This window comes from Oncorhynchus kisutch, unplaced genomic scaffold (genome assembly GCF_002021735.2).
Source record: "Oncorhynchus kisutch isolate 150728-3 unplaced genomic scaffold, Okis_V2 scaffold4017, whole genome shotgun sequence".
In the NCBI taxonomy this organism is placed as follows: Eukaryota; Metazoa; Chordata; class Actinopteri; order Salmoniformes; family Salmonidae; genus Oncorhynchus; species Oncorhynchus kisutch.
Genome location: NW_022265962.1, coordinates 139,832 through 284,010, shown reverse-complemented (window position 1 = coordinate 284,010; position 144,179 = coordinate 139,832). Strand labels below are relative to the sequence as shown.

General features: G+C 44.8%; 5 protein-coding genes across 27 annotated transcripts in view; 4 read left to right on the top strand and 1 right to left on the bottom strand.

Annotated features, from left to right (window-relative positions):
• Positions 1-37,273, bottom strand: part of LOC116352994 (myosin-11-like) — a gene marked incomplete at its 3' end in the record, with an annotated part of 80,492 nt that extends 43,219 nt beyond the window's left edge. The window contains 12 exon segments of the mRNA XM_031821793.1: positions 2,488-2,606; positions 4,445-4,540; positions 5,396-5,539; positions 6,174-6,272; positions 6,841-6,904; positions 8,855-8,947; positions 13,620-13,722; positions 14,694-14,721; positions 29,445-29,601; positions 30,893-31,063; positions 31,515-31,743; positions 37,074-37,273. Of these exon segments, the coding sequence (XP_031677653.1) occupies positions 2,488-2,606; positions 4,445-4,540; positions 5,396-5,539; positions 6,174-6,272; positions 6,841-6,904; positions 8,855-8,947; positions 13,620-13,722; positions 14,694-14,721; positions 29,445-29,601; positions 30,893-31,063; positions 31,515-31,682 (1,242 nt within the window).
• A 7,024-nt stretch (positions 37,274-44,297) lies between these two features.
• LOC109887194 (multidrug resistance-associated protein 1-like) lies at positions 44,298-102,061 on the top strand. Its single transcript, XM_031821792.1, is given in 31 exon segments — positions 44,298-44,466; positions 47,249-47,425; positions 49,120-49,266; positions 52,365-52,502; positions 54,477-54,602; positions 57,998-58,059; positions 59,832-60,056; positions 62,245-62,422; positions 62,826-62,927; positions 62,929-62,973; positions 66,709-66,796; positions 67,331-67,386; positions 67,388-67,401; positions 68,112-68,238; positions 72,083-72,259; positions 72,675-72,842; positions 75,056-75,233; positions 77,050-77,082; positions 80,065-80,116; positions 80,557-80,671; positions 81,086-81,293; positions 82,197-82,383; positions 82,802-82,925; positions 84,179-84,378; positions 87,248-87,374; positions 88,918-89,019; positions 98,878-99,024; positions 100,116-100,274; positions 100,473-100,639; positions 100,905-101,099; positions 101,668-102,061. Coding segments are annotated over 31 exon segments (3,981 nt in total). The 5' UTR covers positions 44,298-44,418; the 3' UTR covers positions 101,777-102,061.
• A 4,655-nt stretch (positions 102,062-106,716) lies between these two features.
• LOC116373086 (rab11 family-interacting protein 3-like) lies at positions 106,717-110,186 on the top strand. Of its 21 annotated transcripts, none has more exons than XM_031821803.1 (2): positions 106,717-107,065; positions 107,132-110,186. In XM_031821803.1, the coding sequence occupies exons 1-2, from the start codon at positions 106,827-106,829 to the stop codon at positions 108,894-108,896; spliced, it is 2,004 nt and encodes a 667-aa protein (XP_031677663.1). In that variant the 5' UTR covers positions 106,717-106,826; the 3' UTR covers positions 108,897-110,186. The 21 variants fall into 21 exon arrangements, with proteins under 21 accessions (XP_031677663.1, XP_031677675.1, XP_031677665.1 ...); XM_031821815.1 differs by having other exon boundaries at positions 106,717-107,170; positions 107,354-110,186; XM_031821805.1 differs by having other exon boundaries at positions 106,717-107,209; positions 107,276-110,186.
• A 3,446-nt stretch (positions 110,187-113,632) lies between these two features.
• On the top strand, positions 113,633-131,428 carry LOC109886489 (NACHT, LRR and PYD domains-containing protein 12). Of its 3 annotated transcripts, none has more exons than XM_031821795.1 (7): positions 113,633-113,665; positions 123,050-123,342; positions 123,645-125,496; positions 127,173-127,346; positions 127,746-127,919; positions 129,459-129,496; positions 130,712-131,428. In XM_031821795.1, exons 2-7 carry the CDS (start codon positions 123,066-123,068, stop codon positions 131,251-131,253), a joined length of 3,057 nt encoding a protein of 1,018 aa, XP_031677655.1. In that variant the 5' UTR covers positions 113,633-113,665; positions 123,050-123,065; the 3' UTR covers positions 131,254-131,428. The 3 variants fall into 3 exon arrangements, with proteins under 3 accessions (XP_031677655.1, XP_031677654.1, XP_031677656.1); XM_031821794.1 differs by lacking the exon at positions 113,633-113,665 and adding an exon at positions 115,029-115,133; XM_031821796.1 differs by lacking the exon at positions 113,633-113,665 and adding an exon at positions 118,932-120,316.
• An 8,324-nt stretch (positions 131,429-139,752) lies between these two features.
• The window catches only part of LOC116373083 (uncharacterized), a 44,929-nt gene continuing 40,502 nt past the window's right edge, over positions 139,753-144,179 (top strand). Inside the window, exon 1 of the mRNA XM_031821791.1 lies at positions 139,753-139,857. The gene's annotated coding sequence lies outside the window, so the exon portion shown is untranslated. The remainder of the gene's footprint in view (positions 139,858-144,179) is intronic.

Below are 144,179 nucleotides of genomic sequence, written 5' to 3'. Positions count from 1 at the left end.
GATTAGAATAGAGTAGATTAGAATAGAGTAGATTAGAATAGAGTAGAATAGAATAGAGTAGATTAGAGTAGATTAGCATAGAGTAGATTAGAATAGAGTAGATTAGAATAGAGTAGATTAGAATAGAGTAGATTAGAATAGAGTAGATTAGAATAGAGTAGAATAGAATAGAGTAGATTAGAGTAGAGTAGATTAGAGTAGATTAGAATAGAGTAGATTAGAATAGAGTAGATTAGAATAGAGTAGAATAGAATAGAGTAGAATAGAATAGAGTAGATTAGAATAGAGTAGATTAGAATAGAGTAGATTAGAATAGAGTAGATTAGAATAGAGTAGAATAGAATATATTAGAATATAATAGATTAGAGTTGAATAGAGTAGTTAAATATAGTAGATAAAAATAGAATAGAATATAATAGAGTAGAATATAATAGAGTAGAATATAATAGAGTAGAATATAATAGAGTAGAATATAATATATTAGAATAGAGTAGAATATAATAGACTAGAGTTGAATAGAGTAGAGTTAAATAGAGTAGATTAGAATAGAGTAGAATAGAGTAGAGTTAAATAGAGTAGATTAGAATAGTGTAGAGTTGAATAGAACAGAGTAGAATATGGTAGAACATAATAGAGTAGGGTTGAATAGAGTAGAGTAGAACAGAGTAGAATATAGTAGAGAAGACTAGAGTAGAACATAATAGAGTTGATTAAAGAGAAGAAGGGAGTTTAATAGAATAGAGTAGATTAGAGTAGTGTATAGTTGAATAAAACAGAATAGAGTAGAATAGAATATAACAGAATAAAGTAGAGTAGAATAGAGTACAATATAATAGAGTAGAACATAATAAGATGGAGTCAAACAGAGTTGAATAGAATAGAGTAGAGTTGAATAAAATTGGCTAGATTACATTAGTTTAGAGTTGAATGTAATAGAGTAGAATATAGTAGAGTTGAATAGAATAGAGCATAATATAACAATAAAGTAGACCCGAAAACAATAGAGTCGAATATAATATAGTAGAGTAGAATAGAGTAGAATATATTTGAATAGAATAGAGTAGAAGAGAGTAGAATAGGGTAGATTAGAGTAGTGAAGAGTTGACTAGAACATAATAGATAGAATAGATTAGAACAGAGTAGAGTAGATTCGAATAGAATAGTACAGACTACAGTACAGTACAATAGAGTAGAACAGAATAGAGTAGAACAGAGTAGAAGATAATAAAGTAGATTTGAATATAATAGAGTAGAGCAGAGTACACGATAGTAGAATAGAGTAGAACAGAGTAGAATATAATAAAGTAGATTTGAATATAATAGAGTAGAGCAGAGTACACGATAGTAGAATAGAGTAGAACAGAGTAGAATATAATAAAGTAGATTTGAATATAATAGAGTAGAGCAGAGTACACGATAGTAGAATAGAGTAGAGTTTAATAGAATAAAGTAGAATAGAGTACAAGTACGAGTTGAACAGGGTATAATATAATAGAACAGAAAAGGGTAGAAAAGAATAAAGTAGAATAGAACAGAATATAGTAACATAGAATAGAGTAGAATACAGTAGGAAACAGTAGAATAGAGTAGAATAGAATATAGTAAAGTAGAATTGAGTAGAGTTGAATAGAATAGAGTAAAATATAACAAAGTACAACCGAGTAGAGTAGAATAGAGTAGAGTTGAATAGAATAGAGTAGAACAGAGTAGAGTTGAATAGAGTAGAGTTGAATAGAATAGAGTAAAATATAACAAAGTAGAACCGAGTAGAATAGAATAAAGTAGAATTGAATACAAAAGAATAGAAGATAGTAGAATAGAGTAGAATAGAAGATATTAGAATAGAAAATAGTAGAATAGAAGATAGTAGAATAGATGATAATAGAAGATAGTATAATAGACAATAGTAGAATAGAAGATAATAGAATAGAGTAGAATAGAATAGAGCAGAATATAATTGAGTCAAAAAGAATAGAGTAGAATAGAATACAACACAATAGAGTAGAATAGAATACAACACAATAGAGTAGAATAGAATACAACACAATAGAGTAGAATAGAGAACAATAGAGTAGAATATAATAGAGTACAATAGAAATAGTTTAATAGAATAGATTAGAATAAAGTAGAGTGGAATAGAGTACAGTAGAATTGAGTAGAATATAATAGAGTAGAATGGAGTATAATATAATACTGAAGAACAGAATATAGCAGAATAGAAAATAGTATAATACAATATAATAGAGTAGAATAAAACATAATAGAGTAGAATAGAACATAATAGAGTAGAATAGAACATAATAGAGTAGAATAGAACATAATAGAATAGAATAGAACATAATAGAGTAGAATAGAGTATAATAGAATAGATTAGACTAAAGTAGAGTGGAATAGAGTAGAGTAAAATTGAGTAGAATATAATAGAGTAGAATGGAGTATAATATAATACTGAAGAACAGAATAGAATAGAGTAGAATAGAAGAGTACCTGCTCCTTGGTCTGAGCCTTCTGCACCACCTCTCTGCCCACCTTGATACGGGGGGTGAGGACGGAACGGGTGAAGTCTGTCACGTTGATACCCTGCAGGTGGCACACTTTCTGAGCCGCTGAAGAGAGAAAGAGAGAAGAGAGGGGGAGGGGGGAGGAGGAGAGAGGGGGGGAGGGGGGAGGAGGAGAGAGAGAGGGGAGAGGGGGGAGGAGGAGAGAGGGGGGGAGGGGGGAGGAGGAGAGAGAGAGGGGAGAGGGGGGGGAGGAGGAGAGAGAGAGAAGAGAGGGGGAGGAGGAGAGAGGGGGGGAGGGGGGAGGAGGAGAGAGAGAGGGGAGAGGGGGGGAGGAGGAGAGAGGGGGGAGGAGGAGAGAGGGGGAGGGGGGAGGAGGAGAGAGAGAGGGGGGAGGAGGAGCGAGAGAGAGAGAGGGGAGGGGGGAGGAGGAGAGAGAGAAGAGAGAAGAGAGGAGGAGGAAGGGAGGCAAGAGAGAGAGAGGGGGAGGGGGGAGGAGAGAGAGAGAGGGGGAGGGGGGAGGAGGAGAGAGAGGGGGGGGGAGAGAGAGGGGGGTGGGGGAAGGAGGAGAGAGAGGGGAGGGGGGCGGAAGAGAGAGAGAGAAGAGAAGAGAAGAAAGGGAAAGCGAGAGAGAAAGATTAGTTGTACTGTATGTTACCTGTTATCTTTCTTACCTGTGTTAGTGGTATGATACCTGTTGTCTTTCTTACCTGTGTTAGTGGTATGTTACCTGTTGTCTTTCTTACCTGTGTTAGTGGTATGTTACCTGTTGTCTTTCTTACCTGTGTTAGTGGTATGTTACCTGTTGTCTTTCTTACCTGTGTTAGTGGTATGTTACCTGTTGTCTTTCTTACCTGTGTTAGTGGTATGTTACCTGTTGTCTTTCTTACCTGTGATTCCTCTCTGTGTTATCTGTGCTAAATGTAAACTGTATTTTCAAGCTTGCGTTACTGTGAACAAACTCTGTTGCTATCTGTGTTGCTCCTACCTGTGTGATGTCATGTCTCACTTGTGTTTCTCCTACCATTATGATGTAATGTCCCACCTGTGTTGCTCCTACCTGTGTGATGTAATGTCTCACCTGTGTGGTTACTACCTGTGTGATGTCATGTCTCACCTGTGTTTCTCCTACCATTATGATGTAATGTCCCACCTGTCTTGCTCCTACCTGTGTGATGTCATGTCTCACCTGTGTTTCTCCTACCTGTGTGATTTCATGTCTCACCTGTGTGGTTACTACCTGTGTGATGTCATGTCTCACCTATGTGGTTACAACCTGTGTGATGTCATGTCTCACCTGTGTTGCTCCTACCTGTGTGATGTAATGTCTCACCTGTGTGGTTACTACCTGTGTGATGTCATGTCTCACCTGTGTTTCTCCTACCTGTGTGATGTCATGTCACACCTGTGTTTCTCCTACCTGTGTGATGTCATGTTTCACCTGTGTTTCTCCTACCTGTGTGATGTAATGTTTCACCTGTGTTACTACCTGTGTGATGTAATGTTTCACCTGTGTTACTACCTGTGTGATGTAATGTTTCACCTGTGTTACTACCTGTGTGATGTAATGTTTCACCTGTGTTACTACCTGTGTGATGTCATGTATCACCTGGGTTACTACCTGTGTGATGTCATGTATCACCTGGGTTACTACCTGTGTGATGTCATGTCTAACCTGTTTTTCTCCTACCTGCGTGATGTCATGTCTAACAAATTGCTGCTACTACCTGTGTGATGTCATGTATCACCTGGGTTACTACCTGTGTGATGTCATGTTTCACCTGGGTTACTACCTGTGTGATGTCATGTATCACCTGGGTTACTACCTGTGTGATGTCATGTATCACCTGGGTTACTACCTGTGTGATGTCATGTTTCACCTGGGTTACTACCTGTGTGATGCCATGTTTCACCTGTGTTACTACCTGTGTGATGTCATGTATCACCTGTGTTGTCGGGCATGGTGGCCTGCTCATTGTTCCTCTCCTTGTTGAACTTAATGTTCCCCAGCTGGAGCACAGTGGAGACCACCTTCATCATGCCTAGAGAGAGGAGAGGAGCGAGGGATGAGGAGAGTGGGAGGGGAGAGAGAGACAGACATCACTGAGAGAGACAACAGAAAGAGAGACAGCCCTACCCATCCCCTCGTCCTCAAGAGAGATAGAGTGAGAGAGAGAACGACAGATGTTCAGAGAAAGACAAAGTGAGGTAGTGAAAGAGAATGATAGACTAAAAGCCAGACTGCCCTCCTCTTCCCTCCAGTACCTGTCCTCTCGTCCTCAGAGACAGCCCTCCCCTTCCTCCAGTACCTGTCCTCTCGTCCTAAGAGACAGCCATGATCTCCCCTCCCTCCAGTACCTGTCCTCTCGTCCTCAGAGAAACCCATGATCTCCCCTCCCTCTAGTACCTGTCCTCTCGTCCTCAGAGAAACCCATGATCTCACCTCCCTCCAATACCTGTCCTCTCGTCCTCAGAGAAACCCATGATCTCACCTCCCTCCAATACCTGTCCTCTGGTCCTCAGAGAAACCCATGATCTCCCCTCCCTCCAGTACCTGTCCTCTGGTCCTCAGAGAAACACATGATCTCCCCTCCCTCCAGTACCTGTCCTCTCGTCCTCAGAGAAACCCATGATCTCCCCTCCCTCCAGTACCTGTCCTCTCGTCCTCAGAGAAACCCATGATCTCCCCTCCCTCCAGTACCTGTCCTCTCGTCCTCAGAGAAACCCATGATCTCCCCTCCCTCCAGTACCTGTCCTCTCGTCCTCAGAGAAACCCATGATCTCCCCTCCCTCCAGTACCTGTCCTCTCGTCCTCAGAGAAACCCATGATCTCCCCTCCCTCCAGTACCTGTCCTCTCGTCCTCAGAGAAACCCATGATCTCCCCTCCCTCCAGTACCTGTCCTCTCGTCCTCAGAGAAACCCATGATCTCCATGGCCTCCAGTGTTTCTATGAACATCTGATCATCTTCCTGACCAGGCACCTCCACGTGACCTGCCACCAGGAACCGGTAGGCCCCGAAATCCTCCAGTAACAGCTCCTCTATACAGGAACAGACAGGAGAGGAGGAGCTGTACGGTTACACACTATATAATGAAATAAGGCCTGAGGCCTGTCCATCTATCTATCTATCTATCTATCTATCTATCTATCTATCTATCTATCTAATTCTATCTACCGTAATTTCCGGATTATAAGCCGCTACAGGTAACATACCACTATATATCTCATTCTATCTATCTATCTCATTCTATCTATCTATCTCATTCTATCTATCTATCTCATTCTATCTATCTATCTCATTCTATCTATCTCTCATTCTATCTATCTATCTATCTCATTCTATCTATCTCATTCTATATATCTATCTACCTATCTCATTCTATCTATCTACCTATCTCATTCTATCTATCTACCTATCTCATTCTATCTATCTATCTATCTATCTATCTATCTATCTATCTATCTATCTATCTATCTATCTATCTATCTATCTATCTATCTATCTATCTATCTATCTATCTATCTATCTATCTATCTATCTATCTATCTATCTATCTATCTATCTATCTATCTATCTATCTATCTATCTATCTATCTATCTATCTATCTATCTATCTATCTATCTATCTATCTATCTATCTATCTATCTATCTCATTCTATCCATCTCCTCACCCTTTAGTTGGTCCTTCGCTCCGGCCACCATGTAGTAAAAGATATGGAAGGCTCTCTCTATCTTGGCTTGGCGGATACAGCGAGACTTCTCCAGCAGGTCTGGTGGACAGGGGAGGGTCAAAGACAAAACCCTCTGTGGCGCAGGAACAAGACACTGCATTTTACATTGGGCCAGTTTCCCCCGACACACATGAAATATAAATATGAAGTCTTAATTGAACATGTTTTTTAGTGCAGGACTAGGGTTTAACCTGTGTCCGGGAAACTGTCCCTTTTGTGTGTTTAATACAGTGCCTTGCGAAAGTATTCGGCCCCCTTCAACTTCTGGAGAGAGTTTGCTGCACTGAAAGTAAAGGGGCTGAATAATTTTGCACGCCCAATTTTTCAGTTTTTGTGTGTTAAAAAAGTTTGAAATATCCAATAAATGTCGTTCCACTTCATGATTGTGTCCCACTTGTTGTTGATTCTTCACAAAAAAATACAGTTTTATATCTTTATGTTTGAAGCCTGAAATGTGGCAAAAGGTCGCAAAGTTCAAGGGGGCCGAATACTTTCGCAAGGCACTGTATCTCCCGAATCTCTAAAAGATTAATTAAACACCTACAATACATCTCTATGAGGAGCCCAGAGTCTGTATATTTAGAGTCTGTATATTTCATTAGGATACAGGTATCGATGTTGGCTCCAACCAGGAATCCGGTCACGTCAAAGTTGAGCTTAATAAACTTGCCCTGTGAGGAGAGAGATGTAGGATACTGTATATATGAGGAGAGAGATGTAGGTTACTGTATATATGAGGAGAGAGATGTAGGATACTGTATATGAGGAGAGAGATGTAGGACACTGTATATGTGAGGAGAGAGATGTAGGTTACTGTATATATGAGGAGAGAGATGTAGGATACTGTATATGAGGAGAGAGATGTAGGACACTGTATATGTGAGGAGAGAGATGTAGGATACTGTATATATGAGGAGAGAGATGTAGGTTACTGTCTATGAGGAGAGAGATGTAGGATACTGTATATAGGAGGAGAGAGATGTAGGATACGGTATATATGAGGAGAGAGATGTAGGATATTGTATATGTGAGGAGAGAGATGTAGGATACGGTATATATGAGGAGAGAGATGTAGGATACTGTATATGAGGAGAGAGATGTAGGATACTGTATATGGGGAGAGAGATGTAGGATACTGTATATGGGGAGAGAGATGTAGGATACTGTATGTGTGGAGAGAGATGTAGGATACGGTATATATGAGGAGAGAGATGTAGGATACTGTATATGTGATGAGAGAGATGTAGGATACTGTATGTGTGGAGAGAGATGTAGGATACTGTATATATGAGGAGAGAGATGTAGGATACTGTATATGTGAGGAGAGAGATGTAGGATACTGTATATATGAGGAGAGATGTAGGATACTGTATATATGAGGAGAGAGATGTAGGATACAGTATATATGAGGAGAGGTATAGGATACTGTATATGAGGAGAGAGATGTAGGATACTGTATATATGAGGAGAGAGATGTAGGATACTGTATATATGAGGAGAGAGATGTAGGATACTGTATATGTGAGGAGAGAGATGTAGGATACTGTATATGAGGAGAGATGTAGGATACTGTATATGAGGAGAGAGATGTAGGATACTGTATATGTGAGGAGAGGTATAGGATACTGTATATGAGGAGAGAGATGTAGGATACTGTATATGAGGAGAGAGATGTAGGATACTGTATATATGAGGAGAGAGATGTAGGTTACTGTATATGAGGAGAGATATGTAGGATACTGTATATGAGGAGAGAGATGTAGGTTACTGTATATGAGGAGAGATATGTAGGATACTGTATATGAGGAGAGATATGTAGGATACTGTATATGAGGAGAGATGTAGGATACTGTATATGTGAGGAGAGAGATGTAGGATACTGTATATGTGATGAGAGAGATGTAGGATACTGTATATGAGGAGAGATATGTAGGATACTGTATATGAGGAGAGATGTAGGATACTGTATATGTGAGGAGAGAGATGTAGGATACTGTATATGTGATGAGAGAGATGTAGGATACTGTATATGAGGAGAGATATGTAGGATACTGTATATGAGGAGAGATGTAGAATACTGTATATGTGAGGAGAGAGATGTAGGATACTGTATATGTGATGAGAGAGATGTAGGATACTGTATATGAGGAGAGATGTAGGATACTGTATATGTGAGGAGAGAGATGTAGGATACTGTATATGTGATGAGAGAGATGTAGGATACTGTATATGAGGAGAGATGTAGGATACTGTATATGTGAGGAGAGAGATGTAGGATACTGTATATGTGATGAGAGAGATGTAGGATACTGTATATGTGATGAGAGAGATGTAGGATACTGTATATATGAGCACTGAGCTCTTGATAAATGTCATGACAAGGACTAACAGTCTGTACTCTAATAACAAGGGACTGGTGCCAGGAGATTTTCCTGACTGCGTAATAAAACCGGGAAAGACTCTGGGTCCTAGTTAAAAGCTTTAATTAAGTTAGTAGTAATGTGGAGAGAGCGATGGAATGAATGAATGAATTTAATTTGACATTTAAAAAAAAATATATAGTTTTGTTTGAAAAGTGTGTGTAATAGTGTCTGAGCGTGTGTAAACTGTGAGTTAATTACGAATCGTGAGGAGTTGTCATTCTTGATGGTCTTGGCGTTCCCGAAGGCTTCCAGTATGGGGTTAGCCTGCAACAGCTGCTTCTCTAGCTCCCCCTGTAGGGCAAAAGGGTGGGAAAGCAGGAAAACCAATCACATATGTCCAACATATCTGTGATGTCACAATTATTGTGATGTCACAATTATTATTCCACTTCATGAATATTACCAGAGAATGATGTCACACGACAGAACACCACAAGTTATGTCACACTGTACAACAACAAAGAAATGGACAACAGAGACACACACTTTTTTTTTAGCACACTAACAAGCAGCGCCACAGACACAGAGCAAAACACAGTCAGTGAGATGTAGCATAGCAACCACTCAGAGAGATTCGTGAAAAGATTATTATGGGGTGACTTCGATGTTTCACACACTATTTTTAAATGTCATACAGGCCACTACTTTCTAACACACAGACAGGTCCATCAACAGTTAACAGTGTTTACATGCTATAGGACAGGACAGATTGATCATATCAGTTAATCTAGGTGTGACAAGCTAGCTAGCATGCAGGTATGAACTCCCAAATGGCACCCTATTACATATGCAGTGCACTTCTTTTACCAGACCTCTATAGGTGGTGGTCAAAAGTAGTGCACTAAATAGGGAATAGGGTGCTACTCTCATACTCACATAGGCCAGAGACCCAGGCTTCTCTGGCTTCTCCTACAGAGGAGGCAGAGGATGATGTGATCATTATAACCTATTATAATGTATTATAACCTGGCATAACGTATTATAATGCATTGTAACCTGGCATAATGTATTAATACCTGGCATTACCTTGCATAATGTATTATAATGTATTATAACCTGGCATAACATATTATAATGCATTATAACCTGGCATAACGTATTATCATGCATTATAACCTGGCATAACGTATTATAACCTGGCATTATGTATTATAACCTGGCATAGCGTATTATAACCTGGCATAACGTATTATAACCTGGCATAATGTATTAATACCTGGCATTACCTTGCATAACGTATTATAATGTATTATAACCTGGCATAACATATTATAATGTATCATAACCTGGCATAACGTATTATAACCTGGCATAACGTATTATAACCTGGCATAACGTATCATAACCTGGCATAACGTATCATAACGTATTATAACCTGGCATAATGTATCATAACCTGGCATAATGTATTATAACCTGACATAACGTATTATAACCTGGCATAACGTATTATAACCTGGCATAACGTATTATAACCTGGCATAACGTATTATAACCTGGCATAAGGTATCATTACCTGGCATAGCGTATTATAACCTGGCATAGCGTATTATAACAAGGCATAATGCATTATAACCTGGCATAACGTATTATAACCTGGCATAACGTATCATAACCTGGCATAGCGTATTATAACCTGGCATAACGTATTATAACCTGGCATAATGTATCATAACCTGGCATAGCGTATTATAACCTGGCATAATGTATCATAACCTGGCATAACATATTATAACCTGGCATAATGTATTATAACCTGGAATAGCGTATTGTAACCAGGCAAAACGTATTATAACCTGGCATAACGTATCATAACCTGGCATAACGTATCATAACCTGCCATAACGTATCATAACCTAGCATAACGTATTATAACCTGGCATAACGTATTATAACCTGGCATAACATATCATAACCTGGCATAGCGTATTATAACAAGGCATAACGTATCAAAACCTGGCATAACGTATCATAACCTGGCATAACGTATTATAACCTGGCATAATGTATTATAACCTGGTATAACGTATTATAACCTGGTATAACGTATCATAACCTGGCATAACGTATCATAACCTGGCATAATGTATTATAACCTGGCATAACGTATCATAACCTGGCATAACGTATCATAACCTGGCATAACGTATCATAACCTGGCATAACGTATTATAACCTGGCATAATGTATTATAACCTGGTATAACGTATTATAACCTGGTATAACGTATTATAACCTGGCATAACGTATCTCAACCTGGCATAACGTATTATAACCTGGCATAATGTATCATAACCTGGCATAACGTATTATAACCTGGCATAACGTATTATAACCTGGCATAACGTATTATAATATATCATAACCTGGCATAACGTATTATAACCTGGCATAACGTATCATAACCTGGCATAATATATTATAACCTGGCATAACGTATCATAACCTGGCATAACGTATCATAACCTGGCATAACGTATTATAACCTGGCATAACGTATTATAACCTGGCATAATATATTATAACCTGGCATAACGTATTATAACCTGGCATAACCTGGCATAATATATTATAACCTGGCATAACGTATTATAACCTGGCATAACGTATCATAACCTGGCATAACGTATCATAACCTGGCATAACGTATCATAACCTGGCATAACATATTTATAACCTGGCATAACATATTATAACCTGGCATAACGTATTATAACCTGGCATAACGTATTATAACCTGGCATAACGTATTATAACCTGGCATAACGTATTTATAACCTGGCATAACGTATTATAACCTGGCATAACGTATTATAACCTGGCATAACGTATTATAACCTGGTATAACGTATCATAACCTGGTATAACCTGGCATAACGTATCATAACCTGGCATAACGTATCTCAACCTGGCATAACGTATTATAACCTGGCATAACGTATCATAACCTGGCATAACGTATTATAACCTGGCATAATGTATCATAACCTGGCATAACGTATTATAACCTGGCATAACGTATTATAACCTGGCATAATGTATCATAACCTGGCATAACGTATTATAACCTGGCATAACGTATCATAACCTGGCATAACGTATTATAACCTGGCATAAAGTATTATAACCTGGCATAATGTATCATAACCTGGCATAACGTATTATAACCTGGCATAACGTATTATAATATATCATAACCTGGCATAACGTATTATAACCTGGCATAACGTATTATAACCTGGCATAACGTATCATAACCTGGCATAATATATTATAACCTGGCATAACGTATCATAACCTGGCATAACGTATCATAACCTGGCATAACGTATTATAACCTGGCATAACGTATTATAACCTGGCATAATATATTATAACCTGGCATAACGTATTATAACCTGGCATAACGTATTATAACCTGGCATAACGTATTATAACCTGGCATAATATATTATAACCTGGCATAACGTATTATAACCTGGTATAACGTATTATAACCTGGCATAATATATTATAACCTGGCATAACGTATTATAACCTGGCATAGCGTATTATAACCTGGCATAATGTATTATAACCTGGCATAGCGTATTATAACCTGGTATAACCTGGCATAACGTATCATAACCTGGTATAACGTATTATAACCTGGCATAACCTATCATAACCTGGCATAGCGTATTATTTATGATACACAACAAAGTATTGTTCTATTCTCCTTCATCACTGTCACTAGCTATTTTTTTTAAATTCTTCCTCTTCTTTTTCTGTAATTTTTCTGCAATATCTACAAACCTGACTCAGTTCTTCTGTAATATCCTCGGGGAATAGGTTGTGTCTGATATGTGAACCCTAAACTGTCTTCTTCTGTGATTGGGTAAGGGTAAAATAGAATAAATAGAATATGAATATAGAACTAGGGGGGCGGGTCCATAGCAGGACTTAGAGTACGGCTCATTGGCTATCAGTATGGAATATAGAACTAGGGGGGGCGGGTCCATAGCAGCTCATTGGCTATCAGTATTGATTGTGAGAGATTTGCCTCTTCAGCAGAAGACATAAAGCCTAAACCACCAGCAGCACAAAGCGGCACAAACTGTAGAGGAAGCAGTCCACCAATCAGAGCAGCACAAAGCACCACAAACTGAAGAGGAAACAGTCCACCAATCAGATCAGCCGTAGTTTCTACCAGTCAGTTAGGGTTACAGTAGTCTGCATCGCCCACATCACAGAAAGAGTTGTCATACCTTGACTAGCGTTGGCGCCTCCTGTCACACAACAGAAATGTCTTTCATCGTTAAAGAAATGCTTTGTTATCAACATTGATAAAAGTACAGTCTCTTATGAGTTCTCTTCTCAATGTAAAAACAAAGAGGGTTAAACAGTTTAGACATTTCTGTTCAATTTCCATCAACTCAATATCTGCTGCTATCCTCTGAGGGTCTAAACAGGTCACATTGTATTGAATGTGTTTAGCAGAGTACAGTAGAGGTAGGGGTTGTAAAAATTCCTGTAACTTCCCAAAATTCCCAGGTTTTCCAGAAATCCCAGTTGGATGATTCCTAGATGTCCTGCTTATTCCATCCTGATTCCAGGAAACTTCCATCCAGGATTTCTGGAACATTTGGGAAGGTTTTGCAACCCTAGAGGTAACACTCACAGCTCCAGTGTATTGTAGTGTATCATATTGTATTGTACACTAGAGGTAACACTCACAGCTCCAGTGTATTGTAGTGTATCATATTGTATCAGTGTATTGTAGTGTGTCATATTGTACACTAGAGGTAACACTCATAGCTCCAGTGTATTGTAGTGTATCATATTGTATCAGTGTATTGTAGTGTATCATATTGTATTGTACACTAGAGGTAACACTCACAGCCCCAGTGTATTGTAGTGTATCATATTGTATCAGTGTATTGTAGTGTATCATATTGTATTGTACACTAGAGGTAACACTCACAGCTCCAGTGTCCTTCTTGCTGCCCTTGTGAGAGGAAGCCACCACCGCCAGATACTGGATCACCTTCTTTGTGTTCTCTGTCTTCCCTGCTCCAGACTCACCTCTGGTGGGGTAGAGAGGAGAGAGACAGGGGGTTAGAGAGAGAGGGACAGGGCTCCAGACTCACCTCTGGTGGGGTAGAGAGGAGACAGGGGGTTAAGAGAGAGAGGGATAGGGTGTTAGGGAGGAGAGGGACAGGGGTCCAGACTCACCTCTGGTGGGGTAGAGAGGAGAGAGACAGGGAGTTAGAGAGAGAGGGATAGGGTGTTAGGGAGGAGAGGGACAGGGGTCCAGACTCACCTCTGGTGGGGTAGAGAGGAGAGAGACGGGGTGTTAAGGAGGAGAGGGACAGGGTTCCAGACTCACCTCTGTCTAATTCAGAAGTGTCAGATAGAAACTTATGCCTGAACCCAGATTGACATTTCAGAACCATAGGGTTCTATCTGCAGATGTACCCCCCCCAAAAAAACTATTTACAAATGTCTCAAGATTTTGATACTCTGCACTTTATGTACCTTTAAGGTGACGACCTTAATTCGTTATGAAAGAAGAATTCACTACGCTCTTAGAAAACAGGTGCTATCTAGAACCTAAAAGGGTTCTTCTTCTGTCCCCAATAGGCGTACTATTTTAAGAGCCCTTTGAAGAACCCTTTTTGGTTCCAGGTAGAACCCTTTTTGGTTCCAGGTAGAACCCTTTTTGGTTCCAGGCAGAACCCTTTTGGGTTCCATGTGAAACCCTTTCCACAGAGGGTTCTAAATGAAACTCAAAAGGGTTCTACCTGGAACCAAAAAGGGTTCTCATATGGGGACAGCAGAATAACCCTTTTGGAACCCTTTATTCTAACAGTGAACAAAATAATTCTGAGATGTGAAAACGTTGATGCTCCAAATGTCAGAACATTGCTTAGCTCATGTAGAACCTGATAGACCCAAAGTCACGGGATGAGGTGACATTTGGGACACATCCCTGGTACATGGGGCAACAAGGTTATGTGTTGGAAAAAACATGTTTGTGTTTGAGGTTTGGACTCACGTGCACAGAATTGACTGGTCCTCACGCTCTGTGGAGAAAGACAGAGAGAAAGGGAGGGAGGGAGAAAGGGAGAGAGGGTAGGGGAGAGGGAGGGAGAGATAGGGACAGAGGGAGATGGAGAGAGGGTGAGGGAGAGAGAGACAGAGACAGAGAGACAGAGGGATGGGGAGAGGGAGGGGGAGAGAGAGAGGGAAGGGGAGAGAAGGGGGAGGGAGAGAGGGAAGGAGGGAGATGGAGAGAGGGTGAGGAGGGAGAGAGAGGGAAGGGGAGATAAGGGGGAAGGAGAGATAGGGAAGGAGGGAGATGGAGAGAGGGTGAGGGAGAAGAGGGAGAGGGAGAGAGGGTGAGGGAGAGGAGGGAGAGAGAGAGGGAGGGAGGGAGAGGGAGAGAGAGAGGGAGGGAGGGGGAGAGAGAGAGAAGCAGAGAAGGGGAACAGAGGGAGAGAGATAGGTTCAGGCAGGACAGTTGAAGCCAAGCTGAACACACCAAACATGAACTCAAGGTGCTCTGTTCACTCACACATAGAGGAAAGGTTAGAGGCCAGGAACAGCTTCCCTAAATCTATTTCTGCACCAGATTAACTTCGCTGTCACTCAATATTGGCTAAAAATAGCAGGGGGATGGAGAGGGCTACTGGAGGAAGGTAACCTTGGTAACCTGCTCCATGTATGGTATTTTGAAACACACACACACATACATACACCTACACACACCTTATCACACACAACTTAACACACACAGACAGACTCTATGTCTGGATATTTTGAAACACACACACATACATACACCTACACACACCTTATCACACACAACTTAACACACACAGACAGACTTCATGTCTGGATATTTTCTCTCTCTCTCTCTCTCTCTCTCTCTCTCTCTAAAAATAGCAGGGGGATGGATGGGGGATGGATGGATGGATGGAGGGCTACTGGAGGAAGGTAACCTTGGAAGGTAGGTAACCTTGGTAACCTGCTCCATGTCTGGGTATTTTGGAGATCACCCCCCCCTTTCTGATGGCAGGAAACTGGACCAGTAGGATTTGGGTTCTGTCTGGAATTGTATCCTATTCCCTAAACAATGCGCTACTTTTGGGTTCTATGTAGTACACTCTGTGGAAAGGGTTCTACATGGAACCCAAAATAGTTCTGTCTGTTTAATCGCTATCCTGTTTCCTAGTCACTTTACCACTACCTATATGTACAGATCTCTAAGTCGGAAGTTTACATACACCTTAGCTAAATACATTTAAATTCAGTTTTTCACAATTCCTGACATTTAGTCCTAGTAATCATTCCCTGTCTTAGGTCAGTTAGGATCACCACTTTATTTTAAGAATGTGAAATGTCAGAATAATTGTAGAGAGAATGATTTATTTCAGCACTTTCATCACATTCCCAGTGGGTCAGAAGTTTACATACACTCAATTAGTATTTGGTAGCATTGCCTTTAAATTGTTTAACTTGGGTCAAACATTTTGGGTAGACTTCCACAAGCCTCCCACAATAAGTTGGGTGAATTTTGGCCCATTCCTCCTGACAGAGCTGGTGTAACTGAGTCAGGTTTGTAGGCCTCCTTGCTCGCACACAGTTTTTCAGTTCTGCCCACAAATTTTCTATAGGATTGAGGTCAGGGCTTTGTGATGACAACTCCAATACCTTGACTTTGTTGTCATTAAGCCGTTTTGCCACAACTTTGGAAGCATGCTTGGGGTCATTGTCCATTTGGAAGACCCATTTGCGACCAAGCTTTAACTTCCTGACTGTTGTCCTGAGATGCTGCTTCAATATAGCCACTTCATTCCCTTCCTCATGATGCCATCTATTTTGTGAAGTGCACCAGTCCCTCCTGCAGCAAAGCACCCCCACAACATGATGCTGCCACCCCCGTGCTTCATGGTTGGGATGGTGTTCTTCGGCTCGCAAGCCTCCCCCTTTTTCCTCCATTTCCGGTCATTATGGCCAAACAGTTCTATTTTTGTTCATCAGACCAGAGGACATTTCTCCAAAAAGTACGATCTTTGTGCCCATGTGCAATTGCAAACCATAGTCTGGCTTTTTTATGGCGTTTTTGGAGCAGTGGCTTCTTCCTTGCTGAGCGGCCTTTCAGGTTATGTCGATATAGGACTCGTTTTACTGTGGATATAGATACTTTTGTACCTGTTTCCTCCAGAATCTTCACAAGGTCCTTTACTGTTGTTCTGGAATTGATTAGCACTTTTCGCACCAAAGTACGCTCATCTCTAGGGGACAGAATGCGTCTCCTTCCTGAGCGGTATGACGGCGGCGTGTTTATACTTGCGTACTATTGTTTACACCGATGAACGTGGTACCTTCAGGCGTTTGGAAATGTTTCCCAAGGATGAACCAGACTTGTGGAGGTCAACATTTTTTTCTGGGGTCTTGGCTGATTTCTTTAGATTTTCCCATGATGTCAAGCAAAGAGGCACTGAGTTCGAAGGTAGGCCTTGAAATACATCCAGAGGTACATCTCCAATTGACTCAAATTATGTCAATTAGCCTATCAGAAGCTTCTAAAGCCATGACATCATTTTCTGGAATTTTCCAAGCTGTTTAAAGGCACAGTCAACTTAGTGTAAGTAAACTTCTGACCCACTGGAATTGTGATATAGTGAATTATAAGTGAAATAATCTGTCTGTAAACAATTGTTGGAAAAATGACTTGTGTCATGCACAAAGTAGATGTCCTAACCAACTTGCCAAAACTATAGTTTGTTAACACGAAATTTGTGGAGTGGTTGAAAAATAATTTTTAGGTACTGGTACCCTGTGTACATAACCAAGTTATCATTGACTCAGTACCGGTACCCTGTGTATATAACCAAGTTATCATTGACTCAGTACTGGTACCCTGTGTATATAACCAAGTTATCATTGACTAGGTACTGGTACTCTGTGTATATAACCAAGTTATCATTGACTAGGTACTGGTACCCTGTGTATATAACCAAGTTATCATTGACTCAGTACTGGTACCCCGTGTATATAACCAAGTTATCATTGTCTTGGTACTGGTACCCCGTGTATATAACCAAGTTACCATTGACTAGGTACTGGTACCCCGTGTATATAACCAAGTTACCATTGACTAGGTACTGGTACCCCGTGTATATAACCAAGTTATCATTGACTCAGTACTGGTACCCCGTGTATATAAGTTATCATTGACTCAGTACTGGTACCCCGTGTATATAAGTTATCATTGACTGGGTACTGGTACCCCGTGTATATAAGTTATCATTGACTCAGTACTGGTACCCCGTGTATATAAGTTATCATTGACTCAGTACTGCTACCCCGTGTATATAAGTTATCATTGACTCAGTACTGGTACCCCGTGTATATAAGTTATCATTGACTGGGTACTGGTACCCCGTGTATATATAGTTATCATTAACTGGGTACTGGTACCCCGTGTATATATAGTTATCATTGACTGGGTACTGGTAATCCGTGTATATATAGTTATCATTGCCTCAGTACTGGTACCCCGTGTATATATAGTTATCATTGACTGGGTACTGGTACCCCGTATACATAACCAAGTTATCATTGACTAGGTACTGGTACCCCGTGTATATAAGTTATCATTGACTAGGTACTGGTACCCCGTGTATATAAGGTATCATTGACTAGGTACTGGTACCCCATGTATATAAGGTATCATTGACTAGGTACTGGTACCCCGTGTATATAAGGTATCATTTACTCAGTACTGGTACCCCGTGTATATAAGTTATCATTGACTCAGTACTGGTACCCCGTGTATATAAGTTATCATTGACTCAGTACTGGTACCCCGTGTATATAAGTTATCATTGACTGGGTACTGGTACCCCGTGTATATATAGTTATCATTGACTGGGTACTGGTACCCCGTGTATATATAGTTATCATTGACTGGGTACTGGTAATCCGTGTATATATAGTTATCATTGCCTCAGTACTGGTACCCCGTGTATATATAGTTATCATTGACTGAGTACTGGTACCCCGTGTATATATAGTTATCATTGACTGGGTACTGGTACCCCGTATACATAACCAAGTTATCATTGACTAGGTACTGGTACCCCGTGTATATAAGTTATCATTGACTAGGTACTGGTACCCCGTGTATATATAGTTATCATTGACTAGGTACTGGTACCCCGTATACATAACCAAGTTATCATTGACTAGGTACTGGTACCCCGTGTATATAAGGTATCATTGACTAGGTACTGGTACCCCATGTATATAAGGTATCATTGACTAGGTACTGGTACCCCGTGTATATAAGGTATCATTGACTAGGTACTGGTACCCCGTGTATATAAGGTATCATGACTAGGTACTGGTACCCCGTGTATATAAGGTATCATTGACTCAGTACTGGTACCCCGTGTATATATAGTTATCATTGACTAGGTACTGGTACCCCGTGTATATAAGTTATCATTGACTAGGTACTGGTACCCCGTGTATATAAGTTATCATTGACTAGGTACTGGTACCCCGTGTATATATAGTTATCATTGACTAGGTACTGGTACCCCGTATACATAACCAAGTTATCATTGACAAGGTACTGGTACCCCGTGTATATAAGTTATCATTGACTAGGTACTGGTACCCCGTGTATATAAGTTATCATTGACTCAGTACTGGTACCCCGTGTATATAAGTTATCATTGACTCAGTACTGCTACCCCGTGTATATAAGTTATCATTGACTAGGTACTGGTACCCCGTGTATATATAGTTATCATTGACTAGGTACTGGTACCCCGTGTATATAAGGTATCATTGACTAGGTACTGGTACCCCGTGTATATAAGGTATCATTGACTAGGTACTGGTACCCCGTGTATATATAGTTATCATTGACTAGGTACTGGTACCCCGTGTATATAAGTTATCATTGACTCAGTACTGGTACCCCGTGTATATAAGTTATCATTGACTCAGTACTGGTACCCCGTGTATATAAGTTATCATTGACTGGGTACTGGTACCCCGTGTATATATAGTTATCATTGACTGGGTACTGGTACCCCGTGTATATATAGTTATCATTGACTGGGTACTGGTAATCCGTGTATATATAGTTATCATTGCCTCAGTACTGGTACCCCGTGTATATAAGTTATCATTGACTCAGTACTGGTACCCCGTGTATATAAGTTATCATTGACTCAGTACTGGTACCCCGTGTATATAAGTTATCATTGACTGGGTACTGGTACCCCGTGTATATATAGTTATCATTGACTGGGTACTGGTACCCCGTGTATATATAGTTATCATTGACTGGGTACTGGTAATCCGTGTATATATAGTTATCATTGCCTCAGTACTGGTACCCCGTGTTGTATATATAGTTATCATTGACTGAGTACTGGTACCCCGTGTATATATAGTTATCATGACTGGGTACTGGTACCCGTATAACATAACCAAGTTATCATTGACTAGGTACTGGTACCCGTGTATATAAGTTATCATTGACTAGGTACTGGTACCCCGTGTATATATAGTTATCATTGACTAGGTACTGGTACCCCGTATACATAACCAAGTTATCATTGACTAGGTACTGGTACCCCGTGTATATAAGGTATCATTGACTAGGTACTGGTACCCCCATGTATATAAGGTATCATTGACTAGGTACTGGTACCCGTGTATATAAGGTATCATTGACTAGGTACTGGTACCCCGTGTATATAAGGTATCATTGACTAGGTACTGGTACCCCGTGTATATAAGGTATCATTGACTCAGTACTGGTACCCCGTGTATATATAGTTATCATTGACTAGGTACTGGTACCCCGTGTATATAAGTTATCATTGACTAGGTACTGGTACCCCGTGTATATAAGTTATCATTGACTAGGTACTGGTACCCCGTGTATATATAGTTATCATTGACTAGGTACTGGTACCCCGTATACATAACCAAGTTATCATTGACTAGGTACTGGTACCCCGTGTATATAAGTTATCATTGACTAGGTACTGGTACCCCGTGTATATAAGTTATCATTGACTCAGTACTGGTACCCCGTGTATATAAGTTATCATTGACTCAGTACTGCTACCCCGTGTATATAAGTTATCATTGACTAGGTACTGGTACCCCGTGTATATATAGTTATCATTGACTAGGTACTGGTACCCCGTGTGTATATAAGGTATCATTGACTAGGTACTGGTACCCCGTGTATATAAGGTATCATTGACTAGGTACTGGTACCCCGTGTATATATAGTTATCATTGACTAGGTACTGGTACCCCGTGTATATAAGGTATTATTGACTAGGTACTGGTACCCCGTGTATATAAGGTATCATTGACTAGGTACTGGTACCCCGTGTATATAAGTTATCATTGACTGGGTACTGGTACCCCGTGTATATATAGTTATCATTGACTGGGTACTGGTACCCCGTGTATATATAGTTATCATTGACTGGGTACTGGTAATCCGTGTATATATAGTTATCATTGCCTCAGTACTGGTACCCCGTGTATATATAGTTATCATTGACTGAGTACTGGTACCCCGTGTATATATAGTTATCATTGACTGGGTACTGGTACCCCGTATACATAACCAAGTTATCATTGACTAGGTACTGGTACCCCGTGTATATAAGTTATCATTGACTAGGTACTGGTACCCCGTGTATATATAGTTATCATTGACTAGGTACTGGTACCCCGTATACATAACCAAGTTATCATTGACTAGGTACTGGTACCCCGTGTATATAAGGTATCATTGACTAGGTACTGGTACCCCATGTATATAAGGTATCATTGACTAGGTACTGGTACCCCGTGTATATAAGGTATCATTGACTAGGTACTGGTACCCCGTGTATATAAGGTATCATTGACTAGGTACTGGTACCCCGTGTATATAAGGTATCATTGACTCAGTACTGGTACCCCGTGTATATATAGTTATCATTGACTAGGTACTGGTACCCCGTGTATATAAGTTATCATTGACTAGGTACTGGTACCCCGTGTATATAAGTTATCATTGACTAGTACTGGTACCCCGTGTATATATAGTTATCATTGACTAGGTACTGGTACCCCGTATACATAACCAAGTTATCATTGACTAGGTACTGGTACCCCGTGTATATAAGTTATCATTGACTAGGTACTGGTACCCCGTGTATATAAGTTATCATTGACTCAGTACTGGTACCCCGTGTATATAAGTTATCATTGACTCAGTACTGCTACCCCGTGTATATAAGTTATCATTGACTAGGTACTGGTACCCCGTGTATATATAGTTATCATTGACTAGGTACTGGTACCCCGTGTATATAAGGTATCATTGACTAGGTACTGGTACCCCGTGTATATAAGGTATCATTGACTAGGTACTGGTACCCCGTGTATATATAGTTATCATTGACTAGGTACTGGTACCCCGTGTATATAAGGTATTATTGACTAGGTACTGGTACCCCGTGTATATAAGGTATCATTGACTAGGTACTGGTACCCCGTGTATATAAGGTATCATTGACTAGGTACTGGTACCCCGTGTATATAAGGTATCATTGACTAGGTACTGGTACCCCGTGTATATAAGGTATCATTGACTAGGTACTGGTACCCCGTGTATATAAGGTATCATTGACTAGGTACTGGTACCCCGTGTATATAAGTTATCATTGACTAGGTACTGGTACCCCGTGTATATAAGTTATCATTGACTAGGTACTGGTACCCCGTGTATATAAGTTATCATTGACCAGGTACTGGTACCCGTGTATATATAGTTATCATTGACTAGGTACTGGTACCCCGTGTATATATAGTTATCATTGACTAGGTACTGGTACCCCGTGTATATATAGTTATCATTGACTAGGTACTGGTACCCCGTGTATATAAGGTATCATTGACTAGGTACTGGTACCCCGTGTACATAAGGTATCATTGACTAGGTACTGGTACCCCGTGTATATATAGTTATCATTGACTAGGTACTGGTACCCCGTGTATATAAGTTATCATTGACTAGGTACTGGTACCCCGTGTATATATAGTTATCATTGACTAGGTACTGGTACCCCGTGTATATAAGTTATCATTGACTAGGTACTGGTACCCCGTGTATATATAGTTATCATTGACTAGGTACTGGTACCCCGTGTATATATAGTTATCATTGACTAGGTACTGGTACCCCGTGTATATAAGGTATCATTGACTAGGTACTGGTACCCCGTGTACATAAGGTATCATTGACTAGGTACTGGTACCCCGTGTATATATAGTTATCATTGACTAGGTACTGGTACCCCGTGTATATAAGTTATCATTGACTAGGTACTGGTACCCCGTGTATATATAGTTATCATTGACTAGGTACTGGTACCCCGTGTATATACGTTATCATTGACTAGGTACTGGTACCCCGTGTATATATAGTTATCATTGACTAGGTACTGGTACCCCGTGTATATATAGTTATCATTGACTAGGTACTGGTACCCCGTGTATATATAGTTATCATTGACTAGGTACTGGTACCCCGTGTATATAAGTTATCATTGACTAGGTACTGGTACCCCGTGTATATAAGTTATCATTGACCAGGTACTGGTACCCCGTGTATATATAGTTATCATTGACTAGGTACTGGTACCCCGTGTATATATAGTTATCATTGACTAGGTACTGGTACCCCGTGTATATATAGTTATCATTGACTAGGTACTGGTACCCCGTGTATATAAGGTATCATTGACTAGGTACTGGTACCCCGTGTACATAAGGTATCATTGACTAGGTACTGGTACCCCGTGTATATATAGTTATCATTGACTAGGTACTGGTACCCCGTGTATATAAGTTATCATTGACTAGGTACTGGTACCCCGTGTATATATAGTTATCATTGACTAGGTACTGGTACCCCGTGTATATAAGTTATCATTGACTAGGTACTGGTACCCCGTGTATATATAGTTATCATTGACTAGGTACTGGTACCCCGTGTATATATAGTTATCATTGACTAGGTACTGGTACCCCGTGTATATAAGGTATCATTGACTAGGTACTGGTACCCCGTGTACATAAGGTATCATTGACTAGGTACTGGTACCCCGTGTATATATAGTTATCATTGACTAGGTACTGGTACCCCGTGTATATAAGTTATCATTGACTAGGTACTGGTACCCCGTGTATATATAGTTATCATTGACTAGGTACTGGTACCCCGTGTATATACGTTATCATTGACTAGGTACTGGTACCCCGTGTATATATAGTTATCATTGACTAGGTACTGGTACCCCGTGTATATATAGTTATCATTGACTAGGTACTGGTACCCCGTGTATATATAGTTATCATTGACTAGGTACTGGTACCCCGTGTATATATAGTTATCATTGACTAGGTACTGGTACCCCGTGTATATATAGTTATCATTGACTAGGTACTGGTACCCCGTGTATATAAGGTATCATTGACTAGGTACTGGTACCCCGTGTATATACGTTATCATTGACTAGGTACTGGTACCCCGTGTATATATAGTTATCATTGACTAGGTACTGGTACCCCGTGTATATATAGTTATCATTGACTAGGTACTGGTACCCCGTGTATATATAGTTATCATTGACTAGGTACTGGTACCCCGTGTATATAAGGTATCATTGACTAGGTACTGGTACCCCGTGTATATATAGTTATCATTGACTAGGTACTGGTACCCCGTGTATATATAGTTATCATTGGACTAGGTACTGGTACCCCGTGTATATATAGTTATCATTGACTAGGTACTGGTACCCCGTGTATATATAGTTATCATTGACTAGGTACTGGTACCCCGTGTATATATAGTTATCATTGACTAGGTACTGGTACCCCGTGTATATAAGGTATCATTGACTAGGTACTGGTACCCCGTGTATATAAGGTATCATTGACTAGGTACTGGTACCCCGTGTATATATAGTTATCATTGACTAGGTACTGGTACCCCGTGTATATAAGGTATTATTGACTAGGTACTGGTACCCCGTGTATATAAGGTATCATTGACTAGGTACTGGTACCCCGTGTATATAAGGTATCATTGACTAGGTACTGGTACCCCGTGTATATAAGGTATCATTGACTAGGTACTGGTACCCCGTGTATATAAGGTATCATTGACTAGGTACTGGTACCCCGTGTATATAAGGTATCATTGACTAGGTACTGGTACCCCGTGTATATAAGTTATCATTGACTAGGTACTGGTACCCCGTGTATATAAGTTATCATTGACTAGGTACTGGTACCCCGTGTATATAAGTTATCATTGACCAGGTACTGGTACCCCGTGTATATATAGTTATCATTGACTAGGTACTGGTACCCCGTGTATATATAGTTATCATTGACTAGGTACTGGTACCCCGTGTATATATAGTTATCATTGACTAGGTACTGGTACCCCGTGTATATAAGGTATCATTGACTAGGTACTGGTACCCCGTGTATATACGTTATCATTGACTAGGTACTGGTACCCCGTGTATATATAGTTATCATTGACTAGGTACTGGTACCCCCGTGTATATATAGTTATCATTGACTAGGTACTGGTACCCCGTGTATATATAGTTATCATTGACTAGGTACTGGTACCCCGTGTATATAAGGTATCATTGACTAGGTACTGGTACCCCGTGTATATATAGTTATCATTGACTAGGTACTGGTACCCCGTGTATATATAGTTATCATTGACTAGGTACTGGTACCCCGTGTATATATAGTTATCATTGACTAGGTACTGGTACCCCGTGTATATATAGTTATCATTGACTAGGTACTGGTACCCCGTGTATATATAGTTATCATTGACTAGGTACTGGTACCCCGTGTATATAAGGTATCATTGACTAGGTACTGGTACCCCGTGTATATAAGGTATCATTGACTAGGTACTGGTACCCCGTGTATATATAGTTATCATTGACTAGGTACTGGTACCCCGTGTATATAAGGTATTATTGACTAGGTACTGGTACCCCGTGTATATAAGGTATCATTGACTAGGTACTGGTACCCCGTGTATATAAGGTATCATTGACTAGGTACTGGTACCCCGTGTATATAAGGTATCATTGACTAGGTACTGGTACCCCGTGTATATAAGGTATCATTGACTAGGTACTGGTACCCCGTGTATATAAGGTATCATTGACTAGGTACTGGTACCCCGTGTATATAAGTTATCATTGACTAGGTACTGGTACCCCGTGTATATAAGTTATCATTGACTAGGTACTGGTACCCCGTGTATATAAGTTATCATTGACCAGGTACTGGTACCCCGTGTATATATAGTTATCATTGACTAGGTACTGGTACCCCGTGTATATATAGTTATCATTGACTAGGTACTGGTACCCCGTGTATATATAGTTATCATTGACTAGGTACTGGTACCCGTGTATATAAGGTATCATTGACTAGGTACTGGTACCCCGTGTACATAAGGTATCATTGACTAGGTACTGGTACCCCGTGTATATATAGTTATCATTGACTAGGTACTGGTACCCCGTGTATATAAGTTATCATTGACTAGGTACTGGTACCCCGTGTATATCAGTTATCATTGACTAGGTACTGGTACCCCGTGTATATAAGTTATCATTGACTAGGTACTGGTACCCCGTGTATATATAGTTATCATTGACTAGGTACTGGTACCCCGTGTATATATAGTTATCATTGACTAGGTACTGGTACCCCGTGTATATAAGGTATCATTGACTAGGTACTGGTACCCCGTGTACATAAGGTATCATTGACTAGGTACTGGTACCCCGTGTATATATAGTTATCATTGACTAGGTACTGGCACCCCGTGTATATAAGTTATCATTGACTAGGTACTGGTACCCCGTGTATATATAGTTATCATTGACTAGGTACTGGTACCCCGTGTATATACGTTATCATTGACTAGGTACTGGTACCCCGTGTATATATAGTTATCATTGACTAGGTACTGGTACCCCGTGTATATATAGTTATCATTGACTAGGTACTGGTACCCCGTGTATATATAGTTATCATTGACTAGGTACTGGTACCCCGTGTATATAAGTTATCATTGACTAGGTACTGGTACCCCGTGTATATAAGTTATCATTGACCAGGTACTGGTACCCCGTGTATATATAGTTATCATTGACTAGGTACTGGTACCCCGTGTATATATAGTTATCATTGACTAGGTACTGGTACCCCGTGTATATATAGTTATCATTGACTAGGTACTGGTACCCCGTGTATATAAGGTATCATTGACTAGGTACTGGTACCCCGTGTACATAAGGTATCATTGACTAGGTACTGGTACCCCGTGTATATATAGTTATCATTGACTAGGTACTGGTACCCCGTGTATATAAGTTATCATTGACTAGGTACTGGTACCCCGTGTATATATAGTTATCATTGACTAGGTACTGGTACCCCGTGTATATAAGTTATCATTGACTAGGTACTGGTACCCCGTGTATATATAGTTATCATTGACTAGGTACTGGTACCCGTGTATATATAGTTATCATTGACTAGGTACTGGTACCCCGTGTATATAAGGTATCATTGACTAGGTACTGGTACCCCGTGTACATAAGGTATCATTGACTAGGTACTGGTACCCCGTGTATATATAGTTATCATTGACTAGGTACTGGTACCCCGTGTATATAAGTTATCATTGACTAGGTACTGGTACCCCGTGTATATATAGTTATCATTGACTAGGTACTGGTACCCCGTTGTATATACGTTATCATTGACTAGGTACTGGTACCCCGTGTATATATAGTTATCATTGACTAGGTACTGGTACCCCGTGTATATATAGTTATCATTGACTAGGTACTGGTACCCCGTGTATATATAGTTTATCATTGACTAGGTACTGGTACCCCGTGTATATATAGTTATCATTGACTAGGTACTGTACCCCGTGTATATATAGTTATCATTGACTAGGTACTGGTACCCCGTGTATATAAGGTATCATTGACTAGGTACTGGTACCCCGTGTATATACGTTATCATTGACTAGGTACTGGTACCCGTGTAATATATAGTTATCATTGACTAGGTACTGGTACCCCGTGTATATATAGTTATCATTGACTAGGTACTGGTACCCCGTGTATATATAGTTATCATTGACTAGGTACTGGTACCCCTGTGTATATAAGGTATCATTGACTAGGTACTGGTACCCCGTGTATATATAGTTATCATTGACTAGGTACTGGTACCCCGTGTATATATAGTTATCATTGACTAGGTACTGGTACCCCGTGTATATATAGTTATCATTGACTAGGTACTGGTACCCCGTGTATATATAGTTATCATTGACTAGGTATGGTACCCGTGTATTATATGTTATCATTGACTAGGTACTGGTACCCCGTGTATATATAGTTATCATTGACTAGGTACTGGTACCCCGTGTATATAAGTTATCATTGACTAGGTACTGGTACCCCGTGTATATATAGTTATCATTGACTAGGTACTGGTACCCCGTGTATATATAGTTATCATTGACTAGGTACTGGTACCCCGTGTATATATAGTTATCATTGACTAGGTACTGGTACCCCGTGTATATATACGTTATCATTGACTAGGTACTGGTACCCCGTGTATATATAGTTATCATTGACTAGGTACTGGTACCCCGTGTATATATAGTTATCATTGACTAGGTACTGGTACCCCGTGTATATATAGTTATCATTGACTAGGTACTGGTACCCTGTGTATATATAGTTATCATTGACTAGGTACTGGTACCCTGTGTATATATAGTTATCATTGACTAGGTACTGGTACCCTGTGTATATATAGTTATCATTGACTAGGTACTGGTACCCTGTGTATATATAGTTATCATTGACTAGGTACTGGTACCCTGTGTATATATAGTTATCATTGACTAGGTACTGGTACCCCGTGTATATAAGTTATCATTGACTAGGTACTGGTACCCCGTGTATATAAGGTATCATTGACTAGGTACTGGTACCCCGTGTATATATAGTTATCATTGACTAGGTACTGGTACCCCGTGTATATAAGGTATCATTGACTAGGTACTGGTACCCCGTGTATATAAGGTATCATTAATCATTGTGTATTTATTATTATTATTAGTATAATTTGCATCTCATCTTCTCTCTTCATTGTTGGGGACGTAAGTCAGCATTTCACTGTTAGTCTACACCGGTTGTTCACAAAGCATGTGACAAATACAATTATATTTCATTTTGATCTGCTCTTGTGAAAAGCTGACTTACGCACTATATAGGGAATAGGGCTCTGGTAGGGCTAAAGTAGGGAACTATATAGGGAGTAGGGCCAAGGTGAAAAGTAGTGATCTATATAGGGAATACCAGGAAGGCAAGGAAGGCATTTGGAAGGCAAGTTTAAGGTTAAATCCACTGCTAGACCAGACAGATATCTCTAGACATTCAATGCTGTATCGCCTGTCCTCAATTAAACTGTATTGTCCCATTTCTATAACATTCATTAAATGACACACACACACACCTATACAATCTCTCTCTCTCTCTCTCTCTCTCTCTCTCTCCCTCTCTCTCTCTCTCTCTCTCTCGCTCTCTCTCTCTCGCTCTCTCTCTCTCGCTCTCACCTTGCATCATGTTCCTGTAAGCGTTATCAGTGATGGAGTAGATATGAGGAGGAACCTCGTGGCGTTTCTTCCCCTTATATATCTGAATGATCTTCTCTGAGTAGATAGGAAGCATCTTATAGGGGTTCACCACCACACAGAACAGACCTGAATACGTCTGGAGAAGAGAGGAGGGGAAGGAGAGGAGGGGAAGGAGAGGAGGAGGGAGGATGGAGGAGGGAGGAAGAGGAGGGGAGTGGAGGGGAAGGAAGAGGATGGAGGAGAGGAGGAGGGAGGATGGAGGAGGGGAGAAGGAAGAAAGGAGGAGGAGGTGATAGGAGAAAGAGGGGAGGAGAGGGGCAAGAGGAGGAAGAGAGCAGGGGAGAAAAAGGAGGAAGATGATGAAGAGGAGGAGGAGGAGGAAAGGTTAGGATCAACATAGAGCTAAAACCAAATCATCATTTTTGTGTGTGTGTGTGTGTCTATACGGATATTGTCTATACACTTGTATGCGTTTCCTGCAGTCAAATGACCAAATCACCCTCCAGTGGCCTCATGGGTGGAATGTTCATATTCATATTATTAATCATTTTATAAACACTATTCATAAAAACCCGCTGAGAATTCTGTGTTTCTTCGTCAAACGTTTTTGTTAGATTCCAGTCTTCTGTGATGTATATAAAGTGTAATACTGGGATACAAACTCAACATGTAATACATTTCAACTCTGTATCTGACATGGTTCAGGGGTCTTCTTCTGTTAAAGCCCATCACCATGTGTGTCTTCTTCTGTTAAACCCCATAACCATGTGGGTCTTCTTCTGTTCAAGCCCATAACCATGTGGGTCTTCTTCTGTTCAAGCCCATCACCATGTGTGTCTTCTTCTGTTAAACCCCATAACCATGTGGGTCTTCTTCTGTTCAAGCCCATAACCATGTGGGTCTTCTTCTGTTAAAGCCCATAACCATGTGGGTCTTCTTCTGTTCAAGCCCATAACCATGTGGGTCTTCTTCTGTTTAAACCCATAACCATGTGGGTCTTCTTCTGTTCAAGCCCATAACCATGTGTGTCTTCTTCTGTTCAAGCCCATAACCATGTGTGTGAGGTGTATACTTTTGTTTCAAAGTAGATTTGTTTAAGATTACCCAGAAACACTCTGTGTGGCGCTGATTTAGCCCACTGCAGTAAAAGGTGAACAAATAAGTGCTATCTAGAACCTAAAATGGATCTTCGGCTGTCCCCATAGGAGAACCCTTTGAATAACACTTTTTGGGTTCCAGGTAGAACCCTTTTGGTTCCAGGGAGAACCCTTTTGGTTCCAGGGAGAACCCTTTTGGTTCCAGGGAGAACCCTTTTGGGTTCCATATAGGACCCTTTCCACAGAGGTTTCTACATGGGACCCAAAAGGCTTCTCCTATGGGGACTGAAGAACGCTTTTGGAACCCATTTGTTGTAAGAGTGTACTCACGTAGATGAGGCTGGAGAAGTACCTCTCTTTGAGGTTGTGGAGGACAGAGGCCTCGTTGAGACAGGTCAGAGCTGCCATGTCCTCCACCTTACTGAACTTAGGAGGGTTCATCTTCTGGATATCATCCTTGTTGACTGTCGCTTTCCTACCGTTAGCCAACTCTACCAGCACCTGGAGAGGAGGAGGAAGAACAGGAAGAGGAGAAGGAGGAAGAGGAGGAAAAAGATGAAGAGGAGGAGAAGGAGGAAGAGGAGGATGAAGATCAGGAGCAGGAGGAATAGGAAGAAGAGGAGGGAAATGAGGAGGAAGATGAGTAGGTGGAGGAAGAGGAGGAGGAAGAAGAGGAGAAAAGGAGGAGAAGGAGGAAGAGGAGGAAAAAGATGAAGAGGGGAGGAAGGAGGAAGAGGAAAAATATGAAGAGGAGAAAGAGGAGGGGAAGGAGGAAGAGGATGAAAAAGATGAAGAGGAGGAAGAGGAAAAGGAGGAAGAGGAGGAAAATGAGGATGAGGAGGAGGAAGAAGAAGATAAGGAAGAAGAGGAGGAGGAAGATTTACTAGGGTCCTGGTGAAAAGTAGTGTACTATATAGGGAATAGGGTGCCATTTGGGGTGTAACATCCTTACATCGTCTCCCTTCTCCTCCTTGATGCTGGCGGCCTCAAACCCCTCCTTCTCTGACGGGATCCACACCATCTTCTTGGCCGACCAATCAGCCTGCCCCACACCACTGTTCCTGAAGTCGTCATCCTGCCGCAGGAACTTGCTGTCGTCAGAGGCGGAGTCGGCAGCCATCTTGGGAAGGTCGTCGTCGGTGACAGGAAGGTCGTCTGTGATTGGAGGGTCGGTCTCAAAGCTGAGGGAGAGGGAGAGAAAGAGAGAGGAAAAGGGAGAGAGGAGAAGGAGAAGGAGAGATATAGGAAGAGGGGGAGATATGAAGAGAGGAGGAGAGATATAGGAAGAGGGGGGAGATATGAAGAGAGGAGAGATATAGGAAGAGAGGAGGAGAAAGAGAGATATAGGAAAAGAGGGAGAGATGAAGAGAGGAGTAGAGATATAGGAAGAGAGGAGGAGAAAGAGAGATATAGGAAGAGAGGGAGAGATGAAGAGAGGAGGAGAAGGAGAAATATAGGAAGAGAGGAGGAGAAGGAGAGATATAGGAAGAGGGGGAGAGATGAAGAGATATAGGAAGAGAGGAGGAGAAAGAGAGATATAGGAAGAGAGGGAGAGATGAAGAGAGGAGGAGAAGGAGAGATATAGGAAGAGAGGAGGAGAAGGAGAGATATAGGAAGAGAGGGAGAGATGAAGAGAGGAGGAGAAGGAGAGATATAGGAAGAGAGGAGGAGAAGGAGAGATATAGGAAGAGGGGGAGAGATGAAGAGAGGAGGAGAAGGAGAGATATAGGAAGAGGGGGAGAGATGAAGAGAGGAGGAGAAGGAGAGATATAGGAAGAGGGGGAGAGATATAGGAAGAGAGGAGGAGAAGGAGAGATATAGGAAGAGAGGAGGAGAAGGAGAGATATAGGAAGAGGGGGAGAGATGAAGAAAGGAGGAGAAGGAGAGATATAGGAAGAGAGGAGGAGAAGGAGAAATATAGGAAGAGAGGGAGAGATGAAGAGAGGAGGAGAAGGAGAGATATAGGAAGAGAGGAGGAGAAGGAGAGATATAGGAAGAGAGGGAGAGATGAAGAGAGGAGGAGAAGGAGAGATATAGGAAGAGAGGAGGAGAAGGAGAGATATAGGAAGAGGGGGAGAGATGAAGAGAGGAGGAGAAGGAGAGATATAGGAAGAGAGGAGGAGAAGGAGAGATATAGGAAGAGGGGGAGAGATGAAGAGAGGAGGAGAAGGAGAGATATAGGAAGAGAGGAGGAGAAGGAGAGATAGGAAGAGAGGGAGAGATGAAGAGATATAGGAAGAGAGGAGGAGAAAGAGAGAGATATAGGAAGAGGGGGAGAGATGAAGAGAGGAGGAGAAGAGATATAGGAAGAGAGGGAGAGATGAAGAGGAGGAGAAGGAGAGATATAGGAAGAGAGGAGAAGGAGAGATATAGGAAGAGGGGGAGAGATGAAGAGAGGAGGAGAAGGAGAGAGGAGTAGAAGGAGAGATATAGGAAGAGAAGGAGAGATATAGGAGGAGAAGGAGAGATATAGGAAGAGGGGGAGAGAGTATGATGTTATAACTATCCCTCTGATGATGATGAGGAATTCACAAAACATCAACTCAAACAACAACAATCACAACAATTAATAGGAAATGCTACTTTAGACCTCAGAAACATTCCAACGGTCTGTCCTGTCTGTCTGTCTGTATGTCTGTCTGTGTCCAGTCTCTCTCTTCCCCTCTCTCTTCCCCCTCTCTCTCTCTCTTTCTCTCTCTCTGTATCACTCTGTGGTTTAACAGCACATTTTAAATTCATCCTCCAATGCCTCGTTATATCGGTCTACAGCTTCAGTTTCAATCTCAATTAATTTTTGATTTATTCAGGTTCTCATTCCCAATCTCCTACAACCACATAAATAAATAAAGATAAACAGTACAGCCTCACTTATCAATCTGCCTCTCAGGTAACCCCCTCTTCATATAGTGAACTGCATGGTCCACGTCATCATTACTCACTGACAGCTCTTCTTCTCTCCCTGCTGCGGGTCACAGGACCCACAAGGCTTTGCAGCAGCCCAGCTCCGCCTGCCCATGACCACGACGCCATAGAATATGTAAAATATCAGCAGGATAACTGCCGCTATAAAACCTTGAAACAGAGGTTGATAAGCCATGCTGAGAGGACGATAACGATGACCATGTTTGGTTGAAACCTCTCCTCAAAGCCCACTGCCTCTGATGGCCCTATACAGAGAGATGCTAGGGGGTTTGCGTCCCAAATGGCATCCTAGTCCCTACGTAGTGCACTACTTTTGACCAGGGCCCATAAGATTAAGGGCACAGCCAGGGACTTAACCACTTCTATTCCTTATAAGGGAACTGTGTGTCCAGTCAGTGTCTCCTCTCCTGTGGCCAGCTCCAGCCTAGCGTTACTGTTGACACCAACATGATGACCTGTCATTCAGTCAGTCACTAGGCCACTTAGTCTCTGGTCTCAGCATTAACATCTATTTATTTGTTTATTTAACAGTTAGTTAACTAGGCAAGTCAGTTAAGAACAAATTCTTATTTACAATGACGGCCTACCAGAAGGCAAAAGGCCTCCTGCGGGGACGAGGGCTGGGATTAAAAATTATATATATATACACACACACACACACACACACACACACACACACACACACACACATATATATACAAAAATATAGGACCAAACACACATCACGACGAGAGACAACACAACAGTACATAAAGAGAGACCTAAGACAACAACATAGCTAGGCGGCAACACATGACAACACAGCTTGGTAGCAGCATAACATGGCAGCAGCACAACATGGCAGCAGCACAACATGGCAGCAGCACAACATGGTAGCAACACAACATGGTAGCAACACAACATGGTAGCAACACAACATGGTAGCAACACAACATGGCAGCAACACAACATGGTAGCAACACAACATGGTAGCAACACAACATGGTAGCAACACAACATGGTAGCAACACAACATGGCAGCAACACAACATGGTAGCAACACAACATGGCAGCAGCACAACATGGCAGCAGCACAACATGGCAGCAGCACAACATGGTAGCAACACAACATGGTAGCAACACAACATGGCAGCAACACAACATGGCAGCAGCACAACATGGCAGCAACACAACATGGTAGCTGGGCCAGTGGGGTTACCAGGTACTGGGCTGTGTGGCGGCTGGGCCAGTGGGGTTACCAGGTGCTGGGCTGTGTGGCGGCTGGGCCAGTGGGGTTACCAGGTACTGGGCTGTGTGGCGGCTGGGCCAGTGGGGTTACCAGGTACTGGGCTGTGTGGCGGCTGGGCCAGTGGGGTTACCAGGTACTGGGCTGTGTGGCGGCTGGGCCAGCGGGGATACCAGGTACTGGGCTGTGTGGCGGCTGGGCCAGTGGGGTTACCAGGTACTGGGCTGTGTGGCGGCTGGGCCAGTGGGGTTACCAGGTACTGGGCTGTGTGGCGGCTGGGCCAGCGGGGTTACCAGGTACTGGGCTGTGTGGCGGCTGGGCCAGCGGGGATACCAGGTACTGGGCTGTGTGGCGGCTGGGCCAGCGGGGATACCAGGTACTGGGCTGTGTGGCGGCTGGGCCAGTGGGGTTACCAGGTACTGGGCTGTGTGGCGGCTGGGCCAGTGGGGTTACCAGGTGCTGGGCTGTGTGGCGGCTGGGCCAGTGGGGTTACCAGGTACTGGGCTGTGTGGCGGCTGGGCCAGTGGGGTTACCAGGTACTGGGCTGTGTGGCGGCTGGGCCAGTGGGGTTACCAGGTACTGGGCTGTGTGGCGGCTGGGCCAGCGGGGTTACCAGGTACTGGGCTGTGTGGCGGCTGGGCCAGCGGGGATACCAGGTACTGGGCTGTGTGGCGGCTGGGCCAGTGGGGTTACCAGGTACTGGGCTGTGTGGCGGCTGGGCCAGTGGGGTTACCAGGTACTGGGCTGTGTGGCGGCTGGGCCAGCGGGGTTACCAGGTACTGGGCTGTGTGGCGGCTGGGCCAGCGGGGATACCAGGTACTGGGCTGTGTGGCGGCTGGGCCAGCGGGGTTACCAGGTACTGGGCTGTGTGGCGGCTGGGCCAGCGGGGATACCAGGTACTGGGCTGTGTGGCGGCTGGGCCAGTGGGGTTACCAGGTACTGGGCTGTGTGGCGGCTGGGCCAGCGGGGATACCAGGTACTGGGCTGTGTGGCGGCTGGGCCAGCGGGGATACCAGGGGTCGGGTCAATTCCATTTCAATACAGGAGATGAATTGAAATTCACATTATTGAATGGCGCTGTTGTATTTTGAATAGATGGGAGTTGAAATGGGATTGATCCCAACTCTGGTGTCAAACCAACTTCTGGTGATGATGGTTGTATTTTCAATAGATGGGAGTTGAAATGGGATTGATCCCAACTCGGGTGTCAAACCAACTTCTGGTGATGATGGTTGTATTTTGAATAGATGGGAGTTGAAATGGGATTGATCCCAACTCGGGTGTCAAACCAACTTCTGGTGATGATGGTTGTATTTTCAATAGATGGGAGTTGAAATGGGATTGATCCCAACTCGGGTGTCAAACCAACTTCTGGTGATGATGGTTGTATTTTCAATAGATGGGAGTTGAAATGGGATTGATCCCAACTCGGGTGTCAAACCAACTTCTGGTGATGATGGTTGTATTTTGAATAGATGGGAGTTGAAATGGGATTGATCCCAACTCGGGTGTCAAACCAACTTCTGGTGATGATGGTTGTATTTTGAATAGATGGGAGTTGAAATGGGATTGATCCCAACTCTGGTGTCAAACCAACTTCTGGTGATGATGGTTGTATTTTCAATAGATGGGAGTTGAAATGGGATTGATCCCAACTCGGGTGTCAAACCAACTTCTGGTGATGATGGTTGTATTTTCAATAGATGGGAGTTGAAATGGGATTGATCCCAACTCGGGTGTCAAACCAACTTCTGGTGATGATGTTTGTCTTTTTTTAGGTCTATGAATTGTTGCACAAGGTGACATGCTAATAAATGAAATGGCAGTTGGAAAAAGTCTATCACCTGACATAAACATCACTCTATTATCCTAGCCTGTATGTAAACACAGCCTCTGTCAAGAGGTCTAAACCTTTATGGCACAGTAGGTAGGTAGTGTCGTGCTTATTGCCAGTTCAAACCCAACCCAACTATACCCTTGTATCACCACAACACTAAAACACAAGCTGAGACCCAGGGGATCGGGTCCTACATGGAAAAGTCGAAACGTCATCTAAATTTAGCGACAACAACTTATCTGAAAGTCCAATAAAGTGCACATTGTTGGTTGAAACATTGCAAAGCAACACGTAGCACCTGAACACGTGCAGCCCGCCTAAAACCTTGTAGCATATTTCCTTTTCCAACGGTCTTTCTTCTAACAGAACTGACAATAGATATATATTTCCGTGTTCAAACAACGATGTCCTGCGCGCAGTAAGATACTTCTCTATATGCACCTCTCTGTAAAAAACGGGACCTGTTAGCCGGTAGACTATTCGCATACGGCCACATTTATTTAAAAGGAAGCAGACTCAATACTCACGTTAGTCTTTCTCCGGTAGATGATGGACTCGGGATGTAGTCTATCCTACACAGTTGTCTGGGTATACGTTACTCCACGAGATAGCGGGACGGGACAGGTAAACTGCTTAGGGTTGAACTATCCTTCCACCGGATGAAGCATCCTACCAAGGTATTTAAACCGGCCCGCTCCGCCCGTGGGAGGAGAGCAGGTCGCGCGGTTCCTCCTCGTCTCTATGGTGACCAAAATTTGACAGCAGCCAACGCTTTGAGGTACCAGTTTGTTTGTGATATAATTACCCTGGTACCAGTTTGTTTGTGCTATCATTACCCTGGTACCAGTTTGTTTGTGCTATCATTACCCCGGTACCAGTTTGTTTGTGCTATCATTACCCTGGTACCAGTTTGTTTGTGCTATCATTACCCTGGTACCAGTTTGTTTGTCATATCATTACCCTGGTACCAGTTTGTTTGTGCTATCATTACCCTGGTACCAGTTTGTTTGTGCCATCATTATCCTGGTACCAGTTTGTTTGTGATATCATTACTCCGGTACCAGTTTGTTTGTGCCATCATTACCCTGGTACCAGTTTGTTTGTGCCATCATTACCCCGGTACCAGTTTGTTTGTGCCATCATTACCCTGGTACCAGTTTGTTTGTGCCATCATTACCCTGGTACCAGTTTGTTTGTGCCATCATTACCCTGGTACCAGTTTGTTTGTGATATCATTACTCTGGTACCAGTTTGTTTGTGCCATCATTACCCTGGTACCAGTTTGTTTGTGCCATCATTACCCTGGTACCAGTTTGTTTGTGCCATCATTACCCTGGTACCAGTTTGTTTGTGCCATCATTACCCTGGTACCAGTTTGTTTGTGATATCATTACTCTGGTACCAGTTTGTTTGTGCTATCATTACCCTGGTACCAGTTTGTTTGTGCCATCATTACCCTGGTACCAGTTTGTTTGTGCCATCATTACCCTGGTACCAGTTTGTTTGTGCCATCATTACCCTGGTACCAGTTTGTTTGTGCCATCATTACCCTGGTACCAGTTTGTTTGTGCTATCATTCCACTCCTTGGCATGACAAGGTTAGCTGGGACGCTGGCCTTCCACAGATGGTGACTTAGACCGATTCAATCCTACTGCCAGAGCACTTCTTTGTAATGAATGAAATAAAACGTGGATGTATTTTATGGAATAGCAAACCATGGTTACAACAAATGAAACATGTACAGGCCCATTCACCTTTTATCTAAATGACACAATTTGAAAGGAGAATGTTTACAATATAGCCTAAGGATATGTTTTTTTGGTTCACCTAATTTTTGTGTTTATCTGTAGCCTAAATATTGTGCTCTCTCTTTCTCTTACTCTTACTCTTACTCTTTCTCTTCTTCCTTCCTTCCTTCCTTCCTTCCTTCCTTCCTTCCTTCCTTCCTTCCTTCCTTCCTTCCTTCCTTCCTTCCTTCCTTCCTTCCTTCCTTCCTTCCTTCCTTCCTTCCTTCCTTCCTTCCTTCCTTCCTTCCTTCCTTCCTTCCTTCCTTCCTTCCTTCCTTCCTTCCTTCCTTCCTTCCTTCCTTCTCTGTCTCTCTCTCTCTGTCTCTCTCTCTCTGTCTCTCTCTCCGTCTCTGTCTGTCTCCCTCACTCTCTCTCTCTGTCTCTCTCTGTCTCTTTCTCTCCGTCTCTCTCTCTCTCTCTCTCTCTGGACAGAGTTTGTGTGCTCAATGAGAAAGGATCAAGATATGTGGCATAATTAGAAATGACAGCCCATGGAAATACATGGAAATGAACCAGCTTTTGAGTCCCAAATGGCACCCTATTCCCTATATAGTGCACTGCTTTTGATCAGGGTGGCCAGGGCCCATATATAGGGTGTAATTTGGGACGTAGCTTCTGTGTTTTAATGATTTCAATGCTATCTTGAAGATATTTTGCATTCTATTTACCCAGAGTCAATGGCCTACTTGGCTCAAGTGCATGTAAGGACATTGTGGAAACTAACTGTGGACTGAACGTTGTCTGTGTCATAATGCCTTATGATCTGGAACTCTGCTGTGTGTTACCATATAGTCACATGTATAGAGAGGAGGAGGGGGAGAGAGAAAGAAGGGGGGGGGGGTAGAGAGGGGAGAGAGAGAGAAAGAGAGAGATGGGTAGAGAGAAAGAGAGGGAGAGAGTTAGAGGGGGGATAGAGAGGGGAGAGAGAGATGTAGAGAGAAAGAGGGGGAGAGAGTTAGAGGGGGGATAGAGAGGGGAGAGAGAGAAAGAGAGAGAAGGTAGAGAGAAAGAGTTAGAGGGGGGATAGAGAGGGGAGAGAGAGAAAGAGGGGGCGAGGCATGTGTAACCAATGTGAAATGGATAGCTAGTTAGCAGTGGTGCGCGCTAATAGCATTTCAATCGGGTGACGTCACTCGCTCTGAGACTTTGAAGTAGTTGTTCCCTTCGCTCTGCAAGGACCGCAGCTTTTGTGGAGCGATGGGTAACGATGCTTCGAGGGTGTCAGTTGTCTATAAGCGCACAGGGTCCCTGATTCGAGCCCGGGTTGGGGCGAGGGGACGGATGAAAGTTAAACTGTTACACATGGAGAGAGAGACCGTGAGAGAGAGAGATAAAGAGAGAGATACTGATGTATGTGTGGTTAGGGTACAGTTGAAGTCGGAAGTTTACATACACTTAGGTTGGAGTCATTAAAACTCGTTTTTCAACCACTCCACAAATTTCTTGTTAACGAACTATAGTTTTGGCAAGTCGGTCAAGACATCTACTTTGTCCATGACACAAGTCATTTTTCCAACAATTGTTTACAGACAGATTATTTCACTTACAATTCACTGTATCACAATTCCAGTGCGTCAGAAGTTTACATACACTAAGTTGACTGTGCCTTTAAACAGCTTGGAAAATTCCAGAAAATTATGTCATGGCTTTAGAAGTTTCTGATAGGCAAATTGACATAATTTGAGTCAATTGGAGGTGTACATGTGGATGTATTTCAAGGCCAACCTTCAAGCTCAGTGCCTCTTTGCTTGACATCATGGGAAAATCAAAAGAAATCAGCCAAGACCTCAGAAAAAAATTGTAGACCTCCACAAGTCTGGTTCATCCTTGGAATCAATTTCCAAACGCTTGAAGGTACCACGTTCATGTGTACAAACAATCGTACGCAAGTATAAACACCATGGGACCACGCAGCCGTCACACTGCTCAGGAAGGAGACGCATTCTGTCTCCTAGAGATGAACGCACTTTGGTGAGAAAAGTGCAAATCAATCCCAGAACAACAGCAAAAGACCTTGTGAAGATGTTGGAGGAAACAGGTACAAAATGATCGATATCCACAGTAAAATGAGTCCAAAATCGCCACTGCTTCAAAACCGCCATTAAAAAGCCAGACTACGGTTTGCAACTGCACATTGGGACAAAGATCGTACTTTTGGAGAAATGTCCTCTGGTCTGATGAAACAAAAATAGAACTGTTTGGCCATAATGACCATCGTAATGTTCGGAGGAAAAAGGAGGAGGCTTGCAAGCCAAAGAACACCATCCCAACTGTGAAGCATGGGGGTGGCAGCATCATGTTGTGGGGGACTCTTTGCTGCAGGAAGGACTGGTGCACTTCACTAAATCGATGGCATCATGAGGGAGGAAAATAATGTGGATATATTAAAGCAACATCTCAAGACACCAAGTTGAAGCTTGGTTGAAAATGGGTCTTCCAAATGGACAATGACCCCAAGCATACTTCCAAAGTTGTGGCAGAATGGCTTAAGGACAACAAAGTCAACAAAGTCAAGATATTGGAGTGGTCATCACAAAGCCCTGACCTCAAGCCTATAGAAAATCTGTGGGCAGAACTGAAAAAGTTTTTGTGAGCAAGGAGGCCTACAAACCTGACTCATTACCCTATACACCCAACTAGGAGACAGGTATCATTACCCTATACCCCCCACTAGGAGACAGGTATCGTTACCGTATACCCCCACGAGGAGATAGGTATCATTACCATATACCCCCACTAGGAGACAGGTATCATTACCATATACCCCCACTAGGAGACAGGTATCATTACCATATACCCCCACTAGGAGACAGCGGGGAGCATAATTTATTTCCATCACCACTTGTGGCTAGCTCTCCAGGCCTAGGACTAAGCTATATCAACATGGTATGTCTCTGTAGCTCTCCAGGCCTAGGACTAAGCTATATCAACATGGTATCTCTCTGTAGCTTTCCGGGCCAAGGACTAAGCTATATCAACATGGTATCTCTCTGTAGCTCTCCAGGCCTAGGACTAAGCTATATCAACATGGTATCTCTCTGTAGCTCTCCGGGCCAAGGACTAAGCTGTATCAACATGGTATCTCTCTGTAGCTCTCCAGGCCTAGGACTAAGCTATATCAAAATGGTATCTCTCTGTAGCTCTCCAGGCCTAGGACTAAGCTATATCAACATGGTATCTCTCTGTAGCTCTCCAGGCCTAGGACTAAGCTATATCAACATGGTATGTCTCTGTAGCTCTCCAGGCCTAGGACTAAGCTATATCAACACGGTATCTCTCTGTAGCTCTCCAGGCCTAGGACTAAGCTATATCAACATGGTATCTCTCTGTAGCTCTCCAGGCCTAGGACTAAGCTATATCAACATGGTATGTCTCTGTAGCTCTCCAGGCCTAGGACTAAGCTATATCAACACGGTATCTCTCTGTAGCTCTCCAGGCCTAGGACTAAGCTATATCAACACGGTATCTCTCTGTAGCTCTCCAGGCCTAGGACTAAGCTATATCAACATGGTATCTCTCTGTAGCTCTCCAGGCCTAGGACTAAGCTATATCAACACGGTATCTCTCTGTAGCTCTCCAGGCCTAGGACTAAGCTATATCAACATGGTATCTCTCTGTAGCTCTCCAGGCCTAGGACTAAGCTATATCAACATGGTATCTCTCTGTAGCTCTCCAGGCCTAGGACTAAGCTATATCAACATGGTATCTCTCTGTAGCTCTCCAGGCCTAGGACTAAGCTATATCAACATGGTATCTCTCTGTAGCTCTCCAGGCCTAGGACTAAGCTATATCAACATGGTATGTCTCTAGCTCTCCAGGCCTAGGACTAAGCTATATCAACACGGTATCTCTCTGTAGCTCTCCAGGCCTAGTGCCACACGGTATCTGTCTGTATGGTTATTCAAATGATCAAACTGACCCAATGGAACAGGACCATATAAGGATGAGACAGTTGTGGGTATGTCTGCATCCCAAATGGCACCATTTTCCCTACATAGTGCACTACTTTTGACCAGAGTAGTGCACCATGTAAGGAATAGGGTGCCATTTGGGACACATCCAATGCCTTGTATGGATGAGACAGCAGCCAGGATGTGGGTGTGAACAACAGTGCCTTCAGAAAGTATTCCCTCACCTTGATGTTTTTCACATTTTGTTGTGTTATAAAGTCATATTAAAATGGGTTAAATTGTCATTTTGTTGTGTTATAAAGTCATATTAAAATGGGTTAAATTGTCATTTTGTTTGTCAACGATTTACACAAAATAATCTGTAATTTCAAACATTTTAAATATTTTTGTATTTTATTCATGGTAATTAAAACGGTAATATATCCTAATTAGATAAGTATTCAACCTCCTGAGTGAATATATGTTAGAATCACCTTTGGTAGCGATTATAGCTGTGAGTCTTTCTGGGTGAGTCTCTAAGAGCTGTGAGTCTTTCTGGGTGAGTCTCTAAGAGCTGTGAGTCCTTCTGAGTGAGTCTCTAAGAGTTTTACACACCTGGATTGTACAATATCTGCACATTATTCTTTCTAAAATTCTTCAAGTTCTGTCAAGTTGGTTGTTGATCGTTGCTAGACAGCCATTTTCTAGTCTTGTCATAGATTTTCAAGAAGATTTAAGTCAAAATTATAACTAGGCCACGAAGGAACATTCAATATTGACTTGTGTATTTTGCCTTGTGTTTAAGGTATTTGTCCTGCTGAAAGGTGAATTTGTCTCTGACTGTCTGGTGGAAAGCAGATTGAACCAGGTTTTCCTCTAGGATTTTGCCTGTGTTTAGCTCTATTCTGTTACTTTTTATCCTAAAAAATGAATAATTGCCGATGACAAGCATACCCATAACATGATGCAGCCACCACCATGCTTGAAAATATGAAGCGTGGTACTCAGTGATGTATGTTGGTTTTGCCCCAAACATAATGCTTTGTATTTACGACCAACAGTTCCTTTCTTTGCCACATCTTTTGCAGAATTACTTTAGTGCGTTATTGCAAACAGGATATATTTTGGAATATTTGTATTCCTTCCTTATTTTCACTCATTTATGTTAGTATTGTGGAGTAACTACAATATTGTTTGTCTATCCTCAGTTTTCTCCTATCACAGCCATTAAACTCTGCAACTGTTTTAAGTCACCATGAGCCTCATGAGCGGTTTCCTCCCTGAGCGGTTTCCTTCCTCTCTGGCAACTGAGTTAGAAAGGGCGCCTGTATCTCTGGAGTGACTGGGTGTATGGATACACCATCCAAAGTGGAAGTAATAACTGCACCATGCTGAAAAGGAATACATTTTTTTCATTCCCATCTACCAATAGTTGCCGTTCTTTGCGGGGCATTGGAAAACCTCCCTCTTATTTGTGGTTGAATCTGTGCATGAAATTCACTGCTCGACTGAGGGACCTTACAGATAATTATATGTGTAGAGTAAAGAGATGGGGTAGTCATTTCAAAATGATCTTAAACACTATTATTGCAGTCAGAGTGAGTCCATGCAACTTATTATGTGACTTGTTAAGCACATTGTTACTCCTGAACTTATTTCGGCGTTTCCATAACAAAGGAGTTGAATACTTATTGATTCAAGACATTTCAGCTTTTCATTTTTTAAAATTATTTTTGTAAAAAATGTCTTCATTCATAATTCCATTATGGGATACTGTGTGTAGATCAGTGACACAATCCATTTTGAATTCAGGCTGTAACACACAATAATATGGATCATGTCAAGGGGTGTGACTACTTTCTGAGGGCCCTTGTTGTTACACTGTTGTTACACACACACACCTCATTCCCTATATAGTGCACTACTTTTGACCAGGACCCATAGGGAAAAGTGTGCCATTTGCACGTCATTCTAGAGGTTGTGTTATTCATGCACACCAGCGGTGGCCCCCCACAGAGTCAAATAACATGTGACACACACACACACCAGCTAAACCAGCGATGTAGTTATAGCGCCCCCTAGCGGTAACCTATCTTGTTTACAGGAGCGCCAACAGAAGTGCGCTTATGAAACCAAAGCAAAGCGGTAACGCCGTTAACCCAAATTATCAGAGGAGAACTTGGAACAACCGCGAATGGGTTTGGACAAGTTCTGCAGTGCGGACGGTTCCGACCCGTTTTGGGTAAGTTCCACTGTTGCCACCGAGCAAGTCAACTCTCCTGCTGTCTTTAGCTGCTTTACAATGTTGACGCCTTTACAGTTGTTTTCCCAGCTTGTTGTTAGCGGCTTTGCTTGTAATGACGGTGTCTGCCTGAACTAAGCATGGTAATATCACACAACGTTACTGTCCTGTCTTTGGTAACACTGGTGTTAGCTAACAATAGCTAGCTAGGCTAGCAAGGCCGTCGTTAATTATGCCGGTTGACTTGAGCTAACTAGCTAAGCTTCATTTCATTAATAATGTGTGAAATAGAGAGGTTGAAATAACGTGGTCGTGCATTTTTAAAAAGGTATATCACTATTTAATAAAAGTCGACAATCGTTTTTATTGTGAAGTTGTGTCTAGCTAGCTTAACAGCTTTCAGTGATTTTTAAAACACCATTGATTCCTATTATGTTAGCTAACCTGCTAGCTAAAACTCACTCTACTCTAACAACTTTAATTCGAGACTCACACTACCTCTGCTCTGTTGACGATAGAGCAATGTGTTTCGATGAAATGTTCGCTAGGTAACTTTCCTGACATAACACCCAGGTATGATGGCAAGCCTGTCTTGCTAGCAAGGTCCACAACACAAGAACACGTACAGCAAGTCTGTCAGCTGTTGCAAGATGACATTGTTTGTTTAAACCTGAACACACCATCTACTGCGAGTAGCAGCAACATAGAGAGGACATTATTATTACATTAGCTAGATAGAAACCCCCCAAAAACTAACTAGAAACCTAAACCTGTGGAATCCAACCAAACTTGTTATGGCACTGAACTAGAAGATTAACTGGGCCAGTCAGTTAAAGAACAAACTCTTATTTACAATGATGGCCTCCCCCCGGGGCCAAACCCTAACGATGCTGGACCAATTGTGTCCCTATGGGACTCCCAATCACGGCCGGTTATGATACAGCCCGGGATCAAACCAGGGTCTGTAGTGGCGCCTCTAGCACTGAGATGCAGTGCCTTAGATCGCTGCCCCACTCGGGAGCCCAAAAGAGTTACACATGTTTGAAATGACACATACTGTCATGTCATGTAGATAGATTCTATCTATGTGCGGTCATAACATGCAGTATATTGCCTCATAAGTCAACTGTCAGCTGGCCTGGCCAGATAGGCCATGATGAGGAAAGCCCTAAGGAATTTAGCTACAAGTGTTAGAGGTCCATTTGCCCATATGTTAATAACAGGGTGTAGGTCTAATTAGTGTTAGGCCTAGTCTCCCTAAGCAGACGGGTTGCCTTGCCTTCCACAATGTTCCAGCTGCTGTTCTAGGTTTGGGATTTCAGACACTGTTAGGCCTAATAACACACATTTTGTCAATAAGGTCTATGGCTTCCTGAGTTATGATAACATGCAATCTCATCACCCAGTCCCACAGCCCTTTGGAACCTGTTATGAGAGACCTGTTAGTGTGATTGTACACTTCTATATTCTGCAGGGCTTTGTTGTCTACTCACTGGCTCAGTTATTGAACCAAACAAATTCCAAAGGGGGAAAAGGGCTTGTCTTGAAGCCAAAGGGTATTGAGACAAGTGCTTTCCAAAATCACTGAACTGGTCACTGGTCATGAGTACCTTGGAGTTGCTTGTTCTTTAGCAGCCATGGTCAGACTGATTTAAACAGTAGGGTTATTGAACACACACAGTATGACTCAGGATTCAGGTAAAAAACAGCTGTCATAGCATGTCTCAGTGTTCTGTCAGTGTTGTCTCAGTGTTCTGTCAGTGTTGTCTCAGTGTTGTGTTGTGACAGTGTTGTTTCATGTCAGTGTTGTTTCATGTCAGTGTTGTGTCAGTGTTGTCTCGTGTCAGTGTTGTCTCGTGTCAGTGTTGTCTCGTGTCAGTGTTGTCTCGTGATTGTATTGTCTCAGTGTTGTGTCAGTGTTGTCTCAGTGTTGTCTCGTGATCGTGTTCTTTCAGTGTTGTCTCAGTGTTGTCTCGTGATTGTATTGTCTCAGTGTTGTCTCAGTGTTGTCTCGTGATTGTATTGTCTCAGTGTTGTCTCGTGATCGTGTTCGTGTTGTCTCGGTGTTATATCAGTGTTATAAATGCCTTATGAACTCAGGATTTTAGTAAAGTGTTATCAAACAATACAGCCAAAAGCGATAGGCTTTAGGAAAGGAACGAGAGAGGAAGGTGTGTCTGTGTGTGGCAGGCCTGACACCCTGCCTCCGGTTCCCTCCTTTGTGCCAAGGCAGGAATGTTTATGTGGGTTTTATTAGAAACACCTCAGTCACTGAGATGAAGAACAGACGCTGTGGTCGCACACACACACACACACACACACACACACACACACACACACACACACACACACACACACACACACACACACACACACAGTGTCTGTTTCCACACAAGGTGTAGTTATGTAGCCTGGTGTATGAATGTATTTGTCTCTGTAGCTCTACTAACATTAGGCCTTGTCATAATTCACTGTCTGAACACAGCAGTCTGAGGCTGTGTCCCATAGGGCACACTATTCCCTAAAGAGTGCACTACTTTTGACCCCCAATGGCACCCTATTCCCTGTATAGTGCACTACTTTTGACCCCAAATGCTTCCCTATTCCCTGTATAGTGCACTACATTTGCCCATGTCCCATCGGGTGTCATTTATTAGCCTGCCCTGTCTGGTTGCCAGTCTCTCTCTTCTTAGGTCACCATGTCCTTATCAACACTATGTTGAATGAGCTGCTGTGTCTCTCAGTCATCTGTCATTTAATCCCCCCCCCCCCCCCTCCTCAGGATTGGAACCGTACGTGGCACGTGGGTAACCCAGATCTGACCCAGTGCTTTCAGAACACAGTGCTGGTATGGGTCCCCTGTCTCTACCTCTGGGTCTGTGCCCCGATCTATTTCCTGTACCTCAAAAGCCACGACCGGGGCTACATATGCATGACCCACCTCAACAGAGCCAAAACCGTGAGTCCAGGGGGGGGGGGGGGCTGTGTGTGTGTGTGTGTGTGTGTGTGTTTATAGGGAGAGTCTGGGGTGGTGGTGTGTGTACGTGTCCATGTTTTTCTGCATGTGTCTGCCTGTCTCCACGGTTCTTACAATGAGATAAGACCAGCATCCCGGAGTCGCCTCTTCACTGTTGACGTTGAGACTGGTGTTTTGCGGGTACTATTTAATGAAGCTGCCAGTTGAGGACTTCTGAGGTGTCTGTTTCTCAAACTAGACACTCTAATGTACTTGTCCTCTTACTCAGTTGTGCCCCGGGGCCTCCCACTCCTCTTTCTATTCTGGTTAGAGCCAGTTTGCGCTGTTCTGTGAAGGGAGTAGTACACAGCGTTGTACGAGAACTTCAGTTTCTTGGCAATTTCTCACATGGAAATAGCCTTCATTTCTCAGAACAAGAATAGACTGACAAGTTTCAGAAGAAAGTTCTTTGTTTCTGGCCATTTTGAGCCTGTAATCGAACCCTCAAATGCTGATGCTCCAGATACTCAACTAGTCTAAAGAAGGCCTGTTTTATTGCTACTTTAATCAGGACAACAGTTTTCAGATGTGCTAACATAATTGCAAAAGGGTTTTCTAATGATCAGTTAGTCTTTTAAAATGATATACTTGGATTAGCTAACACAACGTTCCATTGGAACACAAGAGTGATGGTTGCTGATAATGGGCCTCTGTACGCCTATGTAGATATTCTGTAAAAAATCAGCCGTTTCCAGCTACAATAGTCATTTACAACATTAACAATGTCTACACTGTATTTCTGATCAATTTGATGTTATTTTAACGGACAAAAAAAATGTCCATTTTTAGAACACTTAGAACATTTCTAAGTGACCCCAAACTTTTGAACGGTAGTGTATATAGCAAGACCTTTTTTCTCTGAACAACCAGAGAAACATATATAGCAAGCTAACACTCACTCTGAACAACTAGAGAAACCTATATAGCAAGCTAACACTCTCTCTCTCTCTCTGAACAACCAGAGAAACATATATAGCAAGCTAGCACTCTCTCTCTCTGAGCAACCAGAGAAACCTATATAGCAAGCTAACACTCTCTCTGAACAACCAGAGAAACATGTATAGCAAGCTAACACTCTCTCTCTCTCTCTCTGAACAACCAGAGAAACCTATATAGCAAGCTAACACTCTCTCTGAACAACCAGGAGAGTCATTTCAGAACAGTCTCTCTCTGAACATCCAGGAGAGTCATTTCAGAACACAGGCTTCTCTGTGTGGTAGAGTGTCTGACAAGACAATATCCTGACACACACCTCATTAAAATATCTCATATCCTCTTCCTTCATCTGCATCCCAAATGGTTCCCTATTTCACGTACTACTTTTCACGCACTACCCCTAGGGCCCTGGCCAGAAAGGCTCTGGGCAAAAGTAGTGAGGAATGAGTATCCTAGAGTAGCAATAACATCCTAGATGCCTCCTGCTGTTGTGCCACTTAAACTTGACCCCTCAACTGCTCCAGGGTCACTGCCCTGCGGCCGGCCGGCGATGTTGTGTGTGTGTGTGTGTGTGTGTGTGTGTGTGTGGGTGCGTGCATGTGTTTCTCTGGGAGTGGGGTTTAAAGCAAAATATGAATTTCCATGATCTGAAAATGCAGAATAAAGTCTTCTTCCTGCTCTCCTCTCATCCTCTCCTCCAGGCAGTAGGTTTTCTCCTGTGGATCGTCTGCTGGGCAGATGTGTTTTACTCTTTCTGGGAAAGAAGCCAACATGACAGCGGTGCCTCCTCCTCCTCCACCCAGGCACCTGTTTATCTGGTTAGCCCCACCATGCTCGGCATCACTATGGTAACAACCAACGCTGTTTATCTGGTTAGCCCCACCATGCTCGGCATCACTATGGTAACAACCAACACTGTTTATCTGGTTAGCCCCACCATGCTCGGCATCACTATGGTAACAACCAACACTGTTTATCTGGTTAGCCCCACCATGCTCGGCATCACTATGGTAACAACCAACACTGTTTATCTGGTTAGCCCCACCATGCTCGGCATCACTATGGTAAAAACCAACGCTGTTTATCTGGTTAGCCCCACCATGCTCGGCATCACTATGGTAAAAACCAACGCTGTTTATCTGGTTAGCCCCACCATGCTCGGCATCACTATGGTAAAAACCAACGCTGTTTATCTTGTTAGCCCCACCATGCTCGGCATCACTATGGTAACAACCAACGCTGTTTATCTGGTTAGCCCCACCATGCTCGGCATCACTATGGTAAAAACCAACGCTGTTTATCTGGTTAGCCCCACCATGCTCGGCATCACTATGGTAACAACCAACACTGTTTATCTGGTTAGCCCCACCATGCTCGGCATCACTATGGTAAAAACCAACACTGTTTATCTGGTTAGCCCCACTATGCTCGGCATCACTATGGTAAAAACCAACACTGTTTATCTGGTTAGCCCCACCATGCTCGGCATCACTATGGTAACAACCAACACTGTTTATCTGGTTAGCCCCACCATGCTCTGCATCACTATGGTAAAAACCAACGCTGTTTATCTGGTTAGCCCCACCATGCTCGGCATCACTATGGTAAAAACCAACACTGTGGGCTGGATCAAAAGGGTCTTAGCTGGGGGGGAGTGATCGGCCTGTAAGGGTCTTAGCTGGGAGGGGGATGGTCGGCCTGTAAGGGTCTTAGCTGGGGGAGTGGTCGGCCTGTAAGGGTCTTAGCTGGGGGAGTGGTCGGCCTGTAAGGGTCTTAGCTGGGGGGGATGGTCGGCCTGTAAGGGTCTTAGCTGGGGGGGATGGTCGGCCTGTAAGGGTCTTAACTGGGGGTGAGTGGTCGGCCTGTAAGGGTCTTAGCTGGGGGAGTGGTCGGCCTGTAAGGCTCTTAGCTGGGGGGGATGGTCGGCCTGTAAGGGTCTTAGCTGGAGGGGGGGGGGGGGGGTCGGCCTGTAAAAGTCTTAGCTGGGGGAGAGTGGTCAGCCTGTAAGGGTCTTAGCTGGGGGGGGATGGTCGGCCTGTAAGGGTCTTAGCTGGGGGGGAGTGGTCGGCCTGTAAGGGTCTTAGCTGGGGGGGGGGGGGGCTGGCCTGTAAAAGTCTTAGCTGGGGGGGGAGTGGTCGGCCTGTAAGGATCTTAGCTGGGGGGGAGTGGTCGGCCTGTAAGGGTCTTAGCTAGGGGGGAGTGGTCGGCCTGTAAGGGTCTTAGCTGGGGGGAGTGGTCGGCCTGTAAGGGTCTTAGCTAGGGGGGAGTGGTCGGCCTGTAAGGGTCTTAGCTAGGGGGGAGTGGTCGGCCTGTAAGGGTCTTAGCTGGGGGGAGTGGTCGGCCTGTAAGGGTCTTAGCTGAGGGGGAGTGGTCGGCCTGTAAGGGTCTTAGCTGAGGGGGAGTGGTCGGCCTGTAAGGGTCTTAGCTGAGGGGGGGAGTGCGTAGCTTCGGTCCGGGCCCCGGGAATGAACATTTGAGGACATGGCTGTGGAGAGAAAATGTTACTGTTTTAATCCTAATTTGCTTCAATTCTACACATTTTGCCATGGAGCTTCGAGTTTTCACCGGGATAGATCAACTGGCTTTGAAAAACTCCTGTGTCTTCCAGTACCCAGTATCTAGTGATTCAATATAATACTGTGTCTACCAGTACCCAGTATCTAGTGATTCAGTATAATACTGTGTCTACCAGTACCCAGTATCTAGTGATTCAATATAATACTGTGTCTACCAGTACCCAGTATCTAGTGATTCAATATAATACTGTCTACCAGTATCTAGTGATTCACTATAATACTGTCTACCAGTACCCAGTATCTAGTGATTCAGTATAATACTGTGTCTACCAGTACCCAGTATCTAGTGATTCAATATAATACTGTCTACCAGTACCCAGTATCTAGTGATTCAGTATAATACTGTCTACCAGTACCCAGTATCTAGTGATTCAATATAATACTGTCTACCAGTACCCAGTATCTAGTGATTCAATATAATACTGTGTCTACCAGTACCCAGTATCTAGTGATTCACTATAATACTGTCTACCAGTACCCAGTATCTAGTGATTCAGTATAATACTGTCTACCAGTACCCAGTATCTAGTGATTTAGTATAATACTGTGTCTACCAGTACCCAGTATCTAGTGATTTAGTATAATACTGTGTCTACCAGTACCCAGTATCTAGTGATTCAGTATAATACTGTCTACCAGTACCCAGTATCTAGTGATTCACTATAATACTGTCTACCAGTATCTAGTGATTCAGTATAATACTGTCTACCAGTACCCAGTATCTAGTGATTCAATATAATACTGTGTCTACCAGTACCCAGTATCTAGTGATTCAGTATAATACTGTGTCTACCAGTATCTAGTGATTCCGTATAATACTGTGTCTACCAGTACCCAGTATCTAGTGATTCAGTATAATACTGTCTACCAGTACCCAGTATCTAGTGATTTAGTATAATACTGTCTACCAGTACCCAGTATCTAGTGATTTAGTATAATACTGTGTCTACCAGTACCCAGTATCTAGTGATTCACTATAATACTGTCTACCAGTACCCAGTATCTAGTGATTCACTATAATACTGTCTACCAGTACCCAGTATCTAGTGATTCAATATAATACTGTGTCTACCAGTACCCAGTATCTAGTGATTTAGTATAATACTGTCTACCAGTACCCAGTATGTAGTGATTCAATATAATACTGTATGAATGTGGTCCGTAGGAGGAGTGGTTTTTATAGTGTTATTAACACCTGGGCATGATTAAGACATGTTGGTAAGAGCTTGGCGCTAGCAACGTCAAGGTCGCGGGTTCAATTCCCGCGAGGATCAAATGCATAATATTAAACGTGTGTGCACTCACAAGTGGTGTCAGATCTGAATGGGATGTACGTGTTCTGTGTGTGTGTGTGTTCGTTCTCTTCCCAGCTGCTAGCCACCCTCCTGACTCAGTATGAGAGGTTAAAAGGAGTCCAGTCTTCAGGGGTGATGCTCAACTTCTGGCTGGTGGCCGTCCTCTGTGCTACCGTCACATTCAGATCCAAGATCATACAAGCCATCAACGAGGTGAGAGAGAGACAGGTTGTGTGTTAGAGCTGGGACGATGAACCCAGAATTACAGACATTTAATTTTTTATTTTATTTCACCTTTATTTAACCAGGTAGGCTAGTTGAGAACATTTGCAACTGCGACCTGGCCAAGATAAAGCATAGCAGTGTGAACAGACCACACAGAGTTACACATGGAGTAAACAATTAACAAGTCAATAACACAGTAGAAAAAAAAGAGTCTAGATACATTGTGTGCAAAAGGCATGAGGAGGTAGGCAAATAATTACAATTTTGCAGATTAACACTGGAGTGATAGGCTACCTCTTACTGTGGATTGTTCTAGAACTATAATTTGGAGTGATTTTGCTGCACAATGTTCCTGTAGATTGTTCTAGAACCATAATGTGGTCAACAGTAATAGCCTATGCATTATGTTGATTCCTGCTATGAAACTCTCTGCCTGTCTCTGTTTGTTTGGCTATCGGCTGCTGACTCACTTCCTCTCTCCGCTGTGACACGGAGTAGGTAGAGATGCATTCTGAGAAGCATAATCATATGACCGTTGCTCAAGATGCTACTGTGGGGGGGGGAAATACTGTTCTCAAAACAACTACTGTTGTTGTAGTTACAGAGAGTCACAGCTTTCTGGGAGTTTTCTAAGTATCTCTCACCTCTTAGTATTGTGTTCATGGTACCACTTTACAACCGGACTAGCCTGGAGTTAGTATGGTTTTGATGAACCCGCGGAGCCGAGCGGAGCGTGCCAGGCCTAGAGCTGGGAAGTTAGGCCTTGAGCTGGGAAGTCAGGCCTAGAGCTGGGAAGTCAGGCCTAGAGCTGGGAAGTCAGGCCTAGAGCTGGGAAGTCAGGCCTAGAGCTGGGAAGTCAGGCCTAGAGCTGGGAAGTCAGGCCTAGAGCTGGGAAGTTAGGCCTAGAGCTGGGAAGTCAGGCCTAGAGCTGGGAAGTCAGGCCTAGAGCTGGGAAGTCAGGCCTAGAGCTGGGTAGTCAGGCCTAGAGCTGGGAAGTTAGGCCTAGAGCTGGGAAGTTAGGCCTAGAGCTGGGAAGTCAGGCCGAGAGCTGGGAAGTCAGGCCTAGAGCTGGGAAGTTAGGCCTTAAGAGCTGGGAAGTTAGGCCTAGAGCTGGGAAGTTCCTGTCGGACATTAGGCTAATCTAGGCTAATCTACTTAGCTAGATTACTAACTGTATGTATGATGTTGTTGCTAGATAGCCTTGTAGGCTAATTGATTAATCAATCTAGCAACAATATCATTTTTACAGTTAGATTAGCCTACATGGCTATCTAGCGACAATATCAATATCTACAGTTAGTTATCTAGTTTAGTGTTTTGAGGTCGCCCTTCCTCAGGTGTTGAATCATATCGCCTACAGGCCAATATGCACAAAAATGTCAGCCAATTCTCTGAAGAGGCCAAAAATATATGTGATCATTGTGGATCCTTTTGACAGGTTGCACATCAACTACTCCTTCCCTGGATATGTGGCATGGGAATATCTTACTTTTTGAATGGTAGTCTACCATCTCAGTTGTCTTACCTGGCCCTGGAAACACACCGTCTAGAGTCCTGCTTGCTGATGTAACTGTCCATGAAAACAAAAAACAAATGTTTTTGAGGACCTTTGTTGTTATTGAGAAAAATAATGACATGTTTTCACCATATTACTTTTTGTTACATATCGCCCAGCTCGATATGAATGATTTCATGTTATTGATCACTGATTTATCATTATTGCTAAAAAAATGTTAACATTTATCGCGATATGGATTTCTGGCCACATCACCCAGTTCTAGTGTGTGTGTGTGTGTGTGTGTGTGTGTGTGTGTGTATGTGTGTGTATATATATGTGTGTGTATATATATGTGTGTGTGTAACAAGTAGAGTCCAGTCTTATTTTATTGCCAGTAAACAGACTTGGAGGTCTATGAAAGAAAGGTCTTTTTTTTAAGTGTTTTTCATGATGTTTCCTCCCAGCCGTGGACGGTGTGTGTGTTCAGATACACAACCTTCTACATCTACTACACACTGCTGCTCATCTCTCTGCTCCTGGCAGCCCTCTCAGACCAGCCTCCTCTCTTCTCAGAGGCATCCAAAGACGCTGTGAGTACACACACACACACAGAGACAGAGACACGCACACAGAGACAGAGACACACACACAGAGACAGAGACACACACACACACACAGAGACACACACACACACAGAGAGACACACACACACAGAGACACACACAGAGACACACACACACACACACACACACACACACACAGAGACACACACACACACACACACACACAGACACAGAGAGAGACACACACACACACACACTGTTTCTCTATGCCCTCTGTCTCTCTGGGTGTTTTCGTTATGTCTCTGCGTGTCGGCACATTGTGTTTGTATAAATTAGTGCATGCTGTGTGTGTGTGTGTTTAGCTGTGTGTGTGCTTGTATGAGTGCTTGCTGTGTCAAACAGTAAATGTTGTGTGACTGTGAGAAGTGTGTGTGGATCTTGCTGTGTGTGTTAAGTGAATGCCAGCTGTGTCTGTTATTGTGCTAGCAACAGGTTTATCAGTTCCCAGGGTTGGTTATCTTGTGTTATTGCGGTAGCAACAGGTTTATCAGTTCCCAGGGTTGGTTATCTTGTGTTATTGCGGTAGCAACAGGTTTACCAGTTCCCAGGGTTGGTTCTCTTGTGTTATTGTGCTAGCAACAGGTTTACCAGTTCCCAGGGTTGGTTCTCTTGTGTTATTGCGGTAGCAACAGGTTTACCAGTTCCCAGGGTTGGTTATCTTGTGTTATTGTGCTAGCAACAGGTTTACCAGTTCCCAGGGTTGGTTCTCTTGTGTTATTGTGCTAGCAACAGGTTTATCAGTTCCCAGGGTTGGTTCTCTTGTGTTATTGCGGTAGCAACAGGTTTACCAGTTCCCAGGGTTGGTTATCTTGTGTTATTGTGCTAGCAACAGGTTTACCAGTTCCCAGGGTTGGTTATCTTGTGTTATTTTGCTAGCAACAGGTTTACCAGTTCCCAGGGTTGGTTCTCTGGCTTTATTGTTCCACTCCCACAACAGAGACAGTCCACAGATCAATAACAACATGGATACAGGTCTCCCTGTTAACAGTCTCACAATGGAACAGTCAGACAGTCCACAGATCAATAACAACATGGAAAGTGTGTGTGTGTGTGTGCATTGTGTGTGTGTGCATTGTGTATGTGTGTGTGCATTGTGTATGTATGTGTGTGTGCATTGTGTATGTGTGTGTGCATTGTGTGTGTGCATTGTGTGTGTGTGTGTGTGCATTGTGTGTGTGTGTGTGCATTGTGTATGTGTGTGTGCATTGTGTATGTGTGTGTGCATTGTGTTTGTGTGTGCATTGTGTGTGTGTGTGTGTGTGTGCATTGTGTGTGTGTGTGTTGAGGATAATGTGTTTCAGTCTTATTACTTTTATGAGTAACTAAATAATATTACTGAGTTGCTGTATTCAAATATTGGAATATTGTCTGTTACTTTTTCTAGTGACACACTCAATGATCTTTGAGCGAGTGGAGAAAGGACGTTTGGAGAAATGTCCAGACAGCTGTCCATAGAAATGGATAGAGTGCTCACCTCTGATCTTTGCTATTGATCGCTTCTGTGATAGAACAGCCCCATAGAGGGCTTCACCGCCTAGCTAGCCATCTCTATGCAGTGGTCGCACTGGCAGCTGGAGAGAAAAATGTTTGAACAAACAAGAAATCTGTACAGAGGTTTAGTTTATATGTTAAGCTGTGCAAGATAACATCCCTTTAATAGGCTTGACACATCAGTTAAAGGGAGTTTTACTAACAGAAAACAATCTATTCCTACCTTTGTTTTCGTGAGTGTGTCTTTCTCATCCGGAGGGAACCCATTGTGTTTACTTGACGGCCACCTACACAAATATCTAGAACAAAGTGTTAATCAGATAAATTCTGATAAACTCCTCCCCCCGTCCCCGTCCTCCTCCCCCCGTCCCCGTCCTCCTCCCCCCGTCCCCGTCCTCCCTCCCCGTCCCCTGTCCCCGTCCCCCTCCCCCTGTCCCCGTCCTCCCTCCCCGTCCCCCCGTCCCCGTCCCCCTCCCCCCGTCCCCGTCCCCCTCCCCCCGTCCCCGTCCTCCCTCCCCGTCCCCCTCCCCCCGTCCCCGTCCTCCCTCCCCGTCCCCTGTCCCCGTCCTCCGTCCCCTCCCCCCGTCCCCGTCCTCCTCTCCCCGTCCCCGTCCTCCGTCCCCGTCCTCCGTCCCCCTCCCCCCCGTCCCCGCCTTGTCTTCTCTTTAATGTTGTATGCCTATTCATATAGTTTGTACATTATCATTAAACATTATCATAAGGCATTATATAAAGACAGGCTTTCAATTTCATGATCAATGCATTGGCAAATGGCTGCGGTAATTGTGGATTATCAATTGGGATAATTTGTGTGCTATCAAGCCTTAAGAGGATCATTTTTTTAATGAATTGATTTCGATGGTTGACATTCGACTTGTGCGGTATCCAGATTGTCTTTAATACAGACTTTGTGCCATCCCGGGATATTCGGTAATACCGGCACTGAACACGAGGCGCTATTTTTCAAACCCCACTTGATCCTCTGTAATCTGAAAGGTTAGCAATGCTAACAAGTACATGTAAAATCCCCCCACTTGATCCTCTGTAATCCGAAAGGTTAGCAATGCTAACAAGTACAGTGGGGCAAAAAAGTATTTAGTCAGCCACCAATTGTGCAAGTTCTCCCACTTAAAAAGATGAGAGAGGCCTGTAATTTTCATCATAGGTACACTTCAACTATGACAGACAAAATGAGGGGAAAAAATCCAGAAAATCACATTGTAGGATTTTTAATGAATTTATTTGCAAATTATGGTGGAAAATATATCTAAGTATCTAATTAAGAGAAAGTTAGAAAGGGTGCATGTGGTGCGTGGGCGCCCATGTGTGTGTCCCGTTCGTGCGTGTGTGTGTGTGTGGTGTGTGTGTGTCCGTTCGTGTGTGTGTGGTGTGTGTGTGTCCGTTCGTGCGTGTGGTGTCCCTTCTTGCATGTGTGTGTGTGTCCGTTCTTGTGTGTGTGTGTGTGTTTCTCACTGTGTGTGTGTGTGTGTGTGTTTCTCACTGTGTGTGTGTGTGTGTGTTTTCTCACTGTGTGTGTGTGTTTCTCACTGTGTGTGTGTGTGTGTGTGTGTTTCTCACTGTGTGTGTGTGTGTGTGTTTCTCACTGTGTGTGTGTGTTTCTCACTGTGTGTGTGTGTGTGTGTGTGTGTGTTTCTCACTGTGTGTGTGTGTGTGTGTGTGTTTCTCACTGTGTGTGTGTGTGTGTGTTTCTAACTGTGTGTGTGTGTGTTTCTAACTGTGTGTGTGTGTGTTTCTAACTGTGTGTCCGTGCGTGTGTGTGTGTGTTTCTAACTGTGTGTGTGTGTGTGTGTGTGTGTGTGTGTGTGTGGTGTGTGTTTCTAACTGTGTGTTCCATCTCCTCCCGGTTGCAGAATCCCTGTCCTGAGATCGGAGCTTCCTTTCTGTCCAGAATCAGCTTCTGGTGGATCACTGGGTGAGCTGTTAGGAAACAACATCTATTTAAAACGTGCCAAAATATTTTAAAATAACCTTTGGCACGGTCTAATTGACTCAACAACCAAAAACACATCTAAGTTTAGCTTTCTTAATGAACCGGAGAAAATCAATAGTAATTTCTGGTTGTTTATGGAAGTTAGCTGGTGAACTCATTGATCCTGGGTTGTAGGATTCCCCTCTGGAAACAGCAGGCATGAGTTTCTGTTTCTACAGGAAGTGTTAGTGCTGACTGTTTCCTTCCTTTCTTCCTTCCTTCTGTTTGTCTCTGTTTCTCTGTGTGTTTCTCTCTCTCTGTTTCTCTCTCTCTGTTTCTCTCTCTCTGTTCTCTCTCTCTCTGTTTCTCTCTCTCTCTCTGTTTCTCTCTCTCTCTGTTTCTCTCTCTCTCTCTCTCTCTCTCTCTGTTTCCTCTCTCTCTGTTTCTCTCTCTCTCTCTGTTTCTCTCTCTCTCTCTCTGTTCTCTTCTCTCTCTCTCTCTCTTTCTCTCTCTCTCTCTCTGTTTCTCTCTCTCTCTCTCTGTTTCTCTCTCTCTCTCTCTGTTTCTCTCTCTCTCTGTTTCTCTCTCTCTCTGTTTCTCTCTCTCTCTGTTCTCTCTCTCTCTGTTTCTCTCTCTCTCTCTCTGTTTCTCTCTCTCTGTTTCTCTCTCTCTCTCTCTGTTTCTCTCTCTCTGTTTCTCTCTCTCTCTCTGTTTCTCTCTCTCTCTCTGTTTCTCTCTCTCTCTCTGTTTCTCTCTCTCTGTTTCTCTCTCTCTCTCTGTTCTCTGTTTCTCTCTCTCTCTCTGTTTCTCTCTCTCTCTGTTTCTCTCTCTCTCTCTGTTTCTCTCTCTCTCTGTTTCTCTCTGTGTGTTTCTCTCTCTCTCTGTTTCTCTCTGTGTGTTTCTCTCTCTCTCTGTTTCTCTCTGTGTGTTTCTCTCTCTCTCTGTTTCTCTCTGTGTGTTTCTCTGTTTCTCTCTGTGTTTCTCTCTGTGTTTCTCTCTCTCTCTGTTTCTCTGTGTTTCACTCTCTCTCTGTTTCTCTGTGTTTCACTCTCTCTCTGTGTGTTTCACTCTCTCTGTTTCTCTCTCTCTGTTTCTCTGTGTGTTTCTCTCTCTCTGTTTCTCTGTGTTTCTCTCTGTGTTTCTCTCTCTCTCTGTTTCTCTGTGTTTCACTCTCTCTCTGTTTCTCTGTGTTTCACTCTCTCTCTGTTTCTCTGTGTGTTTCACTCTCTCTGTTTCTCTCTCTCTGTTTCTCTGTGTGTTTCTCTCTCTCTGTTTCTCTGTGTTTCACTCTCTCTCTGTTTCTCTCTGTGTGTTTCTCTCTCTGTTTCTCTCTGTGTTTCTCTCTCTCTGTTTCTCTGTGTGTCTCTCTCTGTGTGTCTGTGTTTCTATCTCTGTGTGTTTCTCGTTCTCTCTGTTTCTCTCTCTTTCTCTCCGCTCATCTTTCTATCTCCCCTCTCCTCCAGTCTGATAGTAACAGGTATAAGCGTCCGTTAGAACAGAAGGATCTGTGGTGTCTGAACTCGGAGGACCGCTCCCAGAGGGTCGTTCCCTCAGCTCGTACGACGCTGGAACAACGAGTGCCTGAAGTCAAAAGGTTCAGGAGAACCCACCAGGAACCACACAACCTCCACACACGCGTACTTGCACATCATGGCGCGTTGCACTCAGGCAAGGTCAAAAGGTCATGTTCATCAGGGCACATCGTAGCAAAACATTTCACAGAACGAAAACAAGCTAAATAACCTCCTTCTCCCCCCCTCCCCCCTTTCTCCCAGACCGGAGGAGAAGACTCTGTACTCTCCTAAGAAAGCTCCTCGGGGAGAGAGGAAGGAGGGTGTCCCCGTAGAGGAGTCAGAGATCCTGATTATGAAGACACCCAGAAGACGAGAGAACCTCTCTGTTCTGGGCCCTCTGTCTCACCTTCGACCCTACTTCCTCATCTCTTCTCTCTACAAGATCATCCAGGACATTCTCATGTTCGTGGGGCCGAATATACTCAGGTAGGTGAGATACTCTCGTCGGTCTTCTCTTCTCGTGTGGGGGGGGGGGGGGTAGTTGTAGGTGTTTCTATTCTAGTGGGGGGTGCCGGGTAGTTGTAGGTGTTTCTGTTCTAAGTGGAGGGGGGTAGTTGTAGGTGTAATCATCCTAACAGGATAATATCTCCACTCCTCTCTACATTACATCATCCAATAGGATAATATCTCCACTCCTCTCTACATTCAATCATCCCAAAAGGATTATATCTCCACTCCTCTCTACATTACAATCATCCCAACAGGATATCTCCACTCCTCTCTACATTACAATCATCCCAACAGGATAATATCTCCACTCCTCTCTCCATTATAATCATCCCAACAGGATAATATCTCCACTCCTCTCTACATATAATCATCCCAACAGGATAATATCTCCACTCCTCTCTACATACAATCATCCCATAGGATATATCTCCACTCCTCTCTACATTTATAATCATCCCAACAAGATATCTCCACTCCTCTCTACATTATAATCATCCCAACAGGATAATATCTCCACTCCTCTCTACATTACAATCATCCCAAAGGATATATCTCCACTCCTCTCTACATTATATCATCAGGATATCTCACACTCTCTCTACATTATAATCATCCCAACAGGATAATATCTCCACTCCTCTCTCCATTATAATCATCCCAACAGGATATCTCCACTCCTCTCTACATATTATCATCCAAACAGGATAATATCTCCACTCCTTCTACTTACAATCATCCCAACCTGATAATATCTCCACTCCTCTCTACATTACAATATCCAACAGGATAATATCTCCACCCCTCTCTACATTATAATCATCCCAACAGGATATCTCCACTCCTCTCTACATTACAATCATCCCAACAGGATAATATCTCCACTCCTATCTCCATTAAATCATCCCACAGGATAATATCTCCACTCCTCTCTACATTACAATCATCCCAATAGGATAATATCTCCACTCCTCTCTACATTACATCATCCCAACAGGATATCTCCACTCCTCTCTACATTACAATCATCCCAACAGGATAATATCTCCACTCCTCTCTCCATTATAATCATCCCAACAGGTAATATCTCCACTCCTCTCTACATTACAATCATCCCAACAGGATATATCTCACTCCTCTCTACATTACAATCATCCCAACAGGATAATATCTCCACTCCTCTCTACATTACAATCATCCCAAAGGATAATATCTCCACTCCTCTCTACATTACATCATCCCAACAGGATAATATCTCCACCCCTCTCTACATTATAATCATCCCAACAGGATATACTCCATCTTCTACTTTATAATCATCCCAACAGGATAATATCTCCACTCCTCTCTCCATTAATAATTCCCAACAGGATATCTCCACTCCTCTCTACATTAATCATCCCACAGGATAATATCTCCCACTCCTCTCTACATTACAATCATCCCAACAGGATAATATCTCCACTCCTCTCTACATTACAATCAATCCCAACCGGATAATATCTCCACTCCTCTCGACTTACAATCATCCCAACAGGATAATATCTCCACTCCTCTCTACATTACAATCATCCCAACCGGATAATATCTCCACTCCTCTCTACATTACAATCATCCAACAGGATAATATCTCCACTCCTCTCTACTTATAATCATCCCAACAGGATAATATCTCCACTCCTCTCTACATTATAATCATCCCAACAGGATAATATCTCCACTCCTCTCTACATTACAATCATCCCAACAGGATTATCTCCACTCCTCTCTAATTATAATCATCCCACGGATAATATCTCCACTCCTCTCTACATTATAATCATCCCAACAGGATATATCTCCACTCCTCTCTACATTATAATCATCCAACAGGATAATATCTCCACTCCTCTCTACATTATAATCATCCCAACAGGATAATATCTCCCTCCTCTCTACATTATAATCATCCCAACAGGATAATATCTCCACTCCTCTCTACATTATATCATCCCAACAGGATAATATCTCCACTCCTCTCTACATTTATAATCATCCCAACAGGATATCTCCACTCCTCTCTACATTACAATCATCCAACAGGATAATATCTCCACTCCTCTCTACATTACAATCATCCCAACAGGATAATATCTCCACTCCTCTCTACATCAATGTTTCTGAATATGTACCGGGATGTTCAAATAAACCTGAACCTGAACCTAAAGGTGTTGAAGCTGTATGCGTGGGAGCTGGCCTTCAAAGACAAGGTGTCAGCCATCAGAGAGAGCGAGCTCCGTGTCCTCAAGAAGGCTGCTTACCTGGGGGCAATATCCACCTTCACCTGGGTCTGTGCTCCCTTTCTGGTGAGTTTAGAGACATGTAGACACACACACACACACATGCATGCTCACACTCAATCTTACATGTTCACTTGATCCACCTATGTCCCTGACATAAATATTTAACATTGTCTTTGATTGTCTCTACCCTCCCCTCAATATCTGATGATGATATTTAACATTTATTTCCCCTCCCATCCCCCAGGTGGCGCTGTGTACGTTCAGTTTTTGTGATGGTATTGTTATACGATATATAACATGCATTTCCCCTCCCATCCCCCAGTTGGTCGCTGTCTACAGTCATTGTATGTTATGATATTATATATTTTTATATGATATTTAACATGCATTTCCCCTCCCATCCCCCAGGTGGTGCTGTCTATGTGATATTATGATATTTAACATGCATTTCCCCCCCATCCCCCAGGTGGCGCTGTCTACGTTCACAGTGTATGTGATGATAGATGAGAGGAACGTGCTGGATGCTCAGAAGGCATTTGTGTCTCTGGCTCTGTTCAACATCCTGCGTTTTCCCCCTCAACATGCTGCCGATGGTCATCAGCAGCATGGTCCAGGTAGGTGTGCTGATCAGGTCTGGACAGCAAATCAATCGATCAAATCAATCAATATGCAAATTCAATCAAATCAGTCACTGTATTCATCTATAAATCAAATCCATCAATGTATCAATGAAGTGAAACCCTAAACTAACCAATTAACTCCAACCAATCAGATTCCATCTAGGTAATTCATTAACATGTGATCACCATCAGTGTGGACCAGATACGTGCTGAGGGCTGTACTGCAGATCACTCTATGGCTGCGTTTACACACGCAGCCCAGTTCTGATTTTATGTTTCCCTAATACGTTGTTTGACCAATCAGATCAGCTCTTGCCATAATTGGGCAAAATATCAGAATTGGCCACAGACACACACACGCACAGACAGACAGACAGATTCATATGCTGTACAGACCGGTGAGCTGTACCATGCTGCTGGTGACCAGGGGCAAGATATTGATCAATCAATCAATAAATCAATCTTGGAAGCCTCGTGGTGCAGGTCAGTATGGTATATCAATTAGTCAATCGGTCAGTCCATTGGCCAATTAATTAATCAGTCAATCAATCAATCAGTTGGTTACTAATGAATGAATCCATCAACCAGTTGATCATTGTCATCATAGGATCATGACAAATCATGTCCAATATAGTATTGATAGTATTGCAATGATATATAGTCATTGTCGGCAGGGTAGCCCACCATTCCTAGGCCGTCATTGAAATAAGAATTTGTTCTTAAACTGACTTGCCTGGTTAAATAAAGGTTAAAAAAATTTCCAATATAGTTTTGATAGTAGTGGAATGGTATACAGTTGAAGTCAGAAGTTTACATACACTTAGGTTGGAGTCATTATAACTAGTTGACATACACTTAGGTTGGAGTCATTAAAACTAGTTGACATACACTTAGGTTGGAGTCATTATAACTAGTTTTTCAACCACTCCACAAATTCTTGTTAACAAACTAGTTTTGGCAAGTTCGGTTAGGACAATCAACTTTGTGCATGACACAAGTCATTTTTCCAACAATTGTTTACAGACAGATTATTTCACTTACAATTCACTGTATCACAATTCCAGTGCGTCAGAAGTTTACATACACTAAGTTGACTGTGCCTTTAAACAGCTTGGAAAATTCCCGAAAATTACGTCATGGCTTTAGAAGCTTCTGATAGGCTAATGACATCATTTGAGTCAATTGGAGGTGTACCTGTGGATGTATTTCAAGGCCTACCTTCAAACCCATGGCCTCTTGCTTGACAATCATATGGGAAAATCAAAAGAAATCAGCCAAGACCTCAAGATTGTTTTTGGTAGACCTTCACAAGTCTGGTTCCATCCTTGGGACGCAAGTATAAAACACCAATGGACCACGCAGCCGTCGTACCGCTCAGGAAGGAGACGCCTTCTGTCTCCTAGAGATGAACGTACTTTGGTGCGAAAAGTGCAAATCAATCCCAGAACAACAGCAAAGGACCGTGTGAAGATGCTGGAAGGAAAACAGGTACAAAAGTATCTATATCCACAGTAAAACGAGTCCAATATCGACATAACCTGAAAGGACGCTCAGCAAGGAAAAGCTCCGAAACCGCCATAAAAAAGCTAGACTATATGGTTTGGCAACTGCACATGGGGACCAAAGATTGTACTTTTTGGAGAAATGTCCTCTGGTCTGATGAAACAAAAATAGAACCTTTGGCCATAATCGTTATGTTTGAAGGAAAAAGGGGAGAACACCATGCCACCGTGAAGCACAGGGGTGGCAGCATCATGTTGGGGGGGTGGCTTTGTGCAGGAGGGACTGGTGCACTTCACAAAATAATGGCATCATGAAATTTATGTGGATATATTGAAGCAACATCTCAAGACATCAGTCAGGAAGTTAAAGCTTGGTCGCAAATGGGGTCTTCATAATGGACAATGACCCCAAGCATACTTCAAAGTTGTGGCAAAATGGCTTGTTACTACAGAATGTTGGTAATATATTTATTATTAAGGATAAAGCCCTATTCACAGGGGACTAGTGTGTAACTACAGAACGTTGGAATGTCCGATAGTCCAGAGGACGATTAGGACGGGATAAGTTTTTTCCCAAACTGCCCCCCTGTAATTCTTTATTTTTGTCATTCTATAAATTGTCCAGGCTACACTGGTAACTCTAGTGATAACATGCTACACTGGTAACTCGAGCGTGACAGCTAACACTGGTAACTCTAGTGATAACAGCCCAACCACCAGCCCTTCAGCCCCCCGACCTGCCCTTCAGCCAACCACCTGCCCTTCAGCCAACCAACCAACAACCAACCAACCAGCCACAACCCACCTGCCCTTCAGCCAACCACCTGCCCTTCAGCCCCCCACCTGCCCTTCAGCCAACGCACCTGCCCTTCAAGCCAACCACCTTGCCCTTCAGCCAACCACCTTGCCCCCTTCAGCCAACCACCTGCCCTTCAGCCCCCCACCTGCCCTTCAGCCACACAACCCACCTGCCCTTCAGCCAACCACCTGCCCTTCAGCCCCCCACCTGCCCTTCAGCCCCCCCACCTGCCCTTCAGCCAACCAACCAACCAACCAACCAGCCACAAACCCACCTGCCCTTCAGCCAACCACCCGCCCTTCAGCCCCCCCACCTGCCCTTCAGCCAACTAACCAACCAACCAGCCACAAAACCCACCTTCCCTTCAGCCCCCCACTTGCCCTTCAGCCCCCCACTTGCCCTTCAGCCCCCCACCTGCCCTTCAGCCCCCCACCTGCCCTTCAGCCAACCAACCAACCAGCCCACAAACCCACCTGCCCTTCAGCCCCCCACCCGCCCCTTCAGACCCCCCACCTGCCCTTCAGCCCCCCACCTGCCCTTCAAGGCCAACCAACCAACCAGCCACAAACCCACCTGCCCTTCAGCCCCCCACCCGCCCTTCAGCCCCCCACCCGCCCCTTCAGCCCCCCACCTGCCCCTTCAGCGGGACCCTTTAGTCGCCCTCCCACCCTTCAGCCACACAATATGTAATGACCCTAAACCCATCCTCCTGCAGATATAACTGCGGGGACTGCGGTTATGAATCAACCCGCGCATCAACTAATATGCATCCTCTCACTGCTGTCTCCTTCCTCCATCTCTGTCTCTCTTTCTCTCCCCCCCCTCCATCTGTCTCCCTCTCTCCCTGTCCTCTTTCTCTCCCTCCATCCGTCTCCCTCTCTCCCCTGTCTCTCTTTCTCTCCCTCTCTCCCTGTCTCTCTTTCTCTCCCTCCTTCCATCTGTCTCCCTCTCTCCCTGTCTCTTTCTCTCTCCCTCCCTCCATCTGTCTCCCTGTCTCTTTCTCTCTCCCTCCCTCCATCTGTCTCCCTGTCTCTTCTCTCTCTCTCTGTCTCCCTCTCTCCCTGTCTCTTTCTCTCTCCCTCTCTCCCTGTCTCTTTCTCTCTCCCTCCCTCCATCTGTCTCCCTCTCTTTCTCTCTCACCTCCCTCCCTCCCTCCATCTGTCTCCCTCTCTTTCTCTCTCCCTCCCTCCCTCCCTCCATCTGTCTCCCTCTCTCCCTGTCTCTTTCTCTCTCCGCCCTCTCTCCCTGTCTCTTGCTCTCTCTCCCTCCTCTCTTCTCCTTCCTCTCATCTCTCTTTCTCTCTCCCTCCCTCCCTCCCTCCATCTGTCTCCCTCTCTCCCTGTCTCTTTCTCTCTCTCTCCCCTCCTTCCCTCCATCTCCCTCTCTCCCTGTCTCTTTCTCTCTCCTTCCCTCCATCTCTCTCTGCAGGCCAGTGTTTCTATGAAACGTCTGTGTGTGTTTCTGTCTCATGAGGAGCTGCAGGAGGACAGTGTGGAGCGCATGGCTGTAGCAGGCTGTGAGTTACATATGTACACACACACACACACACACACACACACACACACAGACAGAGTGAGAAACACACCACAGACAGAGTGAGAAACACACACAGACAGAGTGAGAAACACACACAGACAGAGTGAGAAACAACACACAGACAGAGTGAGAAACACACACAGACAGAGTGAGAAACGCACACAGACAGAGTGAGAAACACACACACATAGACAGAGTGAGAAACACACACACATACACAGAGTGGAGAAACACACACAGACAGAGTGAGAAACACACCACAGACAGAGTGAGAAACACACACACATACACAGAGTGAGAAACACACACAACATACACAGAGTGAGAAACACACACACACATACACAGAGTGAGAAACACACACAGACAGAGTGAGAAACACAGGCAGAAAGGTCATCCCAGCCTCTGTACCCAGATGCTGTTTGATGTGTTAGTCTTTGATGAGGCTTCAATACTCTCTCTCTCTCTACTCACTTCTTGTTCCTCTCTCTTGTATGTCTTCCTCTGTTCCCAGGCTCAGACAGTATCTCCATTGAGGACGGGGTGTTCAGCTGGTGTAGAAACGATGCCCCCCACTCTGAAGAGGTATTGCTCAGAGAAGAGTGTTGTCCTATGTATTCATCCCCCCCCCCCCCCCCCCCCCCCGCCCCTCTTGACTTTGTTACTTTTATGTCAGTTGGGGGCTTACTGCATATTCCATTACTATAGTATACAAACACACAACTTACTGCATATTCTATTACTATAGTATACAAACACACAGCTTACTGCATATTCCATTACTATAGTATACAAACACACAGCTTACTGCATATTCCATTACTATAGTATACAAACACACAGCTTACTGCATATTCCATTACTATAGTATACAAACACACAGCTTACTGCATATTCCATTACTATAGTATACAAACACACAGCTTACTGCATATTCCATTACTATAGTATACAAACACACAGCTTACTGCATATTCCATTACTATAGTATACAAACACACAGCTTACTGCATATTCCATTACTATAGTATACATTCACGTATCTTACTGCATATTCCATTACTATAGTATACAAACACACAGCCTCTAACTCCTCTCTTGCTGTCTCGCTCTCCCTCGCTCCCTCTATCCCTCTCCCTCGCTCCCTCTATCCCTCTCCCTCGCTCCCTCTATCCCTCTCTTCTTCTCTTTCTCTCTCTCTTCTTCTCTTTCTCCCTCTATCCCTCTCTCTATCTCCCTCGCTCTCTTTCTTTCTCTAACTCTCTCCTTCTCCCTCTATCCTTCTGTCTCTGCAGGTTGAGTGTACGTATCCCAGATGGGTCTCTGGTAGCTGTGGTGGGACACGTTGGCTCAGGGAAATCCTCTCTGCTCTCTGCTCTGCTGGGGGAGATGGAGAAACTAGAGGGATCTGTCTCTGTCAAGGTACAACACTGACAACATAGACAGAGAGAGTGAGAGAGAGTGAGAGAGAGTGAGAGAGAGTGAGAGAGAGTGAGAGAGAGTGAGAGAGAGTGAGAGAGAGTGAGAGAGAGTGAGAGAGAGTGAGAGAGAGTGAGAGAGAGTGAGAGAGAGAGAGAGAGTGAGAGAGAGTGAGAGAGAGTGAGAGAGAGAGCGTGAGAGAGAGAGATGTGATTGGGTGTTGTTGTTTTAAAGGAAACTCCTTCCATATCTGTATACTTTTGTAGAGTCCAGGTGTGTAGCCAGGGAGACAGATAGTAGGGGTGTTGACAGAGGCTGGCCAAGGTGGGTCGCCAACCCACGTCAGCAGGGGCATGGGGTCTGGAGCTGGCCAAGGTGGGGCTCCAACCCACGTCAGCAGGGGCATGTGGTCTGGAGCTGGCCAAGGTGGGGCTCCAACCCACGTCAGCAGGGGCATGGGGTCTGGAGCTGGCCAAGGTGGGGCTCCAACCCACGTCAGCAGGGGCATGGGGTCTGGAGCTGGCCAAGGTGGGGCTCCAACCCACGTCAGCAGGGGCATGGGGTCTGGAGCTGGCTAAGGTGGGGCTCCAACCCACGTCAGCAGGGGCATGTGGTCTGGAGCTGGCCAAGGTGGGGCTCCAACCCACGTCAGCAGGGGCATGGGGTCTGGAGCTGGCCATGGTGGGGCTCCAACCCACGTCAGCAGGGGCATGTGGTCTGGAGCTGGCCAAGGTGGGGCTCCAACCCACGTCAGCAGGGACATGGGGTCCAGAGTCTGGAGCTGGCCAAGGTGGGGCTCCAACCCACGCCAGCAGGGAAATGGGGTCCAGAGTCTGGAGCTGGCCATGGTGGGGCTCCAACCCACGTCAGCAGGGGCATGGGGTCTGGAGCTGGTCAAGGTGGGGCTCCAACCCACGTCAGCAGGGGCATGTGGTCTGGAGCTGGCCAAGGTGGGGCTCCAACCCACGTCAGCAGGGGCATGTGGTCTGGAGCTGGCCAAGGTGGGGCTCCAACCCACGTCAGCAGGGGCATGGGGTCTGGAGCTGGCCAAGGTGGGGCTCCAACCCACGTCAGCAGGGGCATGGGGTCTGGAGCTGGCCAAGGTGGGGCTCCAACCCACGTCAGCAGGGGCATGGGGTCTGGAGCTGGCCAAGGTGGGGCTCCAACCCACGTCAGCAGGGGCATGGGGTCTGGAGCTGGCCAAGGTGGGGCTCCAACCCACGTCAGCAGGGGCATGGGGTCTGGAGCTGGCCAAGGTGGGGCTCCAACCCACGTCAGAAGGGGCATGGGGTCTGGAGCTGGCCAAGGTGGGGCTCCAACCCACGTCAGCAGGGGCATGGGGTCTGGAGCTGGCCAAGGTGGGGCTCCAACCCACGTCAGCAGGGGCATGGGGTCTGGAGCTGGCCAAGGTGGGGCTCCAACCCACGTCAGCAGGGGCATGGGGTCTGGAGCTGGCCAAGGTGGGGCTCCAACCCACGTCAGCAGGGGCATGGGGTCTGGAGCTGGCCAAGGTGGGGCTCCAACCCACGTCAGCAGGGGCATGGGGTCTGGAGCTGGCCAAGGTGGGGCTCCAACCCACGTCAGCAGGGGCATGGGGTCTGGAGCTGGCCAAGGTGGGGCTCCAACCCACGTCAGCAGGGGCATGGGGTCTGGAGCTGGCCAAGGTGGGGCTCCAACCCACGTCAGCAGGGGCATGGGGTCTGGAGCTGGCCAAGGTGGGGCTCCAACCCACGTCAGCAGGGGCATGGGGTCTGGAGCTGGCCAAGGTGGGGCTCCAACCCACGTCAGCAGGGGCATGGGGTCTGGAGCTGGCCAAGGTGGGGCTCCAACCCACGTCAGCAGGGGCATGGGGTCTGGAGCTGGCCAAGGTGGGGCTCCAACCCACGTCAGCAGGGGCATGGGGTCTGGAGCTGGCCAAGGTGGGGCTCCAACCCACGTCAGCAGGGGCATGGGGTCTGGAGCTGGCCAAGGTGGGGCTCCAACCCACGTCAGCAGGGGCATGGGGTCTGGAGCTGGCCAAGGTGGGGCTCCAACCCACGTCAGCAGGGGCATGGGGTCTGGAGCTGGCCAAGGTGGGGCTCCAACCCACGTCAGCAGGGGCATGGGGTCTGGAGCTGGCCAAGGTGGGGCTCCAACCCACGTCGGCAGGGGCATGGGGTCTGGAGCTGGCCAAGGTGGGGCTCCAACCCACGTCAGCAGGGGCATGGGGTCTAGAGCTGGCCAAGGTGGGGCTCCAACCCACGTCAGCAGGGGCATGGGGTCTGGAGCTGGCCAAGGTGGGGCTCCAACCCACGTCAGCAGGGGCATGGGGTCTGGAGCTGGCCAAGGTGGGGCTCCAACCCACGTCAGCAGGGGCATGGGGTCTGGAGCTGGCCAAGGTGGGGCTCCAACCCACGTCAGCAGGGGCATGGGGTCTGGAGCTGGCCAAGGTGGGGCTCCAACCCACGTCAGCAGGGGCATGGGGTCTGGAGCTGGCCAAGGTGGGGCTCCAACCCACGTCAGCAGGGGCATGGGGTCTGGAGCTGGCCAAGGTGGGGCTCCAACCCACGTCAGCAGGGGCATGGGGTCTGGAGCTGGCCAAGGTGGGGCTCCAACCCACGTCAGCAGGGGCATGGGGTCTGGAGCTGGCCAAGGTGGGGCTCCAACCCACGTCAGCAGGGGCATGGGGTCTGGAGCTGGCCAAGGTGGGGCTCCAACCCACGTCAGCAGGGGCATGGGGTCTGGAGCTGGCCAAGGTGGGGCTCCAACCCACGTCAGCAGGGGCATGGGGTCTGGAGCTGGCCAAGGTGGGGCTCCAACCCACGTCAGCAGGGGCATGGGGTCTGGAGCTGGCCAAGGTGGGGCTCCAACCCACGTCAGCAGGGGCATGGGGTCTGGAGCTGGCCAAGGTGGGGCTCCAACCCACGTCAGCAGGGGCATGGGGTCCAGAGTCTGGAGCTGGCCAAGGTGGGGCTCCAACCCACGTCAGCAGGGGCATGTGGTCTGGAGCTGGCCAAGGTGGGGCTCCAACCCACATCAGCAGGGGCATGGGGTCTGGAGCTGGCCAAGGTGGGGCTCCAACCCACGTCAGCAGGGGCATGGGGTCTGGAGCTGACCAAGGTGGGGCTCCAACCCACGTCAGCAGGGGCATGGGGTCTGGAGCTGGCCAAGGTGGGGCTCCAACCCACGTCAGCAGGGGCATGTGGTCTGGAGCTGGCCAAGGTGGGGCTCCAACCCACGTCAGCAGGGGCATGTGGTCTGGAGCTGGCCAAGGTGGGGCTCCAACCCACGTCAGCAGGGGCATGGGGTCTGGAGCTGGCCAAGGTGGGGCTCCAACCCACGTCAGCAGGGGCATGGGGTCTGGAGCTGGCCAAGGTGGGGCTCCAACCCACGTCAGCAGGGGCATGGGGTCTGGACCTGGCCAAGGTGGGGCTCCAACCCACGTCAGCAGGGGCATGGGGTCTGGAGCTGGCCAAGGTGGGGCTCCAACCCACGTCAGCAGGGGCATGGGGTCTGGAGCTGTCCACGGTGGGGCTCCAACCCACGTCAGCAGGGGCATGGGGTCTGGAGCTGGCCAAGGTGGGGCTCCAACCCACGTCAGCAGGGGCATGGGGTCTGGAGCTGGCCAAGGTGGGGCTCCAACCCACGTCAGCAGGGGCATGGGGTCTGGAGCTGGCCAAGGTGGGGCTCCAACCCACGTCAGCAGGGGCATGGGGGCCAGAGTCTGGAGCTAAGACTCCAGACCACGACATGATGTAGTTGGTTTTAACGTCAGCAGCTATGACTGTTGATGTTATGTGTCTCCCCCTCCCTCCCTCTCTCACTCCCCCCACTATCTCTCTCTCTCTCTTTCCCTCTCTCTCTCCAGGGCTCTGTGGCCTATGTACCTCAGCAGGCGTGGATCCAGAATGCCACCCTGAAAGACAACATAGTGTTTGGTCAGGAGAGGAAGGAGAGCTGGTACCACAGAGTGGTGGAGGCCTGCGCCCTGCTGCCAGACCTGGAGATCCTGCCTGCTGGAGACGGCACTGAGATCGGGGAGAAGGTGAGGACAGGAGGGGGTCTGGTGGGGGTTAGATCAGGGAGAAGGTGAGGACAGGAGGGGGTCTGGTGGGGGTTAGATCAGGGAGAAGGTGAGGACAGGAGGGGGTCTGGTGGGGGTTAGATCGGGGAGAAGGTGAGGACAGGAGGGGGTCTGGTGGGGGTTAGATCGGGGAGAAGGTGAGGATAGGAGGGGGTCTGGTGGGGGTTAGATCGGGGAGAAGGTGAGGATAGGAGGGGGTCTGGTGGTGGTTAGATCCTGCTGTTCAGGTGGTGAACAGAGAAACCGTGTCTGGTCTTGGGCGCTGGCAGTATTGATGGTTGTATTTAACACGGGTGTCTTCTCTCCTCCTCACCCTCCTCACCCTCCTCCTCCCCCTTCTCCCCCTCCTCCTCCTCCTCCCCCTCCCCCTCCTCAGGGTGTGAACCTGTCAGGGGGTCAGAAGCAGAGGGTCAGTCTGGCCAGGGCGGTCTACTGCGACTGTGCTGTCTATCTATTGGACGATCCTCTGTCGGCGGTCGACGCCCACGTGGGCAAACACATCTTCGAGAAGGTTGTCGGGCCCCAGGGAGTCCTCAAGGACAGGGTAAGAGGTCAGGGTTTATAATAGGGATGTGATTTGGTTTACAGTGTGACTCTCTCTGTGTGTGTGACTGATTTTTGTCTCTGTAGACTCGTGCTGGTGACACTGTGTGTGTCTTCCTTTTATAGGACGCCACACACACGTAATGGGACGTCCTTGCTGGTGGCGGGTCTACTCGTTAGGGGCGGGTCTACTCGTTAGGGGCGGGTCTACTCGTTAGGGGCGGGTCTACTCGTTAGGGGCGGGTCTACTCGTTAGGGGTGGGTCTACTCGTTAGGGGCGGGTCTACTCGTTAGGACAGTGACCTTGTCTTCCTTCAGATACAGTCTAAACAGACCAGACCCCGTTGGTATCTGGTTCCTCTACAGTCAATGAACTAATCAGACCAGACCCAGCTGGTATCTGGTTCATATTATACATTCAATGAACTAAACAGACCAGACCCAGCTGGTATCTGGTTCATATTATACAGTCAATGAACTAATCAGACCAGACCCAGCTGGTACCTGGTTCCTCTACAGTCAATGAACTAATCAGACCAGACCCAGCTGGTACCTGGTTCCTCTACAGTCAATGAACTAAACAGACCAGACCCAGCTGGTACCTGGTTCCTCTACAGTCAATTAACTAAACAGACCAAACCCAGCTGTTACCTGGTTCCTCTACAGTCAATGAACTAATCAGACCAGACCCAGCTGGTATCTGGTTCCTCTACAGTCAATGAACTAATCAGACCAGACCCAGCTGGTACCTGGTTCCTCTACAGTCAATGAACTAATCAGACCAGACCCAGCTGGTACCTGGTTCCTCTACAGTCAATGAACTAATCAGACCAGACCCAGCTGGTATCCCATATTGATGTCACCTGTTAAATCCACTTCAATCAGTGTAGATGAAGGGGAGGAGACCTGGTTAAAGAGGAAGGGGAGGGGACAGGTTAAAGAGGAAGGGGAGGAGACCAGGTTAAAGAGGAAGGGGAGGAGACCTGGTTAAAAATGAAGGGCAGGAGACCAGGTTAAAGAGGAAGGGCAGGAGACCAGGTTAAAGAGGAAGGGGAGGAGACCAGGTTAAAGAGGAAGGGCAGGAGACCAGGTTAAAGAGGAAGGGCAGGAGACCAGGTTAAAGAGGAAGGGCAGGAGACCAGGTTAAAGAGGAAGGGGAGGAGACCAGGTTAAAGAGGAAGGGGAGGAGACCAGGTTAAAGAGGAAGGGGAGGAGACCAGGTTAAAGAGGAAGGGCAGGAGACCAGGTTAAAGAGGAAGGGGAGGAGACCAGGTTAAAGAGGAAGGGCAGGAGACCAGGTTAAAGAGGAAGGGCAGGAGACCAGGTAAAGAGGAAGGGCAGGAGACCAGGTTAAAGAGGAAGGGCAGGAGACCAGGTTAAAGAGGAAGGGCAGGAGACCAGGTTAAAGAGGAAGGGGAGGAGACCTGGTTAAAGAGGAAGGGGAGGAGACCAGGTTAAAGAGGAAGGGCAGGAGACCAGGTTAAAGAGGAAGGGCAGGAGACCAGGTTAAAGAGGAGGGCAGGAGACCAGGTTAAAGAGGAAGGGCAGGAGACCAGGTTAAAGAGGAAGGGGAGGAGACCATGGTTAAAGAGGAAGGGGAGGAGACCTGGTTAAAGAGGAAGGGGAGGAGACCAGGTTAAAGAGGAAGGGGAGGAGACCAGGTTAAAGAGGAAGGGGAGGAGACCAGGTTAAAGAGGAAGGGAGGAGACCAGGTTAAAGAGGAAGGGGAGGAGACCAGGTTAAAGAGGAAGGGGAGGAGACCAGGTTAAAGAGGAAGGGGAGGAGACCAGGTTAAAGAGGAAGGGGAGGAGACCAGGTTAAGAGGAAGGGGAGGAGACCAGGTTAAAGAGGAAGGGGAGGACACCTGGTTAAAGAGGAAGGGGAGGACACCCTGGTTAAAGAGGAAGGGGAGGAGACCTGGTTAAAGAGGAAGGGGAGGAGACCAGGTTAAAGAGGAAGGGGAGGAGACCTGGTTAAAGAGGAAGGGGAGGAGACCTGGTTAAAGTGGAAGGGGAGGAGACCAGGTTAAAGAGGAAGGGGAGGAGACCTGGTTAAAGGAGGATTTTTAAGCCTTGAGACAACTGAGACATGGATTGTGTCTGTGTACCATATCTATCTTCAATCTGTCAATTCAACTAAAATCCCTTAATATACTGGATCTATTTAACAAGCCCTACTCTGACCCTCTATGTGTGTGTGTCTCTGTCTCTGTAGACTCGGGTCCTGGTGACCCACGGTCTGAGCTTCCTGCCCCAGGCAGATCTGATCCTGGTGATGGTGGAGGGAGAGATCACTGAGAGGGGCTCCTACCTGGAGCTGATGGCACGGGACGGGGCCTTCGCTGAGTTCCTCAGGACTTACGCCAACAAAGAGCAGGAAGATGACGAATCAGGTGACATATGTTATCTTCATCATCATCATCAGCAGCTAGCTAGCTACATCTCTACACTATAGTCATTTAATGTATTACATGTAATCAGTTACTTCCCAACCCTGCCTTTCACTATTGTTTTTCTATTTAATGTATTTTTACGTTTGTCTCTTTCTCATCTCCCTCTTCTCTCTCTTCTCATCTCCCTCTTCTCTCCTCTGTCTCCTTCTACTTTCTCCTCTCCCTCTTCTCTCTCTTCTGTCTCCTTCTACTTTCTCCTCTCTCCTTCACTCGTGTCTTTCTCTCTCTTCTCATCTCCCTCTTCTCTCTCTTCTCTGTCTCCTTCCACTTTCTCCTCTCTCCTTCACTCGTGTCTTTCTCTCTCTTCTCATCTCCCTCTTCTCTCTCTTCTCTGTCTCCTTCTACTTTCTCCTCTCTCCTTCACTCGTGTCTTTCTCTCTCTTCTCATCTCCCTCTTCTCTCCTCTGTCTCCTTCTACTTTCTCCTCTCTCCTTCACTCGTGTCTTTATCTCTCTTCTCATCTCCCTCTTCTCTCCTCTGTCTCCTTCTACTTTCTCCTCTCTCCTTCACTCGTGTCTTTCTCTCTCTTCTCATCTCCCTCTTCTCTCCTCTGTCTCCTTCTACTTTCTCCTCTCTCCTTCACTCGTGTCTTTCTCTCTCTTCTCATCTCCCTCTTCTCTCTCTTCTGTCTCCTTCTACTTTCTCCTCTCTCCTTCACTCGTGTCTTTCTCTCTCTTCTCTCTCTTCTTCTCTCTCTCCTCTCTTCTCCCTCTCTCTCTTCTTCTCTATCCTTCACTCTCTCTTTCTCTATCCTTCACTCTCTCTTTCTCTCTCCTTCACTCTCTTTCTCTCCTCTCTCTCTCTCCTTCACTCTCTCTTTCTCTCCTCTCTCTCTCTCCTTCACTCTCTCTTTCTCTCCTCTCTCTCTCTCCTTCACGCTCTCTTTCTCTCTCCTCTCTCCTTCTCTCTCCTCTCTTCTCCCTCTCTCTCTTCTCTCTCCTTCACTCTCTCTTCTTTCTCTCTCCTCTCTCCTTCACTCTCTTTCTCTCCTCTCTCCTTCACTCTCTTCTCTCCTCTCTCTCTCTCCTTCACTCTCTCTTTCTCTCTCTTCTCTCTCTCTCTCCTTCACTCTCTCTTTCTCTCTTCTCTCTTCTTCTCTCTTTCCTCTCTTCTCCTTCGCTCTCTCTCTCCTTCACTCTCTTCTCTCTCTTCTCTCTCTCTCCTTCGCTCTCTCTCTCCTTCACTCTCTCTCTCCTTCGCTCTCTCTCTCCTTCGCTCTCTCTCTCCTTCGCTCTCTCTCTCCTTCGCTCTCTCTCTCCTTCGCTCTCTCTCTATCTCCTCCTTCGCTCTCTCTCTCCTTCACTCTCTCCTCTCTCCTTCACTCTCTCTCTCTCTCCTTCACTCTCTCTCTCTCTCCTTCACTCTCTCTCTCTCTCCTTCACTCTCTCTCTCTCTCCTTCACTCTCTCTCTCTCTCCTTCACTCTCTCTCTCTCCTTCACTCTCTCTCTCCTTCACTCTCTATTTCTCTCCTCTCTCTCTCCTTCACTCTCTCTCTCTCCTCTCTCTCTCCTTCACTCTCTCTCTCTCCTCGCTCTCTCTCTCTCTCTCTCTCTCTCTCTCTCTCTCTCTCTCCCTTCTCTCTCTCTCTCCTTCTCTCTCTCTCTCCCTTCTCTCTCTCTCTCTCTCTCTCTCTCTCCCTTCTCTCTCTCTCTCTCATTCTCTCTCTCTCCCTTCGCTCTCTCTCTCTCATTCTCTCTTTCATTCTCCTTCTTTCTCTTTCTTTCATCCCCCTTTTTTGTCCTGTCTGCCATTCAGAAGAGGGGAGGGAGGAGGAGGAGGATACTGAAGGTTTGATTGGTTGTCTGTCCCCCTAGGAGACTTGGGTTGTGTCCCAAATGGAACCATATTCACTATGTAGTGTACTTGTTTGGACCAGAGCCAAAATGAGTCCTATGTAGGGAATAGATCGCCATCTGGGACACAGCCTTGGTTTAGTCAGGGTCTCTATCCTAATACAGGCCTACCTCTCCTTGTCTCCTCCCTATTTCCCTTAAGAAACACTACTGATCTGGACTGGTAGCTTTGTTCCACCCTCCTGATCTGTTAGGAGAGCACAGGGGGTCAGGATGGGGTCAGGCTACAGGACTGGTGTGGAGATAATAAATAAATAAATAATTGGTTTAGTTGGGTGGAATTCCAGGAACTATTTTTCACATCAGTGTCTCTGATTTAAGATTGTCACTCTGATCGGAGGGTATGAGGTCACTCTGATCTGAGGGTATGAGGTCACTCTGATCTGAGGGTATGAGGTCACTCTGATCTGAGGGTATGAGGTCACTCTGATCTGAGGGTATGAGGTCACTCTGATCTGAGGGTATGAGGTCACTCTGATCTGAGGGTATGAGGTCACTCTGATCTGAGGGTATGAGGTCACTCTGATCTGAGGGTATGAGGTCACTTTGATATGAGGGTATGAGGTCACTCTGGTATGCGGGTATGAGGTCACTGAGGTCACTGGGTATGAGGTCACTGATCTGAGGGTATGAGGTCACTGATCTGAGGGTATGAGGTCACTGATCTGAGGGTATGAGGTCACTGATCTGAGGGTATGAGGTCACTGATCTGAGGGTATGAGGTCACTGATCTGAGGGTATGAGGTCACTGATCTGAGGGTATGAGGTCACTGATCTGAGGGTATGAGGTCACTGATCTGAGGGTATGAGGTCACTGATCTGAGGGCATGAGGTCACTGATCTGAGGGCATGAGGTCACTGATCTGAGGGCATGAGGTCACTGATCTGAGGGCATGAGGTCACTGATCTGAGGGCATGAGGTCACTGATCTGAGGGCATGAGGTCACTGATCTGAGGGCATGAGGTCACTGATCTGAGGGCATGAGGTCACTGATCTGAGGGTATGAGGTCACTCTGATATGAGGGTATGAGGTCACGAGGTCACTGATCTGAGGGTATGAGGTAACTCTGATCTGAGGGTATGAGGTCACTCTGATCTGAGGGTATGAGGTTACTCTGATCTGGGGCTATGAGACAAGGGTGGTAGGCCATGTAAAGGCTGTGTAAAGATGGCCCTGCAGTATGGATACACAAGACAGCCTGGCTCATGCATGTGTTTGCATGTCAGCTACACTAAGTGTGATGGCTGGACAATGGGCTGAGGCTGTGAGGTGCCAGGGTTGGGTGGGGCTGGATCCTGGGGTCTGAGTATGATGGCTGGGCAATGGGCTGAGGCTGTGAGGTGTCAGGGTTGGGTGGGGCTGGATCCTGGGGTCTGAGTGTGATGGGGAAGGAACTGCGTGAGATTCTGGCTGGCGTTGACACAATTTCACAGTTTGGGTGGAAATGTTCTGATCAATTTGAATGGGTTTACAATGCATGAAACCAGTTGAGTTATACAGCATCTTGTCAAGGGTTTGAAGACACAGAATCACTTTTTGACATGAGCATGGGGTGATGTTTAAAACCATTTAGTTGTGACAACACGGAGAGTTTATCTCACTGGTATCATTACAACATGATATCAGTGATGCTGGATGGGTACCCTGATTGGTATCGTTACTACATGATATCAGTGATGCTGGATGGATACCCTGGTTGTTATCGTTACTACATGATATCAGTGATGCTGGATGGATACCCTGGTTGGTATCATTACAACATGATATCAGTGATGCTGGATGGATACCCTGGTTGGTATCGTTACAACATGGTATCAGTGATGCTGGATGGATACCCTGGTTGGTGTCATTATAACATGATATCAGTGATGCTGGATGGATACCCTGGTTGGTGTCATTATAACATGATATCAGTGATGCTGGATGGATACCCTGGTTGGTGTCATTATAACATGATATCAGTGATGCTGGATGGATACCCTGGTTGCTTATGATGTATTAAGCACAGCTCTGGGGTCAGGTTCAGTGTACTTCCCGAAGGGCACCCTATTCCCTGTAAAGTGCACTGCTTTAGACCAGAGCCCTGTATAGTGCACGACTTACCTATTCCCTATATCATGCACTACTTTTGACCCGGGGCCCCCATCATACCCCAATCAAAAGTAGTGCACTATTTAGGGAATAGGGTGCATTTGGGAAACAGCCTTAGTAGGCTTGGGAGATATACCGCGTATATAAAGAAGTGTTTGAGACATACAGACGGTACGACTTCCTCGCTACGAGCCACTCCACTGTTTATACAACTCTTAAAGTTCATTTGAACTATAGGACATCTAAAGATGTGTTGAAATCAGTTCTCTCCAGTTCAGGACCTCTGCGTTTGGTACTTAATAAGTAGCTGGATGTCAGGATGAAGCGTCTTGGTTACAGCAGAGATATTCCCCCTCTTCCTGGATTAAGATCCCTGGTGCCTAAATTGTTTTGTGTGTTTTTTGTGGGAAACAGCGCCCCCTTGTGTGCACTTCTGGTAATACCATACACCTCGGTATGGTACAGAAACAGTATGACATTCAGGGGAGGTTGGGTTAAACCCCCGGAAGACACATTTCAGTTGAATGCATTCAGTTGTACAACGGACTAGGTATCTCCCCCATCTCCCATCTGGATACTGCTCAACCCTGCTCCTTAGTTTCTATCCTAGTAGTTAAGGTTAGGATTGGGGCGTGGTGATCTGACCTGAGACCACTGCTAAGGGGCAGGTGTTTCCCTGGAGCTGTTCTGACCCTGCTTTGTGTGGTGCTAATGCTGCTAGGGTTATTCTAGCTGTGTGTGTGTGTGTGCTTGTGTGTGCGTGTGAGATGTACTCCCTATAATCAGTGAATGGTCTGACCAGGTCTCTTCTCTGGGCTGTCTAGACTCTGCACCAAAGAGAGGACTGGAGAATGGACTTCCTGCTGCTGTGATTGGGTGAGTGAACACTCCACTTTGCTGAAATCCCTGGCTTTACAGCTCACGCTAAACTCTACAAACATCTCAAATCTCTGGCACACTCTCTCTGTCTCTGTGTCTCTAGTCAGAACCATACCAGTACAACTCTCTCTCTCTGTCTCTCTGTCTCTGTGTCTCTAGTCAGAACCATACCAGTACAACTCTCTCTCTGTCTCTCTGTCTCTGTGTCTCTAGTCAGAACCATACCAGTACAACTCTCTCTCTCTGTCTCTCTCTGTCTCTGTCTCTCTCTGTCTCTGTCTCTGTGTGTCTCCAGTCAGAACCATACCAGTACATCTCTGTCTCTCTCTCTGTGTCTCTAGTCAGAACCATACCAGTACAACTCTCTCTCTCTGTCTCTCTCTGTCTCTGTCTCTCTCTCTGTCTCTCTCTGTCTCTCTGTCTCTCTCTGTCTCCAGTCAGAACCATACCAGTACATCAGCAGTGAGGACAGAAGGAGAAGTCCTGGGGAAGAAGGCCAAGAACGCTGAGGTGGGGAGAATCACAGAGGCTGACAAGGCCAACACCGGGCGGGTAAGAGGCTGTGTGTGTGTGAGATCTTAAATGACTCCCTATTAACAGTCAATGTAGTATACCAGAGCCTCAGAGCAACTGTCCATCTCTTACATTGAACCTCTCTCTTCTCTTGGTCTCTCTCGCTCTTTTTTTCTCTTTCTCTGTGTCTCTTTCTCTCTTTTCTTGGCCTCTCTTTCTTTCTCTCTCTCCTATCTTTTCTTTGTCTCTCTCTCTCTTCCCTCTGTTCTTGGTTTCCTCTCATTTCTTGGTCTCTTTCTCTCTCTCGCTCGCTCTCTTCCCTCTTGGTCTCTCTCTTTTCTTGGTCTCTCTCTGTCTCTCTCTTTTCTTGGTCTCTTTCTCGCTCTCTGTCTCTGTCTTTCTCTCCTCTCTGATCTTGGTCTCTCTCTCTCCCCCCCCCCCCCCCCCCTCTAGGTGAAGTTGTCAGTATTCTGGGAGTATATGAAGGCTATAGGGGTGGTGTTGTCCTGCGTCAGTATCTTCCTGTTCTTCAGTCACCACTTCGCCTCTCTCTTCTCTAACTACTGGCTCAGTCTGTGGACTGACGACCCAGTCGTCAACGGAACCCAGCCCAGCAGAGAGATGAGACTGGGGGTGTACGGAGCTCTGGGGGCCTCACAGGGTAAGGACAGGGGGGGGGGGTTAGTCTGTGTGTCTGTGGGTGGTATCCTGGTCTGTCTACAAGTCTTTATGTTCAACTCTCTCCCTTCCTCTCTCCTCTCTCTTCTCTCAATTCCCCCTCCCCTCCCCTCGCTCTCCTCCCCCTCTCTTTTTCCCCTTCTCCCCAAACCCCTTCCCCACTCTCTTCTCCCCCTCTCTCCTCCTTTACTCCCCATAACCCCCTCCCCTCCCCTCGCTCTCCTCCCTCTCGCTCTTTCCCCTTCCCCTCTCTCTCTCACCATACCCCCCCTCTCTCCCCTCATACCCCTGTCCCCCCTCTCTCTCACCATACCCCCCCCCTCACTCCCCTATACCCCCTTCCACCCTCTCTCACCGTACCCCCCCTCTCCTCCCCCCCTCTCTCTCCCCTATACCCCCTTCCTGTCTCTCTCTCTCTCCCCTATACCCCCCCCCCTCTCTCTCCCCTCATACCCCCTTCCTCTCTCTCTCTCACCGTTCCCCCCCCTCACTCCCCTATACCCCCTTCCACCCTCTCTCACCGTACCCCCCTCTCCCCCCCCCTCTCTCCCCTATGCCCCCTTCCCCTCTCTCTCACCGTAACCCCTCTCCTCACCCCCTCTCTCTCCCCTCATACCCCCTTCCTCTCTCTCTCTCACCGTTCCCCCCCCTCACTCCCCTATACCCCCTTCCACCCTCTCTCACCGTACCCCCCTCTCCCCCCCTCTCTCTCCCCTATACCCCCTTCCTCCCTCCCTCCCTCTCTCTCTCTCCATACCCCCCCCCTCTCTCTCACCATACCCCCCCCCCTCTCTCTCACCATATCCCCCCCTCCCTCTCTCTTCCCCCCCCTCTCTCTCCCCAATACCCCCCTTTCTCTGTCCCCATACCCCCCTCTCTCTCTCAGGCATAGCTGTGTTCTGCTACTCCATCTCTGTCTCTATCGGTGGTATATTAGCATCACGCTACCTCCACCAGTCCATGCTGTACAACGTACTGCGCTCCCCCATGTCCTTCTTTGAGCGCACCCCCAGCGGTAACCTGGTGAACCGTTTCTCCAAGGAGACAGACACCATTGACTCTATCATCCCAAGGTTTTTACAGAAAATAAATATATCTATATATTTGTACAGAAAATCCTTAAATTATTTATTATTTATTTTATTTTTTAAGTTGTCGATTTTATTATGTCTGTATAACATTTTTGTGTATTTATGAAAATGTGAAATTGTCTGAAATTTGTGTGTCACCTGCTGTTGATACCATGTAATGCCGCCTTATAGAAGGAAATATGTCCGTGTCGCCTGCTGTTGGTACCATGTAATGCCACCTTATAGAAGGAAATATGTCCCTGTCGCCTGCTGTTGGTACCATGTAATGCCGCCTTATAGAAGGAAATATGTCCCTGTCGCCTGCTGTTGGTACCATGTAATGCCGCCTTATAGAAGGAAATATGTCCCTGTCGCCTGCTGTTGGTACCATGTAATGCCGCCTTCTCTCCTCTCTCCCCAGTATCATTAAGATGTTCATGGGCTCCATGTTCAACGTAGTAGGATCCTGTGTGGTCATACTGATCGCTACTCCACTAGTGGCTATTATCATACCTCCTCTGGGGATACTCTACTTCTTTGTCCAGGTGGGTCGCTGAGGGGGGGGTTAGAGAGCGAGGGCGGGTGAGGGAAAGAGTGAGTTAGAGAGAGGGGGTGTGAGAGAGAGAGGGGGTGTGAGAGAGGAGGTGTGTGAAAGAGAGTGGGGGGGTTAGAGAGGGAGGGGGGATGGGAGAGAGGGATGAGAGAGAGATCCCTCTCTCCCTACTCACTGTTATTTTATCTCCATCCATGTCATCCCTCCATCACATCCCTCCATGTCATCCCTCCATCACATCCCTCCATGTCATCCCTCCATCGCATCCCTCCATGTCATCCCTCCATCACATCCCTCCATGTCATCCCTCCATCACATCCCTCCATGTCATCCCTCCATCACATCCCTCCATGTCATCCCTCCATCACATCCCTCCATGTCATCCCTCCATCACATCCCTCCATGTCATCCCTCCATCACATCCCTCCATGTCATCCCTCCATCACATCCCTCCATCACATCCCTCCGTGTCATCTCTCCATCACATCCCTCCGTGTCATCCCTCCATGTCATCCCTCCATGTCATCCCTCATCACATCCCTCCATGTCATCCCTCCATCACATCCCTCCGTGTCATCCCTCCGTGTCATCCCTCCGTGTCATCCCTCCGTGTCATCCCTCCGTGTCATCCCTCCGTGTCATCCCTCCGTGTCATCCCTCCATCACATCCCTCCGTGTCATCCCTCCATGTCATCCCTCCATGTCATCCCTCCGTCATCCCTCCATGTCATCCCTCCGTCATCCCTCCATCACATCCCTCCGTCACATCCCTCCATCACATCCCTCCATCACATCCCTCCATCACATCCCTCCATGTCATTCCTCCATGTCATCCCTCCATCACATCCCCCGTTTCATCCCTCCATCACATCCCTCCGTGTCATCCCTCCGTGTCATCCCTCCGTGTCATCCCTCCATCACATCCCTCCGTGTCATCCCTCCGTCATCCCTCCATGTTATCCCTCCATCACATCCCTCCATCACATCCCTCCATGTCATCCCTCCATCACATCCCTCCGTCACATCCCTCCGTCACATCCCTCCGTCACATCCCTCCGTCACATCCCTCCATCACATCCCTCCATGTCATTCCTCCATGTCATTCCTCCATGTCATTCCTCCATCACATCCCTCCATGTCATCCCTCCATGTCATCCCTCCATGTCATCCCTCCATGTCATCCCTCCATCACATCCCTCCATCACATCCCTCCATGTCATCCCTCCATGTCATCCCTCCCCACAGCGTTTCTACGTGGCGTCGTCTCGTCAGTTGAAGCGTCTGGAGTCGGTCAGTCGCTCCCCGGTCTACACACACTTCAACGAGACGTTGCTAGGCGCCAGCGTCATCCGAGCCTTTGGGGAGCAGGAACGCTTCATCAGGGAGAGTGACGGTCGAGTTGACCACAACCAGAAAGCATACTACCCCAGCATCGTAGCCAACCGGTGAGGAGCGCGGTCACACACACACACCTTTATTGGTTGAATCAATAAGTCATGTTGAGATATAAAATATTTTTAAAACAAACTCCAAACTAATGAGACCTGGTCAACATTTATAGCAGGTTCAATTAACATTCACCTGCGTCTGTAGGGAACGGTACCGTAATGTCTCTAATATCTCTGTTGTAGGTGGCTGGCGGTGCGTCTGGAGTTTGGAGGTAACGGTACCGTAATGTGTCTATTATCTCTGTGTTGTAGGTGGCTGGCGGTGCGTCTGGAGTTTGTAGGGAACGGTACCGTAATGTCTCTAATATCTCTGTGTTGTAGGTGGCTGGCGGTGCGTCTGGAGTTTGTAGGGAACGGTACCGTAATGTGTCTAATATCTCTGTGTTGTAGGTGGCTGGCGGTGCTTCTGGAGGGAACCGTACCGTAATGTGTCTAATATCTGTGTGTTGTAGGTGGCTGGCGGTGCGTCTGGAGTTTGTAGGGAACGGTACCGTAATGTGTCTAATATCTCTGTGTTGTAGGTGGCTGGCGGTGCTTCTGGAGTTTGTAGGGAACGGACCGTAATGTCTCTAATATCTGTGTTGTAGGTGGCTTGCAGTGCGTCTGGAGTTTGTAGGGAACGGTACCGTAATGTCTCTAATATCTCTGTGTTGTAGGTGGCTGGCGGTGCGTCTGGAGTTTGTAGGGAACGGTACCGTAATGTGTCTAATATCTCTGTGTTGTAGGTGGCTGGCGGTGCGTCTGGAGTTTGTAGGGAACAGTACCGTAATGTCTCTAATATCTCTGTGTTGTAGGTGGCTGGCGGTGCGTCTGGAGTTTGTAGGGAACGGACCGTAATGTCTCTAATATCTCTGTGTTGTAGGTGGCTGGCAGTGCGTCTGGAGTTTGTAGGGAACGGACCGTAATGTCTCTAATATCTCTGTGTTGTAGGTGGCTGGCGGTGCGTCTGGAGTAGGTAGGGAACGGTACCGTAATGTGTCTAATATCTCTGTGTTGTAGGTGGCTGGCGGTGCGTCTGGAGGGATCGGTACCGTAATGTCTCTAATATCTCTGTGTTGTAGGTGGCTGGCGGTGCGTCTGGAGTTTGTAGGGAACGGTACCGTAATGTCTCTAATATCTCTGTGTTGTAGGTGGCTGGCGGTGCGTCTGGAGGGAACGGTACCGTAATGTCTCTAATATCTCTGTGTTGTAGGTGGCTGGCGGTGCGTCTGGAGTAGGTAGGGAACGGTACCGTAATGTGTCTAATATCTCTGTGTTGTAGGTGGCTGGCGGTGCGTCTGGAGGGATCGGTACCGTAATGTCTCTAATATCTCTGTGTTGTAGGTGGCTGGCGGTGCGTCTGGAGTTTGTAGGGAACGGTACCGTAATGTCTCTAATATCTCTGTGTTGTAGGTGGCTGGCGGTGCGTCTGGAGGGAACGGTACCGTAATGTCTCTAATATCTCTGTGTTGTAGGTGGCTGGCGGTGCGTCTGGAGTTTGTAGGGAACGGTACCGTAATGTCTCTAATATCTCTGTGTTGTAGGTGGCTGGCGGTGCGTCTGGAGGGAACGGTACCGTAATGTCTCTAATATCTCTGTGTTGTAGGTGGCTGGCGGTGCGTCTGGAGTCTGTAGGGAACGGTACCGTAATGTCTCTAATATCTCTGTGTTGTAGGTGGCTGGCGGTGCGTCTGGAGTTTGTAGGGAACGGTACCGTAATGTCTCTAATATCTCTGTGTTGTAGGTGGCTGGCGGTGCGTCTGGAGGGATCGGTACCGTAATGTCTCTAATATCTCTGTGTTGTAGGTGGCTGGCGGTGCGTCTGTAGGGAACGGTACCGTAATGTCTCTAATATCTCTGTGTTGTAGGTGGCTGGCGGTGCGTCTGGAGTTTGTAGGGAACGGTACCGTAATGTCTCTAATATCTCTGTGTTGTAGGTGGCTGGCGGTGCGTCTGGAGTTTGTAGGGAACGGTACCGTAATGTGTCTAATATCTCTGTGTTGTAGGTGGCTGGCGGTGCTTCTGGAGGGAACCGTACCGTAATGTGTCTAATATCTGTGTGTTGTAGGTGGCTGGCGGTGCGTCTGGAGTTTGTAGGGAACGGTACCGTAATGTGTCTAATATCTCTGTGTTGTAGGTGGCTTGCAGTGCGTCTGGAGTTTGTAGGGAACGGTACCGTAATGTCTCTAATATCTCTGTGTTGTAGGTGGCTGGCGGTGCGTCTGGAGTTTGTAGGGAACGGTACCGTAATGTGTCTAATATCTCTGTGTTGTAGGTGGCTGGCGGTGCATCTGGAGTTTGTAGGGAACGGACCGTAATGTCTCTAATATCTCTGTGTCGTAGGTGGCTGGCAGTGCGTCTGGAGTTTGTAGGGAACGGACCGTAATGTCTCTAATATCTCTGTGTTGTAGGTGGCTGGCGGTGCGTCTGTAGGGAACGGTACCGTAATGTCTCTAATATCTCTGTGTTGTAGGTGGCTGGCGGTGCGTCTGGAGTTTGTAGGGAATGGTACCGTAATGTCTCTAATATCTCTGTGTTGTAGGTGGCTGGCGGTGCGTCTGGAGTTTGTAGGGAACTGTACCGTAATGTCTCTAATATCTCTGTGTTGTAGGTGGCTGGCGGTGCGTCTGGAGTTTGTAGGGAACGGTACCGTAATGTCTCTAATATCTCTGTGTTGTAGGTGGCTGGCGGTGCGTCTGGAGTTTGTAGGGAACAGTACCGTAATGTCTCTAATATCTCTGTGTTGTAGGTGGCTGGCGGTGCGTCTGGAGTTTGTAGGGAACTGTACCGTAATGTCTCTAATATCTCTGTGTTGTAGGTGGCTGGCGGTGCGTCTGGAGTTTGTAGGGAACGGTACCGTAATGTCTCTAATATCTCTGTGTTGTAGGTGGCTGGCGGTGCGTCTGGAGTTTGTAGGGAACTGTATCGTAATGTTTGCTGCTCTGTTTGCTGTGATGGCTAGAGAGAGCCTCAGCCCTGGGATCATGGGCCTGTCCATTTCATACGCACTACAGGTCAGTAACGTGTGTATGTGTGTGTGTGTGTGTGTGTGTGTGTGTGTGTGTGTGTGTGTGTGTGTGTGTGTGTGTGTGTGTGTGTGTGTGTGTGTGTGTGTGTGTGTGTGTGTGTGTGTGTGTGTGTGTGGTGTTTCATAAAAAAAAACGGATGAGTTCCCTTCATTCTTTGGTTTAGTTTCACAGCCGGTCGGGTCGCCCCCCCCCCTCCCCCCAAAAAACAGGCAGTGGATGAATGAGGATCTTCAAGTTGAAGATGAACCTTGTGTTTCTGGGAAACTCACCCCAGGTTGTTTAACCCTGTCAGTCCTAAGAGCCCAGGTTGTTTAACCCTGTCAGTCCTGAGACCCCAGGTTGTTTAACCCTGTCAGTCCTAAGAGCCCAGGTTGTTTAACCCTGTCAGTCCTGAGACCCCAGGTTGTTTAACCCTGTCAGTCCTGAGACCCCAGGTTGTTTAACCCTGTCAGTCCTGAGACCCCAGGTTGTTTAACCCTGTCAGTCCTGAGACCCCAGGTTGTTTAACCCTGTCAGTCTTGAGACCCCAGGTTGTTTAACCCTGTCAGTCCTGAGACCCCAGGTTGTTTAACCCTGTCAGTCCTGAGACCCCAGGTTGTTTAACCCTGTCAGTCCTGAGACCCCAGGTTGTTTAACCCTGTCAGTCTTGAGACCCCAGGTTGTTTAACCCTGTCAGTCCTGAGACCCCAGGTTGTTTAACCCTGTCAGTCCTGAGACCCCAGGTTGTTTAACCCTGTCAGTCTTGAGACCCCAGGTTGTTTAACCCTGTCAGTCCTGAGACCCCAGGTTGTTTAACCCTGTCAGTCCTAAGAGCCCAGGTTGTTTAACCCTGTCAGTCCTGAGACCCCAGGTTGTTTAACCCTGTCAGTCCTGAGACCCCAGGTTGTTTAACCCTGTCAGTCCTGAGACCCCAGGTTGTTTAACCCTGTCAGTCCTGAGACCCCAGGTTGTTTAACCCTGTCAGTCCTGAGACCCCAGGTTGTTTAACCCTGTCAGTCCTGAGACCCCAGGTTGTTTAACCCTGTCAGTCCTGAGACCCCAGGTTGTTTAACCCTGTCAGTCCTGAGACCCCAGGTTGTTTAACCCTGTCAGTCTTGAGACCCCAGGTTGTTTAACCCTGTCAGTCCTGAGACCCCAGGTTGTTTAACCCTGTCAGTCCTGAGACCCCAGGTTGTTTAACCCTGTCAGTCCTGAGACCCCAGGTTGTTTAACCCTGTCAGTCCTGAGACCTCATGTGTGAGTCTCAGCTGTTCATAGATGACATCATAGATAGCTTTCTGGCTCTACTTTGCCTCTCTCTGTCTCCTCTCCTTCTCTCTGCCTCTCCTTCTATCTGCATCTGTCTTTCTGTCTCACTCTGTCTCTGCCTCTCCTTCTCTCTGTCTCTGCCTCTCCTTCTCTCTGTCTCTGCCTCTCCTTCTCTCTGTCTCCTTCTCTCTGTCTCCTTCTCTCTGTCTCTGCCTCTCCTTCTCTCTGTCTCTGCCTCTCTGCCCCTGTCTTTCTGTATCTCTGTCTCTCTGTCCTGTAGCTGACGGCCTCTCTGACCTGGCTAGTGAGGATGTCTTCAGATCTGGAAACCAACATTGTGGCCGTGGAGAGAGTCAAGGAGTACGAAGACACAGAGAAAGAGGTACGTCTGTGTGTGTTTATGTTCTCATGCACAACTCTGTAGGTAGAGCTGTTGTTGGGACTGTGTGTGTTGTGACTGTGTGTGTGTTGTTGTGACTGTGTGTGTTTATGTTCTCATAGACAACTCTGTAAGTAGAGCTGTGACGGCATTTTGGAAGACTGTTATTGGTCAACCAAATCTACTCCTATAAAATAACATATGACCTGCCATACTGTCCTTCAGTCAGCTGGTCTTTCTATAAAATAACATATGATCTGCCATACTGTCCTTCAGTCAGCTGGTCTTTCTATAAAATAACATATGACCTGCCATACTGTCCTTCAGTCAGCTGGTCTTTCTACTTCTATAAAATAACATATGACCTGCCATACTGTCCTTCAGTCAGCTGGTCTTTCTACTTCTATAAAGGTCATATGACCTGCCATACTGTCCTTCAGTCAGCTGGTCTTTCTATAAAATAACATATGATCTGCCATACTGTCCTTCAGTCAGCTGGTCTTTCTATAAAATAACATATGACCTGCCATACTGTCCTTCAGTCAGCTGGTCTTTCTACTCCTATAAAATAACATATGACCCGCCATACTGTCCTTCAGTCAGCTGGTCTTTCTATAAAATAACATATGACCTGCCATACTGTCCTTCAGTCAGCTGGTCTTTCTATAAAATAACATGACCTACCATACTGTCCTTCAGTCAGCTGGTCTTTCTACTCCTATAAAATAACATATGACCTGCCATACTGTCCTTCAGTCAGCTGGTCTTTCTACTCCTATAAAATAACATATGACCTGCCGTACTGTCCTTCAGTCAGCTGGTCTTTCTATTCCTATAAAATAACATATGACCTGCCATACTGTCCTTCAGTCAGCTGGTCTTTCTATTCCTATAAAATAACATATGACCTGCCATACTGTCCTTCAGTCAGCTGGTCTTTCTATAAAATAACATATGACCTGCCATACTGTCCTTCAGTCAGCTGGTCTTTCTATAAAATAACATATGACCTGCCATACTGTCCTTCAGTCAGCTGGTCTTTCTATAAAATAACATATGACCTGCCATACTGTCCTTCAGTCAGCTGGTCTTTCTATAAAATAACATATGACCTGCCATACTGTCCTTCAGTCAGCTGGTCTTTCTATAAAATAACATATGACCTGCCATACTGTCCTTCAGTCAGCTGGTCTTTCTATAAAATAACATATGACCTGCCATACTGTCCTTCAGTCAGCTGGTCTTTCTATAAAATAACATATGACCTGCCATACTGTCCTTCAGTCAGCTGGTCTTTCTACTCCTATAAAATAACATATGACCCGCCATACTGTCCTTCAGTCAGCTGGTCTTTCTATAAAATAACATATGACCTGCCATACTGTCCTTCAGTCTGCTGGTCTTTCTACTCCTATAAAATAACATATGACCTGCCATACTGTCCTTCAGTCAGCTGGTCTTTCTATAAAATAACATATGATCTGCCATACTGTCCTTCAGTCAGCTGGTCTTTCTACTTCTATAAAATAACATATGACCTGCCATACTGTCCTTCAGTCAGCTGGTCTTTCTACTCCTATAAAATAACATATGACCTGCCATACTGTCCTTCAGTCAGCTGGTCTTTCTACTCCTATAAAATAACATATGACCTGCCGTACTGTCCTTCAGTCAGCTGGTCTTTCTACTTCTATAAAATAACATATGACCTGCCATACTGTCCTTCAGTCAGCTGGTCTTTCTATTCCTATAAAATAACATATGACCTGCCATACGGTCCTTCAGTCAGCTGGTCTTTCTATTCCTATAAAATAACATATGACCTGCCATACTGTCCTTCAGTCAGCTGGTCTTTCTATAAAATAACATATGACCTGCCATACTGTCCTTCAGTCAGCTGGTCTTTCTATAAAATAACATATGACCTGCCATACTGTCCTTCAGTCAGCTGGTCTTTCTATAAAATAACATATGACCTGCCATACTGTCCTTCAGTCAGCTGGTCTTTCTATAAAATAACATATGACCTGCCATACTGTCCTTCAGTCAGCTGGTCTTTCTATAAAATAACATATGACCTGCCATACTGTCCTTCAGTCAGCTGGTCTTTCTATAAAATAACATATGACCTGCATACTGTCCTTCAGTCAGCTGGTCTTTCTATAAAATAACATATGATCTGCCATACTGTCCTTCAGTCAGCTGGTCTTTCTACTTCTATAAAATAACATATGACCTGCCATACTGTCCTTCAGTCAGCTGGTCTTTCTATAAAATAACATGACCTACCATACTGTCCTTCAGTCAGCTGGTCTTTCTACTCCTATAAAATAACATATGACCTGCCATACTGTCCTTCAGTCAGCTGGTCTTTCTACTCCTATAAAATAACATATGACCTGCCGTACTGTCCTTCAGTCAGCTGGTCTTTCTACTTCTATAAAATAACATATGACCTGCCATACTGTCCTTCAGTCAGCTGGTCTTTCTATTCCTATAAAATAACATATGACCTGCCATACTGTCCTTCAGTCAGCTGGTCTTTCTATAAAATAACATATGACCTGCCATACTGTCCTTCAGTCAGCTGGTCTTTCTATAAAATAACATATGACCTGCCGTACTGTCCTTCAGTCAGCTGGTCTTTCTACTTCTATAAAATAACATATGACCTGCCATACTGTCCTTCAGTCAGCTGGTCTTTCTATAAAATAACATATGACCTGCCATACTGTCCTTCAGTCAGCTGGTCTTTCTACTCCTATAAAATAACATATGACCTGCCATACTGTCCTTCAGTCAGCTGGTCTTTCTACTCCTATAAAATAACATATGACCTGCCATACTGTCCTTCAGTCAGCTGGTCTTTCTATAAAATAACATATGACCTGCCATACTGTCCTTCAGTCAGCTGGTCTTTCTATAAAATAACATATGACCTGCCATACTGTCCTTCAGTCAGCTGGTCTTTCTATAAAATAACATATGACCTGCCATACTGTCCTTCAGTCAGCTGGTCTTTCTACTCCTATAAAATAACATATGACCTGCCATACTGTCCTTCAGTCAGCTGGTCTTTCTACTCCTATAAAATAACATATGACCTGCCATACTGTCCTTCAGTCAGCTGGTCTTTCTATAAAATAACATATGACCTGCCATACTGTCCTTCAGTCAGCTGGTCTTTCTATAAAATAACATATGACCTGCCATACTGTCCTTCAGTCAGCTGGTCTTTCTATAAAATAACATATGACCTGCCATACTGTCCTTCAGTCAGCTGGTCTTTCTATAAAATAACATATGACCTGCATACTGTCCTTCAGTCAGCTGGTCTTTCTATAAAATAACATATGATCTGCCATACTGTCCTTCAGTCAGCTGGTCTTTCTACTTCTATAAAATAACATATGACCTGCCATACTGTCCTTCAGTCAGCTGGTCTTTCTATAAAATAACATGACCTACCATACTGTCCTTCAGTCAGCTGGTCTTTCTACTCCTATAAAATAACATATGACCTGCCATACTGTCCTTCAGTCAGCTGGTCTTTCTACTCCTATAAAATAACATATGACCTGCCGTACTGTCCTTCAGTCAGCTGGTCTTTCTACTTCTATAAAATAACATATGACCTGCCATACTGTCCTTCAGTCAGCTGGTCTTTCTATTCCTATAAAATAACATATGACCTGCCATACTGTCCTTCAGTCAGCTGGTCTTTCTACTTCTATAAAATAACATATGACCTGCCATACTGTCCTTCAGTCAGCTGGTCTTTCTATAAAATAACATGACCTACCATACTGTCCTTCAGTCAGCTGGTCTTTCTACTCCTATAAAATAACATATGACCTGCCATACTGTCCTTCAGTCAGCTGGTCTTTCTACTCCTATAAAATAACATATGACCTGCCGTACTGTCCTTCAGTCAGCTGGTCTTTCTACTTCTATAAAATAACATATGACCTGCCATACTGTCCTTCAGTCAGCTGGTCTTTCTATTCCTATAAAATAACATATGACCTGCCATACTGTCCTTCAGTCAGCTGGTCTTTCTATTCCTATAAAATAACATATGACCTGCCATACTGTCCTTCAGTCAGCTGGTCTTTCTATTAAATAACATATGACCTGCCATACTGTCCTTCAGTCAGCTGGTCTTTCTATAAAATAACATATGACCTGCTATACTGTCCTTCAGTCAGCTGGTCTTTCTATAAAATAACAGGACCTACCATACTGTCCTTCAGTCAGCTGGTCTTTCTACTCCTATAAAATAACATATGACCTGCCATACTGTCCTTCAGTCAGCTGGTCTTTCTACTCCTATAAAATAACATATGACCTGCCGTACTGTCCTTCAGTCAGCTGGTCTTTCTACTTCTATAAAATAACATATGACCTGCCATACTGTCCTTCAGTCAGCTGGTCTTTCTATTCCTATAAAATAACATATGACCTGCCATACTGTCCTTCAGTCAGCTGGTCTTTCTATAAAATAACATATGACCTGCCATACTGTCCTTCAGTCAGCTGGTCTTTCTATAAAATAACATATGACCTGCCATACTGTCCTTCAGTCAGCTGGTCTTTCTACTCCTATAAAATAACATATGACCTGCCATACTGTCCTTCAGTCAGCTGGTCTTTCTACTCCTATAAAATAACATATGACCTGCCATACTGTCCTTCAGTCAGCTGGTCTTTCTATAAAATAACATATGACCTGCCATACTGTCCTTCAGTCAGCTGGTCTTTCTATAAAATAACATATGACCTGCCATACTGTCCTTCAGTCAGCTGGTCTTTCTATAAAATAACATATGACCTGCCATACTGTCCTTCAGTCAGCTGGTCTTTCTATAAAATAACATATGACCTGCCATACTGTCCTTCAGTCAGCTGGTCTTTCTATAAAATAACATATGACCTGCATACTGTCCTTCAGTCAGCTGGTCTTTCTACTCCTATAAAATAACATATGACCTGCCATACTGTCCTTCAGTCAGCTGGTCTTTCTACTCCTATAAAATAACATATGACCTGCCGTACTGTCCTTCAGTCAGCTGGTCTTTCTACTTCTATAAAATAACATATGACCTGCCATACTGTCCTTCAGTCAGCTGGTCTTTCTATTCCTATAAAATAACATATGACCTGCCATACTGTCCTTCAGTCAGCTGGTCTTTCTATTAAATAACATATGACCTGCCATACTGTCCTTCAGTCAGCTGGTCTTTCTATAAAATAACATATGACCTGCCATACTGTCCTTCAGTCAGCTGGTCTTTCTATAAAATAACATGACCTACCATACTGTCCTTCAGTCAGCTGGTCTTTCTACTCCTATAAAATAACATATGACCTGCCATACTGTCCTTCAGTCAGCTGGTCTTTCTACTCCTATAAAATAACATATGACCTGCCGTACTGTCCTTCAGTCAGCTGGTCTTTCTACTTCTATAAAATAACATATGACCTGCCATACTGTCCTTCAGTCAGCTGGTCTTTCTATTCCTATAAAATAACATATGACCTGCCATACTGTCCTTCAGTCAGCTGGTCTTTCTATAAAATAACATATGACCTGCCATACTGTCCTTCAGTCAGCTGGTCTTTCTATAAAATAACATATGACCTGCCATACTGTCCTTCAGTCAGCTGGTCTTTCTACTCCTATAAAATAACATATGACCTGCCATACTGTCCTTCAGTCAGCTGGTCTTTCTACTCCTATAAAATAACATATGACCTGCCATACTGTCCTTCAGTCAGCTGGTCTTTCTATAAAATAACATATGACCTGCCATACTGTCCTTCAGTCAGCTGGTCTTTCTATAAAATAACATATGACCTGCCATACTGTCCTTCAGTCAGCTGGTCTTTCTATAAAATAACATATGACCTGCCATACTGTCCTTCAGTCAGCTGGTCTTTCTACTCCTATAAAATAACATATGACCTGCCATACTGTCCTTCAGTCAGCTGGTCTTTCTACTCCTATAAAATAACATATGACCTGCCATACTGTCCTTCAGTCAGCTGGTCTTTCTATAAAATAACATATGACCTGCCATACTGTCCTTCAGTCAGCTGGTCTTTCTATAAAATAACATATGACCTGCCATACTGTCCTTCAGTCAGCTGGTCTTTCTATAAAATAACATATGACCTGCCATACTGTCCTTCAGTCAGCTGGTCTTTCTATAAAATAACATATGACCTGCCATACTGTCCTTCAGTCAGCTGGTCTTTCTATAAAATAACATATGACCTGCATACTGTCCTTCAGTCAGCTGGTCTTTCTACTCCTATAAAATAACATATGACCTGCCATACTGTCCTTCAGTCAGCTGGTCTTTCTACTCCTATAAAATAACATATGACCTGCCGTACTGTCCTTCAGTCAGCTGGTCTTTCTACTTCTATAAAATAACATATGACCTGCCATACTGTCCTTCAGTCAGCTGGTCTTTCTATTCCTATAAAATAACATATGACCTGCCATACTGTCCTTCAGTCAGCTGGTCTTTCTATAAAATAACATATGACCTGCCATACTGTCCTTCAGTCAGCTGGTCTTTCTATAAAATAACATATGACCTGCCGTACTGTCCTTCAGTCAGCTGGTCTTTCTACTCCTATAAAATAACATATGACCTGCCATACTGTCCTTCAGTCAGCTGGTCTTTCTACTCCTATAAAATAACATATGACCTGCCGTACTGTCCTTCAGTCAGCTGGTCTTTCTACTTCTATAAAATAACATATGACCTGCCATACTGTCCTTCAGTCAGCTGGTCTTTCTATTCCTATAAAATAACATATGACCTGCCATACTGTCCTTCAGTCAGCTGGTCTTTCTATTAAATAACATATGACCTGCCATACTGTCCTTCAGTCAGCTGGTCTTTCTATAAAATAACATATGACCTGCCATACTGTCCTTCAGTCAGCTGGTCTTTCTATAAAATAACATGACCTACCATACTGTCCTTCAGTCAGCTGGTCTTTCTACTCCTATAAAATAACATATGACCTGCCGTACTGTCCTTCAGTCAGCTGGTCTTTCTACTTCTATAAAATAACATATGACCTGCCATACTGTCCTTCAGTCAGCTGGTCTTTCTATTCCTATAAAATAACATATGACCTGCCATACTGTCCTTCAGTCAGCTGGTCTTTCTATTAAATAACATATGACCTGCCATACTGTCCTTCAGTCAGCTGGTCTTTCTATAAAATAACATATGACCTGCCATACTGTCCTTCAGTCAGCTGGTCTTTCTATAAAATAACATGACCTACCATACTGTCCTTCAGTCAGCTGGTCTTTCTACTCCTATAAAATAACATATGACCTGCCATACTGTCCTTCAGTCAGCTGGTCTTTCTACTCCTATAAAATAACATATGACCTGCCGTACTGTCCTTCAGTCAGCTGGTCTTTCTACTTCTATAAAATAACATATGACCTGCCATACTGTCCTTCAGTCAGCTGGTCTTTCTATTCCTATAAAATAACATATGACCTGCCATACTGTCCTTCAGTCAGCTGGTCTTTCTATAAAATAACATATGACCTGCCATACTGTCCTTCAGTCAGCTGGTCTTTCTATAAAATAACATATGACCTGCCATACTGTCCTTCAGTCAGCTGGTCTTTCTACTCCTATAAAATAACATATGACCTGCCATACTGTCCTTCAGTCAGCTGGTCTTTCTACTCCTATAAAATAACATATGACCTGCCATACTGTCCTTCAGTCAGCTGGTCTTTCTATAAAATAACATATGACCTGCCATACTGTCCTTCAGTCAGCTGGTCTTTCTATAAAATAACATATGACCTGCCATACTGTCCTTCAGTCAGCTGGTCTTTCTATAAAATAACATATGACCTGCCATACTGTCCTTCAGTCAGCTGGTCTTTCTACTCCTATAAAATAACATATGACCTGCCATACTGTCCTTCAGTCAGCTGGTCTTTCTACTCCTATAAAATAACATATGACCTGCCATACTGTCCTTCAGTCAGCTGGTCTTTCTACTCCTATAAAATAACATATGACCTGCCATACTGTCCTTCAGTCAGCTGGTCTTTCTATAAAATAACATATGACCTGCCATACTGTCCTTCAGTCAGCTGGTCTTTCTATAAAATAACATATGACCTGCCATACTGTCCTTCAGTCAGCTGGTCTTTCTATAAAATAACATATGACCTGCCATACTGTCCTTCAGTCAGCTGGTCTTTCTATAAAATAACATATGACCTGCCATACTGTCCTTCAGTCAGCTGGTCTTTCTATAAAATAACATATGACCTGCATACTGTCCTTCAGTCAGCTGGTCTTTCTACTCCTATAAAATAACATATGACCTGCCATACTGTCCTTCAGTCAGCTGGTCTTTCTACTCCTATAAAATAACATATGACCTGCCGTACTGTCCTTCAGTCAGCTGGTCTTTCTACTTCTATAAAATAACATATGACCTGCCATACTGTCCTTCAGTCAGCTGGTCTTTCTATTCCTATAAAATAACATATGACCTGCCATACTGTCCTTCAGTCAGCTGGTCTTTCTATAAAATAACATATGACCTGCCATACTGTCCTTCAGTCAGCTGGTCTTTCTATAAAATAACATATGACCTGCCGTACTGTCCTTCAGTCAGCTGGTCTTTCTACTTCTATAAAATAACATATGACCTGCCATACTGTCCTTCAGTCAGCTGGTCTTTCTATAAAATAACATATGACCTGCCATACTGTCCTTCAGTCAGCTGGTCTTTCTACTCCTATAAAATAACATATGACCTGCCATACTGTCCTTCAGTCAGCTGGTCTTTCTACTCCTATAAAATAACATATGACCTGCCATACTGTCCTTCAGTCAGCTGGTCTTTCTATAAAATAACATATGACCTGCCATACTGTCCTTCAGTCAGCTGGTCTTTCTATAAAATAACATATGACCTGCCATACTGTCCTTCAGTCAGCTGGTCTTTCTATAAAATAACATATGACCTGCCATACTGTCCTTCAGTCAGCTGGTCTTTCTATAAAATAACATATGACCTGCCATACTGTCCTTCAGTCAGCTGGTCTTTCTATAAAATAACATATGACCTGCATACTGTCCTTCAGTCAGCTGGTCTTTCTATAAAATAACATATGATCTGCCATACTGTCCTTCAGTCAGCTGGTCTTTCTACTTCTATAAAATAACATATGACCTGCCATACTGTCCTTCAGTCAGCTGGTCTTTCTATAAAATAACATGACCTACCATACTGTCCTTCAGTCAGCTGGTCTTTCTATTCCTATAAAATAACATATGACCTGCCATACTGTCCTTCAGTCAGCTGGTCTTTCTACTTCTATAAAATAACATATGACCTGCCATACTGTCCTTCAGTCAGCTGGTCTTTCTATAAAATAACATGACCTACCATACTGTCCTTCAGTCAGCTGGTCTTTCTACTCCTATAAAATAACATATGACCTGCCATACTGTCCTTCAGTCAGCTGGTCTTTCTACTTCTATAAAATAACATATGACCTGCATACTGTCCTTCAGTCAGCTGGTCTTTCTATAAAATAACATATGACCTGCCATACTGTCCTTCAGTCAGCTGGTCTTTCTATAAAATAACATATGACCTGCCATACTGTCCTTCAGTCAGCTGGTCTTTCTATAAAATAACATATGACCTGCCATACTGTCCTTCAGTCAGCTGGTCTTTCTACTTCTTTAAAACAGTTATGACGGTTATTTTATTTATTTAGTTGTGTACACGGGAACTCTGTGTATATGACTGTGTGTGTATATACCTCTGTTTGTCCCCTCCCAGGCGGACTGGAGACATGACCAATCGTCTCTGCCTCCAGGCTGGCCCACAGCAGGCAACATAGACATCAGAGGGTTTGGTCTGCGATACAGAGAGGACCAGGAACTGGCAGTACGCAACATCACCGTAGCCATCCACGGAGGAGAGAAGGTATGTGATGGGGGGTACGGGCTGCGTGATGGGGGATTAGGCTACGTGACGGGGGATTAGGCTACGTGACGGGGGATTAGGCTACGTGACGGGGGTTTAGGCTACGTGACGGGGGTGTGACGGGGGATTAGGCCGCGTGACGGGGGATTAGGCCGCGTGACGGGGGATTAGGCCGCGTGACGGGGGATTAGGCCGCGTGACGGGGGATTAGGCCGCGTGACGGGGGATTAGGCCGCGTGACGGGGGATTAGGCCGCGTGACGGGGGATTAGGCCGCGTGACGGGGGATTAGGCCGCGTGACGGGGGATTAGGCCGCGTGACGGGTGTTAGATGGGGATTAGGCCGCGTGACGGGTGTTAGATGGGGATTAGGCCGCGTGACGGGTGTTAGATGGGGATTAGGCCGCGTGACGGGTGTTAGATGGGGATTAGGCCGCGTGACAGATGGGGATTAGGCCGCGTGACAGATGGGGATTAGGCCGCGTGACGGGTGTTAGATGGGGATTAGGCCGCGTGACGGGTGTTAGATGGGGATTAGGCCGCGTGACGGGAGGGGATTAGGCCGCGTGACGGGAGGGGATTAGGCCGCGTGACGGGAGGGGATTAGGCCGCGTGACGGGAGGGGATTAGGCCGCGTGACGGGAGGGGATTAGCCTGCGTGACGGGGGATTAGCCTGCGTGACGGGGGATTAGCCTGCGTGACGGGGGTATAGTATGATGGGTATAGTAGGTCGTACAGGAGCAGGGTAGTGACTGTTGTTGTTCCAGGTGGGTATTGTAGGTCATACAGGAGCAGGGTAGTGACTGTTGTTGTTGTTCCAGGTGGGTATAGTAGGTCGTACAGGAGCAGGGTAGTGACTGTTGTTGTTCCAGGTGGGTATAGTAGGTCGTACAGGAGCAGGGTAGTGACTGTTGTTGTTGTTCCAGGTGGGTATAGTAGGTCGTACAGGAGCAGGGAAGAGACTGTTGTTGTTGTTGTACCAGGTGGGTATAGTTGGTCGTACAGGAGCAGGGTAGTGACTGTTGTTGTTGTTCCAGGTGGGTATAGTTGGTCGTACAGGAGCAGGGTAGTGACTGTTGTTGTTGTTCCAGGTGGGTATAGTAGGTCGTACAGGAGCAGGGAAGTCCTCTCTGACTCTAGGATTGTTCCGCATCATCGAGGCGTGTGAGGGAGAGATTCATATCGATGGAGTTAACATCGCTACGCTGGGTCTCCATGAACTCCGCTCCAGGATCACCATCATACCACAGGTACACACCCACGGCCCATACAGACACACTCAAACTGACCCACACTCTTCTGGAAACATGTTATATTTAAAATATCTTTATTTATCCTCTCCCTCCCTCACCCCTCTCTCCCTCTCTTCTTCCTCCTTTCCCTCTCTCCCCCTTCTCTCTCTCCCCCTCCCCCTCATGGCTCTCCCCCCCTCCTCCCTCCCCCTCCAGGATCCAGTGTTGTTCTCTGGGTCTCTGAGGATGAATCTGGACCCCTTCGATGGCTACTCTGATGAGGAGGTGTGGAGAGCCCTGGAGCTCTCCCATCTCAAGAGCTTTGTGTCGGGCCTGCCGGACAAACTCAACCACGAGTGTTCAGAGGGAGGAGAGAACCTCAGGTACACAAGGCAACATAGGCCTACCTACACCATACATAGGTCTACATACACCATATATAGGCCTACATAGCATTACATACACACACACAGCTTCTGGTTCGCTCTCTCTCGTCCTTCTCTCCTCTTCTTACCTCTCTCCTCCTCTCCTTACCTCTGTCCTCTCTCCTTTCCTCTCTCCTCCTCTCCTTACCTCTGTCCTCTCTCCTTACCTCTCTCCTTCTCGTTTCTTACCTCTCTCTCTCTCATTAACATAATCTCTCTCCAGTCTGGGTCAGCGCCAGCTGGTGTGTCTGGCCCGAGCCCTCCTGAGGAAGACGAAGATCTTGGTTCTGGATGAGGCCACGGCTGCTGTGGACCTGGAGACAGACAACCTGATCCAGTCCACCATCAGAACCCAGTTTGATGACTGCACTGTCCTGACCATCGCACACAGACTCAATACTATCATGGACTACACCAGGTAATATATAGACTGACTCAGTACTATCACAGACTACATCAGGTAATATATAGACTGACTCAGTACTATCACAGACTACATCAGGTAATATATAGACTGACTCAGTACTATCACAGACTACATCAGGTAATATATAGACTGACTCAGTACTATCACAGACTACACCAGGTAATATATAGACTGACTCAGTACTATCACAGACTACACCAGGTAATATATAGACTGACTCAGTACTATCACAGACTACACCAGGTAATATATAGACTGACTCAGTACTATCACGGACTACACCAGGTAATATATAGACTGACTCAATACTATCATGGACTACACCAGGTAATATATAGACTGACTCAATACTATCATGGACTACACCAGGTAATATATAGACTGACTCAATACTATCATGGACTACACCAGGTAATATATAGACTGACTCAATACTATCATGGGCTACACCAGGTAATATATAGACTGACTCAATACTATCATGGACTACACCAGGTAATATATGAAAACACAGACACCTGGTCTTTCTCTCTCTCATCTCTCTCTCTCCTCCCTTCAGAGTGCTGGTCCTGGATAAAGGGGAGATGGCAGAGTTTGACTCTCCCTCCACTCTCATCACCAAGAGAGGAATCTTCTACAAGATGGCTAAAGACTCTGGACTGGTCTGAGTGGGCGAACGGGAGAGGACAGGTTGCTTAAAGACAACATCCCTCCTTACAGAGAACTCCTCCTCCAACCCCCTCTTCCTCTCCTCCGATCGGGAGGCTGTGCAGGGAAGAGGTAGCAGAGAGCGAGAGAGGAGATTTATAAGGATTTCAATGATTTCAAAGTGTGTATAAATTATGGGAGCACTCTACCTCCACTCCTTCCTCCCTCTACTTCTCCCTCCATCCCTCCCTCTACTTCTCCCTCCATCCCTCCCTCTACTTCTCCCTCCATCCATCCATCCATCCCTCCCTCTACTTCTCCCTCCATCCCTCCCTCTACTTCTCCATCCCTCCCTCCACCCCTCCCTCCTCTTCTCCCTCCCTCCCTCCATCCATCCATCCATCCATCTCTCCCTCCATCCCTCCCTCCTCTTCTCCCTCCATCCCTCCCTCTACTTCTCTCTCCTCTTCTCCCTCCATCCCTCCCTCCTCTTCTCCCTCCATCCCTCCCTCCCTCTTCTCCCTCCCTCCATCCCTCCCTCCTCTTCTCCCTCCATCCCTCCCTCTACTTCTCCCTCCTCTTCTCCCTCCATCCATCCCTCCCTCCTCTTCTCCCTCCATCCATCCCTCCTCTTCTCCCTCCATCCATCCATCCATCCATCTCTCCCTCCCTCTACTACAGAATATGTCAAGGATTCACTCCACTGAACCTGATGCTGCTGCTTCTCCAGGACAAATCCCTTCTGTTACTCATCCCTCCCTTAACTAAAGACTTCTCCAGGACAAATCCCTTCTGTTACTCATCCCTCCCTTAACTAAAGACTTCTCCAGGACAAATCCCTCCTGTTACTCCTCCCTCCCTCCCTTAACTAAAGACTTCTCCAGGACAAATCCCTCCTGTTACTCCTCCCTCCTCCCTCCCTTAACTAAAGACTTCTCCAGGACAAATCCCTTCTGTTACTCATCCCTCCCTTAACTAAAGACTTCTCCAGGACAAATCCCTTCTGTTACTCATCCCTCCCTTAACTAAAGACTTCTCCAGGACAAATCCCTTCTGTTACCCCTCCCTCCCTCCCTTAACTAAAGACTTCTCCAGGACAAATCCCTCCTGTTACTCCTCCCTCCATCCCTCCTGTTACTCCTCCCTCCATCCCTCCCTTAACTAAAGACTTCTCCAGGACAAATCCCTTCCAACAACTCTTACTGTTTCTCCCAAACTCTGTTTGTTCAACTCTCCTTTAAACGGGTGTCTGGATGTTTTCAAGATTCCCTTCATCTTGCAGAATTTGTGGGAAGTCAGAAGGCCATCGGATCTGCTCTCCTCCGTCAAACAGACTCAAAATACCACCTAGGTTTTTTTATTTTTAAATGGGCATTGTGTGCTTTTGTAGATGTACTCTGTTAAGAGACTATAAAAGACTCATTTTTGTTTTGTCTCTGCCCCAGTTTGCCTTTATTGCCATCAGAGGAAAGAATCAGAATATTCTGATTTTTTTTCTATCCAATGTAACTGGAATGTTCTGAATTGTTCTCCTCAACGGAACCAGAATGTTCTAGTGTGTTCCTTCCAACAGAACCGGAATGTTCTCATCTGTTCTTTCCAAGGGAACCAGAATGTTCTGATCTTTTCTCTCTAATAGAACCGGGTGGACTAGGTTGAATATTTATTTGACAGACAGTGCAATATTATTCCCCACAGGGAGTGAGTGAATGGATATCTGTCCAATCACAGACGCCGGCTGTTGAAACCTGTCCCATCAGTCAGATCCCGCCCCCCTCTATGTTGAGTACTGTTAAAGAGAGTGAGGTCACCCACCCTTGACCTCTGCCTGGGTGGCCTTTGACCCTTGACCTCCCAGATGCTGCTTTCCATAGTGCCACACCTCAAACGGCATCCTACACAACACTTCTCTTGACCCAAGCCCTGCGTTGCAGTCTGTTGTCTGTAACCTATAACTAGTCTAGGGAGAGACCTGTTGTCTGTAACCAGTAACTAGTCTAGGGAGAGACCTGTTGTCTGTAACCTATAACTAGTCTAGGGAGAGACCTGTTGTCTTTAACCTATAACTAGTCTAGGGAGAGACCTGTTGTCTGTAACCAGTAACTAGTCTAGGGAGAGACCTGTTGTCTGTAACCTATAACTAGTCTAGGGAGAGACCTGTTGTCTGTAACCAGTAACTAGTCTAGGGAGAGACCTGTTGTCTGTAACCTATAACTAGTCTAGGGAGAGACCTGTTGTCTGTAACCTATAACTAGTCTAGGGAGAGACCTGTTGTCTGTAACCAGTAACTAGTCTAGGGAGAGACCTGTTGTCTGTAACCAGTAACTAGTCTAGGGAGAGACCTGTTGTCTGTAACCTATAACTAGTCTAGGGAGAGACCTGTTGTCTGTAACCTATAACTAGTCTAGGGAGAGACCTGTTGTCTGTAACCAGTAACTAGTCTAGGGAGAGACCTGTTGTCTGTAACCAGTAACTAGTCTAGGGAGAGACCTGTTGTCTGTAACCAGTAACTAGTCTAGGGAGAGACCTGTTGTCTGTAACCAGTAACTAGTCTAGGGAGAGACCTGTTGTCTGTAACCTATAACTAGTCTAGGGAGAGACCTGTTGTCTGTAACTAGTCTAGGGAGAGACCTGTTGTCTGTAACCTATAACTAGTCTAGGGAGAGACCTGTTGTCTGTAACCAGTAACTAGTCTTGGGAGAGACCTGTTGTCTGTAACTAGTCTAGGGAGAGACCTGTTGTCTGTAACTAGTCTAGGGAGAGACCTGTTGTCTGTAACTAGTCTAGGGAGAGACCTGTTGTCTGTAACTAGTCTAGGGAGAGACTGTTGTCTGTAACTAGTCTAGGGAGAGACCTTGTCTGTACTGTCTAGGATACCTGTGTCCTGTAACAGTCTAGGGAGAGACCTTTGTCTGTAACTAGTCTAGGGAGAGACCTGTTGTCTGTAACTAGTCTAGGGAGAGACCTGTTGTCTGTAACTATCAGGGAGAGACCTGTTGTCTGTAACTAGTCTAGGGGAGAGACCTGTTGTCTGTAACCTATAACTAGTCTAGGGAGAGACCTGTTGTCTGTAACCAGTAACTAGTCTTGAGAGAGACCTGTTGTCTGTAACTAGTCTAGGGAGAGACCTGTTGTCTGTAACTAGTCTAGGGAGAGACCTGTTGTCTGTAACTAGTCTAGGGAGAGACCTGTTGTCTGTTAACTAGTCTAGGGAGAGACCTGTTGTCTGTAACTGTCTAGGGAGAGACCTGTTGTCTGTAACTAGTCTAGGGAGAGACCTGTTGTCTGTAACTAGTCTAGGGAGAGACCTGTTGTCTGTAACTAGTCTAGGGAGAGACCTGTTGTCTGTAACTAGTCTAGGGAGAGACCTGTTGTCTGTAACTAGTCTAGGGAGAGACCTGTTGTCTGTAACTAGTCTAGGGAGAGACCTGTTGTCTGTAACTAGTCTGGGAGAGACCTGTTGTCTGTAACTAGTCTAGGGAGAGACCTGTTGTCTGTAACTAGTCTAGGGAGAGACCTGTTGTCTGTAACTAGTCTAGGGAGAGACCTGTTGTCTGTAACTAGTCTAGGGAGAGACCTGTTGTCTGTAACTAGTCTAGGGAGAGACCTGTTGTCTGTAACTAGTCTAGGGAGAGACCTGTTGTCTGTAACTAGTCTAGGGAGAGACCTGTTGTCTGTAACTAGTCTAGGGAGAGACCTGTTGTCTGTAAACTAGTCTAGGGAGAGACCTGTTGTCTGTAACTAGTCTAGGGAGAGACCTGTTGTCTGTAACTAGTCTAGGAGAGACCTGTTGTCTGTAACTAGTCTAGGGAGAGACCTGTTGTCTGTAACTAGTCTAGGGAGAGACCTGTTGTCTGTAACTAGTCTAGGGAGAGACCTGTTGTCTGTAACTAGTCTAGGGAGAGACCTGTTGTCTGTAACTAGTCTAGGGAGAGACCTGTTGTCTGTAACTAGTCTAGGGAGAGACCTGTTGTCTGTAACTAGTCTAGGGAGAGACCTGTTGTCTGTAACTAGTCTAGGGAGAGACCTGTTGTCTGTAACTAGTCTAGGGAGAGACCTGTTGTCTGTAACTAGTCTAGGGAGAGACCTGTTGTCTGTAACTAGTCTAGGGAGAGACCTGTTGTCTGTAACTAGTCTAGGGAGAGACCTGTTGTCTGTAACTAGTCTAGGGAGAGACCTGTTGTCTGTAACTAGTCTAGGGAGAGACCTGTTGTCTGTAACTAGTCTAGGGAGAGACCTGGCTGGCTTTAAACCTGCTTTATTTAAATGAATGTAATACACATTATTATATCCTTCTGGCTAAATCCAAAATGGCACCCTAAATGACCAGTTCAAAAGTAGTGCACTACCATAGTGCTCTGATCAGAAGTAGTGCACTTTATAGGGAACAGGGTGTCATTTGGGCCAAATATAGGATCATTTGACTGTAGCCTTCTGCGTTCAGCAGAGACCACGTTTTCCTTGTTGCCACTTTATCTGTTGGTTAGTAGGTGCTATTATATTATTGAACCTCTGGAGCCATACGCTATTGGGTTAGTCAGGCTGATCAATACGCTATTGGGTTAGTCAGGCTGATCAATACGCTATTGGGTTAGTCAGGCTGATCAATACGCCATTGGGTTAGTCAGGCTGATCAATACGCTATTGGGTTAGTCAGGCTGATCAATACGCTATTGGGTTAGTCAGGCTGATCAACAAGTCTCATACGCTATTGGGTTAGTCAGGCTGATCAGCAAGTCTCATACGCTATTGGGTTAGTCAGGCTGATCAATACGCTATTGGGTTAGTCAGGCTGATCAATACGCTATTGGGTTAGTCAGGCTGATCAATACGCTATTGGGTTAGTCAGGCTGATCAATACGCTATTGGGTTAGTCAGGCTGATCAATACGCTATTGGGTTAGTCAGGCTGATCAATACGCTATTGGGTTAGTCAGGCTGATCAATACGCTATTGGGTTAGTCAGGCTGATCAATACGCTATTGGGTTAGTCAGGCTGATCAATACGCTATTGGGTTAGTCAGGCTGATCAATACGCTATTGGGTTAGTCAGGCTGATCAGCAAGTCTCAATGAGGTGTTGGGTTAGTCAGGCTGATCAGCAAGTCTCAATACGCTATTGGGTTAGTCAGGCTGATCAGCAAGTCTCAATAAGGTATTGGGTTAGTCAGGCTGATCAGCAAGTCTCAATACGCTATTGGGTTAGTCAGGCTGATCAACAAGTCTCAATAAGGTATTGGGTTAGTCAGGCTGATCAGCAAGTCTCAATGAGGTGTTGGGTTAGTCAGGCTGATCAACAAGTCTCAATGAGGTGTTGGGATCAACAAGTCTCAATAAGGTGTTGTGTTAGTCAGGCTGATCAGCAAGTCTCAATAAGGTGTTGGGTTAGTCAGGCTGATCAACAAGTCTCAATAAGGTGTTGGGTTAGTCAGGCTGATCAGCAAGTCTCAATAAGGTGTTGGGTTAGTCAGGCTGATCAACAAGTCTCAATGAGGTGTTGGGATCAACAAGTCTCAATAAGGTGTTGTGTTAGTCAGGCTGATCAACAAGTCTCAATGAGGTGTTGGGTTAGTCAGGCTGATCAACAAGTCTCAATAAGGTATTGGGTTAGTCAGGCTGATCAACAAGTCTCAATAAGGTATTGGGTTAGTCAGGCTGATCAACAAGTCTCAATGAGGTGTTGGGTTAGTCAGGCTGATCAACAAGTCTCAATGAGGTGTTGGGTTAGTCAGGCTGATCAGCAAGTCTCAATGAGGTGTTGGGTTAGTCAGGCTGATCAGCAAGTCTCAATGAGGTGTTGGGTTAGTCAGGCTGATCAACAAGTCTCAATGAGGTGTTGGGATCAACAAGTCTCAATACGCTATTGGGTTAGTCAGGCTGATCAGCAAGTCTCAATAAGGTGTTGGGTTAGTCAGGCTGATCAGCAAGTCTCAATGATGTGTTGGGTTAGTCAGGCTGATCAGCAAGTCTCAATGAGGTGTTGGGTTAGTCAGGCTGATCAGCAAGTCTCAATGAGGTGTTGGGTTAGTCAGGCTGATCAGCAAGTCTCAATGAGGTGTTGGGTTAGTCAGGCTGATCAACAAGTCTCAATAAGGTATTGGGTTAGTCAGGCTGATCAGCAAGTCTCAATGAGGTGTTGTGTTAGTCAGGCTGATCAGCAAGTCTCAATGAGGTGTTGGGTTAGTCAGGCTGATCAACAAGTCTCAATAAGGTGTTGTGTTAGTCAGGCTGATCAGCAAGTCTCAATGAGGTGTTGGGTTAGTCAGGCTGATCAGCAAGTCTCAATGAGGTGTTGGGATCAACAAGTCTCAATACGCTATTGGGTTAGTCAGGCTGATCAGCAAGTCTCAATAAGGTGTTGGGTTAGTCAGGCTGATCAGCAAGTCTCAATAAGGTTTTGGGTTAGTCAGGCTGATCAGCAAGTCTCAATGATGTGTTGGGTTAGTCAGGCTGATCAGCAAGTCTCAATGAGGTGTTGGGTTAGTCAGGCTGATCAGCAAGTCTCAATGAGGTGTTGGGTTAGTCAGGCTGATCAACAAGTCTCAATGAGGTGTTGGGTTAGTCAGGCTGATCAACAAGTCTCAATAAGGTATTGGGTTAGTCAGGCTGATCAACAAGTCTCAATAAGGTATTGGGTTAGTCAGGCTGATCAGAAAGTCTCAATGAGGTGTTGGGTTAGTCAGGCTGATCAACAAGTCTCAATGAGGTGTTGGGATCAACAAGTCTCAATAAGGTGTTGTGTTAGTCAGGCTGATCAACAAGTCTCAATGAGGTGTTGGGTTAGTCAGGCTGATCAACAAGTCTCAATAAGGTATTGGGTTAGTCAGGCTGATCAACAAGTCTCAATAAGGTATTGGGTTAGTCAGGCTGATCAACAAGTCTCAATGAGGTGTTGGGTTAGTCAGGCTGATCAACAAGTCTCAATGAGGTGTTGGGATCAACAAGTCTCAATAAGGTGTTGTGTTAGTCAGGCTGATCAACAAGTCTCAATAAGGTATTGGGTTAGTCAGGCTGATCAACAAGTCTCAATAAGGTGTTGGGCTAGTCAGGCTGATCAGCAAGTCTCAATGAGGTGTTGGGTTAGTCAGGCTGATCAAGTCTCAATAAGGTTTTGGGTTAGTCAGGCTGATCAACAAGTCTAAATAAGGTTTTGGGTTAGTCAGGCTGATCAGCAAGTCTCAATAAGGTGTTGGGTTAGTCAGGCTGATCAGCAAGTCTCAAGCCTCAAACACCTTAGTAATATATTCTGTCTATGGACTCATGCTACTCATGAGGGGGGGGGGGACCCAAATGGCAACTCATTCTACATTTGACCGGGGCCCATATGGGGGGATAGGAAGTCATTAATGACCAGGGCCCATATGGGGGGATAGGAAGTCATTAATGACCAGGGCCCATATAGGGGGGATAGGAAGTCATTAATGACCAGGGCCCATAAAGGGGGAATAGGAAGTCATTAATGACCATGGCCCATATGGGGGGATAGGAAGTCATTAATGACCAGGGCCCATATGGGGGGATAGGAAGTCATTAATGACCAGGGCCCATATAGGGGGAATAGTGTCCCATTAGAGATGCAGCTTTTCACTGGGACATCCAGTGACTACAGCAGGTGTGTTGTCTGAAGATGGAGCCAGTAGCAGCCTACTGGGCCTACGCTTTGATGTCGCTCTCCTGTGGCATTACTTCTTTATTTGAGCCTAGGTTTTATTTGATATAAATCAAGGAGACGTGCTTTTGATTTGTCTGTTGAGTGTAAGGGGTTGTCCCCAAATGTCACCCTATTCCCTATGTAGTGCACTCCTATGGGCCCTTTTCCCTATGTAGTGCACTACTATGGGCCCTATTCCCTATGTAGTGCGCTACTATGGTCCCTATTCCCTATGTAGTGCGCTACTATGGTCCCTATTCCCTATGTAGTGCGCTACAATGGTCCCTATTCCCTATGTAGTGCGCTACAATGGTCCCTATTCCCTATGTAGTGCGCTACAATGGTCCCTATTCCCTATGTAGTGCGCTACAATGGGCCCTATTCCCTATGTAGTGCGCTACAATGGGCCCTATTCCCTATGTAGTGCGCTACAATGGTCCCTATTCCCTATGTAGTGCGCTACAATGGTCCCTATTCCCTATGTAGTGCGCTACAATGGTCCCTATTCCCTATGTAGTGCACTACTATGGGCCCTATTCCCTATGTAGTGCACTATAAGTGGAATAAGGTGCCATTAGGGAAACAAGCCGTCTCAGAACATACGCTGTTAAACCATTGAGTACATTACTGTGCTGTTACATGTTTATATCATTTGTAAGTATGCATTATTATAATTATTTTATATTTGTATACATGCACTAGTTTTTAAGTGTGCATTATTTTTCGGGACATGAATCAAACTGACGTGTAAAAAAAATAAAGTACTTTTTTTGTTAACGTCTGTTTGGTCTGTTTGGTCTGTTTGGTCTGTCTGGTCTGTTTGGTCTGTTTGGTCTGTTTGGTCTGTTTGGTCTGTCTGGTCTGTTTGGTCTGTTTGGTCTGTTTGGTCTGTTTGGTCTGTTTGGTCTGTTTGGTCTGTTTGGTCTGTCTGGTCTGTTTGGTCTGTTTGGTCTGTCTGGTCTGTTTGGTCTGTTTGGTCTGTTTGGTCTGTTTGGTCTGTTTGGTCTGTTTGGTCTGTCTGGTCTGTTTGGTCTGTTTGGTCTGTTTGGTCTGTTTGGTCTGTCTGGTCTGTTTGGTCTGTTTGGTCTGTCTGGTCTGTTTGGTCTGTCTGGTCTGTCTGGTCTGTTTGGTCTGTTTGGTCTGTCTGGTCTGTCTGGTCTGTTTGGTCTGTTGGTCTGTTGGTCTGTTGGTCTGTCTGGTCTGTCTGGTCTGTTGGTCTGTCTGGTCTGTTTGGTCTGTCTGGTCTGTTTGGTCTGTTTGGTCTGTTTGGTCTGTCTGGTCTGTTTGGTCTGTCTGGTCTGTCTGGTCTGTCTGGTCTGTTTGGTCTGTTTGGTCTGTTTGGTCTGTTTGGTCTGTCTGGTCTGTTTGGTCTGTTTGGTCTGTTTGGTCTGTTTGGTCTGTTTGGTCTGTCTGTCTGGTCTGTTTGGTCTGTTTGGTCTGTTTGGTCTGTTTGGTCTGTTTGGTCTGTCTGGTCTGTTTGGTCTGTCTGGTCTGTCTGGTCTGTTTGGTCTGTCTGGTCTGTCTGGTCTGTTTGGTCTGTCTGGTCTGTCTGGTCTGTTTGGTCTGTCTGGTCTGTTTGGTCTGTTTGGTCTGTTTGGTCTGTTTGGTCTGTTTGGTCTGTCTGGTCTGTCTGGTCTGTTGGTCTGTGGTCTGTTTGGTCTGTTTGGTCTGTTGGTCTGTCTGGTCTGTTTGGTCTGTTTGGTCTGTTTGGTCTGTTTGGTCTGTCTGGTCTGTTTGGTCTGTCTGGTCTGTTTGGTCTGTTTGGTCTGTCTGGTCTGTTTGGTCTGTCTGGTCTGTTTGGTCTGTTTGGTCTGTCTGGTCTGTTTGGTCTGTTTGGTCTGTCTGGTCTGTCTGGTCTGTTTGGTCTGTTTGGTCTGTTTGGTCTGTTTGGTCTGTCTGGTCTGTTTTGGTCTGTCTGGTCTGTTTGGTCTGTCTGTCTGGTCTGTTTGGTCTGTCTGGTCTGTCTGGTCTGTTTGGTCTGTCTGGTCTGTTTGGTCTGTTTGGTCTGTCTGGTCTGTTTGGTCTGTCTGGTCTGTCTGGTCTGTTTGGTCTGTTTGGTCTGTCTGGTCTGTCTGGTCTGTTTGGTCTGTTTGGTCTGTTTGGTCTGTCTGGTCTGTTTGGTCTGTTTGGTCTGTCTGGTCTGTCTGTTTGGTCTGTTTGGTCTGTGGTCTGTTTGGTCTGTTTGGTCTGTCTGGTCTGTTTGGTCTGTCTGTCTGTCTGTCTGTTTGGTCTGTTTGGTCTGTTTGGTCTGTTTGGTCTGTTTGGTCTGTGGTCTGTTTGGTCTGTTTGGTCTGTTTGGTCTGTCTGGTCTGTTTGGTCTGTTTGGTCTGTTTGGTCTGTTTGGTCTGTCTGGTCTGTTTGGTCTGTCTGGTCTGTTTGGTCTGTTTGGTCTGTCTGGTCTGTTTGGTCTGTCTGGTCTGTTTGGTCTGTTTGGTCTGTCTGGTCTGTTTGGTCTGTTTGGTCTGTCTGGTCTGTCTGGTCTGTTTGGTCTGTTTGGTCTGTTTGGTCTGTTTGGTCTGTCTGGTCTGTTTGGTCTGTCTGGTCTGTCTGGTCTGTTTGGTCTGTCTGTCTGGTCTGTTTGGTCTGTCTGGTCTGTCTGGTCTGTCTGGTCTGTTTGGTCTGTCTGGTCTGTTTGGTCTGTTTGGTCTGTCTGGTCTGTTTGGTCTGTTTGGTCTGTCTGGTCTGTTTGGTCTGTTTGGTCTGTTTGGTCTGTCTGGTCTGTCTGGTCTGTTTGGTCTGTTTGGTCTGTTTGGTCTGTCTGGTCTGTTTGGTCTGTCTGGTCTGTCTGTCTGGTCTGTTTGGTCTGTTTGGTCTGTTTGGTCTGTGGTCTGTTTGGTCTGTTTGGTCTGTCTGGTCTGTTTGGTCTGTCTGTCTGTCTGTCTGTCTGGTCTGTTTGGTCTGTCTGTCTGTCTGTCTGTCTGGTCTGTTTGGTCTGTTTGGTCTGTCTGGTCTGTCTGTCTGGTCTGGTCTGTCTGGTCTGTCTGGTCTGTTTGGTCTGTCTGGTCTGTCTGGTCTGTCTGGTCTGTCTGGTCTGTTTGGTCTGTTTGGTCTGTCTGGTCTGGTCTGTCTGGTCTGTCTGTCTGGTCTGTCTGGTTTGGTCTGTCTGGTCTGTTTGGTCTGTGTGTAATGAAACAGCCCAGGATCAGATTAGCCTTTACCAGCTCTGTGTGTAATGAAACAGCCCAGGATCAGATTAGCCTTTACCAGCTCTGTGTGTAATGAAACAGCCCAGGATCAGATTAGCCTTTACCAGCTCTGTGTGTAATGAAACAGCCCAGGATCAGATTAGCCTTTACCAGCTCTGTGTGTAGTGAAACAGCCCAGGATCAGATTAGCCTTTACCAGCTCTGTGTGTAATGAAACAGCCCAGGATCAGATTAGCCTTTACCAGCTCTGTGTGTAATGAAACAGCCCAGGATCAGATTAGCCTTTACCAGCTCTGTGTGTAATGAAACAGCCCAGGATCAGATTAGCCTTTACCAGCTCTGTGTGTAATGAAACAGCCCAGGATCAGATTAGCCTTTACCAGCTCTGTGTGTAATGAAACAGCCCAGGATCAGATTAGCCTTTACCAGCTCTGTGTGTAATGAAACAGCCCAGGATCAGATTAGCCTTTACCAGCTCTGTGTAATGAAACAGCCCAGGATCAGATTAGCCTTTACCAGCTCTGTGTGTAATGAAACAGCCCAGGATCAGATTAGCCTTTACCAGCTCTGTGTGTAGTGAAACAGCCCAGGATCAGATTAGCCTTTACCAGCTCTGTGTGCTTTAGTGTTTTGTGTTGAACGTGCCACAAAGTATACAGCAGATGATCAGGTGTTTGAGACCAATGTCCAAAAACTGGTCTCCATTGATGGATGTAGGTCTTCCAGCAGGACAACGACCCCAAACACACATCAATAAGCACTCAGGAATGGTTCAAAAAGACACGCCGGACTGTTCTGGAGCGGCCAGCGAAGAGTCCAGACCTGAATCCCATCCGAAACCAATGGAGAGATCTGGAAAACAGCATTTGGTGGAGGGCATCCCTCAAACATTGAAGAATTAGAGCAGTTTGCTGCTGAAAAGAGGGGCCAACTTTGCCTGTAGAGAGGTCCAGAACTGTGCCTCGACACAATCCTGTTTCCTGTCCAATGAATTGAATTTACCACAGGTGGACTCCAAGCAAGTTGTAGAAACATCTCAAGGAAGATCGATGGAAACAGGATGAGTTCAATTTAAAGTCTCATAGTAAAGGGTCTGAATACTTATGTAAATAAGGTATTTTAGTTTTTAATTTATATATTTACCTTATTTATTTATATATATTTATATATATATATTTAAATGAGCAAACATTTTTTTTTTTAACTATTTTTGCTTTGTCATTATGGGGTATTGTGATGTCATTATGGGGTATTGTGATGTCATTATGGGGTATTGTGTGTAGATTGATGAGGGGGAAAAAACCAACTTAACCCATTTTAGAATAAGGCTGTAACGTAACAAAATGTGGGTAAAGGAAAGGGGTCTGAATACTTTCCAAAGGCACTGTTTCATTTCTACCATGAAAGCAGGATAAGAGATGGACTTTCCCCTTTATAGCACATGGTTGGATAGGAACTAGCAGCACCCAGTCTGTTATCAGTAGAGCAGGCCGGGCTCCACCTCCACCTGCTGTAAAAGGTTTTGTGAGTATCTCCGGTTGAATAGGAACTAGCAGCACCCAGTCTGTTATCAGTAGAGCAGGCTGGGCTCCATCTCCACCTGCTGACTGTTGTAAAAGGTTTTGTGAGTATCTCAGGTTGAATAGGAACTAGCAGCACCCAGTCTGTTATCAGTAGAGCAGGCTGGGCTCCACCTCCACCTGCTGACTGTTGTAAAAGGTTTTGTGAGTATCTCAGGTTTAATAGGAACTAGCAGCACCCAGTCTGCATGATTACATAAGACACCTCTATCGTGGATTTGTTGTTGTACTCAAGGAAGGGAAGCAAGGTCTCTGCGATACATACTTTATGCTGGTCTACATTGACATAGATCTGTTGTTGTACTTTATTCTGGTCTACATTGACATAGATCTGTTGTACTTTATGCTGGTCTACATTGACATAGATCTGTTCTTGTACTTTATGCTGGTCTACAATGACAGATCTGTTGTTGTACTTTATGCTGGTCTAATTTGACATAGATCTGTTGTTGTACTTTATGCTGGTCTACGTTGACATAGATCTGTTCTTGTACTTTATGCTGGTCTACAATGACATAGATCTGTTGTTGTACTTTATGCTGGTCTACATTGACATAGATCTGTTCTTGTAATTTATGCTGGTCTACATTGACATAGATTTGACACAATTTAAGATGATTTTACACAATCATGTCTCTTACATACATTCTAATGCCTCAAATGAAAGTGTCATTGATAAATCACGATGATGTCATTAGAATACAATATCAGTTGGTAGTAAAATATAATATTTCTTGGAACTTTTGAGTCAACAACATGTTTCTGTACGTGTCTGTTTTATTTACTGAAGGTATTATTTGTTCCATTGGTTGTGTGTGTGTGTGTGTGTGTGTGTGTGTGTGTGTGTGTGTGTGTGTGTGTTTTGAGAAAGAGAGAGTCATAAAGACATAAAGAGAGTCATAAAGAGAGAGGGAGAGAAACAGGTAGAACCTGATATGTAAACAAAAGGAAAATTCTACAACCCTTTGTTCATTCCAGACTCTGTTTCTGTTGAGGTAACAGGTAAGACGACGATTGTGTATTCCTATAGTTGATGATATTGTTGTCTATTCATATAGTTGATGATATTGTTATGTATATTCATATAGTTGATGATATTGTTGTCTATTCATATAGTTGATGATATTGTTGTCTATTCATATAGTTGATGATATTGTTATGTATATTCATATAGTTGATGATATTGTTGTCTATTCATATAGTTGATGATATTGTAATGTGTATTCATATAGTTGATGATATTGTAATGTGTATTCATATAGTTGATGATATTGTAATGTGTCATATAGTTGATGATATTGTAATGTGTATTCATATAGTTGATGATATTTGTATTTATTATGGATCCCCATTAGTTCCTGCCAAGGCAGCAGCTACTCTTCCTGGGGTTTATTATGGATCCCCATTAGTTCCTGCCAAGGCAGCAGCTACTCTTCCTGGGGTTTATTATGGATCCCCATTAGTTCCTGCCAAGGCAGCAGCTACTCTTCCTAGGGTTTATTATGGATCCCCATTAGTTCCTGCCAAGGCAGCAGCTACTCTTCCTGGGGTTTATTATGGATCCCCATTAGTTCCTGCCAAGGCAGCAGCTACTCTTCCTAGGGTTTATTATGGATCCCCATTAGTTCCTGCCAAGGCAGCAGCTACTCTTCCTAGGGTTTATTATGGATCCCCATTAGTTCCTGCCAAGGCAGCAGCTACTCTTCCTGGGGTTTATTATGGATCCCCATTAGTTCCTGCCAAGGCAGCAGCTACTCTTCCTGGGGTTTATTATGGATCCCCATTAGTTCCTGCCAAGGCAGCAGCTACTCTTCCTGGGGTTTATTATGGATCCCCATTAGTTCCTGCCAAGGCAGCAGCTACTCTTCCTGGGGTTTATTATGAATCCCCATTAGTTCCTGCCAAGGCAGCAGCTACTCTTCCTGGGGTTTATTATGGATCCCCATTAGTTCCTGCCAAGGCAGCAGCTACTCTTCCTGGGGTTTATTATGGTTCCCCATTAGTTCCTGCCAAGGCAGCAGCTACTCTTCCTGGGGTTTATTATGAATCCCCATTAGTTCCTGCCAAGGCAGCAGCTACTCTTCCTGGGGTTTATTTTGGATCCTCATTAGTTCCTGCCAAGGCAACAGCTACTCTTCCTGGGGTTTATTATGGAACCCCATTAGTTCCTGCCAAGGCAGCAGCTACTCTTCCTAGGGTTTATTATGGAACCCCATTAGTTCCTGCCAAGGCAGCAGCTACTCTTCCTAGGGTTTATTATGGAACCCCATTAGTTCCTGCCAAGGCAGCAGCTACTCTTCCTGGGTCCAGCAATATTAAGGCAGTTTATACAACTTTAAAAACATTACAATACATTCACAGATATCACAATAAACTGTGTGCCCTCAGGCCTCTACTCTACCACTACCATATCTACAGTACTAAATCCATGTGTATGTATAGTGTGTATGTTATCATGTGTCTGTGCCTCTATTTCCTGTTGCTTCACAGTCCCTGCTGTTCCATAAGGTGTATTTTAATCTGCTTTATAAATCTGATTCTACTGCTGCGTCAGTTACCTGATGTGGAATAGAGTTCCATGTAGTCATGGTTACATGTAGTACTGTAGAATAGAGTTCCATGTTCTCATGGCTCTATGTAGTACTGTGGAATAGAGTTCCATGTAGTCATGGTTCTATGTAGTACTGTGGAATAGAGTTCCATGTAGTCATGGTTCTATGTAGTACTGTGGAATAGAGTTCCATGTACCCCTGGCTCTATGTAGTACTGTGGAATAGAGTTCCATGTAGTCATGGTTCTATGTAGTACTGTGGAGTAGAGTTCCATGTAGTCATGGCTCTATGTAGTACTGTGGAATAGAGTTCCATGTAGTCATGGCTACATGTGGTACTGTGGAATAGAGTTCCATGTAGTCATGACTCTATGTAGTACTGTGGAATAGAGTTCCATGTAGTCATGGTTCTATGTAGTACTGTGGAATAGAGTTCCATGTAGTCATGACTCTATGTAGTACTGTGGAATAGAGTTCCATGTAGTCATGGCTACATGTAGTACTGTGGAATAGAGTTCCATGTAGTCATGGCTACATGTAGTACTGTGGAATAGAGTTCCATGTAGTCATGGCTACATGTAGTACTGTGGAATAGAGTTCCATGTAGTCATGACTCTATGTAGTACTGTGGAATAGAGTTCCATGTAGTCATGACTCTATGTAGTACTGTGGAATAGAGTTCCATGTAGTCATGGCTACATGTAGTACTGTGGAATAGAGTTCCATGTAGTCATGGCTCTATGTAGTACTGTGGAATAGAGTTCCATGTAGTCATGGCTATATGTAGTACTGTGGAATAGAGTTCCATGTAGTCATGTCTCTATGTAGTACTGTGGAATAGAGTTCCATGTAGTCATGACTCTATGTAGTACTGTGGAATAGAGTTCCATGTAGTCATGGCTCTATGTAGTACTGTGGAATAGAGTTCCATGTAGTCATGGCTCTATGTAGTACTGTGGAATAGAGTTACATGTAGTCATGGCTCTATGTAGTACTGTGGAATAGAGTTCCATGTAGTCATGGCTCTATGTAGTACTGTGGAATAGAGTTCCATGTACCCCTGGCTATATGTAGTACTGTGGAATAGAGTTCCATGTAGTCATGGCTCTATGTAGTACTGTGGAATAGAGTTCCATGTAGTCATGGCTCTATGTGGTACTGTGGAATAGAGTTCCATGTACCCCTGGCTATATGTGGTACTGTGGAATAGAGTTCCATGTAGTCATGGCTCTATGTGGTACTGTGGAATAGAGTTCCATGTACCCCTGGCTATATGTAGTACTGTGGAATAGAGTTCCATGTAGTCATGGCTCTATGTGGTACTGTGGAATAGAGTTCCATGTAGTCATGTCTCTATGTAGTGCTGTGGAATAGAGTTCCATGTAGTCATGGCTCTATGTGGTACTGTGGAATAGAGTTCCATGTACCCCTGGCTATATGTAGTACTGTGGAATAGAGTTCCATGTAGTCATGGCTCTATGTAGTACTGTGGAATAGAGTTCCATGTAGTCATGGCTCTATGTGGTACTGTGGAATAGAGTTCCATGTACCCCTGGCTATATGTAGTACTGTGGAATAGAGTTCCATGTAATCATGGCTCTATGTAGTACTGTGGAATAGAGTTCCATGTAGTCATGGCTCTATGTAGTACTGTGGAATAGAGTTCCATGTAGTCATGGCTATATGTAGTACTGTGGAATAGAGTTCCATGTAGTACTGTGTGCCTCCCATCGCTGTGAAGAGACCTGTTGTGGCATGTCTTGTGGGGTATGCGTGGATGTCTGAGCTGTGTGCCAGTAGTTCAAACAGACAGCTCGGTGCATTCAACATGTCAACACCTCTCATAAATACAAGTATTGATGAAGTCAATCTCTCCTCCACTTTCAGCCAGGAGAGATTGACATGCATATTTAATGTTAGCTCTCTGTGTACATCCAAGGGCCAGCCGTGCTGCCCTGTTCTGAACCAGCCTTGCTGCCCTGATCTGAGGGGCCAGCCGTGCTGCCCTGTTCTGAACCAGCCTTGCTGCCCTGATCTGAGGGGCCAGGCGTGCTGCCCTGTTCTGAACCAATTGCAATTTGCAAACAATTGCAAACACGACTGAACAGTACTCCAGGTGCGACAAAACTAAGGCCTGTTGGACCTGCCTTGTTGATAGTGATGTTTAGAAGGTAGAAACTAAGGTCTGTAGGACTTGCCTTGTTGATAGTGTTGTTTAGAAGGTAGAAACTAGAGCCTGTAGGACCTGCCTTGTTGATAGTGTTGTTAAGAAGGTAGAAACTAGAGCCTGTAGGACCTGCCTTGTTGATAGTGTTGTTAAGAAGGTAGAAACTAGAGCTAATAAACTAATGAATACTACCCATGTAGTAGCCTTCCGACTAGACTGTTGATGCCTGCCTGATGGGTATACTATGATGTAAGCTAGAAATACTGGTTTTCTAAAGTTAGCTAGCTTCAATTAGCTTCACGTTCCATCTCAGGCCTCATACATCAGAATATACAGAGCGCTAGTCAGGTTCAGTTAGCTTCACGTTCCATCTCAGGCCTCATCCATCAGAATATACAGAGCGCTAGTCAGGTTCAGTTAGCTTCACGTTCCATCTCAGGCCTCATCCATCAGAATATACAGAGCGCTAGTCAGGTTCAGTTAGCTTCACGTTCCACCTCAGGCCTCATCCATCAGAATATACAGAGCGCTAGTCAGGTTCAGTTAGCTTCACGTTCCACCTCAGGCCTCATCCATCAGAATATACAGAGCGCTAGTCAGGTTCAGTTAGCTTCACGTTCCATCTCAGGCCTCATCCATCAGAATATAGAGAGCGCTAGTCAGGTTCAGTTAGCTTCACGTTCCATCTCAGACCTCATCCATCAGAATATACAGAGCGCTAGTCAGGTTCAGTTAGCTTCACGTTCCATCTCAGGCCTCATCCATCAGAATATACAGAGCGCTAGTCAGGTTCAGTTAGCTTCACGTTCCATCTCAGACCTCATCCGGCAGAATATACAGAGTGCTGGTCAGGTTCAGTTAGCTTCACGTTCCATCTCAGGCCTCATCCATCAGAATATACAGAGCGTTCCACCTCATCCATCAGAATATACAGAGCGCTGGTCATCAGGAAGATACAAAAGTCCAGAGAGGACATCATGTTAAGATCCCAACTTATTTATCTCGTGATCACGACATAAACGTTTTTGTTGTTGTTGAGCTGACAAGATAAACTCTATAACTAGGAGTGGACATATTGATAATAGATTGACGTTGTGGCTGAGGCGTAACACATTTTTGTTGTTGTAGACCCGGACAAACATACGTTATTTTTGCCACAATTTACCCCCTATGCACATTTTGCCATTTTTACAGCCTGGTACCTGATTTAGGTAGTTGACAAGTTTAATCGGGTGTGTTTGTCTGGGGACACAAAACTGTACTGTTATAAAAATAACTGAGGGACGTCTCCTTTCATATCTGGAAAAGGACAAAGTAGAAGTAGAGAGATGTGAATTAATAATAATTGATTGGATTTATATAGCATTCTTCTACCACCTGAGGTACTCAAAGTGCTTTACATAGTAGTGGGAAACTCACCTCATCCACCATCAATGAGCTGCATCCAGCTTCTTCACTAAGCTTCAGGTGAGTTGTCATAAAGTAACCCAGTACCAGGCTGTAAAAAAAGTCAAAATGTGATATGACAATTTATTATGATTTTTAAAAAAATATATATTGATTTTATTTGCAAATCTCTTATTCCCCAGCATGGGGACAATTCGGGAGCCAAAAAAACGGACATATTTTGTATGTCTTTTGTTTGACTGCTGTTGCTCTGTCTTAGTTACGTTGTTGTACCAGAATCCCACGGGTTCTTATGTGTTTGTAAGGACTTCTAGTTTTGAAATCAAAATGTATCTAATGAAGGTAGTTTACAATATATGTGTTGCTTATAAAATGCCACCAGAGGGCGCCAGAGCATTAACTGTTTTGTCCTTCTATTTTCTACTGGGGTTGAGCACCAATGGCATCTAAATATTTGACTAAATATTATGTGGAAAATGGTAGTAATGTAAGTAATAGCAAATCATGATGTACATGTATTTCTCACAATAGTGCAGATGTCGGGGCTTGTAGATTATGACGCTACATGCTTTGTTGTTTAACAGTCTCCACTGACCTACAATGACCCCATCTGTTTAACAGTCTCCACTGACCTACAATGGCCCCATCTGTTTAACAGTCTCCACTGACCTACAATGACCCCATCTGTTTAACAGTCTCCACTGACCTACAATGACCCCATATGTTTAACAGTCTCCACTGACCTACAATGGCCCCATCTGTTTAACAGTCTCCACTGACCTACAATGGCCCCATCTGTTTAACAGTCTCCACTGACCTACAATGGCCCCATCTGTTTAACAGTCTCCACTGACCTACAATGACCCCATCTGTTTTACAGTCTCCACTGACCTACAATGACCCCATCTGTTGTTTTACAGTCTCCACTGACCTACAATGACCCCATCTGTTTAACAGTCTCCACTGACCTACAATGACCCCATCTGTTTAACAGTCTCCACTGACCTACAATGACCCCATCTGTTTAACAGTCTCCACTGACCTACAATGACCCCATCTGTTTAACAGTCTCCACTGACCTACAATGGCCCCATCTGTTTAACAGTCTCCACTGATCTACAATGACCCCATCTGTTGTTTTACAGTCTCCACTGACCTACAATGGCCCCATCTGTTGTTTAACAGTCTCTAAAATGGCCCCATCTGTTGTTTTACAGTCTCCACTGACCTACAATGACCCCATCTGTTGTTTAACAGTCTCCACTGACCTACAATGGTCCCATCTGCTGTTTAACAGTCTCCACTGACCTACAATGGCCCCATCTGTTTAACAGTCTCCACTGACCTACAATGACCCCATCTGTTTAACAGTCTCCACTGACCTACAATGACCCCATATGTTTAACAGTCTCCACTGACCTACAATGGCCCCATCTGTTTAACAGTCTCCACTGACCTACAATGACCCCATCTGTTTTACAGTCTCCACTGACCTACAATGACCCCATCTGTTGTTTTACAGTCTCCACTGACCTACAATGACCCCATCTGTTTAACAGTCTCCACTGACCTACAATGACCCCATCTGTTTAACAGTCTCCACTGACCTACAATGACCCCATCTGTTTAACAGTCTCCACTGACCTACAATGACCCCATCTGTTTAACAGTCTCCACTGACCTACAATGGCCCCATCTGTTTAACAGTCTCCACTGATCTACAATGACCCCATCTGTTGTTTTACAGTCTCCACTGACCTACAATGGCCCCATCTGTTGTTTAACAGTCTCTAAAATGGCCCCATCTGTTGTTTTACAGTCTCCACTGACCTACAATGACCCCATCTGTTGTTTAACAGTCTCCACTGACCTACAATGGTCCCATCTGCTGTTTAACAGTCTCCACTGACCTACAATGGCCCCATCTGTTTAACAGTCTCCACTGACCTACAATGGCCCCATCTGTTTAACAGTCTCCACTGACCTACAATGACCCCATCTGTTTAACAGTCTCCACTGACCTACAATGACCCCATATGTTTAACAGTCTCCACTGACCTACAATGGCCCCATCTGTTTAACAGTCTCCACTGACCTACAATGGCCCCATCTGTTTAACAGTCTCCACTGACCTACAATGGCCCCATCTGTTTAACAGTCTCCACTGACCTACAATGACCCCATCTGTTTTACAGTCTCCACTGACCTACAATGACCCCATCTGTTGTTTTACAGTCTCCACTGACCTACAATGACCCCATCTGTTTAACAGTCTCCACTGACCTACAATGACCCCATCTGTTTAACAGTCTCCACTGACCTACAATGACCCCATCTGTTTAACAGTCTCCACTGACCTACAATGACCCCATCTGTTTAACAGTCTCCACTGACCTACAATGGCCCCATCTGTTTAACAGTCTCCACTGATCTACAATGACCCCATCTGTTGTTTTACAGTCTCCACTGACCTACAATGGCCCCATCTGTTGTTTAACAGTCTCTAAAATGGCCCCATCTGTTGTTTTACAGTCTCCACTGACCTACAATGACCCCATCTGTTGTTTAACAGTCTCCACTGACCTACAATGGTCCCATCTGCTGTTTAACAGTCTCCACTGACCTACAATGACCCCATCTGTTTAACAGTCTCCACTGACCTATAATGGCCCCATCTGCTGTTTAACAGTCTCTATAATGGCCCCATCTGCTGTTTTACAGTCTCCATTGACCTATAATGTCCCCATCTGCTGTTTAACAGTCTCTATAATGGTCCCATCTGCTGTTTAACAGTCTCCACTGACCTACAATGGCCATATCTGTGAAAGAGCGTCTCCTGGCCGTTCTGGATGATCTCGGCTCTGACGAGCTGAAGAGATTTAAGTGGCATCTAACTACAGAAAACCAGCTGGATGGCTTCCTTCACATTCCAAAGGGCCGGATGGAGACATCTGATGGACTGGACATAGTGGATCAGATGGTGCAGAACTACAGGGGGAATGTGGCTGTGCAGATCACACTGGACATCCTGAAGAAGATTAGCCGTAACGATCTCGCTGAGAAGCTAAACAGAGACTGTCCAATAGGTAATTCAGAATTCTTGTGTCTATAAGGTTTTGAGCAAATATATATATATATATATTCTATTGTTTTGTTGAAATTCTATATATTTTCTCAAATAAGTTATACAGTATTTGTATGTTTGTGATTGACAAACTGGTAAAATGATAATTTTTCTTTGAAATGTGCATTAATTTCATGTGCTTAGATTTTTTTTCTCTCCAATAACCAGATATATTGTAAAATAAAAAATGTATATATTTGTTTATTGTGTACTGTTGTGCATCTAGAGCTTGCTAACTATTCTATAACCGTTGTCCATCGTCAGGTCCTTCAGAGGAAGATGGTGAGAAGTTCCAACATGAATATAAACTAGAAGTAAAAAAGAAGTTCCAGCATGTTTTCAACGGGGTACCAAAGCAGGGCCATAAACAACTTCTCAATGAGATCTACACAGAGCTCTACATCACAGAGGGGGGAAGTGGAGAGGTCAATCAGGAACATGAGGTGAGACAGATCGAGATCACGTCCAAGAATCCAGCAAGACCAGAGGCTAAAATCCTCTGCAATGACATCTTCAAACAATCCTCTGGAAAAGACAAACCTATCAGAACTGTGTTGACAAAAGGAGTCGCTGGCATTGGAAAAACAGTTTCTGTGCAGAAGTTCATTCTGGACTGGGCTGAAGGGAAAGCCAATCAGGATATCCAATTCATAATTTCACTCCCTTTTCGGGAGCTGAATTTGGTGAGGGGGGAAAAGTACAGTTTTGTAGAACTTCTACATACATGTGTCTTAGAGACTGGAGTGATTGAGAGGGACTTTTTGAATCACATTTTAACGAAATTGCAAAAACCAGGAAACCACAATGAGAGCAAGTACAATGTTGTATTTGTCCTTGATGGTCTGGATGAGTGCCGACTGACCCTCGACTACGAGACCGGTAAGAGCTGGAGTGATGTCACGGATCCAACCTCAGTGGACGTGCTTCTGACAAACCTCATCAAGGGAAATCTGCTTCCCTCTGCTCTCCTCTGGATAACCTCCAGACCTGCAGCAACCAATCACATCCCTCCTGAGTGTGTTGACCAGGTGACAGAGGTACGAGGGTTCGATGACCCACAGAAGGAGGAGTACTTCAGGAAGACATTCAGTGATGAGGACCTGGCCAGCAGAATCATCTCACACGTAAAGACATCAAGGAGCCTCCACATCATGTGCCACATTCCAGTCTTCTGTTGGATCTTAGCTTCAGTTCTGGAGCATGTGTTGAGTTCAGATAAGAATGAAGAGATGCCCAAGACTCTGACTCAATTATTTATTGGGTTACTGATATTTCAGACCAAACAGATGAATGATAAATATCACAAGAAAGGTGAGCGAGATCCACGCAGGGATAAAGAAAGCTTCCTGGCACTGGGGAAACTTGCTTTTAACCAGCTGGAAAATGGCAACCTCATTTTCTATGAGGCAGACCTGAAAAAGTATGGCATTGATGTCACTGAAGCCTCAGTGAACTCAGGAGTGTGTACACAGCTATTTAGACAGGACTATGGGCCGTTCCAGGACAAGGTGTACTGCTTTGTGCATCTGAGCGTTCAGGAGTTTCTTGCTGCGTTATACGTTTTCCTCTCCTTCAACAACAGCCATGTAAACCCGATGACCGAAGACCAATCCTTAATCAGAAAATTTCTAGTGAAGTTGAATCCTGCCATCACCTTCCACACGATTGCAGTGGATAAAGCCTTACAGAGTGAGAATGGACACCTGGACCTGTTCCTCCGTTTCCTTCTGGGCCTCTCACTGGAGTCCAATCAGACTCACTTACACGGCCTACTGACACAGACAAGAAGCACCAGAAGCAGCTCACGGGGCCATGAGGAAACAGTCAAGTACATCAAGAAGAAGATCAGGAACACTCCATCTTCAGAGAGGTGCATCAATCTGTTCCACTGTCTGAATGAACTGAATGACCATTCTCTAGTGGAGGAGATCCAAAGATACCTGCATTCAGGAAATCTGTCCAAACCCAACCTGTCACCTGCACAGTGGTCAGCTCTGGTCTTTGTGTTGCTGACTTCAGAAGAGGAGCTGGATGTGTTTGACCTGAAGAAATACTCAAGTTCAGAGGAAGGTCTTCTGAGGCTGCTGCCAGTGGTCAAAGCCTCCAGAACTGTTCTGTAAATACACGTTAAAAAATGACATATACAGTACGGGTCAATAGTTTGGACACACCTACTCATTAAAGGGTTTTTCTTTATTTTTAAAAATATTTTTTTCTACATTGTAAAATAATAGTAAAGACATAAAAACGATGAAATAACACATATGGAGTCATGTAGTAACCAAAAAAGTGTTAAACAAATCAAAATATATTTTATATTTTTCAAAGTAGCCATCCTTTGCCTTGATGACAGCTTTGCACACTCTTGGCATTCTCTCAACCAGCTTCATAAGGAATGCTTTTCCCAACAGTCTTGAAGGAGTACCCACATATGCTGAGCACTTTTTGGCTGCTTTCCTTCACTCTGCGGTCCATCTCATCCCAAACCATCTCAATTGAGTTGAGGTCGGGTGATTGTGGAGGCCAGGTCATCTGATGGGCAACTTCATCACTCTCCTTGGTCAAATAGGCCTTACACAGCCTGGAGGTGTGTTTTGGTTCATTGTCCTGTTGAGAAACAAATGATAGTCCTGCTATGTGCAAACCAGATGGGATGCCGTTTCGCTGCAGAATGCTGTGGTAGCCATGCTGGTTAAGTGTGCCTTGAATCGTAAATAAATCACCGACAGCGTCACCAGCAAAATACCATCACACCTCCTCCTCCATTGCGGAGATCATCCGTTCACCTACTCTGCGTCTCACAAAGACACGTCAGTTGGAAAAAAATCTCAAAATTGGACTCATCAGACCAAAAGACAGATTTCCACCTTGTCTAATGTCCATTGCTCGTGTTTCTGGCCCAAGCAAGTCTCTTATTATTATTGGTGTCCTTTAGTAGTGGTTTCTTTGCAGCAATTCCACCATGAAGGGCTGATTCACGCAGTCTCCTCTGAGCAGTTGATGTTGAGATGTGTCTGTTAATTGAGCTCTGTGAAGCATTGAGTTGGGCTGCAATCGGAGGTGCAGGTAACTCTAATGAACTTATCCTCTGCAGCAGAGGGAACTCTGGGTCTTCCTTTCCTGTGGCGGTCCCCATGAGAGCCAGTTTCATCATAGAGCTTGATGGTTTTTGCGACTGCACTTGAATAAACTTTAAAAGTTCTTGACATTGTGATTGACTGACCTTCATGTCTTAAAGTAATGATGGACTGTCATTTGACTTTGCTTATTTGAGCTATAAATATGCCATAATATGGACTTGGTCTTTTACCAAATAGGGCCGTCTCCTGTATACCACCCCTACCTTGTCACAACACAACTGATTGGCTCAAACGCATTAAGAAGGAAAGAAATTCCACAAATTAGCTTTTAACAAGGCACACCTGTTAATTGAAATGCATTCCAGGTGACTACCTCATGAAGCTGGTTGAGAGAATGCCAAGAGTGTGCAAAGCTGTCATCACGGCAAAGGGTGGCTACTTTGAAGAATCTGAAATATAAAATATATATATATTTTTTTTAACACTATTTTGCTTACTACATGATTCCATATGTGTTATTTCATAGTTTTGATGTCTTCACTAATATTCTACAACATAGAAAATAGTAAAAATAAAGAAAAATCCTTGAATGAGTCGGTGTGTCAGTTAGAATATACATTAGCATATTACTTATTCATGGTTGATTCTCAAATATTCTGCTACATGTACTGTACACAGTAAATTAATTTCCATTGTGTTTTACTTTTCAAAGGCTTAATGGGTGTAACCTCACTGAGAAATGCTGTGAAGCCTTGGCCTCAGCTTTCAGCTCAACCTCCTCAAACCTGAGAGAGCTGGACCTGAGTGACAACAACCTGCAGGATTCAGGAGTGAAGCTGCTCTCTGCTGGACTGGAGAATCCACACTGTAAACTGGAGACACTGAGGTCAGTAGTCTGTATTAGTTCACTAAAGGGGATAGTTCTATAGGTATTTATAGAGAACAATTAGTAAGCTGTCATTGTAAATAAGAATTTGTTCTTAACTGACTTGCCTAGTTAAATAAATAATATCAGAGTAATCAGCTGAATTTTATATGTCATAGTTGCCTAACTGCAGATTCATGTTTGGAAGAGGAAGAATTACACAATCTATTGATATTATTTATTTTCAAGATGCTTTACTTCCTGAAGTCAAATGTTTTTAGTTATATAATGATGTGATTGTAATATTATTTTAATCAGGTCATTTTTTAAATGCAAACGTCTGTTGAGTTTGAGGAAAACACACACCTGCCATTTCCCTTTTCACCACTAGTGGGTGTAAATATGTGATAAACTCTGCAGGTTGTCACGCTGTCTGATCACAAAGAAAGGCTGTGCTTCTCTGGCCTCAGCTCTGAGGTCCAACCCCTCCTACCTGAGAGAGCTGGACCTGAGCTACAATATCCCAGGAGACTCAGGAGTGAAGCAGCTCTCTGCTGGACTAGAGGATCCACACTGTAGACTGGAGAAACTCAAGTATGTAGAGAGGGTTTGTGGAGTTTGTGTCAATTCATGTGTGACATGGACAATTTTGGTTCAGGTTTCCTGGGTTAGGTATAACTATTTAATCAGGGGCACCACATTCACCCCCCCCCCCCCCCCCCCCAGGTAGGCTGTTTGGAGTGTTTATCCAACTGGAAAAATATTAATATATGTCCCCCCACTTCTAAAACCAAAGTTGAGCCCCTGTATTTAATATCCAATAAACAATATTTGTGTGTGGTTGTGTGAGTGTGTAGTTGTGTGGTTGTGTGAGTGTGTAGTTGTGTGAGTGTGTGGTTGTGAGTGTGTAGTTGTGTGTGTGTGTGTGTGTGTGTGTGTGTGTGTGTGTAGTTGTGTGGTTGTGTGTGTGTGTAGTTGTGTGAGTGTGTGGTTGTGTGAATGTGTGGTTGTGTGAGTGTGTGGTTGTGTGAGTGTGTAGTTGTGAGTGTGTAGTTGTGAGTGTGTGGTTGTGTGTGTGTGTGGTTGTGTGAGTGTGTAGTTGTGTGTAGTTGTGTGAGTGTGTGGTTGTGTGAGTGTAGTTGTGTGTGTGTGTGAGTGTGTAGTTGTGTGTGTGTGTGTGGTTGTGTGAGTGTGTGGTTGTGTGTGTGTGTGGTTGTGTGTGTGTGGTTGTGTGAGTGTGTGGTTGTGTGAGTGTGTGGTTGTGTGAGTGTGTGGTTGTGTGAGTGTGTGTGTGTGGTTGTGTGAGTGTGTAGTTGTGTGAGTGTGTGGTTGTGAGTGTGTAGTTGTGTGTGTGTGTGTGTGTGTGTGTGTGTGTGTGTGTGTAGTTGTGTGGTTGTGTGTGTGTGTAGTTGTGTGAGTGTGTGGTTGTGTGAATGTGTGGTTGTGTGAGTGTGTGGTTGTGTGAGTGTGTAGTTGTGAGTGTGTAGTTGTGAGTGTGTAGTTGTGAGTGTGTGGTTGTGTGTGTGTGTGGTTGTGTGAGTGTGTAGTTGTGTGTAGTTGTGTGAGTGTGTGGTTGTGTGAGTGTAGTTGTGTGTGTGTGTGAGTGTGTAGTTGTGTGTGTGTGTGTGGTTGTGTGAGTGTGTGGTTGTGTGTGTGTGTGGTTGTGTGTGTGTGGTTGTGTGAGTGTGTGGTTGTGTGAGTGTGTGGTTGTGTGAGTGTGTGGTTGTGTGAGTGTGTGTGTGTGGTTGTGTGTGTGTGTGTGTGTGTGAGTGTGTGGTTGTGTGGTTGTGTGAGTGTGTGGTTGTGTGAGTGTGTGGTTGTGTGGTTATGTGGTTGTGTGGTTATGTGAGTGTGTGGTTATGTGAGTGTGTGGTTGTGTGAGTGTGTGGTTGTGTGTGTGGTTGTGTGTGTGTGGTTATGTGTGTGTGGTTGTGTGAGTGTGTGGTTATGTGAGTGTGTGGTTGTGTGAGTGTGTGGTTGTGTGAGTGTATAGTTGTGTGAGTGTATAGTTGTGTGAGTGTATAGTTGTGTGAGTGTGTAGTTGTGTGTGTGTGTGTGGTTGTGTGAGTGTGTAGTTGTGTGTGAGTGTGTGTGTGTGTGTTTTACTGAGTCACTGTTCTGCTTCTTGTGCAGTGTTGACCACCGTGGAGAGTACTGGCTGCTGAAAAAATGTAAGTGTTGACTGCTGTGAGGAAAATGTGAAATGTGTTACTGGTGATGAGACAGGAAATAGCATAACCTCCGAGTCCAATTACTCAACTGTTTGACCTACGTGGTCAGATGATTAAGGAAGTAGAATCAGACCCGCTGGGCACAGACATCAGTTCAACGTCTAGTTTTGATTGACGTTCGGTTAAGTTATCGACTAACCTGAATTCCACGTGAAATTCAACGTTGATTCAACGTCCTCACATGTACTTTTTTTGTTGTGGAAATGACATGGAAACAACGTTGATTCAACCAGTTTTTGCCCAGTGGGATATATTCTGTACAGGCTTGCAGACAAATGATCATATAAAGTACAGACTGTAGATGAAAAAGACGATAAATGAAATACTAAAAAACACATTATTTACAAGTACTCTCTCTCTCTCTCTCTCTCTCTCGCTCTCTCGCTCTCTCGCTCTCTCTGCCTCTCTCTGCCTCTCTCTCTCTCTCTCTCTGCCTCTCCCTCTCTCTCTCTCTGTCTCTGCCTCTCCCTCTCTCTCTCTCTGTCTCTCTCTCTGTCTCTCTCTCTCTCTCTCTCTCTCTGCCTCTCTGTCTCTCTCTCTCTCTCTCTCTCTGCCTCTCTCTCTCTCCCTCTCTCTGCCTCTCTCTCTCTCTCTCTCTCCCTCTCTCTGCCTCTCTCCCTCTCTCTGCCTCTCTCTCTCTCTCTCTCTGCCTCTCCCTCTCTCTCTCTCTGTCTCTGCCTCTCCCTCTCTCTCTCTCTGTCTCTCTCTCTGTCTCTCCCTCTGTCTCTCCCTCTGTCTCTCCCTCTGTCTCTCTCTCTGCCTCTCTCTCTCTGCCTCTCTCTCTCTCTCTCTCTCTCTCTCTCTCTCTCTCTCTCTCTCTCTCTCTCTCTCTCTCTCTCTCTCTCTCTCTCTCTCTCTCTCTCTCTGCCTCTCTCTCTCTCTCTCTCTCTGTCTCTCTCTCTGCCTCTCTCTCTCTCTGCCTCTCTCTCTCTCTCTGCCTCTCTCTCTCTCTCTTTCTCTCTCTTTTTAACTACTTTTTATTGTGTCAGTACAGTACACAGTCAATATACTCAACAATTAGTCATCATTTCATTCCATCCAGCGCCGTCTGTTAATTAGATGTTTTAATCAATGAGTCCTCCTCATAAAAGGCCTTGGTGATTAACATTCTGATGATGATGATGATGATTTCTAATATTGATCTTACCCTATCAGATGCCTGTGATGTCACACTGGACCCGAACACAGCATGCAGACACCTCTCTCTGTCAGAGGGGAACAGGAAGGTGACACGGGGGAAAGAGGACCAGCCGTATCCTGATCACCCAGGGAGATTTGAGTTCTGGCCACAGGTGCTGTGTAGAGAGGGTCTGACTGGGCGCTGTTACTGGGAGGCAGAGATGAGTGGGGGAGGGGATGACATAGGAATGACGTACAGAGGAATCGGCAGGACAGGAAACGCTGATGACAGTAAGCTTGGATGCAATGACAAGTCCTGGAGTCTGAGCTGCTCTGATTACGGTTACACTGCCAGGCACAATAAGGAGAGAACTGACTTACCTGCCTCCTCCTCGTCCAACAGAGTAGGAGTGTATCTGGACTGGCCGGCCGGCACTCTGTCCTTCTACACTCTGTCCTCCTCTGACACACTCACTCACCTACACACATTCACCTCCACATTCACTGAGCCTCTCTATCCAGGGTTTTGGGTTGAAATAAACTCCTCGTTGTCCCTATGTGAGGTCAAAAACCTTTAGGTAGTAAAGGACGGTTCTTGTTGTTATTGATTGGTGTTTGTAAATAATGTTTATTTAGTCAAATGGTTGACATTGCAATCCTGATTCTGTTTGAAGTCAATAACACTGAATGGACCTTTCCTGGTACACATTCGGCCAGATGAAGACAAATAAAACTGGTTGTTTTCAAAAACTGTTAAATGTTGTTTTTTCACATAAAAGAAGAAATGACAGTTGAAGTCTGTAACGGTGAAACGGCCATGTTTGTTAACGACATTACAACAACAAAGAGGTCACATCAAACAACAACAAAACAGTTTATTCCCTCAGACATCATTTCACAACAGCAGAGTCTGGACTACCGTTATGTTCCCCCATGATGCGGGTGTGATATAACAGAGTCTGGACTACCGTTATGTTTCCCCATGATGCTGGTGTGATATAACAGAGTCTGGACTACCGTTATGTTCCCCCATGATGCTGGTGTGATATAACAGAGTCTGGACTACCGTTATGTTCCCCCATGATGCTGGTGTGATATAACAGAGTCTGGACTACCGTTATGTTCCCCCATGATGCTGGTGTGATATAACAGAGTCTGGACTACCGTTATGTCCCCCATGATGCTGGTGTGATATAACAGAGTCTGGACTACCGTTATGTCCCCCATGATGCTGGTGTGATATAACAGAGTCTGGACTACCGTTATGTCCCCCATGATGCTGGTGTGATATAACAGAGTCTGGACTACCGTTATGTTCCCCCATGATGCTGGTGTGATATAACAGAGTCTGGACTACCATTATGTTCCCCATGATGCTGGTGTGATATAACAGAGTCTGGACTACTGTTATGTTCCCCATGATGCTGGTGTGATATAACAGAGTCTGGACTACTGTTATGTTCCCCCATGATGCTGGTGTGATATAACAGAGTCTGGACTACCGTTATGTTCCCCCATGATGCTGGTGTGATATAACAGAGTCTGGACTACCGTTATGTTCCCCCATGATGCTGGTGTGATATAACAGAGTCTGGACTACCGTTATGTTCCCCCATGATGCTGGTGTGATATAACAGAGTCTGGACTAGCAGACGCAGCAGAAGTCATGCTTGATTGACAACATGGCCAATGTTGAATGTTTATCCTTCTAAGCTTGGAAAAGAGACCCTTAAACCCAGACTTTGATCACACACTCTCTCCACTGAATAGCACGCTAGTGATTGCTTTGCAATGCTGCAGTTAGCCGCTGATTCCTTCCAAACCACTCGTTGTTGAATTTGCGATTTCCAACTTGTTGTGTTATGTTTGTGTCCAATGGACGATGAGCACCAATATGTTTTTATCTATAATTTCTCTTCATAATTTCTTGGGTTGAAAAAGATTTGTCAGTAGATTGTGAACTTGATTCATGATGATGACTGCTAGCTTAGATTTAGAAAGGTATGATGTTGACATGATCACTCCAATCAAAGCTACTGTAGATATAACGTGATTTGACATAATTTGATCTGTGGCCAAATCACCATGAGCCTTATTGGACGGCCACTTCTAATGGGGTGACAACTAGAGGAGTTCATTCATTTAATGAATTCTAAGGGGCTGGAATTTTTTGAGCTCTCCTCGTAGATTTTGCAATGACATGGTGTCCCCATGATTGACAGAACTTTGAGCCAATCACGGTGCAACTACAGAAGATTACCAACCCTGATGCTCTGTATTTTCCGCTGGCTGGCCCACCACCACAGAAAGCACTGAGCTGGGCTGAAACACCTGCATTTTGAAGCTGCCTTTCTCAAGAAACCAAAAAAGAGACCATGTTAATATGCAACTTTATTAACTCAATACTGTTTTTTTTGATAAATATACATTTTTTACACTGTTTACAAACTGACATTTGACACGTATTAAGTAACATGCAAAACAGGCAATAAAAAAGGCGGGGCTCATAACAGGCCCTGAATAACAGGCCGCCACTGACTGACGCTAATGCAGTGACTGACACTAATGCAGTGACTGACACTAATGCAGTGACTGACGCTAATGCAGTGACTGACGCTAATGCAGTGACTGATGCTAATGCAGTGACTGACGCTGATGCACTGACGCTAATGCAGTGACTGACGCTAATGCAGTGACTGACGCTAATGCAGTGACTGACGCTGATGCACTGACGCTAATGTAGTGACTGACGCTAATGCAGTGACTGACACTAATGCAGTGACTGACGCTAATGCAGTGACTGATGCTAATGCAGTGACTGACGCTGATGCACTGACGCTAATGCAGTGACTGACGCTGATGCACTGACGCTAATGTAGTGACTGACGCTAATGCAGTGACTGACACTAATGCAGTGACTGACACTAATGCAGTGACTGACGCTAATGCAGTGACGCTAATGTAGTGACTGACGCTAAATGTAGTGACTGACGCTAAATGCAGTGACTGACACTAATGCAGTGACTGACGCTAATGCAGTGACGCTAATGTAGTGACTGACGCTAAATGCAGTGACTGACGCTAAATGCAGTGACTGACGCTGATGCAGTGACTGACGCTAATGCAGTGACTGACGCTAATGCAGTGACTGACACTAATGCAGTGACTGACGCTAATGCAGTGACTGACGCTAATGCACTGACACTGATGTAGTGACGGTAATGTGGTGACTGACGCTAATGCACTGACGCTAATGCACTGACGCTAATGCAGTGACTGACGCTAATGTAGTGACTGACGCTAATGCACTGACGCTAATGCAGTGTTAGTTTGAATGTAAGCAGTCCCCCCAAGGAGGAGAAACCATAGCTCACCGGCCCCTAAAAGGAGAACGGGTTGAGCCCTTGGCTGGAGCTCAAACATCTGGTTCCGTATTCTAAAAGCGTCTCAGACTACTACTGGTCTAGGATCAGGTCCCTCTGTCTTTGTAATCTCTCTCATGATGATTATAAGGATTAGAACTGATCCTAGATCATAACACTGATTCAGAGACGCTTTATGAATCGAGGAGGCAGAAAGTAGGGACATTAGTGGTATGTAACGCAGCCCAGGCCAAGACTGATTACTATCAGTTTCATTTCCTGAGACCTTCATGGTAAGTCCTGCCCCCAGTTATGACACAACACACACACACACACACACACACACACACACACACACACACACACACACATATATATATATATGACGCTAATGCAGTGACTGACGCTAATGCACTGACACTGATGTAGTGACGGTAATGTGGTGACTGACGCTAATGCACTGACGCTAATGCACTGACGCTAATGCAGTGACTGACGCTAATGTAGTGACTGACGCTAATGCACTGACGCTAATGCAGTAGCGTGTGTGTGTGTGTATATATATATATACACACACACACACACACACACACACACACACACACACATATATATATATATATATATATATATATATATATATGTGTGTGTGTGTGTGTGTGTGTGTGTGTGTGTGTGTGTGTGTGTTGTGTCATAACTGGGGGCAGGACTTACCATGAAGGTCTCAGGAAATGAAACTGATATATATATATATATATATATACATATATACACACACACATACACACATATACACCACATATTAAAAGTGCTCCGAGGTGGCATAGCAGTTCAGACGTCTTTTGTCCTCGTCTTGTCGTGTCCTGTATATATATATATTTACAACTTTTTCACATACATTTTATTTTTATTTTCCATCAACTCATCTTCAAAACACTCTCCTGCAACCCGCCTCACCAATGTATATTTATAAAAAAGTATTATTTACCTCAGATCTGTAATCCTCCAAGAAGCTAGCCAGAAACTCCAGGAGGCTGGCCTGAAACTAGCCAGAAGCTAATCCAGAAGCTAGTTCAGAAGCTAGTTGGCTCCTTTGCTGGCAAGTCGTTGGTGTTCAGCTAGCCACGGTTTGTGGTCATCGGCTATCCTTTGGCTCGAAAGTCTATCGCCGGTTCTGTGCGGCGCAGCGCGGCTCGGAGCGGAGCATACCGGACCAATTTTTCTCTCCATGTCCCTGGATTTCGACTGCTCTCTGGACATTCATGCCCGGATCTCACAGCTAGCTAGCTGCTATCCGTGTGACTGTCGGCCTTCGTCGATTCCGGAGCAAACATCAATTGTTCCGGAGCTAGCGGGCTCCGTCAATCACTCCTGAGTTCCATCAATCGCACCTGGGCTGCAGTCGCCTATCCGGACCCGTTTTGCTGCCTTCGCGGAGCCCCACCGGGCCTTCACAACTGGACTGCCGACGTTATCTACCCGAAGGAGTTATTCGGCTGGCTCCTCCGTCGCGACGTTACCTGAACGCCCATCTGCGGCCTGCTAACCGTTAGCTGTCTTACCGGCTGCTATCTGAATAGACAATCGGACAATTTTTTTATTTTTATTTTATTTTATTTTTTATTATTTTTTATTATTATTATTATGTTTTCTTCTTGGGCCTCTATAACTATATCTATTTTTATTTTTGTTGTTGTTGTGTGATTTGGATTGATCCCCTCTACCACACGGAACCCCACTAATCTACTGACGGAGCGCAGGAGGTGGCTAACAACAGACCTCCATCCTATGCTAGCTTGCTACCGATGCCCTGGCTAGCTGTCTAAATCACCAACCAACCTCTCCACTCACCGGACCCTTTTGATCACTCGACTAAGCATGCCTCTCCTTAATGTCAATATGTCTTGTCCATTTCTGTTCTGGTTAGTGTTTATTGGCTTATTTCACTGTAGAGCCTCTAGTCCTGCTCACTATACCTTATCCAACCTATTAGTTCCACCACCCACACATGCAATGACATCTCCTGGTTTCAACGATGTTTCTAGAGACAATATCTCTCTCTTCATCACTCAATACCTAGGTTTACCTCCACTGTATTCACATCCTACCATACATTTGTCTGTACATTATACCTTGATGCTATTTTATCGCCCCCAGAAACCTCCTTTTACTCTATGTTCCAGACGTTCTAGACGACCAATTCTCATAGCTTTTAGCCGTACCCTTATTCTACTCCTCCTATGTTCCTCTGGCGATGTAGAGGTGAATCCAGGCCCTGCAGTGCCTAGCTCCACTCCTATTCCCCAGGCGCTCTCTTTTGACGACTTCTGTAACCGTAATAGCCTTGGTTTCATGCATGTTAACATTAGAAGCCTCCTCCCTAAGTTTGTTCTATTCACTGCTTTAGCACACTCTGCCAACCCGGATGTTCTAGCTGTGTCTGAATCCTGGCTTAGGAAGACCACCAAAAACTCAGACATTTTAATTCCAAACTACAACATTTTCAGACAAGATAGAACTGCCAAAGGGGGCGGTGTTGCAATCTACTGCAAAGATAGCCTGCAGAGTTCTGTCCTACTATCCAGGTCTGTACCCAAACAATTTGAACTTCTACTTTTAAAAATCCACCTCTCTAAAAACAAGTCTCTCACCGTTGCCGCCTGCTATAGACCACCCTCTGCCCCCAGCTGTGCTCTGGACACCATATGTGAACTGATTGCCCCCCATCTATCTTCAGAGTTCGTGCTGCTAGGCGACCTAAACTGGAACATGCTTAACACCCCAGCCATCCTACAATCTAAACTAGATGCCCTCAATCTCACACAAATAATCAATGAACCTACCAGGTACCTCCCCAAAACCTTAAACACGGGCACCCTCATAGATATCATCCTAACCAACTTCCCCTCTAAATACACCTCTGCTGTCTTCAACCAAGATCTCAGCGATCACTGCCTCATTGCCTGCATCCGTAATGGGTCAGCGGTCAAACGACCTCCACTCATCACTGTAAAACGCTCCCTGAAACACTTCTGCGAGCAGGCCTTTCTAATCGACCTGGCCGGGGTATCCTGGAAGGATATTGATCTCATCCCGTCAGTAGAGGATGCCTGGATATTTTTTAAAAATGCCTTCCTAACCATCTTAAATAAACATGCCCCATTTAAGAAATTTAGAACCAGGAACAGATATAGCCCTTGGTTCTCCCCAGACCTGACTGCCCTTAACCAACACAAAAACATCCTATGGCGTTCTGCATTAGCATCGAACAGCCCCCGTGATATGCAGCTGTTCAGGGAAGCTAGAAATCATTATACACAGGCAGTTAGAAAAGCCAAGGCTAGCTTTTTCAAGCAGAAATTTGCTTCCTGCAACACTAACTCAAAAAAGTTCTGGGACACTGTAAAGTCCATGGAGAATAAGAACACCTCCTCCCAGCTGCCCACTGCACTGAAGATAGGAAACACTGTCACCACTGATAAATCCACCATAATTGAGAATTTCAATAAGCATTTTTCTACGGCTGGCCATGCTTTCCACCTGGCTACTCCTACCCCGGACAACAGCACTGCACCCCCAACAGCAACTCGCCCAAGCCTTCCCCATTTCTCCTTCTCCCAAATCCATTCAGCTGATGTTCTGAAAGAGCTGCAAAATCTGGACCCCTACAAATCAGCCGGGCTAGACAATCTGGACCCTTTCTTTCTAAAATTATCTGCCGAAATTGTTGCCACCCCTATTACTAGCCTGTTCAACCTCTCTTTCGTGTCGTCTGAGATTCCCAAAGATTGGAAAGCAGCTGCGGTCATCCCCCTCTTCAAAGGGGGGGACACTCTTGACCCAAACTGCTACAGACCTATATCTATCCTACCGTGCCTTTCTAAGGTCTTCGAAAGCCAAGTCAACAAACAGATTACCGACCATTTCGAATCTCACCATACCTTCTCTGCTATGCAATCTGGTTTCAGAGCTGGTCATGGGTGCACCTCAGCCACGCTCAAGGTCCTAAACGATATCTTAACCGCCATCGATAAGAAACATTACTGTGCAGCCGTATTCATTGATCTGGCCAAGGCTTTCGACTCTGTCAATCACCATATCCTCATCGGCAGACTCGACAGCCTTGGTTTCTCAAATGATTGCCTCGCCTGGTTCACCAACTACTTCTCTGATAGAATTCAGTGTGTCAAATCGGAGGGTCTGCTGTCCGGACCTCTGGCAGTCTCTATGGGGGTGCCACAGGGTTCAATTCTTGGACCGACTCTCTTCTCTGTATACATCAATGAGGTCGCTCTTGCTGCTGGTGAGTCCCTGATCCACCTCTACGCAGACGACACCATTCTGTATACTTCCGGCCCTTCTTTGGACACTGTGTTAACAACCCTCCAGGCAAGCTTCAATGCCATACAACTCTCCTTCCGTGGCCTCCAATTGCTCTTAAATACAAGTAAAACTAAATGCATGCTCTTCAACCGATCGCTACCTGCACCTACCCGCCTGTCCAACATCACTACTCTGGACGGCTCTGACTTAGAATACGTGGACAACTACAAATACTTAGGTGTCTGGTTAGATTGTAAACTCTCCTTCCAGACCCATATCAAACATCTCCAATCCAAAGTTAAATCTAGAATTGGCTTCCTATTTCGCAACAAAGCATCCTTCACTCATGCTGCCAAACATACCCTTGTAAAACTGACCATCCTACCAATCCTCGACTTTGGCGATGTCATTTACAAAATAGCCTCCAATACCCTACTCAACAAATTGGATGCAGTCTATCACAGTGCAATCCGTTTTATCACCAAAGCCCCATATACTACCCACCATTGCGACCTGTACGCTCTTGTTGGCTGGCCCTCGCTTCATACTCGTCGCCAAACCCACTGGCTCCATGTCATCTACAAGACCCTGCTAGGTAAAGTCCCCCCTTATCTCAGCTCGCTGGTCACCATAGCATCTCCCACCTGTAGCACACGCTCCAGCAGGTATATCTCTCTAGTCACCCCCAAAACCAATTCTTTCTTTGGCCGCCTCTCCTTCCAGTTCTCTGCTGCCAATGACTGGAACGAACTACAAAAATCTCTGAAACTGGAAACACTTATCTCCCTCACTAGCTTTAAGCACCAACTGTCAGAGCAGCTCACAGATTACTGCACCTGTACATAGCCCACCTATAATTTAGCCCAAACAACTACCTCTTTCCCAACTGTATTTAATTTTAATTTATTTATTTATTTATTTTGCTCCTTTGCACCCCATTATTTTTTATTTCTACTTTGCACATTCTTCCATTGCAAAACTACCATTCCAGTATTTTACTTGCTATATTGTATTTACTTTGCCATCATGGCCTTTTTTTGCCTTTACCTCCCTTCTCACCTCATTTGCTCACATTGTATATAGACTTGTTTATACTGCATTATTGACTGTATGTTTGTTTTTACTCCCATGTGTAACTCTGTGTCGTTTTATCTGTCGAACTGCTTTGCTTTATCTTGGCCAGGTCGCAATTGTAAATGAGAACTTGTTCTCAACTTGCCTACCTGGTTAAATAAAGGTAAAATAAAAAATAAAATAAATATACACACACACACACACATATATATATATATACACACACATATACACCACATATACACACACACACACACACACACACACACACACACACACACACACACACACACACACACACACACAGACAGACAGACAGCAAAGCTTGCAGATCATCCAATCATCTTCTCACACGGCCTCATACAGATCTACAGGGACACCGAGCACCAGAGAACAAGAGATTACATTTAATATAAACACCAGGTACAGAAAAAACATCTATGATGCTTTGGTGATCTAGTCTGTCTTTACTAAACAAGTTAGATCTAGTCTGTCTTTACTAAACAAGTTAGATCTAGTCTGTCTTTACTAAACAAGTTAGATCTAGTCTGTCTTTACTAAACAAGTTAGATCTAGTCTGTCTTTACTAAACAAGTTAGATCTAGTCTGTCTTTACTAAACAAGTTAGATCTAGTCTGTCTTTACTAAACAAGTTAGGTCTAGTCTGTCTTTACTAAACAAGTTAGATCTAGTCTGTCTTTACTAAACAAGTTAGGTCTAGTCTGTCTTTACGAAACAAGTTAGATCTAGTCTGTCTTTAATAAACAAGTTAGGTCTAGTCTGTCTTTACTAAACAAGTTAGATCTAGTCTGTCTTTACTAAACAAGTTAGATCTAGTCTGTCTTTACTAAACAAGTTAGATCTAGTCTGTCCTTACTAAACAAGTTAGATCTAGTCTGTCTTTACTAAACAAGTTAGATCTAGTCTGTCTTTACTAAACAAGTTAGATCTAGTCTGTCTTTAATAAACAAGTTAGGTCTAGTCTGTCTTTACTAAACAAGTTAGATCTAGTCTGTCTTTACTAAACAAGTTAGATCTAGTCTGTCTTTACTAAACAAGTTAGATCTAGTCTGTCTTTACTAAACAAGTTAGATCTAGTCTGTCTTTACTAAACAAGTTAGGTCTAGTCTGTCTTTACTAAACAAGTTAGATCTAGTCTGTCTTTACTAAACAAGTTAGATCTAGTCTGTCTTTACTAAACAAGTTAGATCTAGTCTGTCTTTACTAAACAAGTTAGATCTAGTCTGTCTTTACTAAACAAGTTAGATCTAGTCTGTCTTTACTAAACAAGTTAGATCTAGTCTGTCTTTACTAAACAAGTTAGATCTAGTCTGTCTTTACTAAACAAGTTAGATCTAGTCTGTCTTTACTAAACAAGTTAGATCTAGTCTGTCTTTACTAAACAAGTTAGATCTAGTCTGTCTTTACTAAACAAGTTAGATCTAGTCTGTCTTTACTAAACAAGTTAGATCTAGTCTGTCTTTACTAAACAAGTTAGATCTAGTCTGTCTTTACTAAACAAGTTAGATCTAGTCTGTCTTTACTAAACAAGTTAGATCTAGTCTGTCTTTACTAAACAAGTTAGATCTAGTCTGTCTTTACTAAACAAGTTAGATCTAGTCTGTCTTTACTAAACAAGTTAGGTCTAGTCTGTCTTTACTAAACAAGTTAGGTCTAGTCTGTCTTTACTAAACAAGTTAGGTCTAGTCTGTCTTTACTAAACAAGTTAGATCTAGTCTGTCTTTACTAAACAAGTTAGATCTAGTCTGTCTTTACTAAACAAGTTAGATCTAGTCTGTCTTTACTAAACAAGTTAGATCTAGTCTGTCTTTACTAAACAAGTTAGATCTAGTCTGTCTTTACTAAACAAGTTAGATCTAGTCTGTCTTTACTAAACACGTTAGATCTAGTCTGTCTTTACTAAACAAGTTAGATCTAGTCTGTCTTTACTAAACAAGTTAGATCTAGTCTGTCTTTACTAAACAAGTTAGGTCTAGTCTGTCTTTACTAAACAAGTTAGATCTAGTCTGTCTTTACTAAACAAGTTAGGTCTAGTCTGTCTTTACTAAACAAGTTAGATCTAGTCTGTCTTTACTAAACAAGTTAGGTCTAGTCTGTCTTTACTAAACAAGTTAGATCTAGTCTGTCTTTACTAAACAAGTTAGATCTAGTCTGTCTTTACTAGACAAGTTAGATCTTGTCTGTCTTTACTAAACAAGTTAGGTCTAGTCTGTCTTTACTAAACAAGTTAGAACTAGTCTGTCTTTACTAAACAAGTTAGATCTTGTCTGTCTTTACTAAACAAGTTAGATCTTGTCTGTCTTTACTAAACAAGTTAGATCTAGTCTGTCTTTACTAAACAAGTTAGATCTGGTCTGTCTTTACTAAACAAGTTAGATCTGGTCTGTCTTTACTAAACAGGTTAGATCTTGTCTGTCTTTACTAAACAAGTTAGATCTAGTCTGTCTTTACTAAACAAGTTAGATCTAGTCTGTCCTTACTAAACAAGTTAGATCTAGTCTGTGTTTGCTCTCTAGGAAGGAATATGCCCGAATCTAGCTCACAATTAACAACTTGATACTTTATTTGATCTGATCTGAGTTCATCTAGGTCAGCTTCAATCTGCGTTCATCTAGGTCTGCTTCAATCTGGGTTCATCTAGGTCTGCTTCAATCTGCGTTCATCTAGGTCTGCTTCAATCTGGGTTCATCTAGGTCTGCTTCAATCTGCGTTCATCTAGGTCTGCTTCAATCTGCGTTCATCTAGGTCAGCTTCAATCTGCGTTCATCTAGGTCAGCTTCAATCTGAGTTCATCTAGGTCAGCTTCAATCTGAGTTCATCTAGGTCTGCTTCAATCTGCGTTCATCTAGGTCTGCTTCAATCTGCGTTCATCTAGGTCAGCTTCAATCTGCGTTCATCTAGGTCTGCTTCAATCTGCGTTCATCTAGGTCTGCTCTAGTTTGAGTTAATCTAGGTCTGCTCTAGTTTGAGTTCATCTAGGTCTGCTCTAGTTTGAGTTCATCTAGGTCTGCTCTAGTTTGAGTTCATCTAGGTCTGCTCTAGTTTGAGTTCATCTAGGTCTGCTCTAGTTTGAGTTCATCTAGGTCTGCTCTAGTTTGAGTTAATCTAGGTCTGCTCTAGTTTGAGTTCATCTAGGTCTGCTCTAGTTTGAGTTCATCTAGGTCTGCTCTAGTTTGAGTTCATCTAGGTCTGCTCTAGTTTGAGTTCATCTAGGTCTGCTCTAGTTTGAGTTCATCTAGGTCTGCTCTAGTTTGAGTTCATCTAGGTCTGCTCTAGTTTGAGTTCATCTAGGTCTGCTCTAGTTTGAGTTTATCTTGGTCTGCTCTAGTTTGAGTTAATCTAGGTCTGCTCTAGTTTGAGTTAATCTAGGTCTGCTCTAGTTTGAGTTAATCTAGGTCTGCTCTAGTTTGAGTTAATCTAGGTCTGCTCTAGTTTGAGTTCATCTAGGTCTGCTCTAGTTTGAGTTAATCTAGGTCTGCTCTAGTTTGAGTTCATCTAGGTCTGCTCTAGTTTGAGTTCATCTAGGTCTGCTCTAGTTTGAGTTAATCTAGGTCTGCTCTAGTTTGAGTTCATCTAGGTCTGCTCTAGTTTGAGTTCATCTAGGTCTGCTCTAGTTTGAGTTAATCTAGGTCTGCTCTAGTTTGAGTTCATCTAGGTCTGCTCTAGTTTGAGTTCATCTAGGTCTGCTCTAGTTTGAGTTAATCTAGGTCTGCTCTAGTTTGAGTTAATCTAGGTCTGCTCTAGTTTGAGTTCATCTAGGTCTGCTCTAGTTTGAGTTCATCTAGGTCTGCTCTAGTTTGAGTTCATCTAGGTCTGCTCTAGTTTGAGTTCATCTAGGTCTGCTCTAGTTTGAGTTCATCTAGGTCTGCTCTAGTTTGAGTTCATCTAGGTCTGCTCTAGTTTGAGTTCATCTAGGTCTGCTCTAGTTTGAGTTCATCTAGGTCTGCTCTAGTTTGAGTTCATCTAGGTCTGCTCTAGTTTGAGTTCATCTAGGTCTGCTCTAGTTTGAGTTCATCTAGGTCTGCTCTAGTTTGAGTTCATCTAGGTCTGCTCTAGTTTGAGTTAATCTAGGTCTGCTCTAGTTTGAGTTCATCTAGGTCTGCTCTAGTTTGAGTTCATCTAGGTCTGCTCTAGTTTGAGTTCATCTAGGTCTGCTCTAGTTTGAGTTCATCTAGGTCTGCTCTAGTTTGAGTTAATCTAGGTCTGCTCTAGTTTGAGTTAATCTAGATCTGATCTAATCTGAGTTCATCTAGGTCTGCTCTAGTTTGAGTTCATCTAGGTCTGCTCTAATCTGAGTTCATCTAGATCTGCTCTAATCTGAGTTAATCTAGATCTGATCTAATCTGAGTTCATCTAGATCTGCTCTAATCTGAGTTCATCTAGATCTGCTCTAATCTGAGTTCATCTAGGTCTGATCTAATATGAGTTCATCTAGGTCTGATCTAGTTTGAGATCATCTAGGTCTGATCTAGTTTGAGATCATCTAGGTCTGCTCTCCAGTCTTGAGTTTATTGTTTATGTTCAGATACAACAACAGTTATAATCTAACTAGCTAAGGACATGATTCAAAATCAATTATATCTATTTTTACACTGAGTGTACAAACCATTAGGAACACCTTCCTAATATAGAGTTGCACACCCTTTTGCCTTCAGAACAGCCTCAATTCATCAGGGCACGGACTCAAGGTGTCGAAAGTGTTCCACAGGGATGCTGGCCCATGT

What these genes read in the sequence shown, in the direction of transcription:
- LOC116373086 (XM_031821800.1), top strand. Translation starts at nt 106,827, where the DNA reads ATGAGGTGTTGGGTTAGTCAGGCTGATCAGCAAGTCTCAATACGCTAT. An exon ending in GATCAGCAAGTCTCAATGAG is followed by an intron (nt 107,549 to 107,587) that starts GTGTTGGGTTAG and finishes AGTCTCAATGAG; the next exon opens with GTGTTGGGATCAACAAGTCT.
- LOC109886489 (XM_031821795.1), top strand. Translation starts at nt 123,066, where the DNA reads ATGGCCATATCTGTGAAAGAGCGTCTCCTGGCCGTTCTGGATGATCTC. An exon ending in TGTAAACTGGAGACACTGAG is followed by an intron (nt 127,347 to 127,745) that starts GTCAGTAGTCTG and finishes TAAACTCTGCAG; the next exon opens with GTTGTCACGCTGTCTGATCA. An exon ending in GTACTGGCTGCTGAAAAAAT is followed by an intron (nt 129,497 to 130,711) that starts GTAAGTGTTGAC and finishes TTACCCTATCAG; the next exon opens with ATGCCTGTGATGTCACACTG.